The 123,530-nt window shown below is 38.1% G+C and overlaps 2 protein-coding genes across 2 annotated transcripts; one reads left to right on the forward strand and one right to left on the reverse strand.

Moving 5' to 3' along the window:
• Positions 1 to 22,267: 22,267 nt before the first annotated feature.
• Positions 22,268 to 91,407, reverse strand: CSRNP3 (cysteine and serine rich nuclear protein 3). Its single transcript, XM_024736000.1, has 4 exons — positions 91,230 to 91,407; positions 40,262 to 40,521; positions 25,326 to 25,622; positions 22,268 to 23,305 (listed from the first exon to the last, which is right to left on the reverse strand). The coding sequence occupies exons 1-4, from the start codon at positions 91,375 to 91,377 to the stop codon at positions 22,268 to 22,270; spliced, it is 1,743 nt and encodes a 580-aa protein (XP_024591768.1). The 5' UTR covers positions 91,378 to 91,407.
• Positions 91,408 to 115,609: 24,202 nt separating this feature from the next.
• On the forward strand, positions 115,610 to 116,394 carry LOC112393607 (40S ribosomal protein S4-like). The gene is given in 2 exon segments (XM_024735954.1): positions 115,610 to 115,661; positions 115,664 to 116,394. Coding segments are annotated over 2 exon segments (783 nt in total).
• The last annotated feature ends 7,136 nt before the right edge of the window (positions 116,395 to 123,530 follow it).

A 123,530-nucleotide genomic window follows, 5' to 3' on the forward strand; every position in this document is an offset into this window, starting at 1 on the left:
CTTAAGATCCTTATTTTAATCACATCCGCAAAGTCTCTTTTGTTATTTAAGCTAACTTATTCACATATTCTGAGAATTACAATGTGAACATCTTATGGGGACCATTACTCAGCCTACCATGATCACTTAGAACAGATTTACTGGAATCCTTAAAATATACAGATTTCAAATAGGTTCCACTCTAGACTTCCAGGGGTGGGATCCAGAAATATGCATTTTAAACAAACTTCTCCAAGTTTGAGAATCAGTGCTGTGAGAAAAGGCTTGTCACTCAAAATTTTTGAGGATGATAAACTTGAGCTCTTTAAAATCATGTCAGAGTTAAGCTCTGTTGAGGGCTACTGAAGTTTTGGTCTACTTCTGCTCATTTTTTTGGTAACAGAAAATTCTGCACAGAATTCAGATTGAAAAAAAGGAAAACAAAAGCAACTGGTGTCTGTGTGAGAGGATGGGCAAGCCTATTTTTCTAGTCTATGAACCAACCTAACTACTAAACTCCTTTGCCCGTTGGAGGAATCCCACTTTAGCATACCTGCTCTCTATGGCATTACCTGCCAGGAGGGAAGCCTTTCGAACGCTGTTGCAATCTGAACTTGGACTTGCCCTGTTATAGCTCCTATGCACATGGAAAGAAATTCAGAACGAAGTTGGCAAGTCCTTTCTCCCATCAGATAATTACTCTTTTTGCACTACTTTCCTTCCAATTTTGCGTGTGACAGAGGCTTAGGGATCCTAAGGCTCAGAATGAAAAATTCCTCTGGTGTCATGGTTAACCAGTCTTCAGGAGGAGAAGCTTGTTTGTGTAAGACTGCTTCGTCATCTCTACATGGCAGTTGCCCCCAGCACATGTCCGTAAAATGAAACACATCAACCAAGATGCCAAGGGGCTTTCTCCTGGACGCAGGTTCATGAAGTTCTAGCAGGTGGCTCAACAGAGCCAGGTTTCTGCAACTTCCACACCTGGTAGATCAGTTCTCAGCCCTGCTGCACATTGGCACCACTTGACGGTCTTAAAACAAGCTATCCCTGGGCCCCATTCCTGGAAATTCTGATTTAATTAGTTTGGGAAAGATCCCTGGCACCCGTATTTTAAAAGAAACTCTCCAAATAATTCTAATGTGAAGCCAGGATTGAAAGCCATGAAACTGGGGCATCTTAGATGGGTCCAGCTGGGGAAGTATCTAATAGTTACAGTTATTATAATGTTTTTAAAACTGGAGTACAGTTAAGAATTCTATTTTTGCTTGTTTGCAAAGCTCATTCAATACGTTTAAATACATGGCACTCACTTTAATGTTAATCAAGAGTTGGAAGGGATTATAGAAACATTCTAATGATATTTAGTAGAAAGAGCTTTTTGGAGACAGACTTGAGTTGGAAGGTCATTTGGTTCTTAAAATTACTAGCTGAGAAATCTTAACCCTCCTATGCTTCAGTTTCCTCATCTGTATATTGTACATAATAAATCCTAATTTATTGACTCGTTAAAAGGAATAAATGAGACTTAAAGCCTCTGTCATGTGAGTAAACACACAGTAAATATTATTATCCCCCTTTTCATACAGAGGAGAAATTTTAGGCAAAAAAACCCCCACAAAACCCTTTGCTGTGTGTCTTCCCTAAATATTAACTAGCCTAAACTCTGGGACTAGAACTGATGACTTCTAGTGATGATCTGGTTCTTTTGCAGAATCACAGTAATGTGGCCAGTATATTAATTAGAAACAGTAACATCTTTCCCATTATTAAGGTTTGCTTCTAGATGACTATTACCTTTAATGGCCCAAATCATCATATTTCCTTTTACTCCTCTTTCTTTGGTTGCATAATTAAATTTAAAAGAAGCAAGGAGGTTAGTGCAGGGCAAGGCATACCTTATGCAGCAGTAGCAATAATATGCTTTAGAACAGACGATACGCTGCTCCAAATGAGAGGAAGCTGCTAAGGATGGTTCCCTTCTGGGCAGCTGTAGGTCGTACAACTCCCTGAGCTTAAATATGATTCTAGAACTGTGCTGTTCAATGCTATCGTCCTAGCCACATGTAGCTAATTAAAATAAAATTAAAATGAGCTAAAATTAAATAAATTTTAAAAATTTAGTGACTCAGTTGTATTGACCACACTTCAAATGCTGACTAGGCACATGTGGCGGCCAGTGGCTGCTGTATTGAATGGCACAGACATAGAACATTTTCATCATCACAGAAAGTTCTACTGGTCAGCGTTGTATTAGAGGACATACGTGTTGAGGTTGCTCTATTAAGAATAGTTAATTATGTAACTATAAAATGGGGAAAAGGGTGGGCTGTGATATGAAAATAAGCTGCAAGGAAGAGTACAGGAAGAAAGAGAAAATAGAGTTTGTCTTTCCGAATTGACATCTGATAATTGACAGTTGAAGCAAGAATAAACTGTCCCCTAGGATAGGAAGCAGAAACACCCTGGCTAAAGAGTTCATTATGCTTATGTCTGAAAGGCTGGGGATGGTATGTCTGATACAAAGGTCTGGCAGCCAGTGCGCCTACTGGACTCCCAGTGGGTTCCTGCTGGCAGCTGTCACCATGGCAACACTCAAGATTAAGGCCGGAGCCCTGAAAGCAGCTGCTCTTGCACCGTTGCCCCATGTCTCACACTTATCCTGAGTGGCCCTAACCACAGTCTAATCAATCAATCACTGTGAAATCCCCAGAGAGCTCAATTTAAGTACAATTTATTTCAGTAAAAAGTAAGACTTGGAAAGAAGTTCAGGCATTAAATCTAATCAGCAAATATTATGTTCAGCCTCTTTCTGTTAAAAAATCAAAACATAAATTTCACTGTATCCTGTTGCTGTATTTGATTCTCAGGTAGGAAGCAATGTCCCCTTTCCTTGCATTAAGATAAAGTTCCTCATTCAGTGTAAGTGTGGTAGTTTTTCATGTTGTTCACAGTGTTTCTGTTCTCTTTCCAAGCACATAGTAGGATAGCATTATCCAACCCCTTTTGTTTCTATGAAAGATTAAAGTATTTTTGTTGGGAGTCAACTAAGACAATAGGAAGTAAAATGCAATTCTATTTCTGCCCATCTGACTTATTTCGGTCACTGCAATTGTAGTGGAAGTGACATGTTACTTCCAGCCAAAAATCCTTAAGAAACAGTGAGCGATTAACCACCTTCCTCCCGCCGCCTGCAATGTTTCAGATGCTGGAAGTTTCCATCAGTCTCAATACTTGCGTGAGGACAGCTTGGAGCAGAGTGCCCCTCCCATTTAAGATGGACCTGATGTGAGTCCAGGTTTCAAACCATTGAGATTTAGAGGTTTGTTTGCCCCTAAACGTAAGTTCGAATCTCTTGACTAACACAGTGGATATAGTAAAATAAAAAGAAAAGAGTGAAAAATCTAATGAGAATGAATAATTTCAATGTAAACTGGTAATCTCAAGAGTATCCTATCTCTTGCTGGTCAGCTTAAATTAAAAAAATCAGTTTAATAGTGTGACTACTTCCATGCCAATATCATTTGTCTTGCAAGCAAAATTTACTAGTCTTGGTTTAAAGTAAAAAATCAGTCTTGTACTAGCAACTGAATTTTTCTACTCAGACTTCTTGATAGCAAAGTGTATATAAAGATATTTGACCATACCTATATATAGATTTTAAATTTTTAAATAAAATATTCCTGTCCTTATGTTTAAATAAAAAAAAACACGTACACAACCTGTGGGAAAGGTGGATGATATATATAGCACCTAATGTGCTAAGTTAGCACATTATTTGACATTTTAAAGATTATTTGGGGGGAAATCCTGGGGAACATTGTGGAAGACATATATTTTATTTTTATTATTTTAGATACAATTGTTTAACTTTATTAGTTCATTCACAATTCAATATAGTTGATTCTGAATGATTTTTGGATGTTACAAAATGCCAAATAGATTTTTAAAGTATTAATACTTGCCACAAAGTTATAGTCCAAACAATAGAATAAAAAAGAAATTCAAGATTGCTTTGAACAATGACAGTCTCTTTATTGTAAGCATATAGTCTTCAAAAAAATGCAGCTCATTTATATATATCAATCCTGATGTGTGTGTGTGTGTGCTTGTGTGTACCTCATCCATCACCTCAAGTAGTTTTTGAAATTAGATGTAACTATAAAAGTTTAAAGAATTAAAACATTTAAAGCATCATATTACTTTATAAATCACAAATCCTATCATTGGACTCTAACCATCCACTGGGGATAATTAATATAAAGATCAAAGAATAAGTCTGGTGGATTTTATAAATGCCATGGCTGAAATTTCCCTTGTTTTACTTTGATATTCAGAAAATAAAATCTACTTTAGCAACATTTTTTTTTTTTTTAACGCAGGAAACTTAGAAGTTAAGCAGGATGCCTCGGTGTTATGTATGTCCTCCCACTTGTCTTCAGAATGGGATCTAGGACGTTCTGCCTGTCGGCCAGTAAGGGGAGCCATCACAAAGTAATTATGAACACATTTCCATGACAACCTTTCCTCCTAGAATGAAAGTTTGTGAGGGTTTTTCTAATGTACGTCTTGCTCTTCCGCGAATTTTCTAGGTCATCACTGACCATGCTTTGTCTGTGCGCTCACAGGCTGTCATAGCAGTGGGCCAGCAGATAGTAAATGCTGTGGAAAAGCTCAGATGCTGTGCTGTTTCTTTGGAATCCTTTTTTCCCCATGTCCCATGCTTTTTGCAAAAGCCTCTATAACATAGGATCCAGGCCAAAGGCTCTGATCTGAGTCCTGCTGTTGCTTTAATGTGTGCCCCTACTCAGGTCTCTTTATTAACTCCTCTCACCCCTCCAATAATAAATGTAAATTACATGTTTCTTTCAAGTCCACCTACCCACTTCTTTCAGGAAAAGCCATTTGTTTCCATGCACCTGGAGCTAATTCTCACTTCTCGCATCTTATCCACTGAGCCAACCTCCTGCCCTGCCGCCTCCCCCCAGACTCCCCTAGATGCCATTTTATCTCTTCTGGTGGCCTGAGCACCTCTGTTTTCAGGCTGGCCCAGAATGAAAGAATTCAAACATTGAGTTTTCCCAGGTATGGTATTTCTCTGCATTGTTAGTGATACCTCAAGAGACGAGGTATAGCGTTTTGGTGTGGCACCTAGCCAAGCATAGATGTTTCAGGAAAAGTCAATAATGCATATTACAAACATGTTTTGGTGATCAAACGCAGCCTCCCAGCTATAGGTCTCCCCTAGAAAAGTGAGGCAATTATCTCAATCAGTCAAGTGAAAAGGTCCATTTATGCTTCAATTCTCTGGCTAATTCAGGCAAAAGTAAAATTTTCATCTGAATGATCTCAGTAATTGGCTTGCTGCTCTGCTTTACCAGTGAAAGCTTGACAAAGAGGCAGAGGCTGTTCCATACCGATAGGGAGGTGCTGATCATCGAGAACTCGTGCATACAAAACGGCTGTGAGAAAGCACATTAGCAGCGGAGACTTGGTTGAGAAATTTCAACAAAGGCAGCTCTTAACCATAGATTATTAGGTGAACCTTAGAATTCAGTCTTTCTTTCCTTCTTTCTCTTCCCTTGTCCACCGTTACTCCTCTTTTAGTGTTTCTGGTCTAGAGCAAGTGTACCTCTAAGTGCAAATCAGGGAATCTCTGCATTACCCTTCAATCCTTCCTCTCCCTTCCTCTGCATTCAGCCTTTGACATATGTTTTGAACAGGTTGCCCCCTCGATGCTCCCATGGCCCTTGTCTTAGTTCAGGCGAGCGTTGGTACTTGGCTTGAGTATACACTCATTTAATGGTGATTTATGGAGGCTCTTCCATGTCCAGCCACCACGCTAGGTACTGCAAATACTATGATGAGCAAGGCAGAACTGCTTCCATCGAGCATGGCTGCTCTTTTTTTTTTTTTAATAAATTTATTTATTTTATTTATTTATTTTTGGTTGCGTTGGGTCTTCGTTGCTGCGAGCGGGCTTTCTCTAGTTGCGGTGAGTGGGGGCTACTCTTCGTTGCGGTGCATGGGCTTCTCATTGCGGTGGCTTCTCTTGTTGCGGAGCACGGGTTCTAGGTGCGCGGGCTGCAGGAGTTGTGGCGTGTGGGCTCAGTAGTTGTGGCTCACGGGCTCTAGAGCGCGGGCTCTGTAGTTGTGGCGCACGGACTTAGTTGCTCCGCATCATGTGAGATCTTCCTAGACCAGGGCTCAAACCTGTGTCTCCTGCATTGGCAGGCGATTTCTTTTTTTTTTTTTTTGTGGTACGCGGGCCTCTCACTGTTGTGGCCTCTCCCGTTGTGGAGCACAGGCTCCGGACGCGCAGGCTCAGCGGCCACGGCTCACGGGCCCAGCCGCTCCGCGGCATGTGGGATCTTCCCAGACCGGGGCACGAACCCGTTTCCCCTGCATCGGCAGGCGGACTCTCAACAACTGCGCCACCAGGGAAGCCCTGGCAGGCGATTCTTAACCACTGCACCACCAGGGAAGCCCCCGATCATGGCTACTCTTAATCGGTTTCTCTGCTTCCTGTCTTGTACACCTCTCTTAATCCATTCTATTTTGCTGTCAGACTTACCCTTTTAAAACTCTGAGTGGAATAAAACTCGCCACTGCTTAATAGCCAAAGTCCTAAGTATGACATAAAAAGATCTTGATGATCTGATGATATTATATATGGAGGACAGATACTTCCTGGCCCAAGGTGGCAGTCCAATGGGGATGGTAGAACTCTAAAACAATAGAGGACAGGTAGTGGCACATAACTGCTAAAAACCGGGAGGTTGTAATTATCATAATTAGTGGCAGAGTCAGAGTGGCAGTGAAGGGTCCTGACACAGAGAGCTATGGAAATGGTTCATAGATACTAGTATAATGCGGCAAAAAATAGATGGGCAGCCAACACAAGTACTACTCAGTTTATACCATCACAAGAAATTAGGATGGATGTCTAGGAGCCTGAAGGCAATCACCCCAATAAAAGATCAAATATCTCTTGCCCATTTTCTAGACCCGGGTTAGTTTTCAGACTCAGGCTGATTGACCCAAGAGGAGGCCAGATCCCTACGAGGAAGGACCCAGCTATATCGTACAAGTATACATGGTAATGGTTCCCCCAGTCCTCCTGAAAATGGACCTACAACCATTTACTTAGATGCCTGTGCACCAGGGAAAGGGGAATATCCCAACATTTAAGGACTATTTGACACTGGATTAGACTTGATAATGACCTGGAGAACTGAAGCCTCACTATGAGCCCCCTGTTCAAGAGGGGACCTATAAGAACCAGGAAATAAACAGTGACCTGGTTAAGGTCTGGCTTAAGTCCACTGGGTCTGTAGACCCATCCAGTGGCCGGTTCCCCTGTCTCCGACTACATAATTGAGATTGGCATATTTGGTATGTATGCAATTCCACATAGGACCTTTGGCTTGTGGGATAAAGGCTATAATAGTGAGGAAGGCCAAGAGGAAATCTCTGAAACCATTCCTGTGCCCTCTCCCTAATCAAGGTAAAATTAAAAAACAAGCTTGCATTCCAGGGAGGACAGTGGAAATTAGTGGTACCCTTAAAGACCTAAGGATGCAGGGGTGGAGGTCCCATCACATCTCCGTTTAAGTCACCTGAGCCCCTGCAGAATGCAGATGAATCCTGGGGAATGAGAGTATTTTACTGCAAATTCAACCAAGTGGTAACCGCAATTGCTGTTGCTGTGCCAGGTGTAATATCTTTGCTAGAGAAGGCTGACCAACCTCAGGTACATGGGTGAGACCATTGTTTGGCAAATGTATTCCTTTCTATTCCAATTAGAAAAGAGGATTGAAATTATTTGCACTCACATGGAATGGGTGACAATATGTATTTAGTTTTGTACTCTGTCATAATACAGTACAAAGAAATCTTGACTCTCTGGATATCCTGCAGAATACCACCCCATTTATGATATTATGCTAATCAGGCCAGATGAGTAATAAATGGTCATCATGAATGCTGAAGGCCTTGGTAAAACACAGGAGCTCTAAAGGGCAGGAGATAAACACTTTGAAGATTCAGAAGCCTGCCACATCAGTATAATCTTTGGGGACCCTGTGGTCTGGGGCATTCCAGGACATCTCCTTCACAGTAGAGATAAATTATTGCACTTCCCACCATGAAGAGGGATAAGTACTGGTGTAGGCAGAAGAACTCGGCCAGCTGATGGCAGCCAGCCTCAGCCATTGGCTACTCCAGTGCTACCGTGATAGGCACACGAGTTGGGTGGCAGTGGGAGATAGGAAGGCTGGGCCCATGAGCATGGCCTCCAATTTACTAAGGTTGATGAAGCTACAACTACTGCCGAATGTATAGAATGCCAGCAACAGAGCCTCATGCTGGGCCCTCGATATGGCACTGTTCTTCCGAAATCTAACCACACACTTGCTGGCAAATTGATTACATTGGACTTTCTTACATCCTGGATGGACAAGAGGTTGCTTTTTGCTATTGTTGTTGTTTGCTTTTAATTAAAAAATATAGGGCTTCCCTGGTGGCACAGTGGTTGAGAGTCCGCCTGCCGAATCTTAGCTGCAGGGCTTACAGTATATATGATCTGCCCATATGGGGTCCCATTTAACATCATATCAGAGCCATGAACTAACTTATAGGAAAGGAGGTATGGAGTGGGCCCATGACCACAAGATCCACTGGTCATATCATGGACTCAGTAGCCGCCAGCCTGACAGAGTGTTGACTGACCTGCTAAAGGTGCAGTTGGAGTACAAGTTTGGAGGTGATACTCTATAGCAGGGGTCCCCAACCCCCAGGTCGCAGGCCACTTCCGGCCTATGGCCTGTTAGGAACAGGGCTGCCCAGCAGGAGGTGAGCGGCGGGAGAGTGAGCAAAGCTTCATATGCCGCTCCCCACCGCTCGCGTTACTGCCTGAACCCCCCCTTGGACCCCACCTCACCCCCTTGTCAGTGGAAAAATTGTCTTCCACGAAACAGGTCCCTGGTGCCAAAAAGGTTGGTGACCGCTGCTCTATATGATGGGGTACCGTGCTTCAGGATGCAGTATATACATTGGATCAAAAACCTTTATATACTATTACATCCCCAGGAGAAAGAACACATGGGTCTAGGAACCCAAGTGTTCCTTCCATGGGGTGAAAGCAGAAGTGGCCCCACTTAACATGACTCACTGGGGAAAACTGTGCATCCTATCCCACAACTCTATAGGCTCTGCTGGGTTAAAGGCCCTAGTTCCCAAAAGAGGCACACTTTGTTTTTTTGTTTGTTTGGTTGGTTTTTGCAGTACGCGGGCCTCTCACTGTTGTGGCCTCTCCCATTGCGGAGCAACAGGCTCCGGACGTGCGGGCTCAGCGGCCATGGCTCACGGACGCAGCCGCTCCGCAGTATGTGGGATCTTCCTGGACTGGGGCACGAACCCGTGTCCCCTGCATCGGCAGGTGGACTCTCAACCACTGCGCCACCAGGGAAGCCCTAAGAGTCGCCATCTTGATCATCAGGAAGAGATGGGTCTACTATTACACGATGGGGGCAGGAAGGCATATCAGTGCACTAAGATGCCTCTTGGGTCTGAGTCATACCACCAAGTAAGCCACTGAGATTAGCAGAAGTGGTTGCTGAAGATGAGGAGAATGTAGAAATTATAGTGAACCGGGGAGCTGATGAATATCAGTGGTGGTTCTAAGGCCAAATGCAGTGGCAAGAGCTGTAGTTTATTCTACTAACGAAGCTCTTCTAAGTATTCCTGAATCCTGGAGGGCCTGCTCCATGAAATTCAAATGAAGAAGTGGGTCTGAATTATGGACTGTGGAAGACACAGAGCTGTGCCACTTTTAAGGATTCCCCTTCAAGGAAGGACTTTCCCAGCTTCTGAGAGTGTTCCTAGCAAACAGCCTCCAGCTTTTGGCCCTTTTTGGGCATTTCTTCTATTACAGAGTACCAACTCGCCCCAGAGCACTCCCATCCCAGGGGACCACATCCAGTAACTGACTGTGGGGTGACTATAAAAGCCCAGCCATTTTCAGCCCCCAGGCTTGGAGGAGCCCTTTATGCTCCAGAGCAACCAGGTGGGAATGGCTGGTCGGGGCTTTGTTGCATCTGTTTTGTAGCTTGAGTTCTCCCTCTTCCTCACCTGCGTCCTCCTCCAGCTTCCATGAGTATTGGTCCCTGACGAAAATCCTGCTTGCTGAACTCAATCTCAGCACCGCTGCCTGAGAGCACAACCTGCAACCCCAGCCTTTGAAAGGTTCAGTCCTCTCCTCTACATTTCTCATTCTCTCTCTCTGGTTTCCTCTTAAAACACCCATTCATTCCCAATCTCACATCTTCATCTAAGCTCTAGATTCATACTTCCTTCTGTCCATTTGGTATTTTCACTGAGTATTCCAGCCACAATTCAATGTCCAAAATGAACACACCTCTTCCTCCTTGTAACATTGTCATTTCTGTTAACGATATAGCCATTCTCTTAAGTCCTTCCCTGTACTCCACCTGTTGTATTTTAAGCTCATCATCTTTTTGCTGCTCTTAATCTCTCACGCCTAAGTAGGCTTTCAAATAAGCAACGTTTTCTTTGTCATCATCATCAGGACCCCTATCTTTGTTTGGAGGGGATCTGCCTGTCTTGCTCAGCTCTGCCCCCTTGTAATCTAGCAAAGTGTCCTAAACAGAGTAGGTCCTTGACAATGATTTTCTGAATGAGTAATGACTGCAATACCTACAAGGACGATTTTTACTCTGGTGTTCCCATCTTCCCAAACTGTCTGTGTCCTGCAACCACAGTGATTCCACTCTGCTAAACATCACTCTTCTTTGGTTGAACTTCCTCTTCTAATCCCTTTAAGATTTCCCTGTTTCCCTAAGGATACAAGTCAGACTCTCTAGACTGGTCTTCAAAGCTTTGCAATATCTGAATCGATTCTCCTCACCTGATGCTCATTTGTTCCTGAATGTAAATCATCTGCTCTTAGCAACTTCCTTCTACCCTACACAGAAGTGGGTGATTTGGTCCTGACTCAGCCCTTCCTCAAGCTGTTCCACAACGTGGAATCTAGAATGTCTCCTACCAGCTGAATTTCTTCCTCCTCCTGAATCTGACACCCTCTCCACACTTTCAGCCACCCATCCTTCCCTCATCTGAACTCCTACAAATGCACCACTCAGTTTTGTACTGCACATACATCAGTAAACATACTTTAAGCATCTACTATGGTCTGGGCGCTAAGCTGGATGCCAAGGACATGGCGAGTAAGAAGACACATCTTCTGTTCTCAGGGAGTTCTGTAGAGGGATTAGGTACCTAAATAAGTGCAGTGAGACTTGAAGGGAGGGGCGCTAATAAACGTCTGCATTAGGCATAAAAGAGCAGGTAATCAATCTTCAGGAAAATCAGAAAGGCAACGTAAAGGAAGGGGCATTTGTGTTTTCTCTTGAAAAATAAGAAGTCATTATAATTGTGTTGTCAGGATGGGGTGTGGAGTGTATACTCTGGGTAAAAAGGGAGGCAGAAACAAAATAGGGTAGTAGGCAAAGTCTAAGTGGTCTGTCTGTGGGCAAGAGAAGCAAAGAGAGAGACTGATGAGCAAAATGGCTGGAGAGGTTCGCTGTACCCAGATCTTAGGTGATCTCGTGGGGGCATTCCAAAGAGTTTGGGTTTCATCTTGTTGGCAATGAGGAAGGAAGAGTACAGAAGAGTTGTTAAGTGAGCAACACGATCAAATTTGCCTTTGGGGATGATCACACAATCACATATTATTATTTAACTTTCAAAAATGTAGACCAGAGTCCAGATGTAAGAAAAACAAGTTGTTTGAAGACAGTGACCTGCACATAGTAGGAGATTAGGAAGGATCCATTTTCTTTTCTCTTCATTCTACTGCCAATAAAAAGAAGTTTGGTTACCTTAAGTCGGCATTATCAAATAGGTAGGCATATATATGTACTTATGTGTACATATATATTCTAAACCCCAAACCACACAGATTCTGCTTTAAGCAAAGCAAAACACAAATACTACTAAACAGGTGAATTGCAGGATACTACTTGCAAAAGATTGGATTTGTCTTGGTAAAAATATCCTCCCCAGTTTCCTTGGGATAAGATGCTCCTCTCTGGCCCTCATATTTGTTTACATGTCATTACTTGATGACAGGATTGAAGAGTTGAGGAGGAAACATTTTATTAAGCTTGTCCACTTAGAGATCAATCATAATAAGGTTAGCACATCTTTGAGATGATAAGGTAATGAGCCGTTTCACAGGAACTGGCTTCACACACAACTTTTCAGGAATGTATCTTTTGCACCAGGGGAGGGAGGTATTCTTGTGTGTGTGTGACGGCTCAGAAGGTAAAAACAAAGGATTTACACAAAATGCAACAAAAATGCAACAGTAGATACAACTTAGAAACCGGTTTTACTCTGCTGCAAACAAATGGACAAGATATTGTACAATATATAATAAAAAGTACAGCATAATACAAGTGCCACTAATAAAAGAAACTTAAGGATCAGACTTAAAAATGCTTATTTGTAATAGATATATATATATACACATTGCAATAAAAAGCCACAATAAATACACGAATTTCCATGTCATTCATAATAAATACTGAAAATATAAATACAGAAGACTACAGCTAATATGAATAAATTATTACAACATAAGGTCCAGGTTAAGTTCTGTTGAATATTATTGTAGCTTATTTTATATACCCTTTGGCATCTTTGATGTTGTAACTTATACACAAGAGAAATCAATCTAGAAACTACATGACATAGAACATGACAACTTAGTGTAAAGTGAAGTTATGTATGAATTGTAGTTTGATTCTCTTCCCTTTCAACCTTTCTAAATGATTATATTGAACATAACAGTAATAAAGTATCTATTGAAATACTGTTGAAATTGAGTAAAACTCATAATAGGAATCAACTAAAAGATAAAACCAATCACAATGTTGAAAATGTTACGGTGGATTGATCTCACTGGTTTTAGATTACTTTTTTTTGGCCAGCGAAATCCAAAAGACACAAAACAAAACAAAACAACCCCCCCCCCAACAAATACTCTCAAAAGACTTCCCTTGTGTAAAAACCATTCCCAATGTCCGAATGGTTCAATGTAGACTGAAAGATAACACCCAAGTGCTTTGGATCATTTGATCTACCATTACATTCAGCTCACTAGATTTCACCAGAATTTGCAAATGTACCAAATTTCTATGGCAGCTGGAAAGTGGGCACACAGTTGATGTCTAAGACTATGATCGAGATAAAGATACTGCAAAAGTGACATTTGTCTATGCGACCAGTTATACATATACATTTTAAATGGGGAGAATGCATTTTTGACCAACATCAAATGACCTTTTCCTATCAAATTGTTATACCCTGTGACATTGAGGGAAACACATTGAAATAACAAAGTGCCATTTTCTGCATTAACAGGCATTAACCAGTACATATGTATTAATAGTTCTATCTTAAGAGGCTATTACACCAGAAATGCAATAAACTAAAATGAAAGCAGATCAACTTTACTAAGACACAATAAAGGCTGAGGTTCTTAGGAACGGAGTTGTAATCTACAGGTTTTTTTTTTTTTTTTTAAACTATTTCTGTACTGTAAATGTCTAGCGTTTATTTTACATCAAACACTTTTGAAACATGTTTCACAAACTACGCCTCGGACTTATTTCCAAAGAGGTGTCTAGAGTCAATTAAAACATGGGCCAAATTATTCAACATTCTTTACATAAGCATTCTATAGCTTTTTTTTTTTTTTTTAAAGCAAAAAAGGTTATTTCCCCTAATGTTATTTGTGGGGAGCAACCACGCACTGATGTGGCTGTCATTTCACAAGAGCATCTGAGTTGGGGGGCATAAGCAGCTGTACCTAGATTGGAAAAAATCCCATGGAGAAAGGAAACATCGATTTTGAGGGTGTTCTTCATTTTCCGGTTAGTTCTGACTCTGAGTTGGAGGCAACTCTGAACAAACAGAAGAAGCTCTCTGCAGGGGGTGCTTGGGTCAAGTGATGTAATCAGAAAAAAGTCACCACCCTCCCGGATTCCTTTCGTTTTCAGGCCTTGTCAAGACGACAAATTTTTAAATCATTTTGCTGATCCCTGAGAAGGCAAGCAGCCACTGTTTTAACAACATGGGGACAAAGGCTGGGATCAAATGGTAGCTGAGTAATTCTCTGGAGTCGTTTCATTCCACACCAGACTCGCCACAACCAGTCACTTCCCCAGAAAAAGTGGAAAAATTTGAGATTCTCATTTGTCATTTTTAGGGTATAGAAAGATGAATAAGAAGGTACTTATTTAGAAGCAAGAAGGTAGAAAATGCTCACTTTGTGTAATTGTAACTTCTCAGAAAATTGAACAGTTAAAAAGTCGAGTCACTTGATCCTAGTGTTGATGTCTGTCACCGGGGATCTGAAACAGTCACTTTCCCTGACATCATAGCAATGGTAAAACAAAAGAGAAAATAAAAACGAACAAACACTACAGCCATATTTGTTGAGAGCAGGTCACGTTACTGAACACTGTCCCAATACCCACATCTTTATTTTTAAAACTCTGATTTCTTAGGAGACTTATGGAATCATCAAATGTAACAAACATCAAAGGTAGGCGAAACCTAACTTTCAGATTCTCCCAGTACAATGGCCCAAATCACCACAACTGTTGCCAGGTGCCTAACTCGCAAAGACTGGCCAAGATATTTTCGTACTGTGAGAAAAACCTAGGAGGACTGGATTGTGTTGCCAAGGAAACTGCCTTCCCTAGAGATGTTAAGAATAGATGGGTGTCTATCCTGTAGAGCATGCCTGAGTGACTGTCCTCCCTGGAGGTAGATGGATGAGCCAGATGACCTCTGGAGATCTCTTCTAGTCTCAGGGCTATAAAATTTGAAGAATACAGAAGAATCTCAAACTTTCCATTATTCACATACAGTTGGCCATTGTGAGTATCTTTGAAAAGATGAAACTATTCTGAGATACCCGTTTGGCATGACTAGTGCCTAATGAATCAAGATTCAGACAGTAACCTTTGGCAGTGGACCCTATTTGATTATGGTACAAAGGAAATTACTTTGCCAACTACTAAAATTTAAAATCAATTATATTCAGATATAATTTGGGTATCATTAAACCATCCAAGGATCAACACTAGATTAAAAACAAAACCAACTAATCTCAGGCAATTTATTTTCTAGGTTTAAGTACTTAGATTTTTCCTTTTCAGGAGAATTCAGATTTGGATTTTATTTTATTTCTTCCTTCTCTTTCATATTTAAGTATAATTTCAAAATGGTATATAGATCTTTGAATTTTTTTAAAAAGATGGGCACTTTATTTATGGCTAAGGAGGAAAGCTTGGTGGCCAACATAAAAAGGAAGAGCAAAACAAAATTGGATAAATTATGCTACAAAGTTAGAAATTTCAACCTTATTTTTTTTTAATAAATTTATTTTATTTGTTTACTTTTGGCTGTGTTGGGTCTTCGTTGCTGCATGCGGGCTTTCTCTAGTTGCAGCCAGCGGGGGCCACTCTTCACTGTGGTGCGCGGGCTTCTCACTGTGGTGGCTTCTCTTGTTGCGGAGCACAGGCTCTAGGCGTGCGGGCTTCAGTAGTTGTGGCACGTGGGCTCAGTAGTTGTGGCTCGCGGGCTCTAGAGTGCAGGCTCAGTAGTTGTGGTGCATGGGCTTAGTTGCTCCACGTCATGTGGGATCTTCCCAGACCAGGGCTTGAACCCGTGTCCCTGGCATTGGCAGGCGGATTCTTAACCACTGCGCCACCAGGGAAGCCCCTCAACCGTATTTTTTATAGGTTCCCTATTTAGAGACAACAGCAAAATCATATTAGGAGGCCACATCCCTGACAAGGTCGTTTCGGGTCTTACCCAGTGTGGCAGGAGGGCTTGATGAAGGTCTCTGGTGATAGAAGCTCCTAGACAATTTTTAAAGAGATATTTTCTATATCAATTTCCTTCCTAATACTCATTAATAAATAACTTTTAAGATACTGCTAAGCCAGATAAAAATATTGGGAGAAAGCCACAAGAGAAAGGAGAGGAATACCTAGCAAAGAAGTATTCCAAAATTGCAACTTGCATTCAAACAAGGTCACATAAATTAACTTAGACAAAGGCAAGGCTAATTTCTACCATAAATTTGTCTTTTCCTAAATGCTTCTAATCAATGTACATTATCTTAAAAATATTTAAGTGGCCTCACACATGTCACTAAAATGAGAGTCATTGAACTGACTTGACTATCACCATGGTAACAAGAAATGCAAAGAAAGGAATGCCACCGTTAGCATGTTGAATACAAATATTGTCCAAAATACATTCTATCATACTCTTTTGAAACTTCACTTCTGCCAGAAACTTTTATGAGATGAAATAAAATGACACACCAGAGTTGGTTTTTCTTGAATTATAAGCAAGTGTCGAGTATCAAGTGAAAGCAACTACCTTGTATAGTGGTATATTTATCACAAGTGAAAGAAACTAGTCAACAACCTGACTTAAATCTTTGAGATTCATTTTCCATGAATGTAACAAGTACCTGTATTTACTAAAATCCCAGGCTACAAGTTAGATTACAAAAATTGCATATAAAAGATGAACTGGTTTAGGCTTTGAATCTGGTTGTATAGCCCTTCCTGCTTCCCATCATTCTGTCTGAATCACCACTGTCAGGATACAGAAATCAAGGCATTATTACACTTACTATCCAGACAGCACAATGTTAGACTAACATCAGGACTGCTCACCAGGTAAAACCCAGTTCATATCAAACTTTTGAATTTGAATTTCTGGTAAGAAAGAAAAAAACCAAAACACTTGCATTGGTTAGAAAGGGGGAGGGGAACCTCATGCTCCCCTTTCTATGAGAGGAGTTGAAATAAAACTTAGAAGTGACTGTTTTAAACAGTCACATTGAATATACAGATTTGGCAGGTAAAATATTAAAGAGCTCTTTTATTTCCATATTCATTACTTTTGACAAGAGTCTATCAGTCTTTTTAATATAAAATGTGTTTAAATCTTTAAAACAGTTTCTTTAGCATGCTGTAGCTCTGTGTTTTTATTTTTTTTAAGCATCAAATGATTTTTAGATCGGAAGGTGAAATTGGTGGGGATAGTAGGTCACAGATGGGAACACCAACTGGGCTGTGAGTGTCCACATTGTAATTGACCCTTCTAGGTTTTGGGCTGCCATTTATGAATCTAGTTTTTCCAGTATAATAAAATTCTAGTTTGTCAGCTCTGTTGAAACTTTATGGTTCCTAGAAGACACCACCACTTATTAAGCTTATATTCCATCCTCAACCCCCCGACATGTCTATAATTCTAGTGAGTTTTCAAATTGCTGATACTCAGTTAAATTGTCAATTACATTCTTTAATGCTACAGAAAACATCTGATGAGCTGCGCTGTCTGTGCAAAGCTGTGGCATTTGGCTTAGGCATTTAAGTCACTCAAGTTAGCAGATCTCAGAAAGAATAATGTAATCAGTAGTTGCAAATTTGTGTTAGAACTAAGAGTGATCAAGGCTTTAAGCTTTTGGTGTTGGTTGTGGTAAGAATACATAGATTTGTTCCAGTTTTGAATTACAGTTAAGTCTTGCCTAAGAAAGCATGAAGGTACTTCCCATTTAAGGTTGGTATTTCATACACTGACTACAATAACATACTCTAAACTGTCTTGGAGACAAGGAGCAGATGCCATTTTAAAGAGAAAGATTAAGTCTGTATTTGGAGAAATGGAAGGCTCATGGCACCTTTTAAAAAGGCTGTCTCAACTTCTGAGGATGTTAATTTTCTACCTGCTAATTCAATGGTTTGTATCCTTGGCTAAAAGTGAGGGCTCTGAATGACCTATGTGTTTTCTACAAGCTGCAAGGCAATGCCTTTGGAACGAGGAACTCAGGCTTAGCTATTTTGACAGGCTGTTTATAAATAGAAGGAAGAGTGATGGTGTTCTACATTGTTGTTTCAAAGTTTTCCTGAAATGTTTCCTGGGTTATGTGTGAGTCAACCTGCCTTTGAAACTGTCCAGTAGGAGTTTGTTGGTATAAATTTAGCATCACTTACATAGGTCTAACAGGGAAGAAGCAATTATCTGACAATCTCTTTTTCATTGGATTACAGTTCTTCTAGCTGAGTCCAGATTTAATTCATAAATTTCAGATGGGGAGAGAGGGGAGGAGGGTCCATTGAGTTCCATTAATTTAGGTAAAAGACGTTCTCTCTTTAGTCGCAGTTTGAATGTAATTAGACAAGAATTGATGTCATTATTTCTAATATCACTTTATAAAATCACAGATTAAAAGGATTAGAATGGGGCTTGATTATTTCATTCCATTTTTCATCATTATCATAATCCCTTAGAATTTGTAGTGTTTTCCTCCTCTTTTTTAACCACCTGGCACAGTTCCTCTAACATAGTAGGTGTTCAATAAATATTTGTTAAAAGAAAGAAGTGATACTTAGTACATTCTAAATATCAAGACCAAAGGATTTTAACCTGTACAACAATCTCAGAAGTTTAAACAAAGAATCAGTGATATATGTTTATAGAAAATAAATCATATATTTTCCTGTTTAATGATAACCAAACCAGAATGTTGCCTAGAAGTCATCTGTTGGAGTATAAAAATTTAAAGAGCACAATCACTTATAATCCTCTTTTTTCTTGATTAATTTGTGGCCAGTGTTTCTGTAATTCAGCTTTTTTTGGGGGAGGTACTGCTGGGCCATATATGATTGTGAAGATTTTAATAATAAAATTTAATTAGTAAGTATTAATTTCACATTTTATATGTGATTGGCACTCTGGGAAAAATATAGTTTCATCACAAAGAAAAGACTGGCTTTCAAAAAGTAACCATATTCTTCAATTAACCAGAAGACATGAGACAAATGGATTTTACTAACGTCTTTATAATCAATGATCAAGAGATGGGAAAAACTTAAGTAATTCTCTTTCATTGACTTCTTTCTCCCAGAAGAAACCTAGAATGACAAAGGAAATGCAAGCTGCTCCAGCCACTTGACTTGCAAATCAATTTGGCCTGGATTATAAACTGGGAATTAAGCCCTAATAAAAAGTAGAGGGCTGGTGCTAAAACAACAGGGACCAAAGCACGAAGCTTTGCCATTGACAGTGAATGACTAAAAAGCTGTGTGTCAAAAAAGACTATAATTTGGTCAGCTATACTACGGGGGCAATACAACAGCTGCAGGTCAGGTTACTGTGTCTTGGTATAAAGATCTGAAGAATCCACTGGCTGCATCCAGCTTGATCCCCATTTAAAAACCTTAGAAAAACTGTAGCGCTTTCCTGGCATGTGGGCAGTTTTTGTTGAATAGAAGGTCTATTAATGGAAAAAAAAAAGTCCATTGGCACACAGTGCTCTCTCAGCTTTTCTGGGAAAGGAAGTGACAATGAAATGATTCCCTCATTAGTATTACTTGCAACTTTGAACCAATATTTTTAAACTATAGCTTTAAAAATTATCTTTATTTTTAAACCACATTTTTAGATCATAAAACCCAACCAGATGCTAGGGTGGGAAAAATTCAGTACTCATTACTGGCCATTGCCTAAAATCTGTCATTCTCCAATGTGTGGTATACACCTACTATGTATGTGTGTGTGTGTGTGTGTGTGTGTGTGTGTGCATGCATGTGCAACGTCCCGAGGTGATTTAATAGGTAATCTGTGTGTGTAGTTTGTGGGAGATGTTTAGGGGTTAGGTTATGTATATGAACATTTGGAATAGAAGCTGTTGTGGCTGGAAGGTTAATCCTTCTGTGTAGCAGTGACTTTCCACCTCAGTTGGACAGATAGGGGCAAAAGCTCTGTTTTTGTTTGTTTGTTTGCTTGTTTCTAGGTTAAACATCTTTTTGGAAATGAAGCTACAAAACAGAGACCCAGCCAAACATAAACAAGTAGGTGTCAACCTTCTTGTGAAAATAAAGCTGAACTAAATTAAATATCCATCGTTTCAGAATCTGGACTGGCATCCTACCCTTCAACTCTGCCCAGCCAGAGTCACCTCTGCCCCACTCTGCCACACTGTGTTCCAAGAATAAGCTGAATACTTCACACGTAGCTGCTTCAAAGGCTTGTAATGGCCCAGCCAATATGGCACACATGATTCTTTCACGTGCTCAAATGAAGGAACAATAGCCTCTTGTCATTTCCTCTTTGGGCCTGTGCTCTTTAGATTATATAATAGGGGGAAAAATTTGGAGATCAAGCACTAAAAACTGTAACTTTGTAGACAACATGGGATATACTATCAAGATTTGAGCAAAACCCCAATCTGATTAGCCCAAAGGGCTTGTCATTCAAAAGGAACATCCCTGCCCTCATTACTGCTACCTCCATAAGGACCAACCCAAAGCTGCTGTACTGTTAATACTAATGGTTCTAGTTTGGCCCAGTGGTGGGGTAGAGTAGGGGCAGGAACCAACCGCACAGTGGAAGAGCTGCCAAGTAAACATGTTTTCCCCAAATCAAGTCTTAGTAGAAACTTTTCCATTGGAGGACTTTCTCTAGATCAAACATTTTTTAAGTTCAGTGAAATAAAATAGTATTTTTTAAGGACTTGAGATCTACAATATATTTATATCCATATTTCCAAACATCCAAGTCTAAAAGACATAAAAAATAAGTAGCGATGCAGTCACTGAATAGCAAGGCATGTCCACATTTCAAAGAGGCATAAAGTGTGAAATGATATAGTAGAAGGTCAAAAATATGAAACAGATTTAGCATAGTCATATTGCATTGGAAAAAAAAAAAAGTAGAACACACTATTTAGTTACCTAAATTAATTTACAGGAAAACGGGATCTTAGAAGTCCTCCGACGAACCAAGCGCAGATAATCTAAAGGTGGGGAGTGCATGTTTTATTTCTATCTGTCCCCTTTAATAAGAGAACATGAGGTAATTAGAAAGTATTCAATGCATTCTGGACTGTTCTGCTAATTGTCCCAGGCAAGAGAAATCAAAATGCTTCAGAAAAGTAAGGCCTAGTTGAGTATTTGGGTAGAGGCCCCCCCTTCAATCAGCTAGTCACTAAATGGAAATTTCATTATACGCTCATTGTGTAGAGATGGATTGATCACGCTGTAGAAAAAGGCTGGTTGCTGAGGTTCTGTCTCTTCCGTGTTTTCTCGGCCTCCTCTGCTTTTACCGAGTTAGGTCTTGAGAGTGGTGAAGGAAAACAGGTCATTTTTCCTTCATAAAGTATCACTGGGTGATTCCTCTATTTAATTATATGAACCTTATAATAGTTACAGATTAAAAAATGTTTTTTTAAAATTTTTCATCTCAAAGAGTTCTTAGTCCCCACCCCTCACAAGGTACCATGAAGGGGCACTAAAGTGCATTTTGATGCAGGGGAGTAGAGTTTGAAGGTGCTGTCCAAGCTAAGAACCAAGATGATGCTGTTTAAAAAAGAAAGGCAATTCCTTCTACCTCCATCTCTGGAGTCAACTGAGGGAGGGCAATGAACTAGACCCTCACCAGAGGATTGTCCTAACTGTTAACTTTAGAGAAAACTGTGTAAGGACCTGCACATATAGACTCATTTATTTGTCCAAAATAGCAAAAATAGGCCTATTTCACCCTTAAGAAAGTATTTGCAAATTTGATCAGACACGATCATAAAAGTGTGAATGGATTCCAGAGGCAATCCATGTGGGCATGCTCGGTGGTACTAACTATGTGTCTTCAGCTTAAAAGAACATGCTGCTGTTCGTTTTCATCAAAACATGACTTCTAACTACCATAAATAAAATACGCATGGAACAATTAAATCTTTTTCTTACAATAATTACTTTTACATTAAAAAGTCACCATCATCTTCAGATATATCGAAAATTAGGACTCTAAATCTTATTATTTCCCAGTCTTAGTTAACAATCTTGCACAGGCCCGATAATCCAAAACTTGGAGCTCTGATCTACACAGCTTGGCAGGTTTCACACAGCTTCACAGGTAGGCAACTGTGAGATATGCTTTTTTAAAATTAGCATTTTCTATCAAAACAGTCTGAAATCGTTTAAAACCCTCATAGAGACTGCATTTGTGCAACGGCACAGTCACGTAGCTAGAAGGGAGAAAACAAAATACAGTCTGGAAGATTCACCACGGTCCAAGTTTTCTTGGTCCTCAGCTGAAACCACGATGAGCCCAGGAAATCCAATTAAATACAGTGCTTTACATAGGAGAGGAGTTGGTCCAAGAATAACTTAAGCTACTAAACAGGGACAGTCTCCACCACGGGCGATTTGATGCACTCTTCGTGCAATCTGCTCTTTTCTGCGAGGCTCAAAGAATCTTCAGCAGGATGCTCTGAAATGTGACTGTCCCCATTCAATGCAGAGCCAAACCCTTCCTGGGAGGGGCCTTTCAAGTATGAGTGAAATTCCACTTGAGGATGATTGGACCTGTGTTCGGGATATAAGCTATTGCAGGGCACACCGCTGTCGTTTTCCGAAGAGGAGCAGCAGACGATGACAGAGGGGTTGGCAGCTGGGTAGTGGGAGGCGCCGTACGCCTCTTCCGCTTGTCGGGCATAGTCCACGAATTGCTCCGGGGTCATGGTGTAAGGCACCAGCGAGAGGGCACCGCTTTTGACAGTCTCTCTTTCCGAGTAGTTCTCGGGGATCTGGTTGGGAGTTCCTGGAATGTGGCTGTCTATTTGGTAATAGAGGGTAGAAGAGTTGGCATAAAAGGGAGCACTTTTCGCGTGGCTTTCGTGGACGGCCGTGCCATCGGAGTAACAAAGGACGGAAGGAAGAGGGACCCCTTCGGCATGGGGACCCAAAGCTTCCACGAAACTGTCCCCTTTCTCGTCGTCGTCCTCGTCTTCCTCCTCGTCGTCCTCGTCTTCCTCCTCATCTGACTCGCTGGGAGCCAAGCTTTGGGTGCTGGAGTCCGTGACTCCGCTGCAGAAGCTGCTACCGTCCTCCTCTTCCTCTCCTTGGCAATCTAATTCCTCCGCCGACTGCAGGTGCAGCACTGCAGCCTGGGGTTCCGTTTCAATCTCAAAATTGTCTGCAATGGAATATCCGACGGAGTGAGCCACAGGGCCCATGGAACTACTGTGGGCACTTATCTCCCCGTGGCAGCCGTTCAGCGTGGGGATTTGCTGCTCTCGGTTTTTCTCCAGTTCAAGTTTCATTATTGTGTGCAAAAAGTGAGTCCGGACACGGATAGGATTAAATTCAATTCTACCTGCTGTGTTACTACATCCTTCTTTAGTGCAGCCACATGGGAAAGACATTCGATCCACCTTGGAGGGAAGAACACAGATTAGCCCCCTGGAACTCTTACAAATCAAATAAAAATCCAGTACCTCAGGGCAAAGCCTTTGAAATCTGGGATGACTTAAACCCACTTACGCCAGAACAAACGACAATCAAACTGCAGACAGAAATAAAAAGGGAAGTGAAGGCTTAGAATATGAGTTAACCTAATTTTAAACCCATACTCAAAATAAAAATGAGTTATGGTGTGTAGTTTTGTTCATTTATCCCTCCTGTGCTTTCTTTCCTTCTGTCGCCATTCTCCGTTTCCCTCTTCTCTTCATCCCATTAATTTTGCTCCCATTTTTTTCAATGCTTCTGTCCTTTCCCCAAGCTCCCTTTTTTTCTGCTGCATGCCAGCTCACAGGCTCAGTTTTAAACAAACTTACTGCCCTCATCCCCACCTGCTATTTTTAGTCTAAATTACATGACATTCCTCATTCAAGCCAGGAGTTTTTCTTTGCTTATTATAAAATGAACTTCTCTGCCCAAGGTGTCCAGATTGACACCACCTTAGTATCAAGCAGTGTGATAATTCACTCTCGTTGGTGTACCTTCTCATTCTTTTGGATCCTTGGTAGGTGATGCATGTATGCAACTGCAGGCTGCGATGCGTACGCACATTCATGATGGTGACTGGTGGATTTCTGTTTAGTTGCTGGCTCCCCGGCCTTGCCTACCCCTCCCTTAGACTACAAGCTTCTGGAGAGAAGGAGATGTTCATTTAATCAATATCCCATGATTATTCGAGTGTTTGGACTCTGTAGATAGAGTGATTAGGTTCAGCAAGTGTTGTTGGACTGAGCTCTTCACTCAGGTGATGAGTGGAATTCTGGGCAATCTAAGGGACTCCTAAGATATTTGCTGGCTTAGATTCCACCTTTATGCAGACCAGAGCACAGGCAACCAGAAAGAACTTGCCCTTCTTTCCACCTTATCCAAGCATGGGGTATTTCCCATGCAAGAGAGGGGAAAGTGGATTCTAGCACAGTCATCCTGGTCCCCACAAAAAGTAGTAGCAGATGTCGAGCCAGAATCTATAGCTACTTTCTTACCTGTGATTCCATTTTCTGTGAATCTACCTCAAGCAACTGTTCAACTGATAAGAACTGTCCTCTCCTTTTGTCTGCCTGAGAGGCTCTTATTGAAAAAGTTGAGTTTCTGCATACAATAAAAACCCCTAACTAATCATGGCGCACCAATGATATAGATGGATAGGAACCTGAGAAGCATCTAGTTCAGGGGTTGGTAAGCTCTTTTTTTGTAAAAAGGCCAGAGAATAATTATTTTAGCCTTTGTGGGCCATACAGTCTCTGCGACAACTACTCAAGCTCTGCTGTAGAAGTATGAAAGCAGTTATAGGCAACATGTAAACACACACAAAAAATACATGGCTGTGCTTCAATAAAACTTTACTTACAAAAACAGGGTGGCAGGCTAGATTTGACCTGTGAGTTATCGTTTCCCAACCCCTGATCTAGCCCAGCCCATTCATTTTAGAAGTGGGAAAACTGAACCCAGTAAGTTTACCTGACTTGCCAATTTCACATCGTGGCAAAAGGCAGAGCCAGGAGGAAAACTCAGTTTTCTTAAGTCCCAGTCTAGTAATTTTTCCACTAATCTACACTACCTCTAAGCAATCATCATCCACTTATGGATGGATCAGAGAATACAAACTTTAAATGTTAGCGATGTCATGATCTCCCTAAATGCTTGTAAGAAGACAAAATAAGTTTGCATAATAAATGAATCCAAGAGCAAACAATTTCAACTGACAACTGCAGCTTGGATTGCCTTTCACTAATATATATATATATATAAATAAATATTACATATATTCCTAAATGTCATTGAATTAGTATTTCTCTCTTCTTGAATCATGTGTCTTGCCTTACCCCAGAATTTTCCTCCACGTGTGGGAAACTTCATTACATGGAACACAACTGCCTTTTTAGGGGTTGGTGTATAATGTCATGCCTTCGGATTCCTTGAAATCCCAATCCTTACCTGACACTTAATGCCTGCCAGGCTGCAGGTACATGTTTCTGGATCACAGAACACCCGGCAGTCACAGCCACAGTCCTCTCGAGATAGGCGGATGGCTCGTAGCTCATGCTTTTCCTCCACATCAATCTTTTTCACCCCAGAGGCCCGCAGCAGTGCTCTCCGTTTTTTTGTTGGCAGGGGTTGGAGAAAGAAGTACTCGTCTACCTCGGTGTTGTCTAAATCGATATCATCATCAGAAATGTCATCCACTGTAAGAGTGCTAGCTTCTTCAGATTCCACGGTGCCATTCTTCGTCATCTAGAAATACAAAGCAGTAAAAAAGAGACTTAGCATGGACAGGGTCTAAAATCCCTACTTCTGCACTTGGTAAGAATGAAGCTATTATATAACATTATGTCCCCATAATCCATAAGTGTTTGTGGATAGGTGTGGGAGATTAAGAGGTATAAACTTCCAGTTACAAAATAAATGATTCATAGGGATGAAGAAAATGTTTGTGAGTCAAATCATTTCCTTTTACTTTTCTCTTTAGAGAAATTACAGGAAGGAAAATGAATGCTTCAAAATGATAGGCTTTTAAATGGACACAAGACTTGTTAATTGGAACTCTTAACCTCTTAATGTTAGGAGGTATAGTTGCTGGAGCTTTCAGCCTGCGCGATGTGAAAAAGGCCAAAGGTTACAGATGCCCATCAGTTGAAAGCTATTGTTAGACTCAGTTTGTGATGGGCAGATTTGATGTTGGAATAAATGTGTCCTTGTTCAGAGGTGATAGCATCTTAGCGGAAGCTACTGCCACCTAAATAAGCAAACATGTCCTTGAAATAACAACCCTGTCTTTTGGGCTCCAAAGAAACTATGTACTAGGAAGTAAAGTTTTGCTGTCCTGTGCTGTTGGGATTACAAACACGGTTTCCCTACAGAATGTTCCATGAACGAGAGCTTGATATGACGCACTTAGTCAGGTCACTGTGCTCTCAGTAAGACAAGGAGCAGAGGGCAGTGTGGCAGGCTCTTGCCAACAGGCAACCCAAACAATGAACTCCTCCCTCGAAGGAGTTCATAGGAAACTGCCCAGAGCAATACCTTCCACATAATAGCACTTGTGGACGACTGTGTCTCATACCCATAACTTTTCTGCTTCTGTGTATATTTCTTTTCTAAATTAATTTCATCCATCGGGAAACCCTGAGTCAGTATTTCACTTCTTACCACCATATCACCACATAATATATTTTCTTCATAAAAAAACATTTAGAAAGAGACATTTCCTCTGAATATAAGCAAGAACTATATTCTGGGAAGCAGCACAGGAATAAATGAAGAAACTCAGAGATTATTCAAGGAAGTTCTAGATAGGGAAGCTATTTTGATTCTTTAACTTTTATATGTATCACTTTCATGAACTTCATTATCTGCAATTATTACTATGCCTTTTGATCTTAATAACAATTCAGTTATTACACAGTTAAAATACCCTGGTGACACCAGACATCAGTTTCTTACCTTCCTAGGAAAAATCCTACATTTAGATAAGAATATTTATTACTGACCAAAAATCCCAACCTGGACAACTCTGAATGTATTGAAAAACAAACAGAAGACTGATTTTTGCCCTCAGGTAGAGGAAACAACACAGTAGCAAGTGTATATTAAAATATATTGCAAAGGGTCCCTGAAATGCATTGTCAAAAGCTACTAATTTATGTATTTTTTTTATATTTCAGAGCTTAAATCTGTGTTCCTATAAAGTTGGGCATTTCCTTTTATTGGGTTTTGTTTCTTGGTGTGATCTGTAATTTATTTCCTTCCTTGGAATTTCTTTATAAATGTATTGGTTAAGCTGTTTTCATTTTTCTGTGATGTCCACTAACAGTAACTGGTAACATCACAAAAACAACAAAAAACTTCATTTCATATCAACAGGGTTTGATTTTTTAAAAAATAATGGTTGCTGTCATATAATACATGAAATCTAAAAATCAACAAAAAGTAAGACTTCAGCAAACATTTAAAAACATGACAATTTTTAAGGCAACATGACTAACCAAATGGCATCTAAGAATGAAAAAGAAACAACTGTATCTCAAATAAACTACAGATGATGCTTATTCCAATACCGTATGATCCCACTCCTGGGCATATATCTGGAGAAAACTCTAATTCGAACAGATACATGCACCCCAGTGTTCACAGCAGCACTATTTACAATAGCCAAGACATGGAAGCGACCTAAGTGTCATTGACAGATGAATTGATAAAGAATATATATATAAACACACACACACATATATATACATACACATATATGGGATGAAATATTACTCAGCCATGAAAAAGGATGAAATAATGCCATTTGTAGCAATGTGGATAGACCTAGAGATTATCATACTAAGTGAAGTCAGACAAAGACAAACATCATATGAAATTGCTTATATGTGGAATCTAAAAAATGATACAAATGAACTTATTTACAAAAGAGAAACAGACTCACAGACAGAAAGGAAATTTATGATTACCAAAGGGGAAAGGGGAGGGGAGGGATAAATTAGGAGTTTGGGATTAAAATATACACACTACTATATACAAAACAGATAACCAACAAGGACCTACTATATAGCACAGGGAACTATACTCAATATCTTGTAATAACCTATAATGGAAAAGAATCTGAAAAAGATATATCTATATATACATATATATATGAAGATATATATACATATTCAGTTACATATATATGTATGTGTGTGTATATATATATATATATATATATATATATAAACTGAATCACTTTGCTGTATACCTGAAACTAACACATTGTAAATCAACCATATTTCAATAAAAGTTTAAAAAGTACAATAAAACAATTCTTCACTCATAAAAAAACAAATATAAGAGCCCTTAGAAATGAAATAAAATCTGCATTTCTTATTCCCACACTTAAATTACAATAAACAGTTTCATTTTTAAATAAAAATTCAATTAAGAATCTAAAAGTCCTTGATACACAGCTAGCTACATACTGTTCTTACTCTTGTTCAAGAACCCACAAGGGCCCTAATTTAGATTTTCAAAAAAATCTCACATTATCATTGAAGTGATCTGGCAAGGTTTTTTCCTCATCTATCCAATATCATCTCTGCCATTTCTAGTGAAGACTGGAAATATTCTAGTTCAGCCCGGTTAATTGGCTTATCCCTTTGTCCTCACGGTTTCTGGTTTGGTTACGTAACCACTGACAGATACTATTCTCTGCTGTCCCCTTGGAAGTCCTTCCCCAGCCCTCTCCTCCAGGATATGCCCATTTGCCCCTTTAAAACGCAGACCAAACCTATCGAGTTTAAATGCTCCTTTAAATCAGAGTATTACATACATTATTTTCAAATGCATTTTTCTATATTAGAGCAACAGGGAAATAAGTCAATGAGCTATTTCTGTCCATCAACTCATGTTCATCATGCTTTCAAGATCTTGTACAACAAACTCTAGGGAGTCTTCTATGATTTCCTCATCTGTTTTTGCTGACTCCTTTACCCCATTGGCCCATCTTCACAAGAATATTTATTTTGTACATTTTGTCTCTTTGACATGAGTGATACCTATGAATGTCTTCTTCCTATCTCAAAATAGAATCATTGAATTTTCAGATGTTAGTTCATCAAATACAGCCTCCTTATTTTATGCATTACTGAGGCTCAGATTAATTGTGTCCCCTCCAAGACATGCTTATAGAACCTAATTCCCTGACCCCTATTTTAGCATGCTTTTCCCTGTGTAAAACAGATAGATTCCAAGTTTTCAATGGTACCTAATGCAGTACAGGGACTGTAATGTGGAGTTAAACCTCAATGTGTCTAACAAGCTATTTTGTTTACAAAATAAATACATACAGAGTAACCAGCATATTCAAAGGAATGCTCTCTTTTGAAGTAGATTCCTTAGAAGCCAGTCTGGGATTTGGACCATTTCTATCTCAGTGTTCTTTTCCCAAAGAACACTGCCTTTCCAAGAGCTCAAACAAAGCTTGCCAAAAATGTGGTTTAAGGAGACCACCAAAGGATCCTGACCTTCAAGCCTGCTTGTGTGTGCGTGTGTGTGTGTGTGTGTGTGTGTGTGTGTGTGTGTGAGAGAGAGAGAGAGAGAGAGAGAGAAAGAGAAAAGAAGAGAGATTGGAGTTGGAGGTGAAAGAAAGGTGAGAGAATCAGACATGAGACGATAATAGTAACAGTTCTGAATCTGTGTGTCACTGCTGCAAGCACTTTACCTGCGTTTACTCATTGACCATCACAAAAATCTCATGAAGTAGATATTAGCATTCTATCCATTTAACTGATGGGGAAACTGAGGCACAGGAATGCTAAATAACTTGTCCAAGATCATAAGCAGTGAGGTGTGTACCACATCAGAATCCTAAATATTTAACTCTACAGCTTGGGTTCTTAACTGTCCTGATAATTATATAGACATACTTTTTATATATTGAATATATATTCAGTAATCTTTTGTGCTTATTTTACATTAGGCTCTAAGTGTGTTGGTGCACAAGACATGGGTCTTGAAATCAATGGATTAGAGTAAAGAGAAGAGGAATCTAGTAATTTTAATCCAATTTATAAGGATTTCCTAGCTAAGCTTGAACACAAGGCATTGAAACCATGCAGGAGGGCCACCTTGAGGTGGGGCTGGTGACGGGGTGAGGAGGGTAGACTTTCACACCTAAGCTTGAATCTGAAGGTGGAGTAGCAGTTAGCTGAACAGGTGGAGGCAGAAGGTATTCCCCACTGAGCAACAACAGCTTCAAAGGCCTGAGATGGGACAGAGCATGCATTCATTGGCTTGCAAATTAGCCAGAGTGGCTGAACTTTTGTGGCATCCCTTTCTGTCTTGATCCATAAGCAAAAAACAAAAAAGTAAATAAACATTAGGTTTTCAGAAAGTAGCATCTCCCTTCCCCTGTCTTAGCCATTTTACAGGTGAAAAGTAATGACTTAACTCATAATTTGATTTAGTGATCCTTATTTTATATTTATCTCACATATATGTGCATTTATTTATACTGTATTGGGAGTATCTTAAGGTGTGTGTGTGTGTGCGTGTGTGTGTGTACTTGCTTTGTTCCAATGATGCTACTTAAGATAGGACTTAGTTCTTGAGCCACTGTGTAAACTTGTCCAGACTCACTCTACAAATGAAAGGACTGTAACTTTTCTTAAACAGAATTGAAACATCTTACTTTTGCAAATCTGTCTGATATGTACTGTTACGTATGAGTAAACAGTTCCCAAAGCGCAACAGAGTAAATCCTTTGCCCATCTAAATACGTTGGCGGGATGGGACACATTACACATTACTGTCAGAATCGGCGGAGTGATTCTCAGGCTATCCTGAATCAAGTACCAGGTCAGGCGGGGGAGTGAGTGAGTGGGGGGGAGGGGATTATCAACTCAGCATTCAATCTTTCGTGGTTTTTTTTTGGCTAGAGCATGTAGTGGATATATTCCACTGTAAATTCCTACAAGATGAACTTTTTGATGAATTAAGTGCTTGAATAAACTAATTTAGTGCAAAATGATTATGGAGAGGGAAACAATACTGAAAATGTGGATGGACTATAATGCTGAAAACAAAACAAAACAAAATAAAACCCACAGAAATAAAAACACTTCCCTTCAGTGGTTAAAAGGTGTTCTTAGTAATAAAATCTCCTGGTTATTACAAAGTTCTTAACACATGTAACAATGACAGTGGAAACAAGAATGTGAAAGAATAATTCAATTCCACAAACACTGATTCCTGCCTATTATAATGATGATGATATGTATAATGAGTGGGCCAAGCTATCATATACTGAAAACCAGGTACTGAACTCCCTCCATACTTTATATAAATTATCTCACCTGATTTGCAAACAATCTTAGGAAGTATTTTTACAGTTGAGAAAACTGGAGCTTTTGTTTTTGGTTTTGTTTTGCAACAGTGCTTTTTTCTTTTTTTTTAAATTGATCTTTATTGGAGTATAACTGCCTCACAATACCGTGTTAGCTTCTGTTGTACACCAAATTGAATCAGCCACATGCATACATATGTCCCCACATCCCCTCCCCTTTGAGCCTCCCTCCCATTCTCCCTATCCCACACCCCTAGGTCATCGCAAAGCATGGAGCTGATCTCCCTGTGCTATGCTGCTGCTTCCCACTAGCTATTCTACATTCGGTAGTGTATATATGTCGATGCTACTGTCACTTGGCCCCAGCTTCCCCCTCCCACCCCGTGTCCTCAAGTCCATTCTCTATGTCTACAGCTTTATTCCTGCCCTGCAACTAGGTTCCTCAGTACCATTCCTCTTTCTTTTTTTTAGATTCCATATATATGCCTTAGAATACGGTATTTGGAGAAAACTGGAGCCTTGAGAAGGTAATTTGCCAACGTCTAGTTACAAAGATAATTAGTGATTGCACTGAGAATCAAACTCAGGTCTATTTGACTCCAAAGCTTGAGCCAGGCTCACGAGACCCGTTTGGAGTGAAAATTCTTAGAGTAACAGGAAACCTGTATGGAAGAAAAGGATACGGTTGCAGCCACGCTCGAAGAGCCGATCTCAGCACTGCAGGGCAGGAGGCAAAGAGCAGACAAGCTTCCTTATAATTAGCTCATTCAGAAATAAAAAAATATATGACTCATATACAGAGAACAGGAGCTCAAAAAAGAAGACAGGAAGTCAGCTGAAGATATGACATTCTCACCAGTTAGCATTTCCTTTGAGTTTTTATTTTGTGGGCTTGCGGAGGTGTTCTTTCTAATAGATATGCCAGCAAAAGAAGCTGGTCCAAGTGACAGCTACCACTGTTGAAATAATGTTACTTTTGATTTCCTCAGCTGACTTTTAACTCTTTTACCCTGGCCTGCGTTTAATCCGCATAGCATGCTGCCTCATTTTGTAGTAATATATTAGTGTTGGTAATTGGCTTTAGGTATACCTCCCTCATTCATTCTACCGTGAACACATTGAGAACAAGGACCATATCTGTCTTGCTCATAACTCTGTCTCCAGCACTGTGTTAACTGCAACCTCATACTAATTGATTAATAAATATTTTTGAATGAATGAATGAACATCCTTAATCACTGTGCTATACCGCCAGCTGTGTATCAGGTATCAGGGTTTACACGTGTATAACAGTGCTTCCATCTAAGCAGCTTCTAGTCTGCTGGGGAGATGACCACGTAACAAATGTGATACAGTGTGGTAAGTTCAATAAAATACATGAGCAAGTTACAGAAGCAGTGGGAAGGAGGAAATGATTGACAAAAAAATGGGAGGGGAGGTACAAAGACACAAGTAGAATTATTTACTTCTTATTCTGATTCCACAGTCTCTATCAAGGAGAAAAACCTTTAAACAAGAAATGGGAAAACAGCTAGGAAGGATTTCATGTCAAAACAAGAGGTGGGAGAGAGTGAAAGAGTACTCAGCTGTTTTACGTAAGAATACCCAGGCCCAGGGTATTCATGTTTTAGAGCAATGAAAAAGCTTAAAGTTATGATTGCTCAGTCAAATATCTGTGAAGAGTCATAGGGAAAGGAATTAAAAGGTAATCAAAATGCAAGTGAATTATTATTTTAAAAAGTGCTAATTCTAGGGCTTCCCTGGTGGCGCAGTGGTTGGGAGTCCGCCTGCCAATGCAGGGGTCACGGGTTCGTGTCCTGGTCCGGGAAGATCCCACATGCCGCGGAGTGGCTGGGCCCGTGAGCCATGGCCGCTGAGCCTGCGCGTCCGGAGCCTGTGCTCCTCAACGGGAGAGGTCACAACAGTGAGAGGCCCGCGTACCACAAAAAAAATGAAAACTAAAAAAAATAAATAAATAAAAATAAAAAGTGCTAATTCTAGATAAAATTCCAGAAAAGATGAGTTAAACAGATGGTCTGTATATGTGAAAAGAGGGAACAGTGACTGTTGCCTGGGCTCACTAGGGAGAAAATGTCCATTTGTCAAATTAAAGCCCATGAAGAATCTTAACATATAAAACAGACAAAAGCAAGAGTGAGGCACCCAGAGCCCTGACCCCATGGAACATAATTAGAAAACCAGTGATCTAGTCTTGAGATTCTCTGACAAAATTTCTTATGTTCTGTACATGGAAGGATGGGATACAAGATGATTAATAAGGGTATGGTTGAATGCATGGATTTTTAGTTAGATGAAACGTTGAAAATGTTTCAAAGAACAGCGATGCTCGGCTCCTTTGCACCACCAATGAGGGGTGTGGCACCTACACATCCTATCGGCAGCAGTGACCCACCCGGCAAGGAATCTCCAGGGAGGTCGCTGTGGGGTGGTGACAGGAAAGTCTCCCCCTTTTCCTCTTGAGGGTCACTACTCTGAGAAGGTATCATGAACTTGGCCCTGTCTTGTTTAATAATATATTGGATGAATAACTAAAAGGCAGGCTAATCGCATCTTCAGATGACAAGATTAGGTTCATTAAAATAAAAAACAAAACTTTGTTGATCCTTCTCTGTACACCATGTCTAGCACTAAAGAGGATTCTTGCCCAGGAGATGTTAAAAAGTTTTAATTTATGTAATGATGCAGACCTGATTTACCCGGGTTTTGTGTGTTTGCTTGCTTGTTTTTTGTCTGTTGTTTTACTTACCACCAGCATAATATGAACAAAAAAATTGATTAAGGTCCAGAAAGCTACTGTACCTTTAGTGTATACTGTGGATAGAGTATCCACAACTTGGGAGAATGTAATGTAACATACTGAACAAATCTCACTAGGAGTACAATGTCCAGATTAAGTACCATTATTTTGAGGTGGACATAAATAAATAGCATTATATCCAGAAGAAGGTAACCAAGGCCATAAAGTGTCTGAAAAACAGCAGGATTAGTGAAAAGAACTAGGGATGTTTAATCTTATAGGACAGAGACACATGGAGCCCATCCATATAGCCTATTATCAAATATTTGCGTGCCCATCAACACTGCTTTCAAACACTTGGAGTTTGGAGAACTGGGACAAGATTTATTCTACATCCTTAGAGGCCAGAATTAGGGTCAAAAGGTATAATTAGATGATAGCAGTTTGATCAACAGAAAGAAGAGCTTTCTAACAATTTACAGCTACAAAATGGAATTGGCTTTCTCAAAAAGCAGTGTGCTTTTATATATAGTAGTGTATATATGTTAATCCCAACCTCCTAATTTATCCCTCCCTCCTTTTCCTCTTTGGTAACCATAATCAACTATGCTACAATAAAATTTAAAAATCAGTGTGCTTTGGGTTGCCAGAGATGTATAGTAAGAGGCTGGATATACAAATCTGCATTTTATATGCAAATACACACACGATATGTATTTGATGAAAGGAGTTCCTGGTTACATGCTACGAGCTGGATAGATAACCTGGTCATTAAGGTCTCTGGCAAACTGAAGTAAAACATTCATATCATTTTGATACTCAGTCAAATCTTATAGTATAATTCTTTGGCTCATTAGTTGTTAATTGCAGGTGGCAAATTGGAACCAGATTAATCATGTCCTTGAAGAACCAGAAATGTTAGGTTGTTTTGTCAGCTAATAAATATTTCTACAACCTGAATTTACAATGAGTCTTTGGTTTACATATCACCCCAAAAGTCACCAGAAAAGATGATAATATCAACAATAAGACATATAAATTTTTCATACATTCCTTTATCCTCCCTTCTGGTTCAGAGAAACTTTGTCTCTTTTAGCGGCAGCTAATAAGCTAAATGAATCCAAGAGTGTGCTGATAAATATTTAACAACTGGGTCTCTTAAAAAAAAAGGGAGGGGTGTTTCTAATTTGTTGTCGAATTTGTTTGTCTAATTGTGCTGTTAGTTTTGTGTTTGGCAAGTCGCACGGTGTGAATACTCCCATCGTGGGTGATTTTGAGCTACCATGGGGAAGAGATGAGACAATCCTCTTTAGCGAAGAATTTTTACAAGCTGGCTACAGCGCACCACTGCATGAACCCCATATTTTAATCAGGAGAATCAGTTCAACAGATTTCTCCTCAATAAGAAAAGAAGATCAATGTTTACTGTACAGGAAGAATGTAGAGATGTGATTACATATGCTTAAGTTTTCCATTTAAATGAAAATGCCAGCAATGTTTTGAAAGAACCTATTCTTAAATACATTGCATTTGCTCAGGGCTGAAGCCCAGTCTCTCAGGATGCATCATTTTGGTTAGGTGTGTCTTCTCTGTTCTTGTCAAAATAGGCTGTACATGTGACATGGCAAATGGAAATCAAAGTTTTGCATTCAGTGTTGGAGCAGGCCTCCACTGAGGGATGCATTCTGGAAGCACTGGTACTACGTATGCTCCTGAGTAATGTCTACAGAGGCTGACAAAGAAGTTCTGTAGGAATAAGTGACGCTTAAGACTACCAAGATCAGCAGATTCTGACCCGTCTAATAAGAACTGTGGTATAAGGAAATAGTTAAAACCACATCCCCAAATTTTGAAACTATAGGTTAGAGATATTCGGTGTCAACCACCTCTCACAAACCTCTAATCCCTCCTATCTCCTAGGTATTTAAGAACTTTACCCGTAGGTTAGTTAAATCACAAGACTCTTAAGAGGATACAAGGGGCAGGGCTGGGGGTGAAGAGGAAGAATTATAATATTGTACAGGTAAATTTCTAAATGAATAACACACAGTCATAAATCTAAGATTTGGGGCGAAGGAGATTTATTTAGATAGAGATATTTTCAAGGTTGCTCCTTAAAGGAAGAGTCACCATCTGGTAACTTTTTTTATGAAGAAAGACAGCAAACCACCAAGCATTAGTCAAGGAACACATGAGAAAACTGTATAACTTTGGAAAGCCTCTGGAAATAGTACAAGAGTAGAGAAAGGCTTGATCTTAGAAAGGAGAGGAAAAACAATCAATGTTGAAAAAACATTGAGAAAGAGAGTCCAGTGAAAGCTGTGAAAGCTAAGGTACATTTCCTACACCAAGGTAGTAGAATCCAGTAAGATATAACCCCAGAGGCAATTGGAAGGCCAAGGCTCTCTTGAAACATACAAATAGCCGCCTAATGCATTTTACAGACCCATGTGAAATGGGAATAAAGTCTAATGTAATTGTTCAACAATGTGGTGCAGATGATGAAATCTAAGTACTTAATTTGGAAAAAGGTATAGTATTAAGATGACTGCATTGATTACTGTGAAGAGTACAACATGTTTGAATGGGCTTGACAGGGAAAAAGTACTGTGCTCTGTAATTTAGAAATCTAAAGCTAGTTATTTCTTCTAGAAACATGCACTTTATTCAATAAGCTTTCTCTATTAATTGTTTCTAGGCAATGTTTGGAACACCAATGCCAACAACAAAAAAGACACACTTGAACCCCCAAAATAAAATTGGATTTGTTCTACAAATCTAATTGCATATATTATTTCTTAATATATTTAACTCATAATTTGATTAAGAGATGAATCACTAAATAAGAAGACATTTTACAATGAAGAGCTAAATTTCTATCTTATTTGCTTCCAAGGAAACATCAAGAAACATCAAGATGCGTGTCTGTGTTCTTTTTACTAACCTTTCACTATGAAGGCCCCATGGTAGGAGGTGTTGTTATATAAATGGGCTCACTATTTAGAACCTAGAGAGACACCCTGGAAAGACGCACAGGTAGAATGGAAAGAGAAACTTCTTACTCTTCTGGGGCTGTTGGTTCTGAAGTAAGTAGGAAGGAAACTACCCAGTTCTAAGTCCAATGAGTTTCCTAGCAAGGGCTTAGGGAAAAGTTTGATGCTGAGAGCTTTGGAAAATGTTTTTTGTCAGATGCTGCCTTCTCTTTCCTTACTCAATGGGCAGTTCGCTGTCACCCACAGAGGGCCACCTCCAGGCAAAACCGAAGTGGCAAAGTTTGTCTTTAATAATCCTCCCTTTCCTCTTTGGACCCCTCTCTCAGCTACTGACCCTCTCTTGCTGCTCCAGCCAAAAAATGGAATCAATTTAGTCACATTTCGTTGCTTATGCCAGAGGTATATTTCAAAACAAACATCACATTAAAAGTGAAATTTCAAGTATCGGAGTGAAATTTTTGGATAGGTAATGTTTTTGGATAGCTAATGTTAGATTTGGGGTAGTTAAACCTTAGACAAGCATAGTCAATGATATTTAAAAACTCATAAAAGTTAATACACTAGAGGAATCACAATTAAAATATATGTTTTCCTTCATTAATTCCCCTCAGATTTTTTCAGCCAGTGAGTCCACATTGCCGTGATCTTTCATTCGTTTTATGTGACATGTGTTTCCGAGTTTTTGAATACTTTCAGTATAGTGAGACTTAGATCAGATCACCTTAGAATCCCATTATCTTTTTGCTTGATATTCATTTGGAAGGAGTGATGATGTCCAAATGCCTTTTGTTTATATCTTCACCAAAAGGGAAAGCTGCATGTTTTCGGTTATCAATGACAAACCAAGACATGACACCCACTCGGATGAATGTCTTCCCAACTTCCAAAACTAAGCACAGTGACAAAAGTGAATCAATAATAGAAGCCTCTTTTTTGCTTCTTCTTTAGCGTGTTAAAAATAAAAGGGTAGAAGTAACTGAATACAAATTATAGTATCAGAATATATCATTGCCTGGTATGGAGGAAGGAGCCTGCAGGTGTGTAGCTCCCCCTAATAGTCATGGAATGTACAATGTGCTTCAAAGGTCACCACAATAAATCTTCTCTCAGATAGAATTACAGTCCCCCAGCTGTTAAAAAACCACTGCACACAGTACCAAACCCCAGAAAGGGACAACTCCCTATAGGTACAGAGATTGTCTTTCCCAACACCTATAGGGAACAATCAATTAATTTTAGAATAGTAAGGAACAGGATAACAAAACCAGTTTTCTACTGAGTGAGCCAGTTACTTAACATCTCTGTGCTTCTTCTTCTTCGGCTGTACACATGGTCTCATAATTTACCTACCAGTGGGGTTTTGTTAGGGTTAAATAATGTTTATAAAATGCCTGGCAAATAAAAATCACTTAATGAATAGCAGCCATCCCTATTGTTCTGCCAATATTTGAATCTGGAGAATGACTTCACCCTTTGGGTAGGGGGTAGAGTTGGTTTGCAGCGGGTGAGAAAGGCAGAGGGTGGATTTCAGAAGCAAATCTGAGCATTATCATTAAATTCGGCTACATGCAAAGCAATCGTGGAGAACAACAGTAACAGTGTCTTGCTACCAAAAAATCTTAAGAGACTTTCGTTGAAATCTGTCAAAAATACCACCAAAGGAAATATAAGACACACTTTAGGCTAGGTGTGTCTAGCCTCACTTAAGCAACTGCCTTCTTGTAAATTGGGAACAAAGCACATGCATACACTGCAAAATACATAAAAACAAGGTGTTTCGAAACACACATCACACCTCTGCCAACTGACTTCATACTGGAAACTAAAGGTACAGGTAACACAGATGTGCTTATGGTGCTTCTGCTATTTAACCTGTGATCCTTTATGTTTAGCACTCTGGATTTCCTAAGAAAGATTTCCTTTTTCATTAGATAATGATGGGAGAGCATTTTCTACATATTGACAGGCTGAGGGCTCAATACAAACATAAAGAGTGTCTCCGGTTGAGGAAAAGGTTTTCTGAGCTGTGTTTCTCTCCAGTTAATCTCTAAGGTGGCACAACGAGAGTTATCTCCACCTGGACCTCTCCCAGACATCACTTTGATAACTCAAAAGCCTCTCAAAAGCAGTATCTCCAAAAATGATCTCATTATATAGAGATGATCTCATTATATAGCCACCACGGCACAGCCCCCACCCCACCCCACCCCCGGCCTGAACCTGCTTCTCTTCCTGGATTTCTTGTCATATCCTCGTTATTGAGAAAAGTAATATCACCCACAACCCATTTAGTTTTGCAAGCCAGAAATTCAGGAGTCATTCTTGACAGTCCCCCTCTTTCCCTTCCTAATCCAACCCATCATCAAAGACTGTCGATTTTATTTCCTAAATTACTCCCTCTGTCCATCTCTCTTCCTCTCTCTACCATCAGTCTAATCTAACCTACCATCATCTCTCTCCTGGACCACTGTAATAGCCTCTTACCTGGTCTGACTCCATAAGCTCCCCCAACATGGCTGCCCCTGCCCCGAAACTATCCTCACATCATAGCATGAACTGAATCACATTACCCTGCCACCCCCAACCCCATGCTTAAGACTCCTGTACGACTTCTGATGGCATCAGGATGAAGAGGAAAAAAATGCCTCAACCAGACTTACAAAGCCCAACCACCACCATCACCCACCACGTTATTCTACTTTCTTCATCTCTGCTCCAGCCATGCTAGCTCTGTGTGTTCACCATGATTCCTCCTGCCATGAGGCAGCTCCAGCTCTCCCTGTCACCTGAACCACTCTCGCCAACCCTTCCTGTCTATGTGTGATTTCAGTTCGACCATCACTTCCTTGAGGAAGCCTTCCTTGACCTCTGGACCACATCAATTCCCTGTTACTTACTTTCATAGCACCTTGCAACTCCCCTTCATAGCACTTCACGAAGATGTGATTTTATTTTGTCTACATGATTAATATTTATCTTTCCTATTGATTCGTAAGTCCCAGGAGAAAAGGAATCACGTCTATGTTTCATACTACATAGTCCCAGCCCAAGCACAGGGTCTAGGATCTAAAGAAATATTCATAGGATGAATAAGTAAACGATGTCAGGTAAGTTTTCCACACTGCTTTCAGGCCACCATACTGTTTTTGCTTTAAAAAAGCCTCAGCAGACAGTCTGTTGTGGAAAATGCCCAGTTTAATCTGTGGATCTAAATATGAAAATGGTTAATGCAACCAAAGTGAGGTAAGGATGGGGGTTTGGCAAAAAAAAAAAAAGTGAGCATCTAAGGTTTTTTTACCTTTAGCTTTAAAGAATTCAGCTTTTCCTCCCTGAGGTGTTCTCTCAGCATCTCGCGGTGGAGCCTCTCCTGCTCTCTGGCAAATTCGCCCAGGGTGTACTGGCGCACGCTGTTGTGACGGCTAGACATGCCCAGGGTGCTGCCGCCTTGGCTGGGCACGCTCGTGAAGCCCTGCCTCCTGGTGAAGTAGTACACGGTGACGCAACTGAAATGCACATTCTTTGTCCTCAGCCGCTTCTCCCTTTTAAGGATGGAGGAAGCTGAAAGGGAAAGAGACAGTTCAGTGAACAGCCAGGGCAGCAGTCTTCAGAGGAGGCGAAGAATTAGAAATTGCCACTTGATGATCTTCAGTCTATGGGCAACCTTGTCTGGCTGGGAGACACTAAAAATGTGGTCTCTCAGAGTTGGCACCGGTTTCTCTTTCCTCTCCTCTATTTTCTTCCAGCTGTGGCAGACTAGACTTTTAAGTCCTTCTATAATGGTGGTCTAAGCAAACTTTTAGGAAAGTTGCCAGTAGTCTGGATCCGTGGCACAATTTAATTTCTCATTTCCCCTAAACTTTTACGTTTTACTTTTATGGTTTTCACATGAGCCGTAGCATACTATAATCAGAAAAGACACAAACTACGAACGCTTTGGCTCTTATTTTGATATGGAAGGCATCTGGCATGAAAAACATGTCTGTTTCTAAATTTTAGAAAATTCCAAAAAGCAGTAAAAATGTACACCAAAAAAGGCTCAAAGGCACCATTTAGGTATTTTTATAACCTAAATCTAACCAAGCTTTCATTTGATGAAAACTCCAGTAAATAACATTATAGACAGTGGGATTTTAATCCAAGTATACACTGAGAAAATTGAAAACGTCATGAGATATATCAGAACCTTTATTACTAGTTACAGGGAAATCAAGATGCACAGAGCACCATGGAAGGTTGAGATACACACCGTATTTGAGGGGAAAGAGAGCTACACATTATAATCCTGACCTTTTGGAGTTGGAAGACATGCTAGACATCATCTAGCCCAGTCTTTTTATTTTGTAGTGAAGTAACCCAGTCTTACAGAATTTGAGTTATTTCTTTCATGAAGAAAGAAATGAATGAAACAGACAGAAAGAAACAATGGACTCCTTGGACGTAAAAAAATACATATATGAGCTAACATTTATGGACTATGCAGAGAACTTTACATGAATTATCTCATCTTATCCTTATAACTCCTTGTGTTGAAATTACCCATGTCTCCATTTGAGGAAACCAATCCACCAAAGGTTAAATAACATGGCCAAGGTCATATAACTAGTGGTGAAACTGGGATTCATTATTCAAGAGCCCAGTCTTTTAACCATCATTTCACAGTAGACAGCTGAGGTCATGCTAAGGGAGCTGAACAAGGCTGAGATTTGGTGTCCCATTGCTTCTGGTAGATGTCAACTGTTGCAGACTCCAAAGATGACTTTTTTTTGGGGGGGTTGTATATCTCTTTTTAAAAATTGTTTTATTTTTATACACTTTTTAAATGTTTCTTCCCATTTACAGTTATTTCAAAATATTGGCTATACTCCCTGCGTTGTACAATACATCCTTGCACCCATTTTACACTCAATAGTTTATACCTCCCGCTCTCCCATCCTTTTATTGTCCCTCCCCCCTTCCCCACTGGCAACCACTGGTTTGTTCTCTATATTTGTGAGTCTGCTTCTTTTATATTATATTCACTAATTTGCTGTATTTTTTAGATTCCACATACAAGTGATATCATATGGTATTTATCTTTCTCTGTCTGACTTATTTCACTTAGCATAATGCCCTCCAAGTCCATCCATGTTGCTGCAAATGGCAAAATTTTGTTCTTTTTTATGGCTGACTAGTAGTCCATCATATATATATACCACAGCTTCTTTATCCATTCATCTGTTGATGGACACTTAGGATGTTTCCATACCTTGGCTATTATAAATAAAGCTGCTATAAACATTGGGGTGCATGTATCTTTACAAATTAGTGTTTTTGGTTTTTTTGGATATATACCCAGTTCATATGGTAGTTCTATTTTTAGTTTTTTTTTTTTGAGAAACTTCCATACTGTTTTCCACAGTAGCTGCAACAATTTACATTCCCACCAAAAGTGTACAAGGGTTCCCTTTTCTCCACATCCTCCCAAAATTTGTTATTTGTAGACCAAAGATGATTTCTATTTGGAAGGCAGTATAAGCAATGAAGGAAAAGTGAATACAGCATCACTTTGGATTTATATAAGAATATTCTTTCAAGGGGTTCAAGTTCATTTATCTCATTTTTCCCCCATAAAACTCTCAAGCCAAATACAGAGAGGTGCTATGATACATCTCATTTCAAGGATTTACTAATTCGATAAATATAAACCAAGGGCCTACTATATGCCAGGCACTTTCTAAATGATTGGACATACTGGTGAAAAAAACAGATGGTGATCCCTGCCTGTATGGAACTTCCACTTCCAGTGATGAGAAACTCAGACAGAAGAAACAGACTCAAAAGATTACAAAGCAAGAGAAGTAGGACATTTGGGCAAGAATTTAGCTTTCCCAACTTTCTCTCCTCTTTATTGCTTTACCTCTCCAGAAGAGATTGCCAGGAAGCAAATGCTTTCAAGCATGTACGTAGTTCTCCCATTTATTTATGTACACGTTCACGGCAAAATACTTGTACTCCTGGCAGCAGTGACAATTTTCAACTTAGCTTTAGAAGCTCTGATCTGCTTCATAACTGTATGTTTAAATCATCTCAAAACAGAGAAGAATTTGTCAAAATGTAAAAGATCACTGTAAAAAGCAAAATTCAATAATCTGCCCAGTAATCTGCTACCCTATCTGACAGCCTCATCCGTCACCACCTTACAGCAGGCTAGAGACTCTGCTTTTTGGGTGATAACTTTCAACCTAATTTACTCTTAGTATCATACAAATGATACCCTGAAGACATTATCTTTCAAGGCCATAATTTACAAATGAAATAAAAACATTTTAATGTACTCATTTAAAACAATTACTATAAACACCTCTGATAATTTTATTACTTATTTTTTAGACAATTCATAGTACTCTAGACAAATTTCCTTTTAAAAAATTTACTTAGATTTTGTACCTGTATTTTTAGATTATAAGAATTCTTCATGGACTTCCCTGGTGGAGCAGTGATTAAGAATCTGCCTACCAGTGCAGGGGACATGGGTTTAAGCCCTGGTCCAGGAAGATCCCACATGTCACGGAACAAATAAGGCTGGGCGCCACAACTACTGAGCCCACATGCCACAACTTATGAAGTCCGCACACCTAGAGCCCACGCCCCGCAACAAGAGAAGCCACCACAATGAGAAGCCTGCGCACCGAACTGAAGAGTAGCCCCGGCTCGCCGCAACTAGAGGAAGCCTGCGCGCAGCAACAAAGACCCAACACAGCCAAAAATAAATTTATTTAAAAAAAAAAAACTTCAACCTTCTGGATGAATCTATTGTACCATCCTTTCACCAAAAGCCAGATTACACTTTCCCCAAAAGACAGTTAAGAGATGTTTTTCCAAGGCTTGGAAGAAGACAATAGTTGCAGAGAGCAGAAGCCCTTTACCTGGGCTCTTGGCATTTCTAACCGTCAAAGTGCACTAGGATTAGTGCTTCCTCCTACCCACTAGGGTTTATAATTCAAACATGTGCTGATACTTGTTTTAGCACTTGCATGTTATAAATAGCACTGTAGAGACAATGATCAAAAAGCCTATGGGATATATTTAAGAGGAAGGCTTTGAAATGCCACAAGATCAGCCTTAGGAAGGATATTTCAAGTGTGGCTTTCCAAAACTTAGGAGCCACTCACGTCTCTCTTCTGATGATTGAATTGGAGTCCCAGAATGGGCTCTTGTGGGCTATCTCCTGCCTCCAGGCCCCGATTTGACTAACATCACAGAATGAAGTTATCAAAAAGGAGTCTGTGTTCGTCAAGCCTGGGAAAAACAGATTAAATTCACTCAGCACATGTGCCTTAGGGAATCTGAAACCTCCCTGATATATCTACCTAGTAATTTGTGCCCTTTACAGAATGATTGAACTCAACTTTGTGTCTCTACAGAGTTCAGGGTTCATTTTACTACCGTGAGGTCAAGAGCAAGAAGAAAGAAGAAGGAGAAGGTGGCTTTCATTACTGCTTTGAAAAAGAACTAGTCTGTTTTCATACACAAGGCTAAGTTTTTGTTGCCTCTCAGCTCCTCTTCTTTTATCCCATTCACCATTACCATCCTGAAGCAGAAGTGTCTAAATGCAACAGTACTATATATCCTGCCCGGGACACAGCTTTTGGGACCACCATTATGGTGGTACAACAGGGCATACTGGTGTTGCTGTAAAATGATCACATATTATGGAGATAATATTGACCCTTGTAAATTAAAGGAATAAAAAGCACAGAGTAACTGACATTAGCCATCTGAAGAAGCTATCCAACCTTAAAAAATGCTTTTAAAAATAAGTGAAGAAGAGAGTTGAGAAACTGACTAATTCACAATGGCAGGGTCAGAATGTAAGTAGATAAAATAAAATAAGCTGTACCATACATTATAATAAAGAGTTCATGATCAGAGTGGATTAAAAATGGAAGCCACTTGGGATTAGCAGATGCAAACTACTATATAGAGAATGGATAAACAACAAGGTCCTACTGTAGAACACAGGGAACTATATTCAGTATCCTGCGATGAACCATAATGGAAAAGAATATGAAAAGGAATATATATATATATATGTATAACTGAATCACTTTGTTGTACAGCAGAAATTAACACAGCATTGTAAATCAACTACACTTCAATAAAATAACTTAAGAAAAAATGGAAGCCATAGTGCAGCCACTCTGGGGCCAATGCTTGAGCAGGAATCTAGTTACCCTCCTAAGGCACACCTGGCTCTTTTAGTGTCAACAGCTATCAGCAAAGCCCTGGTATAGCTGGAAAGGCAGAAAGCAGTAAACAGAACTATGTATTTTGGCACTAAAGTTGGCACGTGGAGGTTGAGAGTTTATGGTCCAGTCTGATGCTAAACAAGGGGTAAATTGTGGAAAATAGTAACTCTACCATTTGGGTCTGAAGTTAATAGCATACTTCTATGCGCTATGCTCAAAAGGAAAATACCAGGTGATTTGTAAGTCAATATTTTGAGTCTACTTTTCATTTTTTTGGGGGAAATTCCGTAGAAGAAAAGTAAGATTGCTGAAATTAATTTGTTTATCTTGGTAAATCCTGGGCAATAAAAACTTGTGTTTCTGCATCATACAGACCAAATTAGTCAGGGGCTCTGAAAGTATGCATGTTGTTTCTTACCTTTTGAAGAACAAATCAAGATCAAATCAGTTACGAAATCATGCATGAAAACTAGCTTTCAAACAGAAAATCCAGTTTCATCAGAAAATATTTTGCATAGAAATTAGCATAACAGCTTAGATATTATATCAATTTCCAATGTTTAAAATTATTAAGACTAAAAAAAAATGTCCTCAGCCTTCACAAGTGACTTCTGAAAATTTCCTGTGACCATATTTTCACATCTTCTCCAGCTTGACGTGATTGTCAAGGTTGGCCCCTCTTGATCATGGTGTCACACACACGGTCTCAAATCTTAACCACAAGTAAGGAGTGAAAATGGATCTAGTAACCAAGAAACATAGGAATAGTTCCTTTGAAAATGAAGGCAATTTTGCTATCAAAAGCAATCCCTCCTTGTTCTAATTGTCCCCTTTTATTCCTTTAAGTCACATTCTCAAGCTTCTCAAATATATTTGCCCCAGTTGTGTTTATTTTGTTACTTTGCTCAGGTAAGGTACTTAGGGCTGTAGTAAATCATTTTAGTGGGAGCAATTCCAAACGACTGATAAGAAGGAAATATCTTAAGGCATGGGTAAATGAGAAGCAAAATGAAAGTAAAGACTAATTGGGAATATTTTCCTTCCAATCATGAACAAAATCCAAATTACCCTAAGTATGTAACATAAAGTGATGGCCAAATCAATGTTATGGTATTTTATACTCAGTATGTTACTTTATACTCAGTTATGAAGGATATAACGCAGGCAAAAACAATCACAAAGGAAAGAAAGAGACTTTCCCAAACACTGAACATGTTAGAGACAATATTGGGGTATTCCCAATATTTTGGAATTGAAGTGCTTTGCATTTCCCAAAATTTCATCAGAACTGAGACAGTCAGTTAAGTGTAAGAAAATGTCAGAATCCATCAAAGAGCAAACCAGCGGCTTGTTTTTCTTCTACTACTGACTTTATTTCTATGAAAGCAGCATTCAAAAGCAAAAATCAAGGAAGAGTAGCTCTGACTTGAAGTGATGCTCAAGTTATCAAGTCTCAATTTGTATTTGGTTTCCTATAGTGTGAATGATCGCTCTAAATGCTTTTCAAACTGTAGTGCATCTGTCTCTCCAGCTCCCTAAATGCCATTCTTCCCCATCTCGAACCAACCAACCAATTTATGTATTAGTAAAGCAGCAAATAGAGTGGAGAATATAAAATATGATAGACATACATAAGAACCAGTCGTCTTCATTCTGATGTCAGTCCTTCTGTAGAGGACGAGGTTTATAATTTGTAGACAAGATTAGGTAGTTTAACCATAAGTATTTTCCATCCTATAACAAGATGAAAATATTCACCAATGGATTACTTTTGAGACTAATAATGTCTTTTGTTCATTGCAGCTTCTGAGTGAAATAATTCAAGATGAGACCCTTTTGGTTAAATCCTTAGTTTACAAAAACAAAACAAAAAACCCTCTCACATAAGACTGTGTGATAATACATTTTCTATCAAGATATGTAAAAATATTGTATATACATTTAAGCAAAAAAAAATTAACAAGAAGAGAAATAATATAAAAAACAAAGCTTTGAGGCTAAAGCTTTGTTTTGGATCATGAACATTCATGTCACGTCGTCATCCACTGAGTCTGTCAGCTACGTCCACACAAGCAAGCACGAGATCTGCGTGGAGGGAACCAGCTCCCTCCTGAGTCTCTCCTGACAGCTACAGCCCAGGCCACTCAGCACACTGCAATTATAGGGGTGGTTTAATAGTGTAATCATCTACTTGCAATCCTCAGCTTGAAAAAAAATAAGGTTTATTGCCCAGGATTTTGATGTAAATTCAGAAAGCAGCATATAAAAATTAAGTGCAAGCTTCGACCTTCCAGCTTTGATGTCATAAATAATTAAGATGATTAACTCACAAGGAGTGGTTGGTCATTTCTCAGAACTAGCTGTTTTTCATTCACACATTTTTATTTATTAAAGGTGCCCCCTGCACTTTCCCCCTAATTCTTGTGAGTAATCTAAAAAAATAGGGAGGAGGTCATTTTGTTCTCATACTTGTTAGGACAAAAGGAATAAATACAATAGTTTGGAGTTATAAACTTGAAATTAAAAAATTGGGAGAAACTAGTAAGGACCTAGTGTATAGCACAGGGAACTCTACTCAATATTCTGTAATAACCTATATGGAAAAAGAATCTGAAAAAGAATGGATATATGTATATGTATAACTGATTCACTTTGCTGTATTCCTGAAACTAATACAACATTGTAAATCAACTATACTCCAATAAAATTGTTTTAAAAATGGAAAGAACAAAATTTTAAAAAGAAATCATGTTCTCTCTTTTATATAATCTTAATATATAGTTGACTTAGCACTGACCCTCTCCTGCATACATGAAACTGCTGTTCCACTGAAAATGTGCGTGATGTGACTTAGCGCTAGCCATCAACATCAAATGCAGTTAATACTGGGGATGGTGAATTGTTAAACTAAAACAAATTTAGATTAAACCGTAGATTAAAATAGCACCACTAACTGAGCGATCTACCAAGTTTCATTCTAATTTTCCTTTTTCATCAATTCATCCATCAAATAGTACTAGGCATCATGAATCTTGGAGTTTTAATTCTATATTTGACATGAAGTCTTCCTTCTGGTCTTTATATGATAAATTGTGTGTTTATATGATACATCACTTAAAGTTTGCACATTAAAATCCTTAAGCAAAATATTCGAAAGACAGTATAATATTAAAGTGTTTTGCTAAATCTGGGCCCTGCATTCTGTTCAGTTCTGCCCCAAACAGACTGAAGTTGGGAAATTTCTTTCCTGTTCCATATATTCAACTGGCCATCTGACCTTATTACTAGTGAGAACAATTTCACAGAATTGTGATCAACATTATTATCACCTCTTTTCTCTGTTCACACTATGTATATTCTTTTAGATAACATTAAAATTTTACAAGGGACCTAAGATTTCTACAGAGCTGATATTAACATTTACATATGGAACATTCATTATTACTGAGGTCTTTACTGTCTTCTCATTTTTAAAGAATGCTTCTTTATTATAAGCATACAGTATTACTAATGAATTAGAGAAAATATTATCCTATCCTGATACCTGGAAAATAGTAAATTGTTAGATAATGTACTTAAATCAAAATCTGAATTCTAAACTTGCTGATCTCCATTATACAGATTAGATTAATGGGCACCTTCATTTCTCAGTCATTAGTATTTTCAGAATTATGTTTATCTACCTCACAGGAATATTATCAGAAATAATTACCTTTGTTAAAAGCCTTAGGAATCACAGATGGAAAGCATCACATATGCAGACTACTATCTTGGTATTGCTGTTAAACCAAGCAAAAAGTGTTTCTTTATTATCAGTGAGAAAATAAGTACCACCTACTTCCCAGCTTGTTCCTTTCATCTCTCATATGTGCAATTAAACCCTAAAACTTCATGCTTAAGAAATACATTTCTCTGCTACTAAAGTAACAGCTATTTCCAAAATATATAAACTTAAACTCTCACTTTATTAAAATCTCAACATGGATACCATCTTAAGACTATACCGTTTCTTTAATTGGGAAAAAAAGGTAGTCATTACTAAACATAAATATTCGCAGTTCTGGCTGCAGTCCAAGTTGTAAGCACTTTCCTCTGCTGTCTCAGCAATTCTCCTGATGTCAAAGACACATTAAAATAAATGGGAACCATATGGCTCCGCAGCAGAATACCCACGCTCTTACAACGGAGAGGGCAATGCAATTCATTACCACCACTGGAGAAATATTTTGGGGATATAGAATATCTCAATGCAAAATAAAGCTGCATGAGGCAGGTCATTTGATTAAAATGCTCACACAGTGACAGAAGGAGACATTTGCTATTCTTTGGCTCTACTAACCTGTTTTGCTGCTTTTTACATTTTCTCAGTACCACCATGAGCCTCTCCTGTTAGAAGGATTAAACAGCACTTCCCACCTGCTCAATGACTTTCCCACACAGTATCTCATCTGATCCAACAATACAGCCCCATCAAGCCTCACATATCTTGACAATCCAGGTCAGAACATCACTGAATAATAACAACAAAACAAAGCAAAATCCTCTAAAACAACAAGAGCAACAAAACTCTTCTAAGAGCCAGTCATTCTGGAGAACATCACTGGGTCAAAGATAGTACACTTGAACTTTGAACTTTCCCAGGAAGGATGAAATCTGGAATCACCTTTTTTTTTTTTTTACCCTTAGGCCTAAAAAGTCTTTATTATACTTACCCCCAATAAAAATCCAAATCGTTAAAAACATAAAAGGAAGAAATTCATCAATGCTGTATTATTGGCTCCATATGTTAGAAATGCTAAATTTCAAAAAGAGATCCAGGGCTGCAGAGTTGGGATTAAAGCAGAGGCTGGGAAGGCAGCTGGGAGGGGGGCAGCTGGGGTTACTGAGGTGCCTTCTGTTTCCTGGTTGTCAATGAGTGATTTGGGAGGCTTGTAAACGTCAAAAAAAAGAAAAGAAAAGAAAAGAAAAGAAAAACTTTATGATTTTTCTACAAACATATATATTTTTTGATTGAGCATATTCTTCAAGTTCTCATAATCTTCTCCTTGTCTGTTTTTAACACTTTTTAAAACTTCGAATAAGGAAATCTCTAAAGTATCACGTCTGGCATAAAATTACTACCCAATATCTAACAATACTAGAAAAATAAATTGAGACTCAGCTCAAATGTCAACTTCAGGAAGACTTTCATAGAATCCTTAAGATGAGGTAAATGCTCTTTCTACACATTTCCAGAACATCGCTGCCTTGATACAGATAATATGAGTGTGCGTTTCTCCTCAACTGCCTGGTAAGGACCTAGGGGGCAACGACTGCATTTTGCTCCCTGGGGAACCCTCAGCGTACAGCACAGAGCTGGGCACCAAGGACTCACTTGATAAATGTCTGCGTCACTAAATTCGATGAATGAATAACTGAACTATGGGCTAAATAAGTAAACATATACATTTCCTAAATATATTTTCCTTAATTTTAAATGATAAGATGACATTTGACAGTTTTCCCCTAAAGCCTCATGGTCAGTGTCTTCCTTCCTCACTAATTTCTATTCACTTTATTTTCTAGAGACACCTTTCAATAAAAACCATTATATACTGAAGAGGGGACACATCGCCCTCATGGCTTGAGGGTACACATAACTTCTGTATTAACAAACCATTTGAAATATGCTATATTTTACATTTCACTAGACCTAACATAAAAAACAAACCCTGGCACCATAATAAACCTCTAAATAATCCATTAATAATGAGTTGGTAAACCCATCTCTAAAAAGCAAGTAGCTGGCAAGGGAAAGAGTTATCTGAATATTATAAAACGGGTTTGAAAGAGAAATCCTGTTGATAAAATATCACTAATTGGACGGGGCTTCCCTGGTGGCGCAGCGGTTGAGAGTCCGCCTGCTGATGCAGGGGACACGGGTTCGTGCCCCGGTCCGGGAAGATCCCACATGCCGTGGAGCAGCTGGGCCCGTGAGCCATGGCCGCTGAGCCTGTGCATCCGGAGACTGTGCTCCGCAACGGGAGAGGCCACAACAGTGAGAGGCCCATGTACCAAAAAAAATATATATATATATATATCACTAATTGATATTGACCTCTGGCAAAAACAGGATTGAAATTCGTGCCTTTAGCAGTTCATTAGTGATAGATCTACAAAACAATTCTGTCTCTTAGTATTTAAATTGTTATCTTCACCTTAAAGTAGTTACTTACCTTAAAATATCATATTGCACAAGATTTATAATTTCCTATGAAATTTTATAATAACATCCATATCCTAAGTCATCTAATTTTTCTCTTTTTGTTGATAGTGGTGATTAAACATAAGTAAAAACCATGGTTGATGAGCTCCTGAGAAAAGTTGCAGAAGGAAGCAAGGAGGATTTAATTTTTTTTTTTTTTTTTGCGGTACGCGGGCCTCTCACTGTTGTGGCCTCTCTCGTTGTGGAGCACAGGCTCCGGACGCGCAGGCTCAGCGGCCATGGCTCACGGGCCCAACTGCTCCGCGGCATGTGGGATCTTCCCGGACCGGGGCATGAACCTGTGTCCCCTGCATCGGCAGGTGGACTCTCAACCACTGCACCACCAGGGAAGGCCGGATTTAAATTTTTATTGAAATATGAAAGCAAGATAGAATTGATACAATATGGGCTAGAATGTAAATTGAATGAAGGCAGAGATTTGTCTTCTCTGGGACGATTTTACCTTGACGCTAAAGAGTTATCTTGTTAACGTTTTGCAGATGGGGGCAAAAACATGAGTCTCTGGATCAGAAACAAACTACTTCATTGTTCACAATACAGCAAGCAGCATGAGCATCTTGTTCTTGTTGGTACTCCTTGTCCCCCAGATTCTATGGGGGCAATGTGGAGGGGTCAAATAGATGCTACATGTATAGTAGGTTTGCATTGTACCGAAAGCATGGTAAGTTTGGGAACCCACTGTTTTTTTAGTAAGCAGTAAGCAAGCCTGCTCTTTGTCTGGAAGGAAGGAGACACTACCTCATCCTTCAGGGCTGCTTGCTACAAATTCAACACTGAGAAATGGCCCAGGTATAGAGGGGACAGGGCAGTGCATTCTTGGCAAGGGTCTCCCAACAGATTTTTTATTTATTTTGTTCATTCATATATCCCAAGCACCTAGAATAGTGTGGGGATATATTTAATACATAGTTTTTTAATGAATGAGGGGAATTTATTGATAGGGTTCTACTTTTATTAAACTCTGTAATTCTTGCAAAATAAAAATTTCATAAGCACCTACATCATAACTATTTATTACTTAGTATGTGAAAGCAATATTCAAAACACATAAAGAAACAATTTTCCCGATAAAGAGCCTATGAACTAAAGAGTTTCCTAGAGAATGCTTCATGAGGTATTTTTATTCCTGTAAAGTATAGCATTGTTCCTCTCGGTCTCTTCATAGCTCACAGATACCTCCCTTTGCAAACATCTTGCCAAAGGAGAGAATAAGTCCAAAGTTCTTGGGAATGATTTTGGCAGCCCCCAGGAGTGGTACCAGTTACGATTTGCTATCACATCTATGGGGCATGTAAGGGAATACAGGTGTCCCTCAGTATCCATGGGAAATTGGTTCTAGGACCCCCCATGGAAACAAAGCCCATGGATACTCAAGTCCCTTATATAAATTAGTATAATATTTGCACATAACCTATGTACATCCTCCTGTATACTTTAAATCATCTCAAGCTTACTTATAATAGCTAATACAATGTAAATGCTACGTAGATTATTGTAAATACAATGTAACTATTATATAAATAGTTGCCAGAGCGTGGCAAATTCGTGTTTCTCTTTTTGAAACTTTCTGGAATTTTCTTCTGAATATTTTTGATCATTCATTGGTTTAATCCGCAGATGCAGAATCCATGGATATGGGGGGTCAACTGTGTGTATCCATATATATTCTCAGGTACCTCTGGAGGTATAGAAACAGTCCTCCTTTTGGGATCTGTGTTTTCCCTTTCCTATGCTACTCTTATGACATATGGGTTGTTACAAGAAATATTTTTTCCAAAGCTAAATGTGACCTCAGGTTCGGGCTATGTAAGGGAGAAGCAAAGGTGTAAAAAGGTTTCTTTTCCTTTTACATTTTAGGACTTTATATTCCTTGGGATGGAAGAGAAAAAATGAGCAAAATGAGTATACTGTGTTTAATAAAAGCAGGATTCAGCCTCTTCTATCTTCAAGAGCACCACTTCTCAATGATTACTATGTTTCTTTTATTGTCTGGAGTGAACTCAAACTTGGAATCTTGGTTCTCAGCATCTTCCACTAACCAGTTCCCTGACCTCCCTCTCATGTATATGTGGTCTTCAATGTTGCTAAGTCCAAGTTTTAAGTGACTTTCACAAGCAAAATACTCATCTCCACCCCCTGCCACAGACCAATTCATTCACCAAAGGGAGTTGGTGCTGGGAGTTGGCAAAAGGAAAAATGTGAGAAGCAGAATCAATTTGAGGTAGACCCTGCCTTGACCCCCAGACTTCTGGCCTTTGATCAAGAATTCAGTAGGGATAACGTAGGATGTTTTTTGAGTATGTGAATAATCTTGGAAGAGTTAAGGGACTATTATTGTTCCCAGATGGTAATGGATATAATTACTTTCCATCAACAGAAGAAGTTACCCCTTTTTCTTTTACAAGTCATTGAAATTAAGAAAGACTAGAGGAGGCCATAGGTAGCTTTGAGCAAAGAACTCTTTGGGGAGGGGAGGTCTGGGTACAAGGATCCAGGGTGCCCCAGGGCAGCTTAGGCATATTAGGGAAAGATAAACCAGGACTTGGTGAACTGTTGCTGTCATCTAGTTTAAAATTTCACGCAATCTGTTACTACAATCTATTGCTACACATTTCGATAATCTATACAGAAAGTAAGGATGTTTGTACATATGCCAATTTTAATGATAAAGGTGTGCAATCACAAAGTTTGGAAACTTACTAGTACATAAGAGGTGAAATTGTAAAAGACAAATTTGGATAATTTTTAAATGTTGCTTCTATTATTGAAGTTTTATTTGTGTATTCACCGTGTGCCAAGGACCTTTCTTATTGCTTTATAGGTAGTAATTCATTGAATCCTCACACCAATACAAGCATGGTTTGAATAGGTAGAACTGTTCAATTTTGTGGCTAAAACTGAGGTCCAGAGAGGTGAAGTGGTTTACGAAAACCTCACAGCCGGTAGCAGGGAAGCCTGATCTGAATTCAGACAGTGTCAGTCCATAGCTCAAGCTGTTAATCTTGACAATATCCTGCCTCCCTTCCTTAGTTCCGGAATGGGCTAATACTCTTTTTTCTTCCTTCTTATATTCCATGAACACCTGCTCTCAGGACTCAGAAAAAAATCTAGAATTAGGGCAATGATAATCTAGCCGCATTATTAAGAAACCAGGAAGAGAGAAAGCAAGTTGTTTGTGTTTTAGAAGCCGTTAGAAGCAACATAGGTAGTAAACCATTGTAAGCCTCTGCTGTTTTATCACCAGAATGCTAGTGGCCTTGAGCTATAAATCCTAATGACACAGGCTTTGGAGTCAGACACACCAGCAGGTTCATTGCTAACTTAGGTCAGTTACTTAACCCCTGTTTCCTTATCTCGAATCTCCCAGGGCCACTGTGACAAAGTAGAGGTTATAACCATGAACTCTGGAGCCAAAGCACTTAGTTCAAATACTGGGTCTGCCATTTACTTGCTGTGTGACCTTGGACGAGTTACTTACTCCCTCTATGACTCATGTATAAAATAGTTTTAATAATAAAACCTACGGCATAGTGTTGTTACAAGGATTAAACAAATTAACACTTGTCAAGCATTAAACAAAGCTTGGCGCATAATAAGTACTATATGTTTGTTAAATAAAAATAAAGAAATTAATAAATCATTCACATAATTTGAATTCACATAAATCATTTATATGGAGCAGTAGAGCATCTGAAATGGAGTGATCGACGTTTGTTAACTATTCATTGGCAGGGACTAGTCCTGTATGACAAGTGTTTTACAATGAAAATGCTTTGTTCTGTACTTTAAGTGTAGAATATTCTGAACTTTAAATATATTTCTTTTCATTTTTGGTACATTTTGGCCATTGAGTATCTGACATATATATATCTGACATAGCTGACATGCACATTTTGGGAATTATGCAAAGTCCTAGGGCTGTAACTGAATAAAAGACAAAAGGTACCCCTAAGGGACATTTAGTCTAAGGAGGATATTTTAATCTTGATTTTGTGGAGGAGACAATGGAGGCTCAGAGTGGTTTTCCTCCAAGGTCACAAGCTGGCAAATGAGCCTCACGTTCAGCTCCATCTGGCTTCTCGCTGGTGCCCTTTGCATTGCCCTGTTCTGCTCTTTCTCCTCAGGTGTCAGCATACCTGCTTTGCCATTCCCAGTTTTGCTCTTTCCTTGCTCTGGGTATTGCAACTCCTGTCTATACTTCAAAATCATAGGATTTAAAGAACACTTTTCTTTTTACTTGTTCCCTTCAACATGAATTGATTTACATTTATCCGTCTATTCATTTCTTTACTCACCCATATTTATCACCATTTATCTGTGGCCAGATCACGAAGATATGAAGATACAGTCAGTCCTCATTATTCATGGATTCTGTATTTGTGAATTTGCCTACTTGCTGAAACTTATTTGTAACCTCCAATCAATACTCATGGCACTTTCATGGTCATTCACAGACATGCCCAGAGCAGTGAAAAGTTTGAGTAGCCTCATGTTCTCAGCTGAGACTGAACAAGGGGACTGCCTGCCTCTCTGTTTCAGCTCTCCTAGTGTAAACATGCATCCTTCACGTAGTATGTTTAGTGCCACAGGATTTGCACTCTGGGGCTTCTTGTTGGTCATTTTGCTGTTTAAAATGGCCCCAAAGCATAGTGCTGAAATGTTCTCTAGTATTCCTAAGTGCAAGGCTGTGATGTGCCTTACAGAGAAATTATACACGTGTTAATGAGCTTTGTTCGGGCGTGAGTCACAGTGCTTTTGGCCATGAGTTTAATGTTAATCAATCAACAATAAATATTATATAAGGTGTTTTGAAATAGAAACACACTAAACAAGGTATGTATTGATCAGTGAATGAAAATCTTATGACTAGAGGCTCCTAGAAACCTAGCCCTGTATTTCTCCTAGGAGCAGTGGTTCAGTATTTGCTAATCTGGTGTTTGCGGCAACTTTATAGAACACAACTACCATGAATAATGAGAATCAGCTGTACTTCTTCTTTGTTCATGGGCCATTTTCTAACAATTGACGGCTGAGCAAAGTTAATAAATAGAAAAGTGACAAAAATGGTATTTAAATGATTAAAATACATAAAAAGCGTTCAAACTCACTAATAATCAAATAAGTAAAAATCAAAACAATAACAAAATCCAATTTTCTCCCATTTAATTAGCAAATAATACAAAATTGTAATAGTCTTAAATTGTGGCAACAGTACAAAGAGATGAGCACTTTTCTATACTACTGATTGGTATATAAATTATTGCAACATTTTCAGAAAGCAATTTCTCAATGTATACCAAGAACCTTAGAAAATCTTCATCTTGCTTTGAATAAAAATAATTCTGAATCTAGAAATTGATCTTAAAAAATTAAGAAATTAAAAAAATTATTTATGTCCAAACATGTTCAAGTTAGGCATACTGCCCAACTGAAAACCCCTAAATGCTCAACACTATGGAAACGGTTGAGTGAAAACAAGCCTCTGTCCATATGAAGGGATAGTTCTGTAGCCAACAAGATTAATAAGATTGTGCATTTGTTTTAATAATACTAGAAAATGCCTGATATAGTGTTCAGTAAAAAACAGTAGCAGATTAGAAAAAAATGCTTAACAATACATAGCAGCTATATAATAATACATGAAAGAAAGACTGGGAAAATATACCACAATGCTAATATTGATCATTTTGGAGTGATAGGGTTATAGTTTTAAAAAATCCATTTCTTTATGCTGTTTTGAATTTTCCAACTCTTCTACAGTGAACATCACAAAAAGCTGAAAACTTAGACTGTAAAATCTCCATTGTGCCCTTTAAGAACACTTCTATAGCTTTCTGAACATAAGACAATAAAATTGTTTAGTGCATTCATGAAGTGGCATTACTATAAATGAGTCATCTTATACCCCAGCACTTAGGACCATATGTTTCACATTTTCTAAATTCCATTAAATATAAGCACAAGTACTTATACATAGAATTCCATATAGTATGTGTAAGAGCCTAAACTACTCCATAATGGTTATGAATATGTTATTCCTTGCCTGTCTCATCACAACCAGCTGTGAGTACTAATTTGGAGCCAGTGAGGATGAACCAGGAAATATATTAATAACTTCATCTCCATTAGCATGCCAGGTATACAATTAGTCTGTTCTTCCTCACAGGGCATACTGACATCCACTGGATAGTAGCGTTTCTGCCAGATCTCTATATAAAGACCCAGACAGTTTAAAGCAGCCTCATTCTTGGTTCTGAATTCACATTCCATTTCCCTGTTAGAACTGAAGCTTTCCTATCAGAGCCCTGGTCTCTTTTAGTTCTTTCCTCCTACTCAGGACTTGGTCTTATTCCTTCAATTCTAAGTTATTTTATGAGTTAGTGCTATATGGCCCTGTTGAATCTACTTAGAATCTTAGCTCTGTGACCTGCCTATTTCCTTGATCCCACAATATCTTCTGCCATACTTCTTTTCACCATATCAGATGTTTTAGCTAAAAACAAAAAATTGGCCTAGACCAGAACCATATGCCATGATACCTGTGGTATCGTGAATAGGACTGCTGATTTTCTTACATAGGGGTCAACCCTACTGCCCAGTCACTGCCCTCAATCCCAATCTACCAATCATAAACCACATCTCTGTGTGCTCTGCTCCAGCACTGGTAAAAGCCAGAAGAATTTGTAGGTAATGAGTCAACTAATGCTTAATTCTCTAATTATTTAAAAAATAATACAAGTGTAGGAGAATTAGCATGATGGAATTTTGGAATGGGTGGAAAAAATATCCATAGAGTCTAAGTTTTGCTAGAATTCAAATATACATGTGACTTACATATATTGGGCTGGCCAAAATGTTTGTTCGGCGTTGTCCATAACATCTTATGGAAAACCCAAACGAACTTTTTGGCTAACCCAATACAAGTAACATGGATATATGTGTTTATAGTCATATATCCATTTGTGATTAGTATCTGGTTGATTTGCTAATTTGATTCTAGCAAAGCCAAGGTTGTACACGGTAACAGTAATCACCTGTCCTGTCTTGTACATCAATGCTGTCAGTTATGAGAACTAAATGGAAGAGATGAACTTGAGTAAGGCAAATACATCAACATTACTGGGAAAGCATCTCAAGACACGTCTTATCAATGAAGTTAGAATGGTTTTCCTCATACACAGATCTCTAAAAACACACAGATCATCTTCTTATGTTATTCACTCCTTCAAGGAGTTCCTCACATATACGCTCCTAATTTATGCACACAATTATGTAGGCATGCATTCATACTCATTCACTGAAGAAACATATATTAAGCACCTATAACCCAGGCAATTTCTAGGTGGCTTCTGCATAAATTGCCAATCTGCTGACAAAATGAGTGTGCCACTGGCCAGAGCCGATAAAGACAAGGAAGTTCATTTGACCCAATGGAAGACATTGTTTTTCTTAATGTCTATAGGAATACTATTAAAACAGTGTCAGGTGTTTACACAGATTCAGGAAACTGAGTTACAACAAAAACCAGGTTTCTTTACTCTTTAGTCTGCCACTCCCACGCTGTGTTTGAATGTTTGGGAGCAGAAACTGGAGGGAGCTAAATGGTTCTGCATAATGAAAGGATGTGCCTTGCAGCTCTCAGGGGAGCAATTCAGGGGGAAAAGAGAGGAGTATGGAGTGAGGAAGAGTAGAGCCAGGGAGAGGAGCAAGGTTACACATTTTGTTATGCAATGATTACCTATGACTCTGAAACAGATTTTCATTTCTACAGAATCATGCCATTCTCATCTGCAATCCTGGTGAACTGCACTGGACCATGGCCACCACATCGAGATGACTACTGTCATCTGTCACAAAATCTAGACCAGTCCCGACCAGTCTCACCATTAAGTGAGATACTGTGTGCAGACAAGATAATACTGTCTCATATGTAAATAGTACAATATATATAGTATAGTATAATAAATAGTATAATAAATAAGATTAAGGATTCAAAATCCTGTCCTGGGTGTACCAACATTCTATGATGCCATGTTTCTACCTGCGCACAAATCACTCACTTGCACTTTCTCACTTGCTCTCTTTCTTTCTGCTTCAATGAACGCCGACCTCCTTGTTAAAGCCGACAATTATCCCAGAGAGTAAAGTCTCAGATGTGCCTCTGAGAATGAGGGTTAGGGTTTCTGAAGACTTTGGAATTTAGTTTCTATTTAAAATTCCTTCTTTTCCTGGGAGGAAAATAGAGGCAGGCTTTTACCAACCTGGATGAATCAAATTACCCCGTGTGGTACTGGGGTACATTTTTGATATCTATATAGAGAGAGAAAAGAGTAAGAGTCTCTCCCAGTTCCACCCACTCACCTCCACTGTGATCACAGTAAGCTTTTCAAACAGAAAGCAAAAGGATGACCTCACAGGTGCCCCGGGGGCCCAGCCTGGCTGCCCTGCTTTGGCAGCTTTCCCACTCATCAGATCCGCTGCGGAGGGCTTCTCAGTGTGGACGGTAATTCATAGGGGAGAGCAATCAGCTCCCTCTGCGGAGAACACCCAGACGGAGCTCCAGGCAGCTCCTCCCTCAGTTCCAGCCTCAGTGCCGGGAAGGCTCTGCTCAGGACTGCACTGGCCAAACCCACCAGTCTGCCGGGCCGGGAAGGCACCAGGCACTGTGAACATGCTGGGGGACATCAAGATGAACAACCCATGATTTCTTCCTAGACAAAAGGACAATATAATAAGGAACACAGAAGCATCTAAAATAGCAAGGCAAACACATCGGTGCTAGAATGGCTTTCGTCTACAGGTTGTGTTGGCATTGTTTCCAGACACTAGAGTGCAATTATTACCACCTAACAGGTAAGTTTCTTCATGTTGTTGAGAGCAAGGAGCATGCTTCACAGTCTTTATCTTCTCAGCCTCTAGCACAAGGCCTTGCACACTTCCTTGTGTAATCTAGGTCTCTGCTCACGTGCCTTTTCCTCAGAGAGGCCCATCCATCATTCTCCATTCCTTTCCCTCCTTTATTTTTTGTCAGAGTCCATATCACTGCCTGATGTGATACATTTGTCTGTTTGTTTTCATTATGACCATCAGAATATAAACTTACAAGGCCCTTATCAGACTTTTCACCACTGTATCTTCAGTGCCTGGAACATTGCAGAATAGGTGCTCAATACATATTTTATAAATAATATTTCACAACAAATAAATACTTGTAGAATGAATGAATTGCTTTAATACTGTTAACAGATGTAGGGAATGCTATGAAAACTCAATGGAGAAATTAATCTTGGCTGCTGAAGGATCAGGAAAGGTTTAATGGAGCAGCGCCTTGAAAGTGTGGGTAGGATTTCAACGGTACTGAAAAGAACCCCAAGGGTGCCAGGGACAGAACACATTCACGGAACCACAAAGAGTGGATGGTTGCAGTTCTGTTCATACTTCAGTTACTAGTTAAATTTAACAGATGTTTACTGAGCACCTTACTATGTACCAGGCACTATTCTCAGCACTGAAGAAATGAACAGAGGAATTAGACACAAGCCCTAGAATCCAACATACAATAGAATAGACCAGCTTGGTTTTAAACTCAAATCTTGTGATCAGGAGACCGGATTTTAGTCTGTTCCCAGTGGGGAGTCTTGGAAAGCTTGTAAGCTGGGGGATTGAAGTTATTATGTGGAAAACAAAGAAAGGCATTAGAATGTTGAATAAAGCAAGACTAAAGAAGCTTCAATTATCAGAAGAGATTTCTTTCTTTTTGTAATTAAAAAGTAAATATTTCCTGGTCAATTTCATAAGAAATCTTAGAAAAATAACAAGATCAAAATACAGTCGATGCCAGAAAGCTGAGGCTTGATGACAGACAATTACATTCTTCCTTAAAGATAGATACTCAAGGACTTCCCTGGTGGTACAGTGGTTAAGAATCCACCTGCCAATGCAGGGGATGCGTGTTCGAGAAACTCAAGGACTTCACTGGTGGTACAGTGGTTAAGAACCCACCTGCCAATGCAGGGGATGCGTGTTCGAGCCCTGGTCTGGGAAGATCTCACATGCTGCAGAGCAACTAAGTCCGTGCACCACAACTACTGAGCCTGCGTGCCACAACTACTGAAGCCCGTGTGCCTAGAGCCTGTGCTGGCAACAAGAGGAGCCACTGCAATGAGAAGCCCGCGCACCACAACGAAGAGTAGCCCCTGCTCGCCACAACTAGAGAAAGCCAGCGCAGAGCAACAAAGACCCAACACAGCCCAAAATAAAATCAATCAATAAAATAAATTTATTAAAAAAAAATAGAAACTCAAAACCTGCTGACTCTGGGAGGTTAATGATCTATATTCCAACATAGTTACAGGTGATTTAAGTGATAGAAAGAAACAATAAAAGACAGTCCTGGCTGCCTTCTTTTTAACAATATTATTGCATTATTAGTCCTTTGGAGTTGAGCATCCCTAGGTTTCAATCAGTTGAAATGGTATTTATCAGGTAACGACGGAGATGAAGGCTTTCAGAGACAAGAAACCAGCTTCACCATTCCGTCAGCATTTGGTTCACTCGGGTGGTCCTTTTGCTAAGTTTAAGGTGACAGGAACATTTGCATTAAGTATGACATGAAAGAATGGTCAAATATCACAGAATGTATCAAAAAAAGGGAAGGAAAATAACATTTTTCACACATCTACCACAGTGCTCAATGTTTTTCAGGTTTTATATCATTAATTCTCGGCACAGCCCTACAGATAAGATAAAGGGCTTCTACTCTGCAGATAGGAAATGGAAATTGACGGCTGCTAAGTCGCTTGGTCCATGTGGTTCAACTAGACTGGAGAGTGCAAATTCTGGTAAACACAGAAGCAAAGTAAAAATGTGGGCGAATCACGGGGTATGCCACAATTATATTTATTGGAACTATGCCATGAGGAGATATTCATTTAATCCAAGGTTTTTTTATGAATCACAATGAAATATTCTGCTGGAGAATTTATTAAAACACAAATGGGTTTGATTTGTTGATTTCCTAGATTTAGATTTTTAAAATGTAAATGTAAGACTCTAAACTCCCATTGCAGGGAGAGACTGTTGAAGAGAGAGAAAACAACATTTGGTTCTTCTTATTTCACTTTTTTTTTTTCTTAATAGGATGTCAGACTTGTGACATTGATAAGAAAATAAAAAGAACATTTTCTCACTAAATTCAGAATTAGTACCTAGGCAGTATTCTAAGCACTTATACAATGCTTAATGGTTTTCTATCAACATTAGTGTGAGGATGGTCATATTTCATTATTGTTTCTAGGTTTGGCCACACAGCACAGAAAGTGTGAAAATATTGCAAACAATTCTTGAGTCAAATGCTTTAAATGCCAATAGTATTTGAACCCAACACTTTGAAATAGGTTCATACATATTTTATTGCAGGGGTCAACAAACCTTTTTCTGTAAAGGGCCAGATAGTAAAAATTTTGGTTTTGTGGGCCGTTCCATCCCCTGCAACTATTCCACTCGCCATTACAGTGCAAAGGCAGCCACAGACAATGTGCAATATGTAAATGGACCAGGACGGTTGTATGCCAGTAAAACTTTACTTACGAAAGCTGGTGACAGGAGAGGCTTTGGCTTGCAATGGCTGTAGTTTGCTGAACTCTGAATTATAAAATAGATTATTGCTGTAAAAATATCATTTAAAACAAGACATATTCTGATTGTCTAATTACCAGTTTGTGTAACTTATCTATTCCCAATTCTGTTTCTTCCATTGGATTGAGGTGTTTCAGAGCATGGAGTGCATCTAGCTTTTCCTTAACATCCCTGATATATTAGGGGCAGGACAGCTGGGCAGTTGCCAAGCGTTCCTATTAGGACGTCCATAACGGGATATTAGAATATCACTGGAATAAATAAAATATATGTGCCAATATGGATGGATTTCCAAAGGAGACTGGCAACTTGTAAATTGGTCTCGTTCCCAACAAAGTATATTAAAAAAGCCTTCACTGTCACCAGTCATCTTTGTTGAGGATATGCATGGCACACACACCGAGCTTCTCCTTGCAAGGACAGGAATGAGCCACATTCCTGCACACGTGCTGCCCCCAGCACCTAGTCAGTTACCTGAAGTCATGGTCACTGGGAGATGAAATTCTGGAAGCACCTGATGCATGGCATAACTACTGTTTACCAGGAACACGTGATTTATTTTATCATTTAAATTTCAAACTCTCTTGTATGCCTCCTCAGAAGTTATCTAGTTCAGAAAATTGCAGCAGCAATGCAATTACGTTTAAGTTATAATGTTACAAAATGTTTAGTGCAGGTAATAAATCTCTCATTTTGAACATAATGAAAAAGGTATACAAATAATTGAAAACCCTGGCCCTAGTAAGAGAATGTGGAACAAACGATTAGCCTCCCTGGGGCATCCACCTGTTCCTGTGTGTCCTGGGGTACGCTTTCAATAAATGTTTGTTGAATGAATGAAGGCAATAGGCCTTTGCTCCACCAGCTTTGATGAACTGAAGAGCTTACTTTGAACATGTTGAATATTAGCAATTTTATGATAAGAGAAATAAAAGAATTTCTGATAAAATTCCCACTAGACGATAGCTGTACAAAGTCAATGTTTCCTGAAATGGTGTTGAAATTCACCATGAGGGAGATATCCATGTACAGGGTAAATATAAAATGTCTACCTTGTCTTTCATCTGGTATCTGGGAAAAAAAGAGATGCAGTGTGAGAGCAGTTTTGGAGAGGATACTGGAGACCCAGGCTGAAGAAATTGTTGGCATCCAGCTGAAGGGCTGAACGTCCCACGGCAGGCTCTCACAGGTACCCGAAACCTGTCCACCACTCACTACAGTTAATGCCCCGGGGAGATTGTGGGCTAACAAACAGGAGAAAATATGGTGGATTTCAAAGTGATTAAGGAGGAGGAATTACAAATGGGTAAAGCAAGAAAGGCAACAAAGCAGGGTGAATCAACACTGAAGGAAAAGGAGTCAGATAAAGCAGTAGAAGAAATAAAACTTGCAATTCTAAATGTCATCTTAGTAAAAAAAGAAAAGACCTGTCCCATATATGTATGCAAGATTAATACATTGTTCACTAGAATTTAATTTTTCAGGCAGAAAAGGAAACAAAAAGGAGCTTTCAAAAATGTCTTCAAAAATCAAAGAGCAGGAACCGTCAGATGGTGCCCCCCCCAGGTCTTATTTTAGTCTATATACAGATACGGTGATTAAGCTTTTGTACAGTCTGTTGAGACTCTTTGAAAGAAAGCTTGTTTCAAACAATCAAACTCACCTGCGGACAAAAGAAAACGCTGCAACCTTTCTTTTAAGTGGTTGAGAACCGAACCACAGGAAATCAGCTCAGCGTCCTCTAGATCTGAGAGAAGGAAGAGTTTGCTGAATACACCAGGCAGGGCGTCCGGGATTAAAAGAGGGAATCAATGAATGGTAGAGTGCAAAATGAAGATAAATAAAGATGAAGACTTTGAAACGGAAGAAAGAGAGGGTGACTGAATAGGATTCATGCTCAGCTGATGCTTCAGGTTTTCACAAGCACAGAAATTTGATGGTTCTGGAGCTTACTGATTTGGTCTCTGAATCAAACACGTAGAGACATCTTCATTTCTCGCTTGGTAGACTAAATCACGGCTATCTGGAGGGAGAAGATTACACCCTACCTCTGACTCTGCCCTCTCTCCTGACTTGACAGGTAACCAAATGACCTTACGATGCTTCAGCCGCTTCACAGAGATAGACAGATCATAAGCGCACTCCTGAATTCAAAGCATTTTGGAGAAAAGTCATGGGAGCTTTACCTCTGTGAATGAGATGTACGAACTGGGGAATGAGAAGGCAAAGCTACTCCAAGTGAAATGGATATGGGAGCGTTCCAGGGTCATGGAATCTGCTGTTGTTGCATATTATTTAATGAGTCAGCAGGAGGCAAACAGTGAGCACACACAGTAGTCCTCTATCTGTCCCTGGGCCCCCAAGCAGGAAGGAGGGAGGGATGTCAGAACAACTTGGTGAGGGCCTGAAGGAGCAGACTATGCCTCTAGCAGGGTCACATGTGGTCTGTGAAAATGTTCTCAAGCTTTAATGCGTATCAAACTCTAATGTGTATTCATCAAGTTGAACAGGTTGAGGCTAAAAACTACCCATTCTCTTTTTCAAGAATTCTACAATGGCTCCAAGAAAGGGCACCAAAAGCATGGTTTGCATGTGGTTCAAGCAATCAGTACAATGTGAAGGGAGAAGAGGGGTTTCAAAAAGGAGAGACCATCAGTGAATTCTTTTAAAAGAGGGAGAAAACGCTATTACTTGCAGATTGCCACAAATCATTTCTCAGTAAAGGTAGGCTATGCCTACTTCAAGGGTCCAGAATGAAAGAGAAGAGAACTCAGGGAAGCTACCTGTGGCTATCATAGCACAGAAGGAGCAGCTAGTGCAAAAGGGCTTGCAGGGGAAATGGCAGAGGATTTCAGGCAATGGAAAGCAAAACAAACTAGCCCGGCTTGGACAATAGACAAATCAAGAAAATGAAAGGGAAATGATTGCACCTGCTTAAGAGAGGAGATGGGTAGGCTTACATCAGAGGTAGAGGTCTTCTCAGGGTAGAAGGAGAAGATCGAGGGGAACATCCAGCCTAGTTAAATGGCTCCCACAAGCTCTCAATGTTGTCAACTAGTGGATGAGAAGAAGAGTCTTTAAGAGAATATTTGAGATAACCAGCAGGGAGTAAAAGAGAAGAGTCAAATAAGGGGTGAAGGGGTTCAAAGGAAGCCATGAAGAACCTCTTCTCTAAAGTGCGTGAAAGCCTAAAGCCAGAATAAGCAACACATATCACACCAGAAACAAGGAAGCCAGAGATGCAGCCTGTACAATGGTGAGGGGAGTGCCACTGGAGAAAGAAAAAAAGAATCTGTTCATTGTGTTCGTGGGGAAGTGGGATGTGACTGGGGGTATGGAAAACTAGAGGCAGGAGTAGGGATTTTTCTCTGGTTTGGGGACAAATATACGTAACTTTAATCTTATGTTAAAAAGCATGGCAGAATCAAGAGCTTTCACACTGGGAGAGATTGGTCCACACTGGGGTGAAGCCACTTGGCCACTGGGTACAAAGAGGAGAGACCAGGGGTAGTGAAAGGTGGTGGCAGAAGGCACAAAGAAAGTGCACACCATAGCAGTGGAGCAAAACAGGAAGTCTTTAGATGTGTGCAGCTCTCACATATGATTTGGACAGGAAATATCGAGTGTTGGTAATACATGAAAACTTTGAAGGGGAAAAGATGACATTTATGTGCCTGAAATATACCAATCCACACACACTGTAAGGATTAACTTAATCATTAACAAGCTTTTGAATTAGTTACTACTGAATCCTGCCTTTGGTCCTTTGCCCTTTCCTTTTGCCTGGAATATTCTTATAACAGGTACCCATGTTGCTCCCTCCCTTTCTTATTATGAGTCTCTGCTTAAGTTTCACATTCTTGGAATGGTCTTTTCTTCCCCTCTTTTGTCTCACTCTCTCCTCTTCCCTGTTTTATTTTTCTTTAGAGTGCTTACAACTACATGATATGTATATTCGTTATCTGCCTTCCCACTAAAATGTTGGTTCCTTGAGAGCAGGGTAACGTCTGTCTTAGTCAGGGCCGTGTCCTCATGGCCTAGAACTGTGGCCGGCATGTAGGAGGTGCTCCGTAAATATTTACTGAATAAAAGAAAGGATCATTGGCCCCATGTTACAGGTGAGAAAATGAACTCAGAAGTTTAGTAACTTGGCTAGGACACAAACCAAATGATGGAGTCAGGATTTGAAATTGGATTTTTGGACTGTCACGTTGTTTCAATGACTCTGTGCAACTTCTTTAAAAACAGAATGTGACAAGTATGTCTGAATGGCAGTGTGACACAGTGTCGGCTTCAGAGCCAGACTGGGATTTCGATCCTGACTCAGCCACTATTTAGTTTCCCACCTTCTTCCAGCTTTATAACCTCTCTTGAGTGTTTCCTCTTTGTAAAATGAGAATATCTACCTCACTGGGTTGTGGAGATTAACAAGTGTAACGTCTGGCACCTAAGCGATTCCTAGTGAATGGTAGGTGAGACAACTGGAGTGGACAGAATAAACAAAGGAATGAGATGTTAGGAAGGAGGAGGAAACAGGGAGAGGCTGGGGGAGGAAAGGTGAGAATCTTGGTGTGTCTGGCTTTCCTTGAGGGCTGTAGGATGGAAAGAAGGCTTCTTAGTTAAGAAGAGGAAACCAGGGGCTTCCCTGGTGGCGCAGTGGTTGAGAGTCCACCTGCTAATGCAGGGGACACGGGTTTGAGCCCTGGTCTGGGAGGATCCCACATGCTGCAGAGCAACTGGGCCCGTGAGCCACAACTACTGAGCCTGCGCGTCCGGAGCCTGTGCTCTGCAACAAGAGAGGCTGCGATAGTGAGAGCCCCATGCACCGCGATGAAGAGTGGCCCCCGCTTGCCACAACTAGAGAAAGCCCTCGCACAGAAACAAAGACCCAACACAGCCAAAATAAATAAATAAATTAATAAACTCCTACCTCCAACATCTTCTTAAAAAAAAAAAAGAAGAGGAAACCAGGCAGCATTTGTGAAGAGGGAGGACCTCTAAGGGGAAATTTATGAGGCACCAGTTTGACAATGGATGAGAACAGCTAGCCAGCAAGGGACTCTGTAGGTACTATGGTACCTCGGAATGGATGAACCTTCACAAAGTTGCAGTGATACAGGATGAATAAGTCTGGAGAGCTAACGTACAGCATGATGACTCTATTAATAATACTGTATTGTAGACTGGAAATTTGTTAAAAGAGTAGATTTTAGGTGCTGTAACCACACACACACACACACACACACACACACATGGTAACTATATGAGGAGATGGAAATGTTAATTCGCTTCACTATAGTGATCATTTCACTATATATGTATATCAAAAGATCATGTCATATACCTTACATATATACAATTTTTATTTAAAAATTTAAAAAACAAAATGAAAGGTGTATCTTGACCCTTCAAGGGAAAAGCGAGAAAATCAAGGTGAAATTTTAAAAATGTATCCTGGGTTTCCCTGGTGGCGCAGTGGTTAAGAATCCACCTGCCAATGTAGGAGACACAGGTTCAAGCCCTGGTCCAGGAAGATCCCACATGCCGCGGAGCAGCTAAGCCCGTGTGCCACAACTAGTGAACCTGCATGCCACAGCTACTGAAGCCTGCATGCCTAGAGCCTGTGCTCTGCAACAAGAGAAGCCAGGGCAATAAGAAGCCCATGCAAGGGAGAGTAGCCCCCGCTCACCACAACTAGAGAAAGCCTGCACACAACAACAAAGACCCAACGTAGCCAAAAATAAATAAATAAAATGAATAAATTCATTAAAAAAATAAATAAAATAAAAATGTATCCTACATTGAATGTATACTTTAACATGATGATTTTATTTTATGTGAATTTCACCTCAATGGAAAAAAAAAATATACGGAGAAAAAAAAAATGGGTGAACCCCCAGAACATTTGTAGTAATTTAAAACCCTGAAAGTGAGAATATTGTGAGCTTACATCAAAGGAAAAAAAAAAAGAAAGACTGCCTTTGGAGGCCGTTTTAGGAAGAAGAAAGGACTGGCTTGATGGAAGCCCTCTATGTGATTCTGCAGAGCTGGCACGGAAGCCTTTGTTCATTCCCTCAGGAGGTCCCACAGAACCAGCCTGGGGCATATATACTCAGAATCCCAATACAGTTTTGATAAAGATTATTGTACCCTTTAGCTTCTGAATATATATGGAAAAGCTTAAGATAAATAAAATACTTAATAAAATTTCTTTATTAAAAAGCCAAAATTATATAAAATAGAAACTATTCCCCTCCCCCCCCCCAAATTCCAGGATGGCTTTCCTGAATCGTCTTTAGGGTCCAGGATGAAAGAAGAAACAAGATAACTGGGCTGGAGTAACAGTGCAGGGTAGCTAGGACTCTTCTGCTATTGTTTGTAATGGTTGGGGATTGGCAAGAGGAAGCTCCAGAGAGGAATGGAGAAATGAGGCTGACAGACTTCCTGTGGAATCCCGGGAAAAGCCAGAGAAGGAGAGCATTGCTTTTGTGGAGAGAAGGAGACAGGAAGAGTCACTTCACTTGAGGTTGCTCTAAAAACGGAAAGGAAGAGTGTTAGAAAAAGTAATGGTAGGAGACAAAAAGCCAAGACAACAGCCACCTAAAAGAGAAATCAAAAGTGGGAATCAGAAGGGAGGGAGAGAGACAATCAGTGACCGCACACCATCACAATATCTGACGGCTGAAGGCTCTGCTGGGCAGGGTTGTCAAAGAACAAATACATGAAACATCATACAAAAGCCTGGTATGTCAAAAGGCTTGGGCATGGAGACTCTTCAGAAAAGTGAGGGACAAGTGGATTTAAAGACAATAGGTCTAGGTTGGAGGAGAAGAAAGTGGGATGTACAGGTGTAGATTAGCATAGAGACTGGTAGTTCTTTCGCCAATATCTTGACCTTTTCTCTGCTAATATTTTCAAGCTAGTCACCCAGCCTCCCTGGCAGTTAAGTGGGGTCATGAAGTGGCTAGGTTCTGACCCATGGGTATGAGTAAAAATCATATGTGCAATTTCCGGGTCTTGTTTTTAAGAGAAGTGTCTTTCTCCTCACCATTCTTTTCTTACCCCCTACCCACGAGTGAGAATGTGAACATGGTGGCAGGAGACCAAATAGCCAACCTGGAAGTTGTATGTGAAGTATCAAAGGTCAACAAGATAGAAGTAACCTGAGTTCCCACAACCAGGGAGCTGCCATACGGGCAGTGGGCTCCTTATGCTTAGACCCTATGTTTAGAGATAAACTTTATTTTCTTTAAGCTACATAATAACCTTAATCATAAGCTATATTCTATAATGTAGCTAAAGCGGCTATTACTTTGTTACATCAGCCAAACTAATACATGGATACTAAAGAAAAGCTATTTAAATATATGCCTCTCTTTAGTATACTATTTTTAAAATACATATTTTGATTCTTACAAAAATATACAGACCCAGAACTAACCCATCAAAGACCTATAAAGCCAGATGAGAATTAAGGAGGCTTAGCTGGATAATAACATGGTGGAAAATACACGTATGAAAGAAGGGAAATAGGCTACTAGAATTAAAAATATTGATTTGCAAGAAAAAAGAACTTTTTGAATTCAATTTGAGACATACTCTCTTTTCTGACTGCCACAGTAACTTCAGAAATTATTTTTCAATGTGGAAAATATGGCAGAAATATATACAGTAAGATGCCTATTAGAAAGGAGACATTTCAGAATACAATAGAAAGACCAGCACAAAGAGGAAAGTTCTACCTGACCTTCAAGATCTGTAAGAGTAGGGGAGTATGTTAAATGATCTGAAGAATATTCCCTACGTGGTAAAGCTGATGTCTCCAAAGAGCAAAATAAACATTCGAATCCCCTGTGAGAACATTTAATAGCACACCTAGGTAGAAATATCAAATGAGAAGTCAAAATAAGAAGAGGCAAGGAGTAAGTGAGGCTAAGGCAACAGGGAAACAAGATAGATCCTGTGTGGGTGTGGGTGTGCGTGTGTGCACACTTTCAAGCATGCATAAAGACAAAATGTGTCGAGACTATTTAAAATAGATTAACTTTTTCAATGGTACAAACTATTAAGAACAAGAAAAGATAGAGAATTTGATGAGAACATATGTTAAATTCTCTTTAATAAAGAAATGTTATTATTTTCGACTAAATAAAAACAAAACAGCTCAAATATCCCCTCATCTGTAAGACCTTCTTGGTCCATACCCCTTTCAACAGAAATATTCTGCTCTGTGCTGCTTCACACACTTTTCCTTACTTTTACCAACTCATTTTATGCTCTACTGAAAACTGCTTGCATCTTCTTTTCCCATCACTAAAACTGGGAGTTCCTTGAGGGCCAAACCATGTTTTATTTCCTAGTGTCTTCCATTCTTAGCATATTGAATAAAAGAATACTTGAGGACAATTTTGCCTGCTGGGAGGAAAGGGAGATGAAAAGCCAGAAGGACTGAAGAAGGCAAGTGGAACACAAATAAAAATATTTTGGTAGGACGCCTGCAGTAAAAGCTGCCAAGAACAGCTGTGGTTGGAAAAGACTCAGCATAACACCCAGGACTACAATGATCCACAATTGCTTACCAAGGACTGGTATTTGTTTAGTTTGGCTTCTGATTTCCAGCTTAAGATGTATCATAATGGGACCATACTCTTCTGTTCTTTCAAACATTGGGGAAATAAAGTAAGAAAACTGAGGTTACTATATAGTGGTCATTGCTCTCCTAAAAGTGTAAGTTTGAAGAAAAGCAGACTAGAAAGAGGTCAGCTAAAGAACTGATCATTACATATATTATACTATATATCTAATATATATATAATTATATATAATACAATTATAATTATATATAATACAATTATAATTATATATCATTATATATGAATTATATATATATATACATATATATCACATACACACATGAAAGAGAAGATAAAATTAAGGGATGGTAAACAAAGCTTGAGGCCATTTAAGCCATAGGCAACATTGACATTTTGTTGTAGAAAAGGAATTATAATGTAATATCCTTCAGGTAAACTCCTTCTATGAAAATATGTGAGCATTCACTGAATGAAAAAGCACCTTACAAATACCAAACGTAAGATATCAGCCACCACATTTATGGGATACCAATACTACCCACTGTGAGCATATATCACAGAATATAATGGAAAATGAGTCACAATATATCAAGGGTGTGCTTGCAGTATTTTGCAAATTCTATAGCAATATTATTATTATTATTTATTTATTTATTTATTTATTTATTTTTTGCGATACGCGGGCCTCTCACTGCTGTGGCCTCTCCCGTTGTGGAGCACAGGCTCCGGACGCACAGGCTCAGCGGCCATGGCTCACAGGCCCAGCCACTGCGCGGCATATGGGATCTTCCCAGACCGGGGCACAAACCCGTGTCCCCTGCATCGGCAGGGGGGCGCTCCACCCCCCCGCCACCAGGGACGGGGCACAAACCCGTGTCCCCTGCATCGGCAGGCGGACTCTCAACCGCTGCGCCACCAGGGAAGCCCTCTATAGCAATATTTAAATAAAAGTCTTTTCTGCTTTATTATCCTTCTAAATAATTCTTAAAATAAACATTTATGTAGCATTGATTTGAACAGAGTAATCTATTTGGAAGCGACAGAGGCAACTATGCGATACTAATAAGTGCTGAATGGTCTACCTTATCAACCCCATTGGACATACCCTTATTTCTGAATAAATCATATTTGAGGATCTAGAATAATGTTTTTTCAATGTTTTCAACACTGAGGATCCCTTTTAATATCAATATTACCATTCACCACATTATCTTTTAATTGCGAAATACACACCAAAAAAGCCACTTTGTACTTGTAATCAGTTTAAGTGAATACATTTCATTCAACTACGACAGCATAGATTTCAAAAAAAAACAAAGAAAATTAAAAATATTTATTAACTTTACAAGGTTTCATTCTTTTTTTGAACAGTAGATGACCAGATACCTTAGATAATTTTTAGAAGGTTATAAGCTCTGGCTGGATCAAATTGATCAAAAAGAAAAACTAAAAATTTAAAGTGCTTATATGCTTTATCCAATAACATTTATAGAAAATGATGTATCAAGTAATTATTAACTAAATACAAAGCTGCTTTAATTCTACTTTTTAAAAAATTTGCAATTAAATATTTTTGCTTAGGTGATATATAAAATCTCTAAAAATAAGAGAAGAAAAAAGGTTGCATTTCCTGTGGGTGCCCACTTCAGATACATGCCCTTCATCTGAGAATTTTTCTTTGATTTCCAAGCCTTGCTCTTACTAAGCATCTACTCCTCCAACCAGAGTAGTAAGTTTAGTCTTATTAATAATCAAATGAATGACTTCACTAGTAAGTTTGAAAGAATTCTTTAAATTCTTTTTCCTTGGAACTTCTAAGCACTTCTGACTTAGGTGGTTGTATAAGCAATTCAGTAACTTCATCAGATTGAGCGAGTAGAGAAACAGCACAGGTCAAAATTACCTACACCAGCATATTTGCCAGTGAATAAACTCTAGGATACAAGGCAAGCATTTCTGAGCCTCCAACTCTCCTCTGTTTGATGATGCTTTACATTGTGTGTACAGAACTTTATAACTGATTTGTAAAAAAACTTATTGGGGTATAGTTGCTTCACAGTGTTGTGCTACTTTCTACTGTACAGCAAAGTGAATCAGCCATATGTATACACATATCCTCTCCCTTCTGGATTCCATCTAGGTCACCACAGAGTATTGAGCAGAGTTCCCGTGCTATACAGCAGGCTCTCACTAGTTATCTATTCCATACATAGCAGTGTATACATGTCAATCTCAATCTCCCAATTCATCTCACGCCCCCTTCTTCCCCTTGGTTTCCATACGTTTGTTCTCTACATCTGTGTTTCTGTTTCTGCTTTGCAAGAAAGCAGGAATAGAGAAAGGTTCATCTGCACCACTTTTCTAGATTTCACATATATGCATTAATATATGATATTTGTTTTTCTCTTTATGACTTACTTCACTCTGTATGAGAGTCTCTAGGCCCATCCGTGTCTCTACAAATGACCCAATTTCGTTCCTTTTAATGGCTGAGTAATATTCCACTGTGTATATGTACCACATCTTCTTTATTCATTCCTCTGTTGATGGACATTTAGGTTGCTTCCATATCCTGGCTTTTGTAAATAGTGCTGCAGTGAACACTGGGGTGCATGAGTCTTTTTGAATTATGGTTTTCTCAGGGTATATGCCCAGTAGTGGGGTTGCTGGGTCATATTGTAGTTCTATTTTTATAGTTTTTTAAGGAAACTCCATACTGTTCTCCAGAGTGGCTGTATCAATTTACATTTCCACCAACAGTGCAAGAGGGTTCCCTTTTTTCCACACCTTCTCCAGCATTTACTGTTTGTAGACTTTTTGATGATGGCCCTTCTGACTGGTGTAAGGAGATACCTCATAGTAGTTTTTTTTTGTTTTGTTTTGTTTTTTTGCTGTGTGGGGGCCTCTCACTGTTGTGGCCTCTCCCGTTGTGGAGCACAGGCTCCGGACGCTCAGGCTCAGGGGCCATGGCTCACGAGCCCAGCCGCTCCGTGTCATGTGGGATCTTCCCGGACCGGGGCACGAACCCGTGTCCCCTGCATCGGCAGGTGGACTCTCAACCACTGCGCCACCAGGGAAGCCCGTCATAGTAGTTTTGATTTGCATTTCTCTAATAATTAGTGGTGTTGAGCATCTTTTCATGTGCCTCTTGGCCATCTGTATGTCTTCCTTGGAGAAATGTCTATTTAGGTATTCTGTCAATTTTTCGATTGGGTTGTTTATTTGATATTGAGCTGCATGATCTGTTTGTATATTTTGGAGATTAATCCCTTGTCAGTTGCTTTGTTTGCAAATATTTTCTCCCATTCTGAGGGTTGTCTTTTCGTCTTGTCTATGGTTTCCTTTGCTGTGCAAAAGCTTTTAAGTTTAATTAGGTCCCATTTGTTTATTTTTCTTTTTATTTTCATTACTCTGGGAGGTGGGTCAAAAAAGATCTTGCTGTGATTTATGTCAAAGAGTGTTCTTCCTATGTTTTCCTCTAAGAGTTTTATACTGTCCGGTCTTAAATTTAGGTCTTTAATCCACTTTGAGTTTATTTTCATGTATGGAGTTAGGGAGTGTTCTAATTTCATTCTTTTACATGCAGCTGTTCAGTTTTCCCAGCACCACTTATTGAAGAGACTGTCTTTTCTCCATTGTATATTCTTGCCTCCTTTGTCATAGATTAGGTGACCATATGTGTGTGGGTTTATCTCTGGGCTTTTATCTTGTTCCATTGAACTATATTTCCATTTTTGTGCCAGTACCATACTGTCTTGACTACTGCAGCTTTGTAGTATAGTCTGAAGTCAGGGAGCCTGATTCCTCCAGCTCTATTTTTCTTTCTCAAGATTGCTTTGGCTATTCAGGGTCTTTTGTGTTTCCATACAAATTAAAACATTTTTCTTCTTCTAATTCTGTGAAAAATGCCATGGTAATTTGATAGGGATTGCACTGAATCTGTAGATTACTTTGGGTAGTATAGTCATTTTCAAAATATTGATTCTTCCAATCCAAGAACATGGTATAGCTCTCCATCTGTTGTGTCATCTTTGATTTCTTTCATCAGTTTCTTATAGTTTTCTCAGTACAGGTCTTTTGCCTCCTTAGGTAGGTTTATTCCTAGGTATTTTATTCTTTTTGTTGCAATGGTAAATGGGATTGTTTCCTTAGTTTCTCTTTCTGATCTTTCATTGTTAGTGTATAGGAATGCAAGAGATTTCTGTGCATTAATTTAGTATCCTGAAACCTTACCAAATTCATTGATTAACTCTAGTAGTTTTCTGGTGGCATCTTTAGGATTTTCTATGTATAGTATCATGTCATCTGCAAACAGTGACAGTTTTACTTCTTTTCGAATTTAGATCCCTTTTATTTCTTCTTCTTCTCTAACTGCCATGGCTAGGACTTCCAAAACTATGTTGAATAATAGCGGGAGAGTGGGCATCCTTGTCTTGTTCCTGATCTTAGAGGAAATGCTTTCAGTTTTTCACCATTGAGAATGATGTTTGCTGTGGGTTTGTCGTATATGGCTTTTATTATGTTGAGGTAGGTTCCCTCTATGCCCACTTTCTGGAGAGTTTTTATCATAAATTGGTGTTGAATTTTGTCAAAAGCTTTTTCTGCATCTATTGAGATGATCATATGGGTTTTTGTTTTGTTCTGTTTTGCGGTACATGGGCCTCTCACTGTTGTGGCCTCTCCTGTTGCAGAGCACAGGCTCCGGACGCGCAGGCTCAGCAGCCATGGCTCATGGGCCTAGCCGCTCCGCGGCATGTGGGATCTTTCCGGACCAGGACACAAACCCGTGTCCCCGGCATCAGCAGGCGGACTCTCAAACACAGCACCACCAGGGAAGCCCGATCATATGGTTTTTAAAAGATAAGTTCTATCATTGTTTTTGACACTTTCTTGATTTTGCCAGCAGCTATGAGGTACACTATGGGGGGAAAATCACATGTGGCCCCAACCAACTAACTCACCAAGAAGCACTCTTTACTCCCTAGGCTCACTCCTAATGTAATGAAATATTTTGTGGTAGCAAAAAGGGTCAGTTGTAATCTTCAGATTGTGTGAATCTGACTTGAAAGAAGTTTAGGTAAGTAGAAAAAAAATACCTCGTAATTTTTCACTTCACAACTCAGTAAGTGGAAAATTAGGACACAGAAGAGGGGATTTTCCTACAATCCCTCATCTACTCTGCATTCTTTTAGGAATAATTTTAGGTAAAATTATAAATTAGAAGAGCTTCAGCTCTAGTTCTCTTTTTGTTGTTCTTTTGCTTGATTTCATTGGAGCTCTTCTTTAATTCATATATGTAGAACACTACTGGGGCCCCACAAACCTTCTCTTAGAAACCAAGTCACTCACTATGCTGGTTGTGATTGATAGCTTTATGGCTTTAAAGCCCTGATATTAATCATCCCCAAAGAAAGAATGTGAAGGGTGGGTCTAAATGAAAAGGAATGTGTTCCTAACATATTACCGCACTTTTGAACAGCCTCCCAAACTCATACCACATAAATAACAACATTCATAAGGATAATCCACCATAATCCTACTGTATACTTCTTTTTCCACTTCTAATACATTACCAAATCATTCTTTAAGCCCAACTCAAAATTTGGGTCTCCTAATAAACCTTTTATAATTAACCTCAGAGCATTTCCCATCCCTGTGAAGGCTATTATTTCTAGCCCTCCATAATCCTTCCACATATATAATTTTCTCTGCCTGGGCTGTAGACAGGGCAAAGAGGTGAATGGATAGCAAACATGTCCTGATGCTGGCTTCACAATTATATGAAATGGTGTAATCTGTGTAAATGTCAATTTGTTTAGTTCTTGGTTCATACTCTCTTTCTGCTGCTATTGCCCCTAAATAACAAAGATGCCTAACTTTGTGAATTTCAGAGTCCAATTAAATGAAAGAGCTGTTTGGGTGTTGTTAGTAAATATTCGCTAACACTGATGACAATGAGAGCTATGTTAATAAGATAACACACTTCAATTTCCAAGAGGGGGAAAAAGACACTCTTAGTTTTTCAAGCATCTGCTTAAAGATAGCATAGCAAATGACCTATCACCACTGTGCTGAAAACTCACAGATGGAACATTTTTGTTGGTATATCATATGTGACTATGATCTGTGTACAAAGATCTTTGAGCACCACACACTTTGAACTCTGTTTTTCTGTTGCTGTGGAACATTTTCGTTTATTTGTCCTCTAGCCCATTTCTGTAGCATTGGAGAATAGACAGTGTAGCTATATGATCAGAATTGGGGGTAGCCTGTGTCAGCGGAGGAGAAGGAAGCTGATGCAGTTGTCAGTCTGGAATTGTGCCTGATATTCACACTCAAATTCTAACTGAGCTAACTGACCACAAATCAGACAAAAGCTTACAGCATAAAAAGACCTGAAATGGTTGAGAAACATAAAAGAAAAGCCGGATTATTATTATTTTTTATATTTAAATTTCTATAAATTATCGCCCAAATTATTTTTTCATTTTAGTGTAATGAGTGGCTTTCCCCTCTATTTCTTACAGTTTTAAGAATTTGTAATGAGCCAATATTTATGAAAATTAACAAAATACCATTTTCTCAGTTAAGAAACACTAAAATTTTATACTCAGGGCATTCAAAAGGATAAAGGAAAAGTGCAAAATAATTTTTAAATGCACAAAACACTGCTGGGTTTAACAATAATCATAGAGCTAACGAAGTAGTTAACTGGCTCTCCATAAAAATACATTTATTTATATAAAGAATGCATAGCCCATGATTTACAAATAATAAAATATAAATATTCTTTATTGTAATTCTATTTAATCAATTGATTCTCACAGAATCAATTATTAATTGACTTTTGCCTAATTTTTGTTTCTATCACCAACTTCTGGTTGCAATTGATAGATGAGTGTAGTTAGATATGAATACTGATTGATATTTTCATTTAAGTAAATGGGTAAAAGGAAAATGAAATATCAAAAACATGTTGAAACTTCACTCATTCATCAATGACATGAATGACTTCTCTCCTAAGTAGAATAATAATTTTTGATGACTAGAAGAATATTCACACACACAAAAAAAAGAATATTCACGTTTTTGTGCTATTCACAATGTAAAAGGTACAGAAATGATATAATTTTAATTTGCATTTTTCACATTTTTTCCATCGCTCTTCCATTGCACAATCTACAAAACAATAAATGGATAGCCCTGATGTGTGGTATTTGCCAATTTCTGTGGAGTAAATAACTCCACCATGGCTGGCAAGTAAATATAATTTTATTTCAATATAATATTTATGGGAATAACTCAAAGTACAAAATAAACGCAAAAGCAAAACAGCTCATGATAACCATCAAAACAGTGTAAAACAGTATTGTTAGAATTTCACTGTTTTGATGATTATGGTGACATTTTTAAGATTATTTAAAAATCAAAATGGAGTAACTATGATTCAGGCATCCAAAATGGAGTCGGGTTACCATTGTAGATGTGGTTTCAGACACATTCCTGCATCACTGAGAACTTGAATTTTCTCTAAACTGTATCAAACTGAAGGACACCACCAACCATTTTCACAACAATATCTGCTAGCAGCTGCTAGCTGCAACCTTGTAGTTTCAAAGTCCCACCTCCACCTTTGCAACTATGTAATCATTTCAGACCCCAAACAAATCCTTGCTTAACAAGCACCCTTAGTTCTTGCCAGCTCCAGTCCTAATAATTGACAAACAACTTATGGAACCTTGTAGTTTTTTTGCCGTTGTAAGCCTTCCCCATTTTGTAGTCCTAGCAAACACAATTCAAGTGCTTCTTAAATCTGTTGTCTCCCAGGCTGCAGTCTTAACAAACCCCAAATAAATTCCTCTTTATTTCAATCAGGTCTCCGTTTCTGAAAATTTGGTTACCGTTACAAGCAATATTTTCACCCATATGTCCTCAAAACTTTGGACAAATGAATGCAGCTTATATAATACTCTGACATATACTCCTTTACACATGCATAGTTCTATTATTCAAGAATTCTAAGGTAATTGATTTTGCTACTCTATACAAAACACAAATTTGAAAATTGGAGAACTAAATGATTACCAAGAATAACCACAAAAATAGTATTTAAAAAATCTTTGCATGTGGCAAATTTGTATTTAATATTTTGGCAAGCATCTTGTGGTTTTTTAAGTATTACATAGACAATATAAAGGTAGTCTTTATTAAAAGCAAGGGCATATATGATAAATTATAAATGTTTTTACTTTTTAGGCAATACTAATAAAAGCTGTACAATGAAGACTTTCTTGAATTAATGATTTTATTTTATACTTAGAAAATTAAATCACACCCACATAGATTTCTGCAAGGGTTAAATTCAAGCCTAGATTAAGAAGCAAATCAGAGAAGAAAAAGATTTCATTGAGCAGGTCCTTTGAGGCTTCCATAGAAAGGGAAAGGTGCATGGTTAAGAGTGGAGGCACTGGAAGGAAGCTGGCCAGGGTTTGAATGTGGTTCTGCCACTTATTAAAAACAGGACCCTGAGGTCTTCCCTGGTGGCGCAGTGGTTGAGAGTCCGCCTGCCGATGCAGGGGACATGGGTTCGTGCCCCGATCCCGGAAGATCCCACATGCCGCAGAGTGGCTGGGCCCGTGAGCCATGGCCACTGAGCCTGCGCGTCCGGAGCCTGTGCTCTGCAACGGGAGAGGCCACAACAGTGAGAGGCCTGCGTACTGCAAAAAAAAAACAAAAAAAAAAAACAAAAAAAACAAAAAAAAAAAACCAGGACCCTGAAAAAAGTCACTAACCTTCTCTGAGTTCAGTTCCTTCATGTGAAAAATTAGGAGTAAAAGTAATAGACATTAACTGTATAAATGCATGTAAAGTATAGCAGTAAACATCATTTTTTTAAATCTCACATTTCTTTTACCATTTGAAAGGAAACCCACCCTTCTTGCCAGGTTGCAATGGACTCTGTCTCTTAACTGGAAACTTTAAGAGATGCTAACTGGAACAGTAGCAATTGGTTTTTAAATACACATTCTTATTTATTACTTGTTTGCTGTCTGTGCTGCGGGCCTGAGGCAAGCACACGCCTCTACCCTATGATGCTTTTCCTGCTTACTACCCTTTTCCTTTCCTAATCCCATATTCTGAGTATATAAGTATACATTTTCAGTGCAATCGACCGCATTATCTTCTTTCTCCCTCCCTTCCTCTCCCCTCCTTCCTTCCCTCTCTGACTTTTAAGCCTCAAGTTACTATCCATTTCTTCTAGTAAATTGTCCTTGATAAATGTTATAGAAAATTTTCCAGAAATACCTGTGCCAACACTTATTTCTCTGTCCTGGTATTTACACAGAAGTCACACTCTCTTGATGTTCTGATGGTATCTAGAATTCAGGAGAATAAGTCCAAAAGACATCAAACACCTGCTGTGACTATTTCCCATAAATCCTATCCTAGAGTGCACTCATAAAAGCTCTCACGTTTCCATTAAGATGGTCTACAAGAGAGCTCTGCAAATAGCTGATGCTAATGAGATCATAGATATTTTTAAAGCCTGATGTGGTCAATCAAAGGGGAGGCAGCTGACAAGACACCCTCTTCTCTGCAGCTCCGAAGCACTTCCTGTGGGTAAGTGGGCCTGGCTGGGAGGTGCCACAATGCCCAGCCTTACACCCTCAGTCATAACAATGTCAGCAACTCTTCTTCCCTGTTCCTTTTACTCTAAAAAGAAAATGTCATTCAGAAAAAGACTAAGTGCTTCAGCTTCAGAAAAACCTAAGAGGACAAAATTCTGACTATCTGCCCTGCAATTTAAACACAAAGAGTTAGTCAGCCAATACAGCTTATTTACTTTGAACCAACCCATGTAATATTTACTGAGTGTCTCTCATTTGAAATGGAATCTATGTGCTATTTTATTAATTAGCAGTAGATTATACTATATTTCCTAAACAGTTAGGAGATGTTTTCAGAAGTCTGAGAAGTGATGCTCGAATGAGAAAGACTGCTAATGCTGTTTTCAACAATAATTACGGGAAACAATATAATAATACAGAAGTACAGGTTCCAGAGTCACACTGACATAAAGACTAAAAGCTGGCCCCACTACATATTAGCTTTGTGATTCTGGGCAGCTACTTAAAATCAGCATCAGATGCTTCATAGGTTATGCTAATTAAGATAACATACGTAAAATGTAAGTGCAGTCCCTCGCACTGAGTGTTTAATGAAAGTTCAATAAATGGCAGCTAGTACTGCTATGACTATTATTCTGAACCCTTATGACTTTTTAGGACTAATGCCAGCAAGAGTGGAGAATATACTTTGGAAATTCTTACTTCCATAGCTGCTGTGTTGACTCTCATGATATCCTCTGAATAATGTTACAATGCCTAGGCCAGGAGTAGCAAACAGGTAGTTAGTAAACTGAATACAACCTCAAGAAGAATTTCATTGGATTAGACAGGTTTATTGTTACCATTAAGTCTAATTCCTTTTAGGGAGGTATACTCTAGATCCGCCATACCTTCATGTCATACACCTGGATGCTTTCTCACAGTTCTATGACTTGCCTGGTTCTGAAGATATTTGGATTTGCATCTCTAATCTATATCTTTTCCAGACTTTTCTCCCAGCCTACCAAAACCACAGCTATCATATGTCTCCTTTCCTCTGGAGAGTTATTCTCTGCATAGGTAGTTTTCCAAAATAACTGTTAATAAAATTTGTGTTGTCCCTCATTGGAACCATTATCATCATCATAGCTAACGCTTCTTGGGCACTTACTAAATATCAAGTACAATGTAAAGCATTTTGCCTATATCGCCCATTTAAGCCACCATTAAACTTATAATGTAGATACTATTTTTTATTGGTATTTATAGATGAGGAAACTAAACATCAGAGATACTACCTTACTTGCCCCTGAGTAGACAACCTTTGATGAGAATATAAGCAATTTGAGTATAGACATTACATTTTTAACTACTAGATAGACTACATAGGCCACCTACATGTGGAATTTTTTTTTTTTTTTTGCGGTACGCGGGCCTCTCACTGCCATGGCCTCTCCCGTTGCGGAGCACAGGCTCCGCGCCCATGGCTCACGGGCCCAGCCGCTCCGCGGCACGTGGGATCTTCCCGGACCGGGGCACGAACCCGTGTCCCCTGCATTGGCAGGAGGACTCTCAACCACTGTGCCACCAGGGAAGCCCTGTGGATTTCAATAGACATTCCAAAGGAATCATCCCAAAGCGATTACATTAATGGTGGGAATTCCAATTATGTGGTAGAAGATATTTTAGGACAGAAAAGCCTCTTAAAGTATACTGCCTAAACGCCTGTACATTCTGTTGACAAGTAGGGTTGACCCTATCAATATTAAAACACAATTAGCACATAAATGAGACAAATGTAGATATTTAGTTTTATAAATAACATTCCATGGCTTCAAATGACTATGCATTTTAAACATATTCCAGATAAATCATTCCTTCCAATGCATCATTCTTTTGCAGCTTTCTTTAGAAATTTTAGTTAGAATATTCCTTTGTGGTAATGAGATGTTCTGGAGTGTTCACTTATACATCTCAAAGACAGCTTTGAAGATAATTTTTAAAATCGTAAATACATGAGTATTCTATTTATTTTCCAACATTTCACTGTCAACAAAACAACATACACAACTCCTTAGTCCAACCATCATTACTTAATTTTACTCAGTCCTTATGAAACTGTCTTTTTTACAGTTCTAATGTACTATTCTTTGAGTGCATTATCTGTTTAATCAAGACAGACCAAAACGGCATCAATTAAAATAACCCACATGATTGTCTTCTTTTTGGGGGGTGGAACCTAAAAACTAAAAGCACCAGATGGAATATTCTATTGGACTTGTATATAGGTACACTAATAGTACACAAGCATAAACACTGAAAACACAAAGATGTCCTCAAATACAATAATATAAATAACTCAAGCAAAAAAGACTACCAGAGGCATATTATATTTGGAGGGAAAAAGGATTATCTGAATCTTACGCGATTTAAAATACCTTAAAATCAATCTATTTTCACATTTTTCAAATGAAAAAATATGATATAATCACGGTCAGAGCTACTTGTAACAGAACTAAAACTAGATTGAGGATCTTCTGGCTCCTTGGTTGTGGCTTTTTCAGTTACAACAAATTGAAGGAATTTGCAGTAGAGTCTCATTCTCACAAATTCACCTGATGCACTAGGGAAAGCAAAATCATAGCAAACCTAAATATTTTTCTTTTACAATAGCTCCCACACACAAGCAGCTACTTCACTGATAAATAAAGAAACAATGTTCTATATTAACACCATAGAAGAGGCAAAAATGTTATGTGGGATTTACTGTATATACACTATAACAGTGTATAGTGTTAATATTTTGCATACTTATTTTAGATTGCTCCTTTTAAAATATAAGTGAAAGTGAGAAAGTACAGCTAAAGCAGCCATCACCCCTTCTTATATCCTTTCTCTCTAGAGGAACCAATCCCCACATTGTTGTGTATCAGCCCTTCCTATGTCTATTTTTACTTCCATAAAATAGAGTGTTGTCTGTATGTTTTAATTATGTAAGTACTGTCTTATTTGCAACTTGTGTATTTCACTCAACTATATATATATATATATATATATACACACACACACACACACACACACATACGTTGTATACATATATATAAACCTAACTCTTCAGTTCAATCTGTTATCCAATATTTATTAAGTGCCTACTAGATACTAGGCATACAAAGACTGCGTTCCTACCTTTGATGAGCTTACACTCATTCCTTTAAAACTCATTTTGACGGCTCTGCTTAAAGGTAGAATGTAAGGACATGCAGATAAGGACAAACAGGAAGGTAGCATTCACAGTGAAGGCAAGCTGATCTGTTGAATATGAGGTAGGAGGTGGAGGGACTTGATGAGTCTGATGAACACTCTGCTCTTTGAGATAGAAAAGAACACGACCGTGGGCACCTTAGGAGGATCTTTTGTGGCAGTAACAGGCAGCTGAGTTTGAAAACATACAGTTTCGTCATTTCCTCCAAAACTTCCTTAAAGTGTTCGGATGTTTTGAATAAAAAGGAAATAAGGAGTGAAGGATATGGGAGGAAAATGGTTGAGTCCAAGACTCCAAAAAAAAAAAAAAAAAGCTGAAATAATGGAGCGAATGTAAAGGGTGGAGTGGAAAGATATGTAAAGACAAGACGTGGGTGTTACGTTGGGGGAAAACAGGATGAGGTAAAAAAATGGGTAGGGGGAGAAAGGAAGTGGAAGGAAAACAGGTTATGGTCTGAGTTTGGAACACTGAAATTTGATATTTCGGTGATAGAGCTGTACTAGTTTATAGAACTATCCTGGGTGAAGCTGTGGACGTAAGCAGCTATATGGAGTGGAGGTAAAGGACATGAATGGAATGGAAGACTCCAGAATAGAGGTGGTCAAGGAAACATGAGGCTAATGGTTCAAGGAGCCATCACATGGCTACTGACATCATGGCTTGGTGGGCAAAACTGAGATGGAAAGAAGTTAGAAAACCATTGCCAAAGGTTTTGTATGTTGGTGAAATACCGGGAGATTCAGGCAAAGAGGATGAGTATCATGAGAGACGTGGTAAAGTGTTCATGGAGAAAGAAATATTTGATATGAGCCTCGTAGCAGGTACACAACTTTAGAGTTAGAGATTGAGAGGCAGAGTAGAAGACATTTCAACCTGAAAGATGGTCTAAGTAAGGTCAGAGGAGGCAGCAATGGTTGACTATTTCTGATTTATCATACTGGATCTCTCAGATCTCTCAGATGAAATGATCTGAAAATAATTCCACTGTATCAGCCAACGGCTTTTATAGTACATTCAAGTGAGTATTTTCCAAATGGACCACTAACTCGTATCTATTTCCTCCACTCGTAATTGTGCCAACTACTTAAACTCCCACATTTCCACTAAATTAAACTTAATACTTAATGACTCAACTAGTCCATGTCTGGTGTTCAGATAGGGACATGACCTAGTATAATAGATCTGCAACTGGTTCCAGGTCTGATCTCACAAGGCCAGGCTATTTGGTTCTTTTCCAACATAAGGAGCTGCAGAGTCAGAGTCTGGAGATGTCTTAATTTAATAGCTCATCAGAGGTGCCTTGACCTACGCTGCTTATCTTTTCCCACTTGGTGTCTGCTCTAACTTAAGATGCTATTTTGATCCTTGTTCTTAGAACCATATTATTACAGGGTAGTAAGGAGCTTTTGAGGGTCATGTGGTCCTAAGTCCTGCTCAAAGACTTCCCTAAAATTTCTATGTTCAGTTTCTGCCTTACACTCCTCCATTGTTTGAAAAATCACTGATCTAGGGATAGATTGCTATGTTTGTCTTTGCTATAGTAAGTTCTCAAATTAATACCACAATGCTGAGTAGACATGATCTGTCACTGTATCTCTGAGTTGTATTTATTACTTGTAGTCTATCATTTTGACATGTCTGAAAGCACCTACCACAGAGACTGTAACATAAGATACACTATATTTGTCAAAACTGAATCTAGATTTTCAATGCATTTTAACTGCTCGGTAAGGAGAATAGATATGTTTCGGTCATACTTCCACTACAAAGTTTCATGTCAAGATCTGATTTCTTTTGATTTTTTGTCTCTAATCCCACTATGAAATGTGCAGTCATTGTGAGGGAAATGACATTGGAGGAAGACTGTGACTTGGGTGCACATGGCAGCATATTTATGCCTGTTTATTCAGAGAGAAAAGAGAGGGAAGTAAGAAAGAAAGGAAGGAAGGAGGGAGGAAAACAGATTAAAATCTCAGCCATTGGGTAAATTAATAATATATCTCTGAATGTTAATTTCTACTTTTATAAAATGGGTACAATAATGGCTCCTAATCACACAACAACTTTAGGATACCAAATGAACCCAAGAATGTGAAAGTGTAAATTAGAAAACTCTTGTCCCTATATAAGACATACACTACCTGTTTTCATGTGAAATTTAGAATACCTATCATTTTGCCTTTTGATATTGCCACTTCCTAAATGCTATATATTTATCTGTAGAAACACTCTGTTTCAGGAAAAATGTGTTCCTTTCATCATACAGCTTCTCATTACTCGTGTGAAGCGCCAGGAACCTTGAGAGGGCAGAAAAAAAAAATCATTCCAGCTTCTCTGTAGCTCTCCTTTTGACAGCACTCAAGTACAGGCTGATTGGCTATAGAGCCACAGGGATTTGATGAAACAAAGTGTTCCACAGCAATACAGAATCCAGCTACTTCTATCTCAAGGGAAGTATAAGATATGACCTTGGTTCATTGCTGGTAAGTATGCTAGTTGCCTAGCAAAACTCAAAAGTCCAAGGTAAAAGCCATATGCCTTTACTGATTTAATATCATAATGTGATGTGCTGCAAGTTGAATAGCTTATAGAAAGCTTAGAATAGATGGAATTTTCTACTACCATAGCTGCTGTCTTGTACCACACAGTTTTATCAATTCCTATATTTGTAATGATAACAAAATGTTATGTTATACAATATGTTAATGCTTATAAAGCACTGAGTGCATCTGACATTTTAAACTTGAAAGATGAGCTCATGATGAGTGAGATTTAAATAACTGTATCTTAAAAGATCTCAGTGTGAAGCTAAATTTGGTTTCCTAATACTATACAAATTTGATAGTCATCAAAAATCCTTTTTTACTCTAAGGTAACTACTTTTTTTCTTGAAAGTAGAAAAATATATTAAAGAAATAAGATTCATCAATAACAATATTTCTAAAAATGTATGTTCATAGATTCATATGCAGATAAGATCACTGTACTTTAGCTGAAAAAATAAATAAACCATTTTATAAAAATTTGTGCATCAATTTGGGGCTAGCAAATAATCTGAAATACATTTCTAGAAACAAGAAATCTTTTAAACTATTTCTTTTACATTGGTTAACATGTTCAGATCTTTTATACAGCAAATATTTGAGGGAGAATTTTTGTTTTTTGATTTTTGGGGTTTTTTTCTCTCACTTTTTCTTTTTTTCCTTCTCCATAATGTGAATATGGTGAACTAAACAGACTATTAAATCAAAAAGGCACTTTTTATTAAATCAATCATTTAATTATCTTTAAAAATCATGAAAAATCTCCACCAGATTTCATTTAATACAAAGTTAAATCAGCAGTTTCATAAACTAACCATTGCCAACTACCACTGATAATAAATGATGAGTTGAAAATTTCAATAAATTCTTGGGCATCACAAAATATTTCTATTTTCTTCAACAGGAAACATAACATCTGTTGGACATAACTCATAAAAACCCTTTACTAGTTAGCTGAAGTATTGCATGATTTAGCTGATCATGCCATTTGCTTACATAAACACAATCAGAACTACAGTTATCATTTTAGTTTAAATTTAAAATTGCTTTGTTGTGGGATGTATAAATATTAACTGAAATAAAAATTAATAAATATGAAAATTAATCTATCATTCTAATACTTCAACAAATCAAATCGTTTTCAGTTTTCAAAGCACCTTACCATTCTTTGACATTATGATACAGAGACTTTCCCTGACAGTGTAGGTAAAATTTTGTGTTCTGCTTTTCTTAACATTATCTCCTGTCTTCATACCTATCATGTAAATTAATTAATTGTATAAGCTACCATAACTTAATGCATCATTTCCCCACTCTTAGACATGTTACCTTCCTCTTCCCTGCCCCAGGTCCCATTTTTTGTTATTTCCCTCAAGAACCAACATTTTCAGTTATGCACTTTTCCCCATGTTTTTGATGTTTCCCCCTTCAGATAAATTCTCTGAAGTACAGACTTATAGATATGAATATCATTATGGCTCTTATATTTCCAAAGTGCTAAACAGACACTTTTATAAATTTCATTGCCATCAAAAGCAATATGGATGTATGCAAAATTTGTACTGTGACCTTCACCAGCACTTAGGTATCAGTATTTTCTGTTGAAGGGAGGAACACTAATTTCAAGGAGATGAAATTTCCATGATTTCATACTAATGAAATCTCATTAGTATTATTTTAATCTGTGTTGTTATTACTACTGGTGTTAAATGCTTCAAAATATTTGCTAATCATATTTCCTATCATGTAGATTATGTTTGGGGGTGTGTATCTTAATTTATATAAAAATGTATGTGTTTTTTTATTCGCTATTCAGACAGTAATGCTTTACCATATTAACTGCAAATATTTTTTTTCCAATATAGATTATTTTACTTTGGGATTTTGGGGGATCAGGTATGTTTAATATTTTTATATAAATATTTTAAGTATTTTGCAATGTAACTTTTTTATGTTACTTCAACACTCAGATAACAATCCTACCAAATATGAAACTTCCCCTGTGATTTGATTTTTAAAAATATTTGTCTACTTAATCCATCTGAAATGTATTTTGGCAATGTTGTGAGATGTGTTATCTAAATTTTTCTTTTTCAAACTCTAATACCAAAACCATTTACTAAATACTCCTTTTCCCATTGTTTTATAATGCCCTATTCATATACATTTATGTGTGTATATAATTCTTATCATACTATGTTGAGATTTTCTCTATTTTCCTAGATCTAACATGGTACCGAAAATGTTAAACTATATAATTTTCTACTATTATTTGATATCTGGAGTGGCTTTTCAACATTTATGGCTTCTTTTAAAAGATATCCCCTTATTCTCATTAGCTTATTTTTCCAAATGGATTTTTATTATTCCATCACCTTCTAAGAAAATCCAGTTGAGGGTTTTATTGAGATTATACTTTTATATTCATAAATTAATGTGGAAAGCTTTAACAGATTTACCTTTATAAACATTTACCAGAAACATAACCTGTCTCTTCATTAATTCCAGTATTCTTTTCTAACTCACAATAAATCACATTTTAAAGATATGTCCAATATTACATAACTAAAGGGCAGAGTGAGATAATAGAAAAGGTGAAGGCTATGGGGTGGAACACATAAATATATGGACATATATATACGTGTGTGTGTGTGTATACATGTATGTCTAGGCTTTAATCCTGTGTGATCTTGGGCAAGATGTTTAGCCTCTTTGATTCTCAGTCATCTCCTTTGTAAACTGAAAGTAATGGTACTTCCAGGATTGCTATAAAGAATAGGAATAATGTATATAAAACTACTGAATCACAGCATGTACCCAGTAAATGTTAGCTATGAGAATAATTTTTAATATAACATGTGCTTAGTACCTGACATTTTATAAAGTTCCTTCATATGTATTATCTCACTTGCTCTTTGATCTTCACAGAACCCTGTCAGATGATGATGTTGTTGCTATTATCACTGTTAATATTAAGGCCAAATAGGTAAACATATATCTTCTTTTGAATCAAAACACAAGCTCATTTCACATCATAATGATATATATAAATGTATTTGAAGATCACCTACATCACACAGTAACCTTGTCCCTGAATATTTGATGATTTTTTCCTGTTATAATAAGTGTAGTTGCCCTTTCATTATATTTTCTATTAATTTTGCTTGCTTAAAGGAATGCTGTCGATTTTGTATGTTTGTTTCATGTTCAATAGTTTTACTGAGTTCCTTATTACCTCTTAAAAATATGGTTAATTCTCTTGGTTTTCTGCATTGTCACATTTCCAAAATAAATTTTATGTTATGGAATCACATATTAATAAAATCAGCTACTTAACTGAAAAATAAACAAACTAAGACTAGTTATCTATCATGATATCATGATATATTAAAATCTTCCTGTTATAAATATAAATTCAAGATTATTTAGCTATTAATAGTCAGTTTCCTTTAGCCTGTAGATTGTACTTCCTTACACAATCTTCCTGTCAGTCCTTCAAACCTCACCTTGTCTGACAGGAAGGAGTGATGTTACAGTGTGGCAGAAAAAGGAAAAAGAGAAAGCATACACCTTTTTTTTCTTTGTGGGCTTTAAATATTATTCTTAAGGATAAGAGAATAAAGGGATGAATGGAAAAGAGGTATAAACTGCGCTCGCACACTTGGGAGAGTTTTGCTGCTTTTTCATTTCTTAACGCATGGTTGGCTATGCTCTTTCCCACTGAACCTAGAACTTCCACTGCCAAATACACACTCCCCACTTTTTTTTTTCCTCCTAGAATATCATTTCAGCTATGGGAGGATACCTATTTTTGTGCCTGGACTTGTCCTTCCCCATCTACTGTTGGAGTAGGGTGCTTCCTTTGAAAAGTAGTAATAATAAAATGTCATTTTTTCCATCGAATCAGTTGGTTAACACTATCAAATAATCCACTCCCAAAAGCATTCTAAATAAAGGAACCCACTGATGCCTCAGAAATATTTCATTTTTACTTAATCATGTCTTGTTTTTAGCTCAACTGTAAAAACAAAAACAAACTAGTAATAAAAGTTAAAAAATGACCAAGATGATACAATTATTTTCACTGTAGAAGCAGACAATCAGTTTCAGGTATAGTTTCCATACTCACGGGGAAAATGATTAGAAGTGGATGGATTGACACTGTCCCCACTGTCAGCACTTTCACTGCTGGAAACTTCATCATCTGATTCCCGCACAGAGGAGCAGGGGGAGGAGCCGTCAACTTCTTCAAACTTCCTCTTTAAAATTCCACTCATCGCTGCAGCGCTGTCACATGTACCTGTAGCAGGAACGGGAGCAACGAAGCATTGAAATATCTGACCGCTGGATGTGCAGCCAAGGTCTCCGGAGTCATTTTTATGTGGCTTTTTATACATGAGCTGAGCTTTCCCTTGAAAGGATCACTAAGCAGTTTTTAAAACAACATTTTCAAATTAACAAAAATTAAATTAAATATGAGCATTTGACCATTTGCTTACCAAAATGTATCAACTTTTTTAGACATAGTTCATTTTAATGCAATACCTTTATTCCTTTTTGTTGGCAAATTGAGAAAATCCACCCAAGTCCATAAAATTCTGTATTGAAAATAAACGCCAATGTTCCCCAAAGTCCTAAATGATTGCTGGAAGGAACACATGTAAATACGCAAAAACTTCGTACTCAAGTTTTAAAATGTAAGAAACCTAATTAGCTGAGCACTATATGAAATCAGATCTAAATTTTAGGTAGTTTCCATTGAAATATTACAATAAGGTGAAGTATGTCCCTATGACACCTGGTTGCTGAAGCTGTTGCTACTGTTTCGGAAACCTCCTAAGGCTAGTTAGTTGGGACGTAGCACTAGTTGGGTGGGAAGAGTGAGGTGTGGGGAGTGGGTACGGTTTCTCCTAAATCCTTTCTCTAGGATGAATGGGTTTTCCCCTTTCCTTGAGCTGCCCTTTCTCTACCTTCCCCATTTACCTCGACATATACATAGTCAGCTGAAGGGCATAAACTTTCCTTGCAGTGTAAGAATATTTTCAGGAATAACATATATAAATTAGCTTAGATATATGTGATGGTCTTACATTGTTAAATTAATTTAACTTAGCTGAAAGTATTGCTAAATTGATTCCATGCATTCTATCTTCCATCTCATTATGTCAGCTGATTTTAACTCTCTTTTGAGTTCTTAGTTACATTATCTAGGCACTGCCCTCAGGAATCTCTGTAATAACCCCTTCTCTGTGCAGATCACAGAGCAGGCAGCCTGACCAGATCCCCTTAGCTGGGCGAGTTTTCCAAATTTTAATTCAGTAGTTTTCAAGGTCGGCTACTGGGATTAGCAGCATAAGTATCACCTGGGAGGGAAAGGCAAATTCTCTTTTTTTTTTTTTTTTGCGGTACGCCAGCCTCTCACTGCTGTGGCCTCTCCCGTTGCGGAGCACAGGCTCCGGACGTGCAGGCTCAGCGGCCATGGCTCACGGGCCCAGCCGCTCCACGGCATGTGGGATCTTCCCAGACCGGGGCACAAACCCGTGTCTCCTGCAACGACAGGCGGACTCTCAATGACTGCGCCACCAGGGAAGCCCCTAAATGCAAATTCTCAAGCCTCATTCCAGATCTACTGAATCAGAAACTTCCAGAGGGTAGGGCCTAGGATTCTGCTTTATGAAGCCCTCCAGGTGATTCTGATACATCCTCAAATTGGAGGGCCATTTGTCTAATTTCTAGTCTGTTCTCCAGTAGCTCCTTCCTTGGACTTTTCCTTCCTTGTACTTTTCCTTCCTTGGATGTGTCCACACACCAGCCCTAGAGAGTTATATAACCCAGCACTCAATTCCTAGTCAAAATATTCTTGGTCCATCACTGGTGTGAATTCTATAAGTACAGTATTAGATGTCTCTTAAGTATCATTAATTTCAACTTACTCTACTCATCTATTCACGTGTTTAGTAACTGGTATGCATATGCTTGCCTCCTTGTGTGGAGTAGGGGATACAAAAAGGAGTAGAATGTGTTACCTGCTCCCAAGGAGCAAGCATCCACTATGCTGGGCTGCATAGAATTGAGAATATCCTGCAAATTCATGTTCTACTGCCTTGTCTTACTAATTTATGCCTTTTTTCACGACTTATATTAACAATAGAGATAACTGATAGCAATAAGAAGATACTACACTGTCTATTGTTTTGAGAATAAAATCTCTACTCTGACTGATTTTACCACTATTCAGATTAGCTTATTATTTTCTCCATCTTAAAGAGTGTGAAATGCATAAGATGTTCATGCATATCTGAGAGGGTGGAGAGAAAAACAGATATTTTAAGTAAAGTTCCTGAAAGAAAAGTAGGACAGGATATAAATTTTAAAATTGTTCACTTCAAACAAGATGCAAAGTAATTCATGAGGGAGAGACACCAAGACAAAATAATACAAAAAGGAAATCCATGTTTAAAAAGTACATTTTTATAATAAGATATTGCAATGGGAACAGTTAAAAGCCATGTCCTTAAGCTCTACTTTCCCATCTGATCTCCCCCAGCTTCCTTAAGAAAGGCAGATTTCTCAAGGATACCCAACAGGCCCAAAGGAAACTATATTCAAACATGGCAAAATGTGGTACGTGGTACTCTTCTCTTCCTTTCTCACCTCCTCAAGCACGAGAGGGGAAATTTTTGGAGGAATGATGAGGGAATTCAAAAGTCTCTTTTCCCTTTCTTATTACATTTGTACTGGCAAGACTTGAAGCAATGGAGTTGAAGGTTGGCTGTAATTTTTGTCTACGTCTTTGAGACTGAAAGAGCCTGAGCTATTCCCAGGTCAAAGGGACAAAGGAACTGACTGTTTAAGGTGTGATTAGTATCTATGCTGGAAATTAAACATTCAAATAATTACAAGTGGGCATAACTTTAACTTATACCCATGAAACTGGTTAAGTGCTAAACTGCTTGTGTAGCAACCAAGCGTAACACCTGTCTAGTTTCACAGCCTTTAAAAAACACTGTGAGCATAACAAGATGTCATAACGAATTATGAGGGCCAAATGACCTATTGCTTACAAGTATATAAACCTTGATCAAGACCTAACAGTGGAATGGTAACGGAAGCACGTGGTTTTCGCCTTCAGCATCTATACTAGCTAACTAGGAAAGAAAAGAATATGAGAATTTAGGAAAAAGAAAAGAAAAGAAAAGAAAGAAAAACAAAGAGATCCTTAAACAAATACTAAAAAAAAAAAAAGAATTTAGGGAAAAGACCCTGTTAATAAAGGAGTTGTATATACTTGGTTTGCTTGTACCCTGTATTGGTTCTCTCAGAATTTGAGGACGACAATAGGTGGCTAGCTAGGTATAGATGCAAGTGAGCAGAATCAATGCTTGTCCTGTGGCTGCCATAGCTCCTTAAATAGTCATTTAATAATATATTTTTGTTCCCAAAGACGAGGCATAATTAAACTTGGTAGGTATGAAGCCAGTGAAAAAGTGGTCAACATTTCAAGCTGGCAAACAGCATCAAAGCTCAAAGAACAGAAGATAAACCTGAACAGGCATTAATTTACTCTAAATATGATAAGCTGAGAATCTAAGTCTCGTTATCAGCCATTTAAATACAGCTACCATTTTCCAATTCAAGAAACACATGTTAGTCAAGGGTATCACCATTTCTCATTTGGACTAGGACAGCCACATCCTAATTATTCTCTCCCACCCACTACTGTTTGCTTTCAATGGGTTTTCCGGGTTGGAGGAACAATGATAAATTTAAATTGCAAATGTGATCATGTTCAGCAGCTTAAAACTCTTAAGTGGCTTTGGATTACCTTAGGATAAAGTTCAAAATCCTCAAAATGGCTTATAAAGTCCTTAACAATATACTCTGGCTAACTCTGGCTAACTTCATCTTCTTTTTGAGCCATTGGCCTTTTTGCCAATATTTCAGCGCTAATAATAACTCAGTTTCTCTAACCTGCTTTTTCTCTCTGGACTCTAAGCCTTTTGATGTATGCATGATTCTTTCCGATCTACTTTTTGATTTCTTTTCCCACAGCACTTATCACCTCCTAAATCCATATTATTTATTTATGTATTTTTAGGTTTATTAATTATTATTTTTTGTGGTACGCGGGCCTCTCACTGCTGGAAGATACCAGGGCAGGGATCTCTGTACTGATGTTCCAAGGGTCTAGAACAATGCTTTATATCTAATAGAGGCTCAATAAATATTTGTTTGATGAATGAATGAAACCCTTCTATTTCCATACTTTAATTATTTTGTCAGTGTCTATTTTCTCTGATAGACTAAAAGCTCCATAAGCAGAATCATGTACATCTCATTCACCACTCTATCTCTCCTATCAAAATATCTGGCATATTTGATTAGATGAGAATTAAAATGAGATGAAATTGACCTCAAAGCGTCATATAATTTTTTTTTTTTTTTTTTGCTTGCAAGCAACCCAAAAGCCAATTCTAGCTAACTTAAGCACAAAGACATCTGTTGGAAAAATACTGAACTAGTTCATGCAATCTAAGATAGAGCTGAAATGAAAAATTGAGGAACTGCAGGAATAAGGACAGCTTCTGGGATTATGGTTGTAGAAATTCCATGATCCTTTTTTTTAGAGCACCACAGTTACCAGGTTTAAGCCCAACAACTTCTATGTCTCACAGTTCAAGTTTAATGCTCCAAAGCATGAGCAACCTTTTAGCCCATTTTGGGTCAGGTGTCAGCCCTGCGACCATTCGACTACGTGGCCAGTAGACAAGGAGGCAGCCGATTTGCTATCACCTCAGAGAACCTCACTCAGAGGCTTCAATAAGTTCAATTGCATTTCAAAGCCAATATTCTTTCCTTGTCTAACACTGATTTATCTAATTTTTTCACTTATTAATATAGTCCATTGTTGGGGAAGCTAGTAAAGTAGTCTTGTTCAGGCTTCAGAGGTGGCACCAGGCCTCTCTGACTGGATAATGATGCTGAAGCTGACTGCATGCCTAACTGCTGAGCTACACCCAGGCCAGAATCAATAATAAACCCCTAGATAAGATAGAGCGTAAGTCATGGGACTTCTTTCACCTTGAGGGTCTGGCCAGCCCCTGGGGATCAAGAACATTCCAAAACTTATGAGTTAAGACCAAGGCATTTATGACAACAACCAGAGCTGCAAACTTGCAACTAGGCTGATAGTTAGCAGCCTGCGGCCTGGTGCTAAAAGCTGGGCTCCTTCGAGTGGCAAACTGAAGTCTCACCCGAGGGGTGAACGCACGGCCCGGGACCTTCTCAACTGGGACTCCAGATTGCTGTTCAAGGGACTTCCCAGCGCTGCTTGGACCTGGATGTAGGTGCTTCCCCAATTCGGTGATGTATATACCTCTGCCTTTACTATTCTTTCCTTAATTAGTATACTGTTATTTGTTAATTCAATAAACTCTCTCTAAATTCTTGTTTAACTGAGTGTAGAGAGGTTATTTTGCGAGGGAATCCTACAAACCTTGAAACTGAAAGTAAGGCTTTCGGCAAAACATCCATGAATTCAACACTTGGCCGGCTTCTCAGTTTGGGATTCCTCTTTCCCTACACCTAAGTGCCCTTTCTATTGCCAAATTCATTTAAGAACTACTTTATTTTATTATTTATTTATTTATTTATTTTGCGGTACGCGGGCCTCTCACTGCTGTGGCCTCTCCCGTTGCGGAGAACAGGCTCCGGACGGCGCAGGCTCAGCGGTCATGGCTCACGGGCCCAGCCACTCCGCGGCATGTGGGATCTTCCCGGACCGGGGCACGAATCCGTGTCCCCTGCATCGGCAGGCGGACTCTCAACCACTGCGCCACCAGGGAAGCCCTGAATTACTTTATTTTAAAACTCTAATAAACATCTTGTAATCTTGGATACCTGTTATTCTTAATTATCATATACTATTTATTTCATATTTGTGTTAGATGTAAGAAGTCTCTGGACACATTTAAAGAAAGAGTAGTAGAAAAGTATAAATGTTTCCATTTCTCCTCAAAAAGATACTGATCAACCACACTAGATTTTCTATGGTTATAAGTAAATACAATTATTTTATTTAATATATTTCTGGAAAAAGTGTTGGAAACCAGAAGGCTGCAGGGTGAAGATAAGTAAGACACTGGATAAAAATGTACATTTTAATGCCTCTGGAAGAACTACTGAAGCTAAACTTTGGGTATTTGTTAGAATCTGGTTTATATCCCTCTCTTTTGACTGCCTAAAAATTTCATAGCTTTCCCAGGTAACCCACCGAGTTCTTACTATCCCATTTATATTCATCTAATGTTTAATCCTTCTTTCTTCATACATTCTGTCCCTATTTCCCAATGTTTTGCTCTGCATTATAGGGAAATGACCACAGGAAAAATGCCTTAAGAGCATCATCAATCTCCTAGTTCTGAAGAGCAAGTTGTCTGATTTGGAGAAGAATCGTTTTAGGGTTGCCAGATTTAGCAAATTAAAATATTTAGCAAATTAAAACAGGACACCCAGTTAAATTTGAATTTAAGATAAAAAAATAAATAGCATTTGAGATATCACTTTACTTATTATTTGTTGCTTATCTGAAATTTAAATTTAACTGGGCAGCCTGCATCTCTTCTAACAACCCTAACTGGTGAGAAAGTAGAATGACTATAAAATCAACAAAACATCTACATAAAAAAATGCCACCTACCAACTGGAAATACCATACGTGAATATTCCTGTCCTTTACCAATCAGACAAAACCCAGTACATAACATATGTAAGGTTATTAGGGCAAATCAAGAGTTTATCAAACAATTGAAAAAAAGGTGAGGGGGTGGGAGACGGTTAATAGGCTTAGGGCAGGCATGGCCTATCACTGACACAGGAAAAAATGAATTTAAAAGGAAGTAATTCTGGCATGGCAAGAATTTCCTTCTATGGTAATGAGGAGGTCTTTTTGGTGAGATGCTGTTTCTTCCCTGGCCTGATAAAAGAAAGGGTGGTGAGCTGTGAGTTCCTGGTTCATTTGACCTGGCAGGTCCTTAATTCCAATGGAGGCTGCTTAAACTGGGAGCTTTACATGGTCCTCTCTCAGGAACAAGGCGGGTGTCTAGAGCCCCTCTGTTCACTTTTACCTGGGAGTCTGCGTATATCCTTTGCATTGCTTGCTTGCTAGTTTTGTAGTTGATCAAAATGAGAGCAACCTTTAACTGCAAAGGTCATTAACAAACACCCTTCTGCCTTGGTGATATGGCATACATCAAAGGAGCATGTTAACTGCATTATAACCTGACATGAAGGACGTTTCTTCACGATTTGTCAAAGAACAAAATCATCTATTTTACATCTTCATCAAATTCTTCCAGCAAGCACAAAAAGCTAAGAAACCATGACTGTTCTCTCCCAACGACTTTGATAAGCTCAGGCTGTTCGCCTTGAACAGGAAACACCAGTGTCAGGATTAAGTTGCATAGAAAAAGAAGCTTATTGTTCTTTACTTTCATGCAGAATGGAAAACAATTTTGATGTTTCTTCTGGTTGCTTCACCAAATTCAAATGATGAGATGAGAAGTACTGCAAACAAGTTGATGAAAATACTGGTGTGTGGCTCATCTGTGATAGCAGGTGGGAGAAGTTGAGTTGGCAAAAGCAAGATTATTCACAATGTCACACTTCATCAACCAGATTGTCTACAGGGCTAGAGAGAGGATGAAGAGGACAGTTGCTCAATTGATGGTGTGTAGGTTTTATTCCAATACTCAACAAAAGAGAGCTTGGCTAAAAAAAATCATACTGTGTTATTTTTATTTTCTGGTGGGATATCATTAGTTATCCAGATGTGTTCCTAACTATCAGGATACAATTTTTTAGACGAGTTAATTTATATTCAGTCCTTTTCCTCCTCAAATTTTTTACACCATGTATTTGAGTAATCTTTGTTCTGCCCTAACACTCACACAGCTACTGCCCTTACACTGTTATGTTAATCAAATACTGACTATTGGCTAAAGTTTCTGCTAAATAAGATAATCATTATCTTAAGAAGTTGGCATCAGATTTCAATGCCTTGAACACTTATCACGCCACAGGTCTCAGAATGCTTATGCATTCCTCTTAAACAAACAAACAAAAAAGGGATAACTTCTTTCACAATACTAGGGCTATTTCTGCCTTAACCCAGTTGGCAAGAAATTAACCTATCTGCCGCCAAGAAGATAGGGATTTGGCAATTAATTCACAAGATAAAATCCTGCAAGGTGTTTCCATGGGGCACCACCAATGTGAAAAATGCTACTGGTGGCTTGCCAATTCAAGAAGTACAAGTTAGCCAAATACACTTCTCTTGTCTAGGTGCCTGCTTAAGCCAAAAATGCTGGGAGCACTCTTGTCTAATGAATATTTTTGTTGGAGAAATGATTGTAGGGTTCCCCAATTATGTATGAATTCCTTGTGCCAGAGTTGCCCATGACCTTGAGTTAGAGGTCTGAGTTACTTTATGTGCTTTGGATTTCGACAGTTTTGCAGCTTGATGATTTGCAGTTCGAGAATTTGATTAAAGAAATGAGTGCTTATCCCTGAAAACAGTGCACAAATGCACATCATTTACCCATGGATTCTCCATCAAAGGTAGGTGCCTCTAACTGTCCATACCTCTTCCCTCACTGTGTGCAAACTGCAATGGCTAAATTGATTTATGCCCTGCTGACAAAGGGATGGAAGGCTACTCCACTTACTAATGGTAAAGGGGTTCTTTATGAATGTCTGGCTGGGGAGACCCCAAGAAGCTTTCCATATTACCTGTCATTGGGATTAGGATCCATATAAGATACCCAGAACTTGGTTTTTAATGCCTCTTAACCCTAAACATTGTTCATTACTTGTTATTTGTCAACATGATATAGCAGAATACATGTGAACTGAAAGCCAAAAGTCCTTCCCCAACGTTAACTTTCAGGACGTGTTTTCAGTTAGCAAGAGCACAGAGACCCAACCAAGAACATGATAAGGCTTTTAAAACTGTTGAAAATTGATCAAGTGTCTGTTGTCAGCCTATTTTTCCTACCCCAACGACAAAAGTACCAACGAAAAATTTATTTGATGTGTTTGCTATTACGACTAAAGAGGAGTATTTAGCCTAGTTTCCTGGAAGATTGGCAAGACTTACCACATTAAGGAAAAAAAAAGACCACACAGACACGGAAGAATTTAGAATTACTACTGCAGCACTGGAAGATAACGTATTTTTTTCTCCTTAGCACTTAAGAAGTTTCTCTTCAGTCTTTTAGAAAGTTTCTGACTAAATAATAAAGTAGTCAGTGTAGCTCAAAAGGTATGTAAGAAATATGACATCCTTTTCCTTCAGAAGAATCATTAGAATAGTCTGAAGTGAAAGGATATTTAAAAACACTTCCCTCATAAAGTACTCTAAAGTGGACATCAGAATAAAATATGGTCAAGCTTTAGGACTATACCCATCTAAGCACGGGGATCCTGCCAAAGATACTGTGCAAAAAAATAAAGAAGATTTTAAAAATTAGAGTAAGTAGAAGAAAGTACTTTGGATGTTCTTTAAAATGATTACTACCTTAGGCAAGATATAGATTTCTACTATCTAAGGCAGAGAACAAAAGTTATTCAACCTTCAGCTGACATCAGATCAAGCAGCAATTAGTAAAAATAATTTAGAGAGTAAGATTAAATACTTGGATTTTCAAGTCTCAGTGAAGGTTCTACTGGCATAAATTAAAACTGGTTCACAACAGAAATAAATCACACCACGCTCATACAATCTTTTAAAACTCGGAAACCCACTATTTAGAAAAGTTTCATCATTCAAACAAGTTTCACAAAAGCAGTCATGATATTCCTCCCCAACCAATTTATCCGACACTTGCTACCAATGTATAGTTATCACTTCTAGGTATGCTACTATTATAATAATTTTTAAGTAAAAAAATGTAGATATATTTTCTAAATTTCTTCTGAAAAACCCTGTGGCTAAATCAATTGATGTAATATTTCTAGACATCATTCTGATACACAGGAAGTTTAAAATAGCAGTAAGTCCATGAATAGAGATCGTTTCATGATTCAAACAAATTAGCACTTTTAAGTCATGAGGTAGAACTGGACTCATGCTCCACAACAGCACTGGCTCAGCAAACATTTCTTGGGTGCCTAACATGAGCCAGGCTCCCTCTGTAATTGAAAGGTCCATAGTCTATGGATAAGATAGGAACTGCGGTGAATAGAATGAACAACTAATGCCTTAATTGTACAAAGTCAACATGGAAAAGAAAAAATAGTAGGCAAAGGCCCAAAGATGAAACATTTTAAAGCAACAAATGACATAAAACAAGAGAGCTCAGAAAATCACGTGTTACTACATCCTATGTGAGGATTTTGTGGTTATTATGCTTCTGGTTGGTAAGATTTAAGCTATCTATGGAGCCACATATAGTTTGAATTTGGTGACTGCCTTCTCTACTTGTCCCATCTGATTATAAGATATCATCTGCTTAGTACCTCCTAGGTATGACCTCCAATAAACTCTTAGTGGGTTTCTATTTTTGGAAAACACATCTATTCCTCATCCATTGAAGTCTAAGATGTTTTATCAAGATTATCTGTAACTATAGGCTTAAGCTGAACTTGTCTTATCAGCACCAGGGAATCAACCCCTGTGGGATGAAAAATAGTAATATTAGTTATCACTTAAAATGATCTTATTTTGTGCCAGGCATGCATCATGCCATTTCATTTTCATAAAAACCCTTTGATATAGAGACAGTTATCCCCACTTTGCAGATGAAGATGAGGCTTAGAGTTTTCAAGTACCCTGTCCAAGGCCACATGGATTGTAAGTTGCAGACTATGTCTTAGAAGTGACACCAGGGTTGGAACATGAAGGTAAGCTCCAAACCACTGTCCTATTCAGTCTTTTCACACTCCATGATATAGCTTGAACTCACACACTCAATAAACTACATAATAAAAGCACTTACTTATCAAGAAAACAATATACAATACTTTCCTGGTTTTTCAATTGTTCATGAATTGCCCTAAGTTTACAACGTTTTATTGTATTAAACAAAGTTACCCAGGTTTGTTAAAATAGTTCTCAGGCCTTTTTAGATATTAATGGGCAAAAAAAGACCAGAATATGGAGCTTTTCCCCAATAGTTTGGACTATTCTAATTCTTACAGAATGAGAAGCAATATTCCTTCAGCTTTTCAAAGGTCTTCAAAGTGTAAGAGACCACCTATTAGCTGTTATGGTATTAGCCACCTCGTGTATCTTTACACATGCATTATACTAGTGAATTTTAAAAGAAATGGGGATTGATGGCTCTGTTGTCTTACTTTTCTTGTATGTGATTGGGGAGAATGTTAGGTGTGCACACGTGTACGTGTATGCATGCACACACACGCGTGCACACACACACACACACACGACTAAATGCATTTCTAAATGAAATGTGGATTCGTAAGCTTGCATGGAAATAAGAGATTGCCTGAGTAACAACTCTTCCTAACTAGCATGGTGATGGTGTATCACAAAGCCCCAGGATTTAAGAATGAAATAGACACAATTCCTGAAATTGGCAAGAATAGGTATATGACACCAATGTTTAGTCAAACACCACCAAAACAATTGGTCTGCGTGTTTTCTTTGGTATACCTGTTAGAGATTCCTCATTTCCTTATTAGACAAAGTAATTTCAAATTTCTGTTGGTGGTTTACTATGACAGATTCTCATTGTAGCAACAAGAACCAATTTCTCATTTATCTAGAGCTCAAACATGATTTTCAATATCCTGAACATAAGAAAAGTAAAACAAATTCTATTTTCTATGTTTCTATGCTCAGTATACTACATATATGTACGTGTCAGAAGTTCAGTACATAGGAGAAGTATAGAGGGATGTTATCTCTCTCTCTTTGCCCACAGAAGTCTAAATGATTTAGAAGTTAATGTAAACTAAAGTGCACAAACTTGATTTTCGAATTACTCTCAGATAAGGAATAATTGTTAACTATTAAAATAAATATTAACATGAGAAAAGGAAGAGTAAATTTATAAAAAGCATATAAAAAACATATAAAACTATATGCAAAAAGCATATAATAGCAACACCATTTAGTGTTGGTGTACAGTTGGGGAACAGTGTTATCATTTGCAATAAGTCAATGTAACGATGGAAATCATGATTCTTATGCATGAAGAAAAGCCTAAATGGATTTCCACTTTGCTCAATAAGGCAGAATGGCATGCACTGTATTTTGCTTCCATGAAAGCAATTAACACATTTTAAAAAACTGGCCATTTAAGTCATAAACTTTACCTATTTGGAAAATTGGTTAATTTAGTACAGATTATTTTCCAACTGTCCTAGACAAAGTATTACTATAATGTTGCCATGTGTCTAATACTATGGAATAAAAATAAGACCTTTAAAATCATTTTGCAATTTTATCGTCCTTATACTCTTCAATAAAACTGATACAATTCTATTTAAATTTTAGAATAGGCAATAAAAATGCAATCATATGTTTTGTTTCCTAAGAAATGCCAGGTTAAAATGAAGAAATGTGATTGTTTTGAATACTCAATTATTTTGAATATTTTCCTGCTATATGTTATAAGTTATTTTCTTCTTTTTTCTATTTCATAGGCACCAGAAGTTCAGGAGGACACATATAGTGATAATACAACCTAAAACCTACACATGCGATTTTGAGATGACAACAGTTATTTGTAGATTTTAGACTATGTTCCATACTGCTAGACTGAGTACGACATGTTTGCCCTAACATCTTTTCCAAGCTTACAATATGGTCTCTAGTTTCAAGTGATGACAAAGACAGACTGGTAATCAGAAAGCAGGAAATTAATTTTTGAAAAATCCTTAAAGATTCCTTTGAAGTCTGATGTAACATCACCTCTTCAAGTACACTAACTGCACTTCCTTCAATGATTTGTTTTTACATTATTCTATTTACTCTTTAACTTTCTAAATTTAATTTGAATTGCACTTACACAAATACATTTTTCTATATACACCCAACTATCCAGACCATGAACTTACTAGGTACACGCTGCTGAGATTTGAATGGAAGCAGTATGGCTCGAGCAAATGCAAAAAAAGACTTCAAAGTTCTGAGTGAATTTGCATAGAGACATAAATTCTCCAGGATATCCAAAGCCATAAATTTGCTGCAGGACATATATAGCTCTCTCGTGGCTCACGGAAGCACAACAATTCTCTTTATTTCACATTTGTCTATTACCACGTTTTCTCCAAGAATCTTCACAGGCTCTCCTTCTTTGCCCGCACTGTTTTTATTTCTATATTCAGAATGTGCTAACGGGTAGCGGTTGCATTTACAAAGTTAATAGTATTGGACAAGCTAAATGAATTTTAAACCCAGTTCTCTCCTCCTCCCTGTGCCCTGCCTAGAACACACGCAGAGGTTGGGAGGTATAAACTATGGGCACTACCTGAGTTAAAAATGAAATAAAGAGTTTTTGCTTTTCAGAATTGTTGGATTAAATATGGTTGACCATAAGAAAGATTTTATTTGGCTGTTTGAAATATATGTATGTATGTATACATACAAAATATATATAATTTATAGTATGCATAACAATATATACATATATAAATATATGTAAACATAGGTATTTCATAGCCTATGTGTATATATATATTTATATATAATTTATATATATATGTTTATATATATATAAATTATATACATATGTATAAAACAAAAGTAAACAAATACGTTGTTTGGACCAGAGGACAGAGGACAGCATTTTCCATTCAACATAAAAAGGAAATAATTGATTTAAAATATACCCCCTTAAGCTTCAGTCATTACTGAAAGTTTCAAAAGAGAATTTAGAAGAAAATGGCAGTTTATTTGTTTTTTAAAAACCCATACCAAAATATGAATTTCTTTTCCTAAATTAATCTCGGGATCCTGGATAAATGTCACAATGTCCCCATAGAATCTGGCCCTGGATGACTACTATGAAGTGATTTCATAAATATTTCAAGTAATTGTCTTTCACTGTTTTAAATCACTGTTTTAAATGGCCATCCTCCTGTTTTGGTCTGCCTTCCATGCTCCCCCCCACCCCTCATTTAAAAATAAAAGATATTGTTGCCAAACTGCCAAGCCTTAATCATTATAATAAAATAAACACCCCCTTTTCAATGCAAAAGAAAGTTTATCTAAACATGTACTAGCTCTTTGTACGTAAGCTGCATAAAATTCACTCCAAAATATCTTATGCAAATATGAAAGCATAAAGCAGTTATTTCATGACTAAACATTATTTTGCCTCTTCATCTTTCCAATTTATTTTCATACACGTACAACCTATAATGTAGACAGATGCACACTTGATGCAAATTAAAATAACATTTTTCCCATCAGCATTGTAACTGCTGAATTGATATATTTTAAAATTTTAATGATATAGACAAACAGTCTGATCACGATGCTTTAAGTTTATTTAAAAATATGCTTTGGAAATAAAAAAGCAATATGAACGTACACATTTGTTTGGTTCAGGTCAGACTTTTCTATGATGTGATCACACATTTTACAAAAGTGTGAAATTTCATGCATGGAAAAAGAAGACTTTTGTCCTGCCTGTGACATTTATGAGGATCACTTCACAATCCAGATTTAACTGAAAGGAAAAGTCATAGGAAGTTGAACATGTTGAGTTCAAAATAGCATTGTCTAAAAAGTTCCAAAGAAAATTAATAACAATTATGAAAATTAAAGTATTTAAAGGATGGGACCCCCAAATAAATTATTTCTTTGATAAGATGTTTAACGATGAAATATAGAAAAGAGAATCTCAAAACTGAAACCCTCTCTTAAAATGAAATGAAAATATAACTTATTAAAACTGTCCTTATGATATCATGTGGGGTATGAACAAAAGAACTCCATTATTTAGTTCCAGATACCTCATTTAAAATACATTTCTTAAAAATGTGAAAATCCTCAAAAAGTTGAAAGTCTTGATATTCAGCTAGATGTTTCAACCCAGACACCTCTCTGCAATCAAAAACTTTCCTCAAAATGGAATTATTTAGAAGCCTCAAACCAATTTTTTCTCTCATGACATTATTCCATTGGAACAAAACACCTACGTTTCAAATTGAGACAACATTAAGAAGATTTAATAAACTAGTTAAGGGAAGCTGAAAATCGAGAACACCCTGCCAATTTCCACAATGAGTTAAAATAGCCAATCCTCATCAGTGTCTTTTATAGAAATAAAATCAGGCGCATCATGAAATCTGTCACCGTACCTGCGTTTACTTTAAACGACTACGGCACACACGCTGTTAAGATCTTCACTCTGAGAAATAAAGCACACTTCATGTAACTGCTGCAAAACACTGCTGCAGAGGAGCCCAGTGCATTTTTTTGGGGGGCAACCGATCCAGCCTTTCCACCAGCCCTGTGACCTCTGAACTCCCTTCTGCCCCCCTCCTCTCGCTTCTGCAGTCAAAGCCTCGGAGCTGGTCTCATTTGCATAAGGCTCAGGCAGCCCTCCAGCAGCTGAAACGGAATGCTGGGTAAGGAATTGTGGAACTGCGGTTCTGCCAGAATACCTGAATCGCCCGAGAGCTGGAATACGCGATGGGGAGTGGGCACCAACTGCGCCGGGCTGTCCGCATCACACCCTCCCGCCTCCCCACCCCACCCCCGCGTCTATTAATGGATAAGTGTTTTTTAACTCTTTGTTTTGGAGTGCTGCTTTCCCCCCTCCCCACCAAAAAGAAGCTGTCAGCAGCGACAGTGGTAACCAAGGAAACTCAAATAGTCAAATACTTCATTTAAATACATGTGGAAGGCCAATTTAAAATTTTCATTAACTTCTCTTGTTTTTGAAACATAGCTATTTTTTTCCCCTTCGAATACATAGTACACGCATAATCAGGGACATAGGGTATTTCTTTTTGTTGTGGTTTAAACAGCATCTTACAGGCATACAATTATTTGAGTCACTATACAAATACGTGAAGTCACCGGTAATTCTATAAAATGTTAAATGTACTCTAGTGCCTTAGAGAAGATCATCCTAAATGGTGTCCAAGAAATTAATTGTAAAGAATTTAGGTCCCACGATGCCTTTAAAACAATACAGCAGTAAAAATGCAGAGCAAAGTTAAACTATGTGTTTTAATGTAAAGATTCATGCAGCAGTAATGCTTGTATGTCTTTGACAGAGATGTTCAGTGTTGTGCTATTATTTGCTAGAGTTATTTCTTCCTTGTCTTCCTACACACAGCAATCTCTCTATTTAAAACATAAACTCTCTTGCTCATAAACCTAAGAAGTGGTTATTTTCTAGATACAGAAGGTCATGTGTGTACACATTTTATAAATACCCATGAAGGCACATATTCTTCTTTTCTAAATGGTGAGTCAATGGAAATATGCATCGTAACATAATTAATCAATTCTTCTTTTTAAAATTAAGCTAATTTGTTTTCTCCACTAATGAGTGAATATTTATGAAATAAAAGGTTTAATGCAATAATATTTTCCATCTATCAAAAGAAATATAACATGCAAAATAAAAGGCACACAACAGATTACTATAGATATATACTATATTATAGTTAAATATAAAATGCATTATTCTGGGAGATAGCATTATTAACATTTCAAAATTTTCTTGGTTTAAAAATTTTTTATTTAAATAATTAAATATACTAAACCTCTTGCAGTGCACTGAAAGACATCAATAAATTTTGAAGGATATATCATCCAAATCATAAGACACAAACTATTGCAATACAGGATTTTTTAATACCAGAAACATTAACGTGAAGCTTTTTATTTGAGCTATCTGTTAGTAGTATTCTGCTTTATGTTCTTTCTGAATCATAGAAGATTAGAAATTATTGAATGATTTTTAACCCATAAATTTTTAAATAGAATAAATAACTTTTCAGTTTACTATAATCATATAAATGTTTCTCCATCATATCTGACTACATCAGCCATTTAATTGAATTGGGTCAATTCAAGTGCATCCTTCATATTACACACTGTAAATATCTTGCAAAGTTTTTGTTTAAGGCAAAACACACATCAGACCATCCTAATGTAAATCCAATCAAACACAAGGAAGTGTAGGAGTAATTTATAAAATCACTGACCTGTTCAAATAGCTGCAGTCTTAGTCCTTGCACTCTTTATTCATTAGAATCCAAAATAAATTGATTATCATTTTATAATGTGTGTCAGCATCACCGAAGGCACTGTTCTTCCTGGTTCAGCGGAATCTTCTGAAATTTGCCAGCCCTGTGTTTTATTGCTGGTACCGTATGCTTTATTGTTCAGCGACAAGAGCTTCACTCTGCACAAAGACTCATTACCTACTGCTTGCTGCACGGCATCAGCCTCACTGAGGCTGCCTATATGTGATCACATGGGAGTTTTGTCTGAGAAAGCCAGGCATGCTACTGACTTCACTGTGTGTATGGATATTTTTATCAGCTGAGGTCTGCTAGGAGGAAGGAATAACAGATTAGGAAGCTGCTCTAAGTCATTAATGCAGCACAACTTATGGAAATCCCTTCACAAGATTTTTTTTTATTATAGAAAGCGTTTGAGCAGGCATTCAAAAGAAGTTCACTAGATTTTATTTTAATAAGAGGCTGGATAATAATTTAAGGAAGGGGAACTAGCAAAGAGCTATTTCCTACCTTCTGCTTTCTGAAAGTACTGTTGTGCAAATGTTATTAAAGAGCCTTGCTTAACTGAATGATTTGACAGTATGTTTTAACCTTTAGATTGCTGGTGTTTATTTTTATTGGAGGAGGTTGCTCTCTAAAAGGATAAGTGGCTGTTTCCCTAAAAATATCCTCAATGAAAATCTCAACCACTAATAGATACAATATATGAATAAAAATAAGATATAATATATGAATAAAAATATGGATGTTCTAATTATTTTTGATAAAGTAGATGAGAGGGTGAGTCTCTTTTATTGATGTATATAAGTGAGGTAGATGATTAATTTATCTTCTCAAAAGATGACACATCCCTAGAACAGCTGACTTAAAAGAACAATGAAGATTTCAATTTAAAGATCTAAAGGACATGTGGTTCATATTAATTCTTAAAATCTCAGTAACTTATTTTAGATCACTTACCTCAATAAAGCATATGGTTTACCTTATCTGATTTCAGTGTTAACAAGTAGTTTCAGAGCTGAGTACTCAACATTTACAGGAATTTTCTGCTATGTAAATATTGAATTAATACATATACACACACACATAGGTATAGTCAGATTATCTTTCTGAAATACGTTTAAAAATAATTACCTAAAATTAATTCTCAAAATTTGAAAATGGATTGTGTATTTCCAAATGAAAAAGCTATTTAATAATTGGAAGTTGATGAAAAAAATAAACTTCTTATCTCTTTAATAATCTAAATTGAATTTGTAACTGAAAGCTTGTTAATCTCAATGGAAATCCTATGACAAGTACATGCAATGTGCAACAAAGAGCACAGAAAGAAAAGTCAGAAGCATCATAAATGAAGATCAGAAAATAAATTTTCTGTACAGTTATATAGTACATTTTAATAGTGTTTGTAAGTAATACAGTAATCTTAAAAATAGTAAATCTATATACCTGCTTAAACCTTCCATTAATGAGAAGTTATTTTTTGGAAATAATTATAACAAAATTTTTTGTGTCAATGGAAATTTTTAAAAATAATTTAAAGCCAGAATAGGCACATGTGGCTAAATATTTTAGCCAGTCTCTAAATACAATGATTTAACATCATTCTTTATAATATTTTTTGTAGTGGTAGCATTGATTTAGAATGTTTCATGACTTAAATAAATGCCTTTTCATGGATTTTTCTTAACATTGAAAAAATATTCAGATATGTTTTAAATGCCACCATTTTAATGCATTTGTTCCAAAATGCTCAAGTTCCTTTTTCCCCCTGCACACAAGAGCTACACTAAAGCTGCAAAACCTTGGGGCATTAAGAGGAAAAGGAAAACAGAGTGTTTCTGGCTTATAGTGTACCTCTGGGTTCTTAAAGATATGTACATTCTAGATAATATCTTTGATGATGTCATCATGTTAATGTACAAGGAAATAAACAAAAGGCAGCCATTTTTCTCTTACTGCATCACTTCAAAAACAGTGAAATAAAATGGTTGCCAAATGGAAGGAAAGAATCAGTAGAAAACTGTTACTTCCAAATTCTTGGGATAGGGAGGGGCAATGGGTGTGAAATTAGAAATAAAAATCCATATATGTGAATTTTGTATGAATGTATGTAAAGAAATAATTTACAGTAAGAAAGAACTATAAATAAATACAAGGGATATAGAAATAGCTAGCAATTAAAACAAATTAGTAAAATAATGTCTCCAATGGAAAGACTATAGTCTGTAAACAATGTATTAAATGTAAAAGCTTACTAAATTCATTAATGTTGAAAAAGGTATTTAAAGGTGGACAACATAGTTGGAAAGACCTAGAAAGAGACAAAACATCATGAAACAGTAATAAGCTTCCCAGGTCTACTATTATCTTAAATGACCTTGGTGAGTTATTTTATCATCTTATGCCTTATTTGTCAAGTCTGCAAAACAGGAACAGAAAAATTTTTGGAAAGCATGTCATGGAAATATATAGCAATATTTTTATTCTTCAGTTCCCTAAATTGGTTTTATTCAAGCATTGTCCACTAATATTAGTAAAATGAGAAAAAAATGATGTAAAATTCTAATGATTATTTAAAAGAATTTTTAAATGCATTATCCTAATAGCCAAGACAAACAGATATAATAAGTAGATAGGACTTTTGGAAACAAGAGGCAGTTTTTTCCTAATACATACAGAAAAAAAATAGAAATGAATTTAGTAAGTAATTTGAAACAAATCTCATAAAATTGCCTCAGGATTAAAACAAATTATAAAATATACCCATCCTTCCAATCAAAATTCTGGAACTCTGTCAGCGACATGACAAGAGAATTGTAGTAGAGTTTCTGATTCTCACATTACACAATGAACAACAGTGCCTCTGCTTATACAACAGTTTCATCAGCCAAGAGTTCTTTAAATTTGAAATTAACAGAGAAACACAAGATCACAGCTTAAAGAAGGAAATTCCATTCAAGATTAAAAGGACGTTTTAATTTACTTTGTATATTAAAAGCTGCGAATTCAAAAAGATATGTCAATTCTTATTATTGACTCTTAGTAGCTTGGCTTTTCTCTAATGACAAAGAGGCATAATAGAATCATTTTGTCTGCCCCTCTTTTCTCCAAAATAACTAAAGCTTGTCAGAAGTAATCCAGAATGTTTGCTATCCAGCTCCTGCAGTAATTTGGGCATAGACATGCTAAATGGATGGTCTCTTGAAATTTCTACTGCATGAAGGAAGATGGGAAAGATTAACTGATACCATCACCTGTGTTTTCTAGAACTGTATTAGTTGGCATATATATATATTAATATATATTTATATATAAATATATATAAATATATATTAATATATATATTTATATATATATATCAGTACCTCCTGTTGGATTTACCCTTGATAAGGCTGGATTTTCTTGCTACCTTTATCCTTCTTTACGGTATGTTCAGAGAAGTCATTAAGTTGGCCATGTCAGCCTCAAAATCCAGGACTAATTCAATTCAATTCAGCAAACATTTATTGAGAGTTTACTGTGTACCAAGCTCTGAGACAGTTGCTAGGGATATATAAATGAAATATACATTGTACCCAAGAAGATTGTAGTCTATCTAGGTTAAAAAAAAAAAAGTGCTGAGCAAGTTACGGGAGGGTGGTAAAGTAGAGATAATGTTTTCTAAAGTTTGAATATTTTGTTGACAACATGCATTATAGGTACAATCAATTTCTTTTCAATATTGTTTCCTAAAGTCAGAAAATCATTACTATAATTAAAGTCATTTATCAAAAGACTTTATCTATCATTTATCTAATCTCTATCTCTATATCTATATATTACATATAATGGCTACATATTCCTATGCTATCCTTCTCATCAAGAGGTTGAATCCAATTTCACTTGCCTTTACTCTAAGCTAGTCTTAATGATTTGCTTAATCCAATAGAGGCTGCAGAGGTGATGTTTTAGAAATTCCAAGGTTAGGTCCTAAGAAACTTTAAAGTTTCTACTTGGGCCTCTTGGAGCCTCTTGAGTCTTCCAGGAGCCCTGAGTTGCCATGTAAGAGGATTAATTACCCTAAGACTGCCTTGGAGAAGCCACATATAAGCACTTTGTTCAAACAGTCCAAACCGAGCCCAGGGTTCTGGCCATTCCTGATGCCTAACATGTATGTAAAGCCACTTTGGACCCTCCAAACCTACCCATCCACCAAACGGATATTATGAAGTGACCCTAGTTGTCACTATGCGGAGAATCGCTGAGCTGAGTTTTTCTCAAATTCTTGTCCTACAGAATTCATAAGATGTATTAAAATGGTTGCTGTTTTAGACACTAAGTGTTGTGGTAGTTACTCAGCAATTGATAACTGGAACCTATTTACATGTGTATGACAGAGACAACATAATAAACCTAAAAGTACATGAAACGACTGTCTGATACATATATTCAGTGAAATGGATGAATTTAATGGATGCATTAAAAGAAAATACAACTTAGGAGGGCAGAGAAAGAAGCAAAAAAAAAAAAAAAAATTCATGGTGTGTCCAAAGCACATAAGGACTGATTTATCTAAGAAGATTGTATTACAGGAATGGGGTTTCTGAACTAATAGGGAACAGATTGCCTCACTAGCCAGGAGAAAAGGGAATTCCCATTAATGGTACTTTGGGAAAAGCCCAGAAACATGGGCATGAGCTTTACTAACTACAATGAGAGGACTTTGAGGAAGTGTTTTGGGTGACAGGAGATTTAGGCATGTGTTGGGAGGTTGAAGGAGAAAAGGAAGTCTGGTGCCCCTTCTTGGAGTGCAATGAAGCTTGAAGTGAGGAGATTTTTGCAACACATGAGATGCTGGGAAGTGACCAAGGCATAGGAAAAGCGGTATAGTCAAAATGATGAATAAAGAAAGCAACTTTGGCAGTTGAGGCGTGTCTAGACTCGTAGAGCACCAAGGCAGCATGGAGGTTGAGGAAGAGGACTTAAGAAGATATGATGAAAGCCTGAACTAAAGGTGACAATTGAGGAATTGGTCAAAAAGAAAGAAGGAATTTTGTATTGGTTGGATAAGCCAAGCTCTGATCTCATTTATAGCCTTAAAAGTCAATGGTTTTATGATTCAGTTACCAATTATATATGACAACTAGAGAGCATTTAACTAGTTTAGTTAGACAGATTTAGTAATTGTACGGGTATTTTGATTTGTATTGGCCTCAGTTTGTCTACTTTCAAATATTGTGAAAGTTTGTTAATATCAAATATTGTTAATGTTGTGTTTGGGAAGCTGCAAAAGACTTCCCATAAAACGACAAGACCTTCCTTAAATACAGTACATAGAGGAGACCATTTATATTTCTTTCTGCTGTCTGATTCCTAAGTTGGGAAAAGATAAACATGTCTTAATTCTGCAAAGATTAAAAAGATAGATAATTTTGGATAATGCAAACTAAGACAAAACACACCCCACCCCGCAAAACCACACACCATTACCTATCGAAGTAAACAAGCCTATTGGAGTTTTATTTTTCTGATTCTTCATTCTATCTGGATATTAGACTACCAAAGTAGCAGATGTTAAGTTAAGCAGCCAGTGAACGGCCACTCAGAATGATGCAGGTTAAATGGTAGGAATAGCTCTATAACTGCTGCTGCTGCATATACAATATGTACATAAATCATCTGAACGTGGCTGTAAAGAAGTCTTTATGCAAAGTGACCCAGAGGAGAAAGTATCTAGGTTTCCCCCCCACCCTTCATTCTCTTTATCACCACAAAGGCATTAGAAAACAGCATTTATAAAGAGAAAAGAGTAAATGAGGCGAACCTCCTCTCTGAGAACACAAAGGATACATTTATTTCTTAGTGACCATCAGAGTTGATTATAATGATTTCTTCTTATTAATGAATTAGATGTCTAACCAGAGACCAAAAATATGGAGTCAAACAGCATATGCAAAAGCAAACGTGGACTGAGCAGGTAAAAAAGAAAAAAATAATAATTTAATAGGACCAGTGGCTTTTCCATGTCAATGGGAAGGTTACATCATAACTAAAAGGGCTATGACACTGCTTTGGGGTTCAAGGCACAAGAAAGAGTTTCCTATATTTTATTTCACCAATACAAGTCTATAGATACTTGGCTAATAGATTGAATCTACTTTGATTTGTGTAACAGACACATACAGAAACAGTTTTGGCATATTATTTACCTGAGTTTGTTCATTCATTCATTCATTCATTCACTCACAAATTTATTCATTTTACGTTCACTGAATACTATAGGCTTAGGATCTGGTTTGGTGCTCTGACAGGTTAAAGAGATGAATAAGTCACAGTCTTCAAGCTAAGTGGCTTTCCGTCTAGAGGTAGGGACCTATATAAAGAGATAGATACAGCATAATGGGATACATTCTCTAACTGAAAATTATATAAGAACATAAAGACGGGAGTGAATAAACTATATAAAAATAGCTAACAGTTATCAAACACTTAACCAAGACTGAAGTGTTTTACTTTACGTGTATTAATTGATTCACATAAGCATTACAACAAGCCTATGAGGTAATTACTTTTACCATCTCCATTTCATTGATGAGACAACTAAGGCATAGACTGGTTAAGTGACTTGCCAAGGTGACAGAGTCAGTATCCAAATCCAGGTAGTATGGCTTTAATGCAGTGTGGCTCTACTGGTATCATGTTACTTAAAGTAGTCACAGTGGGCTTCATAGAGGAGGTGACACGGAAAATAAATCTTAAGGGATGAGTAGGAGTTCTTTTGTGGAAAAGGAAAAGAGTATTCTGGGAAGAAGAGCTATAATATATACAGATTCTGAGGCATGACTAATGTATATGTGAAAGAAACTAAAAATTTCACTGTGAAAATGGTAACGTTATTTATCTTGATATGGGATTGTGCATTTCTAATGCTGGGCTGTTTGGAGTTCAACTAAGAATCAATTTGTACTTATAGGGGATGTTTAAATGGCTTGACTACAACTGTGTTTTATTAGGTAACTCAGGAGAATGAATTAGAGAGAGGGACTAGAAGAAAGGAGACCAAATGAGACAGTTGAAATATCCTAGAAAAAAGTTATAAAGCTCTGAATGAAAACAGTGGCAGCCCTGGGGATGGAGAGGAAAGATATTAAGGAAATAAATCAACAGATACTTAAGTGGGAGTGAGGGGGAACCCTGAATCCAGGATTTTTAATTTAGGAGACAGTATGGATGATGGTACCAGTAACCAAGGATAGACATATAAGAGGAACTCTTTTCGTGCCTAGTGCAGCTATGGCTTGTGGTCCCAAGGAGCACCTGAATTGTGTAGAAACTCCAAAGCATTGGATAAACTGACTAGTGTGTTTGCTTGTTGTCCATCTACAAGTCCCCACAAGCTGAAGGAATGTCTCCCCCTAATCATTTTCCTAAGGAACAGACATAAGTATGCCTTAACAGAAGATGAAGTAAAGAAGATCTGCATGCAGGGTTTCATTAAGATGGATGGCAAGGTTCGCACTGATATAACCTACACTGATGGTTTTATGGATGTCATCAGTATTGACAAGACTGGAGAGAATTTTCGTCTGATCCATGACAACAAGGATCGCTTTGCTATTCATCATATTACACCTGAGGAGGCCAAGTATAAGTTGTGCAACGTGAGAAAGATCTTTGTGGGCACAAAAGGAATCCCTCATCTGGTGACCCATGGTGCTCACACCATCAGCTACCCTGATCCCCTCGTCAAGGTAAATGACACCATTCAAACTGATTTGGAGACTGGCAAGATTACTGATTTTGTCAAATTTGACACTGGTAACCTGAGCATGGTGACTGGAGATGCTAACCTGGGAAGAACTGGTGTGATCACCAACCAGAAAAGACATTCTGTTTCTTTTGATATAGTTCATGTGAAAGATGCCAATGGCAACAGCTTTGCCATCTGGCTCTCCAACATTTTTGTTATTGGCAAAAACAACAAACCATGGATCTCTCTTCCCCAGGGAAGGGGTATCTGCCTTACCATTGCTGAGAAGAGAGACAAGAGACTGGTGGCCAAACAGAGCACTGGATAAAATGATCTCTAGGTGACATGATTGGGAAAGTCTTTGTACTTAATTAAAGATAATAATACATTAAAAAAGAAAGGAAGAGGGCTCCCCTGGTGGTGCAGTGGTTGAGAGTCCGCCTGCCGATGCAGGGGACACGGGTTCGTGCCCCGGTCCGGGAAGATCCCACGTGCCGCGGAGCGGCTGGGCCCGTGAGCCATGGCCGCTGAGCCTGCGCGTCTGGAGCCTGTGCTCCGCAATGGGAGAGGCCACAACAGTGAGAGGCCCACGTACCGCAAAAAAAATTAAAAAATAAAAATAAATAAAAAATAAAATAATAAAAAGAAAAAAAGAAAAAAAAGAAAGAAATACAAGAGGAATATCAGATATGGAGCCGCTCAGTGGTAAATATTGAATGTCTACCATGCACCTGGCAAAAGTACATGGTTCTAAGAACACAAAGATTCCTTCTTGACCTCTGAGTGCCCAATGCCTGGCAGAGGAGCTCATAGACAAAATCGATTACCTAGATAAACAATTCCCTCCATCACAGCTAACTTTTAAGAGAACGGAATTTCTCTCAGTGGCCTGATTAAAGGTAAAGAAAGAAAAACAACTTCACAATCAAACTTCAAATCTGGAATACCATCAATTGAACTTAATTGTGGTACTCAGATAAGTAAACTATTATTAAAGTGTTCTATGCAGATTAAAATCATGATCCAGATCACAAAATCCACCTCTGTGCTTTATATTAAACATACGACATGAAGAAATACAAGAAACAAGTGAGATTTCTCCTTTAGGCAAATTTTTTAATGAGCTTAATCCCGTGGCTTGCTATTAATGCTAGTGACTGGTTTCTTTGAAATGAAGCATGCATTTTCTTCCTTGTTCATATAGTCGGCTTCCTGTTTAGTATTCACTATTCATGTCTGTTTTATCAAAGAGCACTATTACATGAAACCATGATCCAAGCATGTTTGGCTCTGATTTTTATCTCGGGAGGGAAGGAAATTATACACCCTTATAATACTAGTATATGATTGTTATGTACACATAGTGCATATGTGTTCCTTCGTATTGGAAGGTGGTGTTATTTAATTCGGTCGTTAGGCTAAAGAACCTTGTCTTAGTCACATGTGTCTTAGTTTAGAACATCAACATGCCATTGAAGAAAAGCCATTAGCCTTGTAAATAAACAGTAAAAACAAGTTTTGATCACAGTCTCATTTAAACTCTAGATATTCTAAGAATTTCTTATGTGGGATTAGGAATAGAGAGAACGGTAAATACATTTTATCTGAATACTATAACTCCTGATAACTTTAGCCAACAACTGGGGATACCACAGCTATTGCTACTCTTTCGAAGCCAAAGCAAGATTTGGATCTTTGCCTCTTTAATTACTGATAGTTATCTATGGAACATGCAATTATGATGGCTGAGACAAAATTGGGCATTATATTGCTACTGTTTCCCAGCCATTCACAGTGAGGTGACTTTAAGGTTGTCTACATATGCTTATTACATTTTATTTATACAGTATTTCTTTGACCTAGGACACCTATGGCTACATTATTCCATTTTCCCTTTATTTTAATTTACTATATTCTATGGCCACTGTGGAACCAGGTGGCAGCAATAAATTTATGGTTTAATGGGCTACAAGAAGAATGAGGTTTTTAAATACAAAGCTATTTCAAGAAATCACACAATAATTAAAACTTTAGGGGCTTCCCTGGTGAGCCATGGCCGCTGAGCCTGCGCATCCGGAGCCTGTGCTCCGCAACGGGAGAGGCCACAGCAGTGAGAGGCCCGTGTACCGCAAACAAACAAACAAACAAACAAACAAAACCAACTTTAAATTACCTAAATATACTTAATATATATTTATCAATGTAGTAGAATATCAGATAGCCATTGAAATCAGTATTTTGACTATGTAAAAACAATACATATGCTTAAAAAATAATTAGTGAAGAAATTTCCCAGAAATATAAAGAAACATGATTACAACTAATATGTATAGAAGAAGACTGGAGAGGAATTAAAGGAATTAAGGGACTATGTGTGAGTTTAAAGCAATATACACACTACGGGCTCAATATTTTAAGTATCTATAAGCATAAAATAATTAGAAAAGTAGAATCAAAATCATAAAAAATAGTTATCTTTTGGACGTTAAGTAATAGGTGATTTTGATTTTTGACTTTGGCTTTTTCTATATTTTACAAGTGTTCTGTTTCCTGTTACTGATACAATGTAAAATTAATAACATTAGAACTTTTATATTAAAATTAATTATGCTAACTTAATTTAATGGTAAGAAAGGCATTTAAAAATAAGGATATATATTTTTTAACATCTTTATTGGAGTATAATAGCTTTACAATGGTGTGTTAGTTTCTGCTTTATAACAAAGTGAATCAGTTATACATATACATATGTCCCCATATCTCTTCCCTCTTGCATCTCCCTCCCTCCCACCTTCCCTATCCCAACCCTCTAGGGGGTCACAAAGCACCCAGCTGATCTCCCTCTGCTATGCGGCTGCTTGCCCCTAGCTATCTATTTTATGTTTGGTAGTGTATATATGTCCATGCCACTCTCTCACTTTGTCCCAGCTTACCCTTCCCCCTCCCCGTATCCTCAAGTCCATTCTCTAGTAGGTCTGCATCTTTATTCCCGTCTTGCCCCTAGGTTCTTCAAATAAGGATATTGTTCAAACAATTTCAACTGCTGTAAGTTTAAGCCTTTAGACATGAAGGAAATTGAACTCTGCCTCCACACTCCACCCTTAGGCTGGATTGGCCTAAGGGTGCCATCCTGTCTACCAGCTTTGTTAAAGATGTAATTTCTTTTGATTAATGAACAGATTCCTTTTCAACATTTTCTTTAAGGAACTACATACTGCACTGCTTTTCTAAATTCACTTTTGAGGTACTGCAAAGAGATTCACATATCTACTCCCATGCCTTCTCTCAGTGGCAGTGGACGAGAAGGGGTGACTGGAGGTGGCACAAGAAGGTCTCAGTGAGTAGAGTAACCCTACTTCTGATCCGGCTGCTGAGCCCTACATTATGATAAATTACTTTACTTGCCTGGAGGAGAGAGATTGTATTTTCACAAAAAATGGTAAGGGCACTAGAACTAAGAGATACATGTTTAAACTGGAAGAAGACCTTGAGAATTAAAAAAAAAAATCTACAGCTGGCCATTACGTAGTTCCGGTTGAAATTTAACAGCAGAAAAATTGGAAAGCCTGAGGTAAAAACATCTAATTGGGAAAATATTGATGCATTCATACTAAATTTTCCTTATGCGTGGAGAGTGCCTGCAAAGCAAATGTCCAGGAGTGGAACTCTTGCTTTCTTGCTATCCCAGAGAGAAATGATGCTAAAACTTCTGAACCTAAATATACTATTGTCAGTTTTGTTATAGTTATTAATTGTATACTGGAAAAGAACCAATCATAACATAGTTGGAGAGTGTTTCCCAGGCAACAATTTGAGGGGCAACTTTTAATCTGTAATGACCCCTACATCTTTAGCTATAAATAGAAGAGTCTGGAATAGAAGCCCATTCTCAGTCCACAGGCCAGTTTTAACTGTGAGATGGTCCTCTGATTTCTTATACTCTTATTTCCTCCATCAATCAACTCTTGCCTCCCCTTTAAGACTTAGCTCAAAATTGCCCTCCCTTTAAAACCTATCTCCATATCCTTTGCACATGGAGAGAAAAGGCCATTCCTTTCTCTCTCTTTCATGTGTCTTTGTTTAGTACTCTACTATCCACTTTATAACACCATACTGTATTAATGTGTCTACATTTCTAGAAAGATACCAATAAACTGGGATCTCAAAGATAAAGGCTCCACATTATTCATATTTATATCTTTAGTGCCTACCACAAGCCTTTCACACCGGAGATGCTCAATGCTGTTGCACAAGTTCTTGCAAAAATGTTTTTAGAATATAGACATAAGCTGTACACAGCTTTTATGATTTGTTTTTTTTTTTGCAGTACGCGGGCCTCTCACTGTTGTGGCCTCTCCCGTTGCGAAGCAACAGGCTCCGAACGCGCAGGCTCAGCGGCCATGGCTCACGGGCCCAGCCGCTCCGCGGCATGTGGGATCTTCCCGGACCGGGGCACGAACCCGTGTCCCCTGCATCGGCAGGCGGACTCTCAACCACTGCGCCACCAGGGAAGCCCGTACACAGCTTTTAGATAGCTGTCTTTATATTTTTGATAATGCTGGCAACATGCAGGTTGTTATTCAGAGGACAGAATTATTGTTTAACACCAGCTTCCAGTTTGTGTTTTCTGAGCTTGTTTCAATAAAAAACAAATGAAAAGCTGGAGATATTGTACACACTTCCTCCTCCCACCCATCACAACAGGGTTATGAGAATTGGATCAGACAGGATACCTTGCAATTTTTCTCCTCTTGTAGCTGTTCCACAGCTGGTAACACATTTTCAGCCTTGTTAAAAATTCCTCCAACTGATAAAACGTCTTGGACCTTTTCCTCAAGTACCAATCATCATTACTACCCTCTTTGCCAACAACTTTTCTCCCTTTCCTCCTTTTCTTCCAAATACAGAAGAGATGTGCTTCAACTGTTCCCATGTCCAAGAGCAGTGCCTGTGATTTTGCATGTACTTATTTGTCTAACATAGTCTCTTTGAAGTCAGAGGTAGGTTTCTTTTAGAGTACAGACACTTGCACATAAGAGGTATTCAGGCTTTGCTAATGGGCCTTCACAAACGTTTCACATTTTGGATCAACATGTCTGCCAATATGTAAGCTATTTTAAGAATGCTATTTCTGTAAACAGAAGCTTTCTACCAATTCATGACATGTGTTCAATAAAAGTATGCTAGATAGACTAAAATGTCCACACACTAATATTACATATAGAAGAGCTTTGTATTTATATTTTTTCAGCATTAAGTTCACTAGACTTTAATGGCCATTAACATAAGAAATACTTATTGAGACACTGATCGATGATGAGAATACCCTCCTGCATCAAATCTACAGCAGATGGACCAGAAGGAAAAAGGGTTTACAAAGTAGAAATTTCTTACTCAGTTTTTGTCCATCACAACTGTCTATTCTTTCCTCTTGAGGCAAGGGACATACTGTGCTATGGAAAATAGTAAGATTTCAGTTTAATTGTGGTGAATTTCATAGGACAAAAGAGAATATAATGTGGCCTGTATTGCAATAATTTTATAAATATTGGTGTTAAATTTATAGAAGAGAGAATAAATGTAATTTTATGATATTTGCAGAGAGAATGAAACCCAAATGAACAGTTCATTTTAGGTTTTGGTGAATATATTGCCAAGATTGAAATGACTTTTTGTTGAATATCAAGAGCACAGAATAAACAGAAGAATCGTTACTGAATTGGAAACGTAAGAAATCATTCTTGGAGAGGAAGAAAAAAACATTTCAACCATTCTCCCGTTATGAGTCCAATTTCATATGGCCTTTGGGAGGGTTTTGCTGGGTAACTTGAATTTATTCAATCTTTTGATGGACTTGAATTTTCTCCTGAGGTGTTTTAAATATATTTTTCATCCTTAAGTAGCCATGCAAGGAAGAAGTTTTACTGGTGGGAAAAGTAAGGCATAAATATATCAAGTAGCCACTTTCTTAGCTTAGACTAGTGCTCTTTTCAATCAAACACTCTGGCTTTTTATTATTTAACTGCAGAAATGTATTTGACAAGTGGTAGCCCTTAGTAACTACTATAAGGAATTAAAGTCTTTCCTTTTATATGTTCGATAAATGGATAGTGTTTAAGGGGATGTTTCCTGTTCCTAAATGCACTGTGTGAAAGTGGACAGCTATAACTAAATATAAAAATAATAGCATTTTTTACCCCTCAAAGGTTTAAGCTTCAGTGAGCCAAATCATATCATAAACACCAGTGAAATAAACAGTTTAGAGATTAAAGGCACATCACTAACAGAGTAGATCTGCAAGCCAAGCACATAACGGGAAAAAGTCTGGTTTGCCATACGGACCTGCATTTCATATCTGATCAAGTAGTTAACCAAATTATGCACAGATATTTTGAGCTTTGCTTTTGCGGTACGTGGGCCTCTCACTATTGTGGCCTCTCCCATTGCGGAGCACAGGCTCCGGATGTGCAGGCTCAGCGGCCGTGGCTCACGGGCCTAGCCGCTCTGCAGCATGTGTGGTCTTCCCGGACCGGGGCACGAACCCGTGTCCCCTGCATCGGCAGGTGGACTCTCAACTACTGCGCCACCAGGGAAGCGCTGAGCTTTGCTTTTAAATAGTACTTTATCACCTGATTACTGTGTTGCTTTTCTTCTTATCAAAAACAGAGTGATTTGAATAACTCAAGCTCAGCATGGTAGCCAGGCTTCCGGTGGTTTGGGTAGACACTGTCACAGGAGATGCAGAGGCTGCGGGGCATGAATGGAATCACTCAGTGAGAACCACATGGCTTAAGGGTAGAGAGAAAAGATAGCATAGAGCTTGGGTTGGCTATAGAATAACATGATAGACGAAGATGCAGGAAAAGAGATGGGCATATAAGGATTGTTCACAGGATATTATGAAAAGTATATTTGAGGTGAGTGCTAAAAAGCAGTCGTAACTCCCTGATTTTCTTACTACACAGATCAGTACCATGGGTCATTTTCAAAAAAGCTTTACAGAAGTCACTAAGCAACTTCCTCTGCTCCTGGGAGTATATGTATACTATATAAAATTGACACTCCTATTAAAAAAATATTTTTAGGGGAGAAGTCCGTTGATCCCATCATTTAACAAGAGGAAATTTCCAGATAAAATAATAGTTTGTGAGCTCTCTAAGAAATAGGACCTAACTAGAACCTTTTGTCCTTGGATAAGGATGAATAAAAAATATTAGGCTTGAAAAAGTATCACATGCAGAGTAATTCCATAATATGGGACAAACAGGAGACTAGAAAGATGGCTTAAAATGCAAATTTAACATTTTTCCATTCTTATAGATCTCAATTTAGTTATATTCCCTTAAATTCTAATGTGTCAAAACTAAATGGTGGGGCTTCCCTGGTGGCGCAGTGGTTGGGAGTCCGCCTGCCTATGCAGGGGACACAGGTTCATGCCCCGGTCCGGGAAGATCCCACATGCCG

The sequence above is a fragment of the Neophocaena asiaeorientalis genome, unplaced genomic scaffold (genome assembly GCF_003031525.2).
Source record: "Neophocaena asiaeorientalis asiaeorientalis breed wild unplaced genomic scaffold, Neophocaena_asiaeorientalis_V1.1 scaffold72, whole genome shotgun sequence".
In the NCBI taxonomy this organism is placed as follows: Eukaryota; Metazoa; Chordata; class Mammalia; order Artiodactyla; family Phocoenidae; genus Neophocaena; species Neophocaena asiaeorientalis.

Excerpts from the sequence above, each read along its gene's own strand:
- CSRNP3 (XM_024736000.1), bottom strand. The coding sequence starts at position 91,377 with ATGAGTGGAATTTTAAAGAGGAAGTTTGAAGAAGTTGACGGCTCCTCC. Across the intron at positions 40,522-91,229 it reads CACTTCTAATCATTTTCCCC|CTTCCTCCATCCTTAAAAGG; the intron begins GTGAGTATGGAA and ends TTTCCCTTTCAG. Across the intron at positions 25,623-40,261 it reads TGAATTCTTTAAAGCTAAAG|ATGACGAAGAATGGCACCGT; the intron begins GTAAAAAAACCT and ends TTGTATTTCTAG.